This window comes from Trichosurus vulpecula, chromosome 2 (assembly GCF_011100635.1).
Source record: "Trichosurus vulpecula isolate mTriVul1 chromosome 2, mTriVul1.pri, whole genome shotgun sequence".
Lineage (NCBI taxonomy): Eukaryota > Metazoa > Chordata > Mammalia > Diprotodontia > Phalangeridae > Trichosurus > Trichosurus vulpecula.
Genome location: NC_050574.1, coordinates 63,195,352 through 63,337,178, shown reverse-complemented (window position 1 = coordinate 63,337,178; position 141,827 = coordinate 63,195,352). Strand labels below are relative to the sequence as shown.

The window sequence follows — 141,827 nt, the reverse complement described above, 5'->3', positions numbered from 1 at the left end:
CCTCCCTGTCATGAGCCTTTTCTCATGGCTCAGCTAAAGCACACGTAGATTTAAATGAGTCAGTCGACAAGCATATGTGCCAGGCACTGTGCTAAGTGCTAGTTATGTAAAGAAAGGCAAAAACAAGGTGAATTCTCAAGTTTACACTTTGTCATTGTTCCTTATTACCACAGATAAGGCAGCATGGGCTACTTAAAACAAAGGGCCAGGACCGGTAGGGAACAGCCCAAGAGGACCCTGGGTCTTCTGCTAAAGATGTGCTGATTTTCTAGGGCTGCCTGGGGGGTGTCACAAGCCCTGGACTTGGAGTCAGAAGGTCCTCCACTGTATCGGAGGCCATCTCCAGTCACCCTGCTCTATATCTGGCCGCTGCACCTACATGGCTCCAGAGGAGAAAGTGATGCTGTTGACTTTGCATAGCTCTCCCTCGCTGTAATCCAGTTCACTTGCATTTCATGGCATCACCTCCCTGATGCAATGGTCCTCCTTCCAGAACGAAGGACAACAACAGGAAGAAGTCAGAAGGTATGGCCTGGCTCCGCTGTTTCAGCCCTCCCCACCTCCAGCTTCCTCACGTGATGGTACTCATACTATCTGTGCTGCACTGGTTCTTGTGCAGGAAGTGCTCCCTCAACTTGAAATGGCCATGTCAATGTAAATTGCCTTCCTGTGGAGGCCCATGCTCCTTCTAGATTTCCATCCCTTCTGGCACCCTCCACTGAGGACCTTGACCCATCCACTGGCTCCTCCTGGAGCTACAGACCAAGAGGAATCAGTGGGATGCAAGGGAGCTCAGAGGCCATCTAGCCTAGCCCACCCTCTCTCTCCCTGAAGGAGGCTCCTCTGGGATCTAGAACACCTTTCTCTACAGGTAGGATAAGGCAGCCTTTGCCCAAACACCTTCAATAAGAAGGGGAACCATCTGCTCCTGGAGCAGCCCACTCTGCTTTGCTAGGACGTTACTTGCAATTTTTTAATCAATCTTCAGTATCCCTTTTCATTATCTCTCACTGTTATACTTTTTTCCTTATACAAAGTCCTTCTAGGATACTGTCTGATACGACTTCGGGAAAAAAGGTCTCCCTTTCCCTCCAGGGCCACTCAACTTGACATAATCTTAGGCTGGTCCCCTGGGAGGGCAGGAATCTGTCAGAATCCATCACAGGAAAGAAAGCTACATCATCACCTGTCAGAGTATAGAGAAAGTGCTCCTCTCCTTGCTCTGTCTGGCTCCTCCTGTTGTCCAAAACTCTCTTGACCGTGTCCATCAGGCCAAAGGTGTGGGCTACATTGTTGAGGACAGCAGCATCTGGAAGAAGAGCCCCACGTGGGGTAAGGGCAGAGTGCTGGTGCTCCCCTCTCTACGATCAATGCGACAACCCTGAAGTGAAGGGGCTTGCTCTGCCATCTCCACACCAGCCAGGACAGTCCCTTGTGAATGCCCACCCTTCCCTCCCCATCCCATGCTTCCAATCATCTGCCACCCCTCCATTCAAAAATCTTCTGGGAAAAATCCCTCTTCTTAAGTAAAACCGCCATGGAGCCAGCTATGTGACCCTGTATGACCTCTGTGGCCTCAGTTTCCTCATTTGTAAATGAAGATAATAATAGCACCTGCCTCCTGAGAAGCTCCAGCGGGACTATGTATGTGGAGCGCTCTGCAAAGCTCCAAGTGCTGTGGAAATGGGAGCTATTATTGGTCCCATTGTTAATTTGATAATAAATCTGTTAATTGCCCATGTCACCTGTAATCTGGAAGGGGGCCTGAAGCAGCCTTTGCTGAACTCCCCGGAGCAGCTCCTCGATCTCCTTCTGAATGTTGCAGACCACCTCCTCCATGAGCCCCACGTCGGCTATGCCCTTCCAGAACATCAGGGTGTCCTCTGGCACAAGGAGGAAGAGGGCAAGTTGGAGGAGCCGCCCCCTCAGAGCAGCTGCCTTAAGGAGGAAGCTCTGGAGGAGGTTGGATCGGGGCCAATCACACTGGGGGGCCCCCGCCCCCACCTGCCCACACCCCCTGGATTCTCCTTCTGGAGTTCTGGGGGAGGGCTGGCTTTAGAAATGTGCATGGGGAATGACAGAGAGGAGGAGAGAGAAGGAGGGGAGGGAGGAGGAGAGGGAAGAAGGAAGAGAAAAACACACAAAGGAGAGAGGGGAGAGAGAGAGAAGAGCGAGCGAGAGAGAGCAAAAGAGAGGGAGTGGAAGGGAGAGAGATTTTAGATTTTAAATCTGTCAGCAACCATGACGGGCATCCCTAACATGCCAGGAGTTTAGATGGAGGGGATGATGGGGTGGTGGTGGGTAAGAATCAGCTGACCCTTTACCCAAGGCTTCCAAGTGGGTACCTGAAATCTCTTCGGGGTCCTTCTTCAGCCCCTCTTCAGTGGCCATGGTGACAGCTGCAGTGAGAGCCGAGTTCCACTCCAGCCCTGCCTCCTCCATGTTCTCCTCTGAAATGGCGATCTGTGTGACTCCCCCTGCCAAAGGGTCATCAGAGGGAGAGGTCAGAGAGCACCAAGTTCTCGCTCACGCTCACAGACACTGCCAGCGTCATTAGGACAGGCCCTTCCCCTCCAGCCAGAGCTCAGGGAAGCTGCAGCCAGAGCTGGGGTTTCTAGAGTCCAGCCAGTAAAGTCTGCATTCACTCCCTAGTCTGAGGCCAAGAAAGCAAGAGTCAAGCCTGGAGGAATATCCAGGAGAGGGGACAGATAAATCCACAGCCTCTGAGTGAGTGACTTAATATCACTGGCCCGAAAGCACCAGAGGGCTGCCGGGGGTTCCTGACAGGGTAAGGTCTTGGGCTGTGTCACCAGGCCATCCACACCACCGCCAAAGGGATGAGATGGGGAAGCCGCCCTGACAGGTCAAACAAACTGGAGGGAGTCCGAGGAAGGCGAAGTTCCTAGTCCAGCGTCTGTTGAGGTTTGAACACGATGGGGCTCAACAAAGGAGAAGAAAAAGGAATGAAGGAGAAATGCCTGGAGAGGCAGGGGCAGTAATGGGAAGCCTGAGGACCCTCTAGAGAGACCCTGTGCAAGCTGGGGCAGCTCCCTGGGTCTTAGTATCCTCATCTAGTCCCAAAAAAGATCTTAATAAAGCAGACAAAAAAACAAAGCCAAATTTGAAAGTGTATGAGACCAAATGTAAATGAGCTGAGGTTCACATTTTTTCATTTTTATAGTAAAAAAATCCACCTGCCTAAACAGCAAAGGTAGTGACTTGTGGTTCTTTCCAAAAAGAGGCCCAATGGCTGATCAAAGATCAAAGAATTTTCACTCTAGAAGCCATCAGGAGCCATGGCAGTCCAGGGTTGTGCTTCAGAACTCCTGGGATCACGCATTTGCCCAAAGTAATTAAAGTCCATCCATGTTCCCTCCAGAAGTGCAGAGAGCCAATCACAGCCAATCATGGTGCCAGTGGTGGAGGAACCCCCACAGTGCCCCATGACCCTGCTCCCTGGCCCTTGTGGGCCTGGCCTAGTAGGGCCTCTTTTGGGAGGGAGATCACAGTTCTACCACCCCCACCCCCCCACCCCCATCAACCCACCCCTGCAAAGCTGACCTGAAGCCCTACTGGACTGAGCCCTCAGACCCTTAAAGCATGGTCGGTCTGAGGACCACCCTCAGCTGAATGAAGCCTGAGTGTAGTGGTCCAGCAGGGAGCAATCATCAACCTAATCTGACCCCCCACCAGGCTGTCATTAGCTAAAAGATTCAAAGTACTCTAAGACCACCTGAAACCCTCAAGGACCTCAAGCTGAGAAATGTGCTTCTGAGAAACCTGCAGGATGCTTACAGAGGCACAAGAGTGCTGAGAGAGAGTCAGGGAGATGGGAATTCACAGTCTGCCTCTGATGATCATGGACAAGTCCCAGGCTCCCTGAGCCTCAGCTTCCCCATCTGTCTGTAAACTGGGGACAATACACTTAAAGCCCCTGACCTCACAGAGCACCCAAGAAGACCAGGCCGGCAAAGCATTTCTTAAACCCTAGTGCTAGGTAGGAAGTGCCAGAGAAACGTCAACTCCATTATGCTTGATGTTGTCTGAAGAAAGAAGCAAAGAAGGCCGCACCCATCAGCATGAGAAGGGATGCAGCTTGAAGACCTAGGGCAAGGGCTTGTTTCCCAGGAGGGCTCCCTGGTCAGTTCGCGGCAGCCCTATCTGAGGGCACTTGCAGGCGGGGGGCCAGTTAAAAGGACAGCATTAGAGCGAGGGAGGAGGGAGGAGCAAGAGGATAGGGCTACTGACAAACAAAGGATGTGTTCAGGTGGTTTCCTACCCCCTACCATCAGCCGAAGTGGGAGTCTGCACTACGCTCGTCTGCTGCCCCGGCACGGGCGCTCGGGCACTGCTGATCAGGAGGTCAAACTTGGTGCTTCTGCAGGTATTGGAGCAAACCTTGTCATGCTGATAAAAGTCGATCTGTCCAGAGTCCATCATTTTCCTGTGCAGAGGGAAAAGACACAAAAACCTCAGACTAGTCTGGTTTTTACAATCCAGGGCTCACTCTCCTGTTTAAACCTGCCATTAGGTTACAGAAAATTCTAAATGAGCTTATTATTAAGATTTTCATAGGACTACAGATACACACACACTCTCTCTCTCACCCTTGCAGCAGTCACAGACTGCCCTGGCCCCCTCCCACCCCAGAAGGAACCAAACCCAGAAGGAACAGAAACAGAAGGTAAGGCAAACAGGTCAAATCACAGATTAAAAAGCCTGGGGAAGTCAGAGCAGTGAGACTGCTGCTGCAATATGGTTTCCACGGGATGACAGGGCTAGTGAACCCCTTTCAAACACAACGAGCCTCAGCTGGCACGTTCCTTCTCATCCTTGACAACAGCTGGTATTGTGCTGACTCAGAATGGAGAAAACATCGATCCTGCTGGACTGTCCAAGAGAAAGTACTTGACTGTAAGTGGACCCCCACGACACTGCCATCTCCAGGGCCAGGGAATGGATAGGGCTTGGAGATACTTTCATCATAGTGGGCACTCCTGTCACAATGGCATCTGTCGTCCTACCAGAATTTGGCCTACACTCAAGTTCTCGAAGGCTTGGGGCCTGGTTTTATAAGACTTGAAGAATGGTTTCTTTTAAGACCACCCTGATTTCTTTGGATCTGGGGCATGTGGGCACATGCTTCTCTTCACTGGTAAGACAAACAAGCCGAGGCATCCAAGGCTTCCAGGGGACAGAGTGGAGCAAATGCTGGACATGGAGTCAGGAGGTCTGGAGCTTGACTCATGGCCTCAGACATTCAAAGTAGCTCATAAAGCTGAACAAGGCCCTTAACTTCTCTGTGCCTTGGTATTCTCATCTCTAAAATGAAGGAGTTGGGATTCGATGGCCTCTAAGGTCCTTTCTCACCCTCAGTCCGTGATGCTGGTATCAGGTTTAGGAAAGACTTCCTAATACTTACAGGTCTCCAAAAGCAGAAAGGATTGCCTCAGAAAGGGGGGGGGGAGCGCGCTTCCCCCTCACAGGATGGCTTTACATGGGTCAGGGGGCGGGAAGGGCACTTTCTGGGCTATTATGCAGCCTGGTCCCTTTCAGTTCTGAGATTCTGTGGTTCTGAAGAGCAGCTGAGGAGGGAAGCACAGTCCTTCCCAATTCACATCTATCCAACAAGACGTGATTCTCCTACAATCATCTGGGTGAGTGCTGAAAGCACACGTTAACCTTAGTATAATTTAATCTAAGAGAATGAAGGCAAGAAAACAAGGCCCAGGGAGATTTCACTGGACCTGGAGCAGAGGGCCAACCACGGCTCTCATATTTACTGATGCTTAGTGATCCTGGGCAAGTCACTTCCCCTTCAACAGGCTTCAGAGTCCCCATGTATAAATTTGAGGGAATTGGACTAGATGATTTTTATATATATGCCCTTCCAGCTCTATACACTGCAACTTGGAATATACTTATAAATGTGGAAGGTAATATTTATTACCCCAAAGCCTCATATCACATGTAAAAAACCCAATATAAAATGACTTATGGATATCCCCAAGGAGCATGGGATGTATGTGTGTGCAAGGTCATCACTGTGAGCAGAGCAACAGCACCCAAGTATACAAAGAAGGTCTCTGAGCCACTCTCCTTACACCCACACCCTCTGTCACCATCAAACCAGCCCGAAAGGAAAGGAGAGCTAGTTCCCCAAATTAGGAGGGGAGGCCCAGGAGCTTTCTGCCCTGTACTATCCCCATGCCTCTGCTACTGCTGCCCCAGTCTAGTAAGACTGAGGACGAATGCCATGCAGCCAGTCACTGAACTCCCTTGTCCTCTGGCCACTCTGCCCTGTGATCTGGCTGTATGGAAATGTTCTCGGGCTGACAGAAAGCACCACCTTGGATCAGCTCCCCTCCTAGAAGTGTCCAGGGCCTTCAGGTGCCGTCCAAATACATGAATCAGCTATGCCAGCCAAGCCACCAAAACAAAGATATATATGCCACTTTAGGCCTAAGGAGGAAATCCAACTCTGTGGCTTTACCCACCAAGGCCTGTCCACTGGTGGGTGGCTGCCAGGAGCACTTACCTCAGCATGATCCCACCCAGACGAATGGCTCTCTTCCAGTCCTTCAGGGTGGACTTGCCAGCCAGATGAACAAAATGCTTGGGGCTGATCAACTGATCATTGAACTGAAACCAAAAAGCAAAGTCAAAAACAGGTGTCAGCTCAGTCAGGCAAAAGTGAAGGAAAAGACACGGAGAGACAGGAGCCATCTGTGTATGTCTCATCCCCAGAGAAATGGAGAGATGACCCCTGAGTCCGTCAGCCTTGCACCATCCTAGCTTCTGCTCTCACAGCTGCTGACCCCGTGCTCACTGCTCCAAAGAAGAATAACCTCCCCGACCACACTGCCCAGGTCACTATGGGTATGAGGGAAGAAGGCCATCAGAATGGGTTATCTATTGACCTGGGCAATCCCCTCGTGCCCCAAGACAGGCTGCCTGAGCCAGCATTCATAATGCAGTCAAATCCTCATGTGAAGTGATCCTGTCAGATCCAACTGCCCTGCATTGGGTGTGAGGGAGGGGATTGTCCTGGCAGAAAATACCACCTAACAGCCACCTCAACTACCCAGTCATCCCTCATAATTAAAAGATGATGCCACTGATGGTGATTACTGTCTGTGTGAGCAGCTGTGGCTTATAAAATTGGCACACGAAGAGCAGTCTTGCTCATGCTGTGTGCTCACAGGCTTCTGAAGACTGTTCTTTGACTTGTTGCTGTGGCCTCAAATACAAAGAAACACCTAATAATCGGAGTAACAAGAACAGCAGAGAGAGTACAGGAGGCATCAGCAAGCCACCCTCAGCGTGCAAGAAGCCTTTTGGAGGAAGGCACAGAAAGGGAGGGTAAGGTTACCTTGACACACTTCACATTAATTCCTGGACATACAAACTTCTTCCAGAGGAGGATGGCTTTGCTTTCCCCACAGGTAATAGGATATGCAATTTCCATCTCTTCGTTTGCTTCTATGGAGCTAGCATCTGCGAACGGAAACATCTCAGTTACAGTGGAACACTTCCTCAAAGAGACTCAGACAGCTGGAATCCAAACCCACATTTGGCCGGGCCTTTCATGAGACTAAGGAAATCTTAGGTGCCGGTGTAGTTTATTAATCAGAAGCAGCAAATATGCTCTGCTCGGCTTACAATCCAAACCAAAAATGTCTTCTGCAAAAACATCTGGGGCAGGGGCCATCCTTGATAGCGTGGAGTCCTATACGGAATTCCATCTCCCTCAACTGGGTGGGTATGCTCAGCCAAGAGTAGGAGGTGGGTGCGAGTAATAATTTATTCAATGTGTTTGTGCCAATGGGCAATGATATTCTAGATAGGGCACCATCAGACTTCTAGCAACAGCACTCAACCAACACCATATTATGGTCACAGGGGATAGAGAGACTAGAGAGAATCCAGCACAGGGCATTGTAGTCAGTAGGCACCACGTGAGCAGACAGACTTACCAACCCCTTCTTCGATTTTGTGTATTGTGTGGGTTTCTACGGCTACAACCGCTGCATTGTTCTCCGACCCCGCTTCATAAATCCTGTTGTAAAAGTGTCCATCGATAAACAAACTATATAAATCATGAAAAAATTAAGATTCATAGCATCGAGTAAAGAAATGTCCATACTCTTCCTTAATCTGTCCCTTAGGGCTCAATATAGAGAAGGAGCCTACCAAGCTACAAAAACTTCAGCACTCCACGTTTCCCCAAACTGTACTTGGACCCAAATCAACCTGGGGCTGCCTCGTCAGCAGCATTAAAGAAATGAAAAAGCTCCATTTCTCTTATCGAGAGACAGTGAGCACAGCTTTCTGTAAGGGGTGTACTCAACCTCCACTTTCCCCTAATATATTTAGGAGCATTCTTTTTGAGAATGAATACCTTTATGTAAGAAGGGCCTAACAAGGCAATGAGTAACATTACCTCCAAGGTTCAAGCTAGGAAGAAAAAAAAACAGGAGCCAAAAGAGAGCACAGCGAACAACAGTTCACATTTACATAACCCTTCACTTTCGGTAGTGTCTCATTTTAGCTGCACAAGACCCCACTGCAGTAGGGGGATAATATTCTCTTCATTTTGGATGGGGGGCTAAACGACCCACCCCTGGGTCACACCAGTGACAGAAGCAGGATCTGAGCCCAGGTCTTCCTGAATCCGAGTCTGGCCTTCTACCTGCTTCTCCCAGAACATGGCCACAGTACTTAGGATGCCTTAGGGGTCCCCCTAGACAAGGCAGCGATCAAAGAATCACAGAGAGCTCAGGCAAAAAAGGAGCTCACTCTAACACTACTAATTGTTATGGTGAATCAAAGCACCATAAAGCCTGCCAACTTACTGAAAACTGTACCTTCAAACAACACAAAAGGATGATAACAATAAATGGCACAGTGTTGGGGAAACTACTGGTCTTAGGGTTAGGAAGACCTGGGTTCAAGTCCTGACTCTGACACATATTAGCTGCATCACCATCAGTTAGTCATTTAACCTCTCTAAGTCTACAGGTGGTGGATGAGTCACTGATCTACAGTGGGGGAGGGAGTTTACACACCATGGATTATTTCTAGGCTGATGTTTCAACAATCCGGCTAGCAGCTTCTGTGGGGGTGTGAGATCCACCCATAGCCAGCACCCAGAAAGCTGCCAACAGCACAGGTTCTTTTGATCTGCTTAACTAAGGAAAGCAAGGTGAAGGGGTTGACAAGCTCACTTTAATTCAGCATACAAATATCAGTCACTTAGTTCAGGGCAGAAGGCCAGCACCCTGAACTTCAGAGCAACATACAAACAAATTATAAACATCAACAGACAGACCCAATACAGATTCATAGTTACCAACATCTAGGTTCAGCCCGGGAGCTCAGAACACAGGCTGGCCCAGAATCATGAGCCACCACTGCTGTAAGGAGGAGCTCCAAAGAAGAAAAGGCCAACCCCTTTTTAATATCTTTTTCAGTGTCAGGGTTGAGTCACACATGCGACTCACCCACATGACCTAGAATCATCACAAAAAGGTGACTTAAACCCACGTGGTCTAAGAGCCTCTGCTCTCCCAGACATGTAAACTAGGCCCTCCCTGGAGTTAGCCCCACCTTGGGCCTCACCTTAGTTGCCAATCCACACCCACTAAGGTTTTACACCTAATAGGTGTTTGGGCCTGGGGCTTAGCACCTAGTAAGACTCAATGAATTACTCAAAGGGAACAAAAGCCAAACTATTCAAGGGCACTTGTTGAACTAAGTGCTAAGGAGCCCATTTTGCTTACCAACACAGCTGAGAATCATTATCAACCAGCCCTAACCTCTCTCCTGATCTCCAGGCTCATATCTCCAACCACTATTTAGCATCTCAAACTAGATTTCCTGAACATATCTTAAATTCCACATGTCCAAAACTGCTCTGTCTCTAAATCAATTATATCACTGGATTGGGCCAAATCACTCAATTGGTTAACAAGCACATATTAAACACCAACTATGTGCCAGGAATTGTGTGCTAAGTGCTAGGGATACAAAAAAATGCAAAAAACAGTCCTTGCTCTCAAGGAGTTCATAGTCTAATGAGACAGACATGTAAACAGCTAAGTACAAACAAGATCCATACAGGACAAATTGGAGATGAGATAATAGGATGAAGGAGAATTGGGAAAGGCTTCTTGTAGAAGGCAGCATTTTAAGGGAAGCTAGGAAAATGCCTGGAGTATCTTGTTGGAGAAATAGCAAGGAAGCTGGTGATCCTGGATTCCATAGTAGAGGGTTGGGGGCTGCAGGGAGAAGAGGGGAAGGTCATGTGTAATGTGTAAGAAGACGGGAAAGGCAGGCCATGAAGGGCTTTGAACACAAAACAGAGGGGGTTTCATATGTGATCCTGGAGGTGAGAGAGAGCCACTGGAGGTTAATGAATGAGGGAGATGACATGGTCAGACCTGCACTTTGAGATGAGCTGAACAGCTGAGAGGGGAATAGACTAGAATGAGGAAGAGTCATGTGGCTGGGGGAACAAGTGGCAGGCCACAGCAAGAACACAGGGGTGAGGTGAGGTGCTGAGGACCTGCACAAGAGTGGTGAGGATGTCAGAGGAGAGAAGGGCACATATAGGAGAGTGACTACTGAGGCAGAGACAACAGGACTTGGCAATTGACTGGACATGGGGGGTGGCGAGAGGGAAAAGTCAAGGATGGGAGCTAGGTTGAAAAGATGGTGGTGGCTGTAAGAGTAACAGGAAAATTAGGGAGAGGGGAGGCCTTGAGGGAAAAGATAATGAGGTCAGTTTTGGACATACTGAATTTAAGAAATCTACAGGAATGTATAGTCTATATCAGAACTGCTTGTCGTCTTGGGGAAGGGGAAGGGGAGAAGGAGAAAAAAATTGAACTCAAAATCTTATAAAAATGAATGTCGAACTATCTTTACATGTAATTGGGGGAAAAAAAGTACTATTAAGTGGAGGGAAAAAAAGTACTATTAAGGGGGAGAAAATAAGATATGTACAGGACATCCAGTCTGAGATGCCAAATAGGTAACTGGAGATATGAGATCAGAGATCAGGGGAGAGAGGCTAGGGCTGGATAAGTAAATTGAAGAATTATCAGCACAGAGATAATAACTGAATCCACAAGAAGCGATAAGAGCATGAGGAGAAATAGCACATACAGAGAGAAGAGGCCCTGGACAGACAGAGGCTTTGGGGATACCCACAATTAGTGGGCAAGACCTAGGGGAAGGTTAAGAGACTGAGGAGGGGTCGGACAGGTAGGAGAACCACGACAAATTAGTGTCACAAAAGCCTAGCAGGTAGATATTACTAAAGAGAAGAGCGTCACTCTAATGGTAGAGTTACAGAGAGGTCAAGAAGGATGAGGGCTGAGGAAAGGCCATTGGAGTTTGGTAATTAAGAGATTATTGGGAATTTTGGAGAGAGCCATGCTCCAGATGGAGATGTCAAGAGAGGGTTTTTTAAGGATGGGTGAAACATGAGCATGCTTATAGGCAGAAGGGAAGCAACCAATTAGACCAGGAGAGATTGAAGGTTAGCGAAAGAGTGGGGATGACAGGAGGGGCAATCTGCTGGAGAAGAGGGGATGGAATGGGATCTGTTGTGCGTGCAGAGGAGTTTGCCCTGGCAAGAAGGGCCACCCTCTTCACAGAAGTGAAGGAGGAGACAGTTGCAGAAGACATCTGAGTGAATTGAGATGAGGAGGACAGGATAGAGACTTTTTGGTGAATGGCCTCAATTTTTTTCAGTGAAATATGAGGCAGGGTTCTCAGCTGAGAAAATTGGAGGCAGAGGATGTCGTGGAAAGTTTGAGGAGAGATGAGAAGGTTTGGACAGGCTGCTGTGGTGAGTAGGGCAGTGAATCAGTGAGGGAGGTATAAAAAGATTGCCTTGCCTTGGTGAGGGCCCAATGGAGACTACCTAACATAAATCTGTAGTGTGCCTGGTCAGCATGGTTTTCGGATTTCCTCCAACTATGTTAATCAGCACTTAATAGGAGTGAAGGCAGTGAATGGTGGAAGTAATCCAAGGCAAAGTTTTGGCAGGACAACATCGGTGACAGGGGGCACGGGGCTCAAGAGAAGGGGACAAGGTAGAGTTCAACTGGTTCATTGAGGGGTAAAGATGGGGCAGGGAGAAAAAGCTAGCCAGTGCCTTCATAGTGCTTAACGCCGATCAGAATTCTAAAGTCTTCTAAAGTTGACTTTACAACTGTTTTGTCTTTCTATAAATTGTTCTCCTAGTTCTGTTCACTTCACTTTGCATCAATTCATATAAGACTTCCCATGTTTCTCAGGAACCACCCCCTTTATCATTTCTTATAGCACAATAGTATTCCATCACATTTATATAACATGACTTGTTCAGCCATTCCCTAATTGATGGATATTACTTCAGTCCGATAAGAGTGAGGTTCAAGTGTCACCCTTCCCCTTACCTCTTCTTTCTTCTTGGTACACATTTCTACTGGCACACCCTGATTATATGAGATAATTTTCCCTAACTTTCCTTTCCTCTCCCCAACTCTCAGTGTATTCCTCTTCCCCTCCCTTTCCATTCTTCTCCGAATATCATTAAGACATAATAGAACCTCTCCTGTACCTCCCATCTAATTAGGCTCTATTATCGCTGATGAGAATAGGGTTCTGAAGGGATGCACTATCATCTCCCCCTATTTGAATGTAAACAGTTTTACCCTTCTTTAGTCCTTTATCACTGTTCATTCCTGTTTACCTTTTTATGTAACTCTTGCACCTACGTTTGCATTTCAAAGTTTCTGTGTAGCTCTGGGCTTTTCATCAGGAATGCTTGGAAGTCCCCTATTTCATTAAATGTCCATTTTTTCCCTGTAGGAATATACTGATTTGCTGAGTAAGTTGTTCTTGGCTATAAGCCTATATATCCTTTGCCTTCTAGAATATTATATTCCAAGTTTTCTGCTTCTTTATAATGGTGGCTGCTAAATCATGTGTGATCCTTGGTACTTTAATTCTTTCTCTGCTCATAGTATTCTTTCTTTGACATAGACACTCTGGATTTTGGCTTTGATATTCCTGGGAGCTTTTATTTTGGGGTTTCTTCCAGGATGTGACTGATGGGATTCTTTCTTTTTCCACTCTGCCCTCTTGTTTTAAGAGATCTGGGCAATTTTCTTTTTAAGATTAAATCTTATGCCTAGACTAATTTATTGGTCATGGCATTCAGGTATTCCAATAATCCTTTAATTTTTTTCTCCTGGATCTGTTTTCCAGGTTAGTTGTTTTTGTTATGAAATACCCTACATTTTCTTCTATTTTTCAGGGAGTTTTTTGCTTCTGCAAAGTTTTGTGCCATGCTGTTAATTCTTTCCAATTCTTTCTTTCACAGCTCTTTTATCTTTTGCAATTTTTTTCTTCTAGCCCTCTCGTTTCTTTTATAAAAACATTTTAAACTCTTAAAAAAAAAAAAAACCTTGCTTTGTTTTTTTCCAGGCATTCTTATTGAATTTGTGCCACAGCTGGGTTTTCCTTTGAGACTTTGTAGATGTTTTGGAGACATTCTCTTTTTCTGGGTTTGTATCTTTGAGTAACCCTGTCACCCCAATAGCTCTTTTATAGTGTGATTCTTTTGTTCGTTTTTTTTGTTTGGTTTGCTTATTCTTCCAGTCTATTTCCTGACTTATATGTTAGGGCTGGGCTCCATACACTTCTGGAGGGAATGTCTGGGCTAGTACTGTTGCTGTTTTCTTGGGATATTGAGTGTTGCATTATTCCAGGTTCTCAATGACAGCTCACGCTGGAGACATGCTAGCTTTTGGTACATCCAAAGTGATCTGATCCAGATCAAGGCTGGTCATTGCCTCCTGGGTCTGAGCTCTGACGGAAGCAGAGATGGAAGCTTCCCTTTGGTTTCAGATTCCTGCCCTGGCAATTCCTTTGTAGTGGCTGCCTGCTTCTACACTGGTTCTTGCTCAGTACACAGACTAGTGCCTAACACTGAACACCACCTCCAGGCACAGGTACCTTTTCTCAGTCTGCCCTGGATCTGTATCCCAGACCTGGGGAGTGAGCAACAAAGCTACCGGGCTTTGGAGGTCATTCCCACACAAAGTCACAGGGCCTTAGTATGGATCTAGAACCTCATCTTGTGCCGGTGCAGTCTCTAGGCACAGGAATGTTCTTTGTGGCACATTCTTGGCCAGGCCCCATTACAGGTGTCCATAGATCTCTCTGTCTCCCTGTTACAACCTGGCCTATGCCCTAGAAAAATGACTCACTGTGAGTTTCTCTTGGAGTTCCTAATTGGGATTTGGTCCAGGGCATATTCTGCATCTACTTGGAGGAATTCTGAGGCAAAGCTTACTGTACTTCTTACTGTTGCTTGGCCATTTTGGCCCCACCTTGATATATATTCTAAAATGTTTAATGTTTCTTGATTTTTATTTTTGCTTTTACATTACATTTATTTCCAAATGTATGCTTCCTCCCTTCCTACTCAAGGAGTTAGTTCTTTTAATAAAAAATAAAGTAGAAAGAAAAGCAGTTCAGCAAAACTAAAATATCAACCAAGTTTGACTACATAAGCAATGGACCTCACGCATCTTCTGATCTCTTCTCAAGGACCGGGCTTGGTCATTATAATTACACAGTGCAGTTTCCTCTGCTTTTTTAGTTCTCAAAGATACGTTTTTTAAAGTAGTAAAAGGTAATTTGTATATTCAACTAATTCTTCTACACCATCCTACAATCTTGTATAATGATAAATTATGTTTATAATGACTCTTGGGCAATGAAGAAGGACAGAGTAGGAGGGCTGTAGGGTATTGTAGGAAGAACACTGGGCTAGAAGACAAGAGATCTGAGTTCAAATTCTGGCTCTGATACTGCTTACCTTTGTGATCTTAGACAAGTCATTTCCAATAATAATTATTATTGCTATAATAATAATTAGTATTATGGGAAATGACTATTAAGACTAAACTCTTTGAGGCCCTTCTTTGGGTCTCTGTTCTCATCTGTAAAATGAGACATTTGGACAATATAATCTCTGAGGATCCTTCTAGCTCTAGCTGTGTGTATGTGGAATGCCTTCTGAATCCTCAGAGGGAGTTTAAATTACACTGAGAATAGCTTTAGTGTCAAGTCTATTTTCCAACCTAATTATTAAAAATAATACTCTATGGGAAATTAACCAATTAATTCCTATTTATCCAGACTGATTAGGAGAAGAGATAACCTGGTTTACTGAATAGTTTGTGAAAATTATCACACATTACTATGTGTAGCATATTTTATTTATATATCCACAAATGGCAATTTACTGCTTCTACTAAGTGGTTTTATTATACCCGCATTAGAGTTAATGCATCTTCTTAAGATCTTAAATTTACTACTAGAGAGGGACGATGGAATTTTGAGAAAGAATATTCACTTTTTTTTTGAGCTTCCCCTCAAAAATAGGATTTATAAGATTAGTGCTAAGTACTAGTATTTGAGTCAACATTATAATGTCTGGTTTACAATCTGTATTACATTAGCAAGTGTAGCTAATGTAGCTCAATCAGGCACTTTGAAATAGGGAGTAGAGGATGAGAGGTAGGGAAGTAGCAGAATAACATAAAAACATGCTGAAATCCTCACTGCGCACTTACACATGTGGAGGAAAAAACGTAGCTGCTTCCTTCTTCCTTCATTCCCTCTCTTCAGGTAAAATAACTTTGAATGATATGGATTTTTGTGTCTTGTTTTTGTTTTTAGCAAAAAAGTAGCAATTGGTAGTAGCTAGACTGGTAAGCCAAATAGGCAGGTCACAACAGAATTTGCCCACCTGAAAATGGGTGCTCCCCCTCAGACCAGGGGCAAAGCTCCCAAAGGAGGTGTGGCCTGGGAACAAAAAAAGACCGTTGACCATTGTACCTCAATGGCTATTCTCTGGGGTTTGCTGCAGACACACCCGATCTTTCAGGTATACGCATTCTCAGGCCAAGGAAGCATGACTTCAGGTGATGGCGAAATGAAACAAGCAGAGTAAAGAGCTTTTATTCCCTCAAGAGTCAAGATATTGCCCCCGCATCCCACCCCAGACAGAATTGAGTGTCCCCAGCAAAGATACCAAAGAACTGCCTGGGATCTCTCCACCCATTCTGTCCAAGACCTCCCAACCCAAGCAGGAATTCTCTCAACAGCAAGAGTTTACAACCTGGGGCAGGCACGCCCACAGGCTGTATGAGTAAGGGGATACTGCAGATAATCAGTAAATAACTATATCATCCTATTGAATCTCTTTTTTCCCAAAAACAATTATTTATTTATTTAATATTTTTAGTTTTCAGCATTAATTTTCACAAGAGTTTGAATTATAAATTTTCTCCCCATTTCTACCCTCCCCCCCAACTCCAAGATGGCATATATTCTGATTGCCCCTTTCCCCAGTCAACTCTCCCTTCTGTCACCCCAGTCCCCCCCCCCATCCCCTTTTCCCTTACTTTCTTGTAGGGCAAGATAGATTTTTATGCCCCACTGCCTGTAAATTTCATTTCCCAGTTGCATGCAAAAACTTTTTTTTTTTGAACATCTGCTTTCAAAACTTTGAGTTCCAAATTCTCTTCCCTCCCCAAGAAGGCAAGCAATTCATCATAGGCCACATGCATATCATTATGTAATCCACAATACTCATGTTGTGAAAGACTAACTATATTTTGTTCCTTCCTTTCCTATCCCCCTTTATTCAATTTTCTCCCTTGACCCTTTCCCTTTTCAAAAGTGTTTGCTTTCGATTACCTGCTCCCCCTATCTGCCCTCCCTTCTATCATCCCCCCTTTTTTATCTCCTTCCTCCTTCTTTCCTGTGGGGTAAGATACCCGATTGAGTGTGTATGTTATTCCCTCTTTCCTCCCAACAGACCTGCTTTTTCTTGCCACTTTTATGCAACATAATTTACCCCATTCTATCTTTCCCTTTCTCCCTCTCTCAATATATTCCTCTCTCATTCCTTAATTTGATTTTATTTTTTTTAGATATCATCCCTTCATATTCAACTCACCCTGTGCTCTCTGTGTGTATATATATATATATATGTATATGTATGTATGTATATTCCCTTCAGCTACCTTAATACTGAGGTCTCATGAATTATACACATCATCTTCCCATGTAGGAATGTAAACAAAACAGTTCAACTTTAGTCTAAAGTCCCTTATGATTTCTCTTTCTTGATTACCTTTTCATGCTTCTCTTGATTCTTGTGTTTGAAATTCACATTTTCTATTCAGCTACGGTCTTTTCACTGAGAAAAAAGTTCATATTTTGCCTTGGAGCATGATACTCAGTTTTGCTGGGTAGGTGATTCTTGGTTTTAATCCTAGCTCCATTGACCTCCGGAATATCATACTCCAAGCCCTTTGATCCCTTAATGTAGAAGCTGCTAGATCTTGTATTATTCTGACTGTGTTTCCACAATACTCAAATTGTTTCCTTCTGGCTGCTTGCAGTATTTTCTCCTTGATCTGGGAGCTCTGGAACTTGGCAACAACATTCCTAAGAGTTTTCTTTTTGGGATCTTTTTCAGGAGGTGATCGTTGGAGTCTTTCAATTTCTATTTTACCCTCTGGCTCTAGAATATCAGGGCAGTTCTCCTTGATAATTTCTTGAAAGATGATATCTAGGCTCTTTTTTTGATCATGGCTTTCAGGTAGTCCAATAATTTTTAAATTATCTCTCCTGGATCTATTTTCCAGGTCAGTGGTTTTTCCAATGAGATATTTCATACTGTCTTCCATTTTTTGATTCCTTTGGTACTGTTTCATAATATCTTGATTTCTCATAAAGTCACTAGCTTCCACTTGCTCCAGTCTAATTTTTAAGATAGCATTTTCTTCAGTGGTCTTTTGGACCTCCTTTTCCATTTGGCTAATTATGCCTTTCAAGGTATTCTTCTCATTGGCTTTTTGGAGCTCTTTTGCCATTTGAGTTAGTCTATCTTTTACGGTGCTGTTTTCTTCAGTATTTTTTTGGGTCTCCTTTAGCAAGTCATTGACTTGTTTTTCATGGTTTTCTCTCATCACTCTCATTTCTCTTCCCAATTTTTCCTCTACTTCTCTAACTTGCTTTTCCAAATCCTTTTTGAGCTCTTCCATGGCCTGGGACCAGTTCATGTTTTTCTTGGAGGCTTTTGATGTAGGCTCTTTGACTTTGTTGACTTCTTGTGGCTGCATGTTTTAGTCATCTTTGTCACCAAAGAAAGATTTCAAAGTCTGAGTCTGAATCTGAGTGCGTTTTTGCTCCCTGGCCATGTTCCCAGCCAACTACTTGACCCCCTGAGTTTTTCTTTGGGGTATGACTGCTTGTAGAGAGTACTTTGTCCCAGGCTTGAGGGGTTGCACTGTTGTTTTCAGAGCTGTTTCTACACAGCAAGCTCTGCCACACCAGCATTCCTCCTCCCCCAAGAACTGCCAACCTAGACTGCGACTCAGATCTTAAGCAGGCTCTGCACTCCTGCTCTGATCCACCACTTCATTCCTCCCACCAGGTGGGCCTGGTTCCAGAAACAACTGCAGCTGTAGGTCTGTCCTCAGAGTTGCAACTCCTCCGCTGCCCCCGGGGCAGTGGCCTAACCAGGAATTCCTTTCACTCTGTCCCTGCAGCTTGCAGCTTTTCCCACTAACCTCTGTTGTCTTTGGTGTTTGTGGGTTGAGAAGTCTGGTAACTGCCACAGCTCACTGATTCAGCGAGCTAGGGCCTGTTCCGCCCAGCTCCCCGTCTGCTTCGTCCGGGCATGGCCCACACAGGGCTCTGCTCCACTCTGCTCCCAGCTCCCTGCAATAGACTTTGCCCAGCGACCATTCAGGCTGTCCTGGCCTGGAGCCCTGCTTCCCTCTGCTATTCCATGGGTTCTGCAGCTCTAGAATTTGTTCAGAGCCATTTTTTATAGGTTTTTGGAGGGACCTGGGGGGAGCTCACTACAAGCCGCCATCTTGGCTCCACCACGCTACTGAATCTCTTTATTTCATACATTCTTATCCAGAAGAAACTCTGGAATTTATTTTCCTTATTTAAAAAAAATAAAAATTAATAGATTTTATTGCTATCTTTTGTTTTCATATCACCTAGATTTCCCCTTGTATCCCTCCCCCTCCCTTCTTATAGAGACACCATCTCTGGTAACAAAGAATTTTCTTAAAAAAGAAAAAGATGAAGAGGAGGGGGGAAAAAGCTGATCGACACATCAAAAAAATCTGATGTTATATATGCAATGTTTCACACCTGCGGACCCTAACATTTAGGGGTGTGGGGAAAAAGCTTGGAAGAGGTCTTTTCAGATCTCTTCTTTGGGACCAACGTCCCAATGTTATGATCTGATGTCAGGAACTATTCAAAGGTGGTATGCGCTCTCTCGTGCTGTCGCGCTCTCTCTCTCTCTCTCTCTCTCTCATGCAGGCACATGCAGGCATACACACGTACACATGTGTGTATATATGTATGTTTATTTTACTGGACCGGGGTTTTATGTGCCAGGAGGTAGTTCTGTAACTCCTGCTGAATTTTCTGCCTCATTCACTTGTGGACAACTCTAATTGCTAAGGAGGGAAGGTTGGGTACAGTTAGGCATATACGCCAAACCCTGGGAAAGCAAATCTGAAAACCTTCAGATAAAAAGATAAGGACATCACAGGAGTCTTGGAAAGGGCTCTCTAACAAACTCTGATACCACTCTAACAGAGGATGCCTGTGAAGAAGTGAAAGACCGTGTGTCTATGGAGGGAGGAATATTTTGTTGTGCTCAGAATTTGGGATACATATAAAGTAGGAAGGGAGGACAGACAGATCATCAAGGCCCAATATGGTAGACTGGCTTGATAAATGCTTACTAACTGGTATGAGGAAGGTGGAGGTTCAGAATAGGGTGAAGCTTAAAAATAGTGCTAAAGGGGGCAGCTAGGTGGCATAGTGAGTAGAGCACCGGCCCAGGAGAGTTCAAATCTAGCCTCAGATACCTGACACACTAGCTCTGTGACCTTGGGCAAGTCACTTAACCCCGACTGCCCTTCCTTCTCCCCTCCAAAAAAAAAGAATAGTGCTAGAGACAACAAGGGCTTACAGTGTTTAGGCATGTTTGGGGGAGGAAGAGAAGGGAAGAAGGCCCATTTCTTAGGGCAGATGGTACAATGCTAACAGATGACAGAGAAAAAACAGAATTACTGAACTGCTCTGCTTCTGGCTTTACTCTCTCAAGGAAAATGATCTCCAAACTGGAACAGGCATCACAGACACGGTCATGAGAGAACTGGGAAGACAGCAAGAGAACACCCATATGCTCTAAACGAGTTCTGAGTGTTTAGGCCCTGGAAAATTACATTGCAGAATATTGAAAGGACCTGCAAATGTCATCATGGAACAACTGTTCATTATCTTGGAGAAAATGTGTGAAAAAGTGAGTGAAGAGGTACCAGGAGACTGGAGACAACTAAATGTCCCTCTCCGAAAAAAGGGATGGAAAAAGACAGAATTAACAAAACAGATGAGCTTGACATCAAGGCCTGGCAAAATCACAGAAGAGATTATTAGACAGAGGGTTTGGGAGTACTCAAGAAGAAGAAGAAATGATCACTAGGAGCCATGAGAAACAAATCACTGCCAACTTACTTTGATTTCTGCACTGAAGATGTTACTAGACCACAGAAATGCCACAGACATCACAGAATCATGGAGCATCAGAACTGGAAGGGATCTTGGAGATCAAACTAACCCAAATCCCCTTATTTTACAAATAAAGAAACCAAGGCCTTGCTCAAGCTGACCCAGCTAATAAATGGGAGAGTCAGGATTTGAGCCCAGGTCTTTGGACTCCAAATCCAGCTGCATAACATTTGCCATAACATATCTGGATTTCAGTAAGACATCTGATAAAATTTCTGACAAGATCCTTGGGGTCAAGATGGAGGTATGAAGTATGGATAACGGTGTAGTTCAGCAGATCCCAGCTGCTTGACTCTTTCTAGAAAGTGTTGATTAATGGACAGAAATCAGCATGGTGGGAGGCTCTAGCGATATGCCACTGTTCTCAGTCCTATTCTATCTGACATTTTATCAATAACCTGGATGAAAGGATGCTGTATCAAATCTACCGATGACACAGAGCCAGGAGGGAGAGTTAAACTGTTGAAGGACAAACCTGAGGTCCACAAAGATCTTGCCAAACTAGGATGTTGATCCTAATATGCAACAGAACTGAAGAGGGATTGGTACAAAAGCTGAAGCACTTGGGTTGAAAAAAAAAATCAACTTCAAAAGTATAGGATAGAAAAAAAAATCTGGCTTAAACCCTTGTTCATAGAAAAAAGACTGAGATTTTATTTGACAGCAATCCGACTAGAAGTCAGTAGTGTGACCCAGCTGATGCCAACTGCAGTTGTGTCATAAGGGACAGGATGGACAGGACAAAAGTGATGACACACTGCAGGGCTGAGCTCGGGTCCATGAGGCCTATCTCAAAAGAGGGCCTCAAAGGAATTGGGACAGGCCTAGAAAAGAGTGAATAGATGGTGAGGGGCATTGGAGAAGGGAAGACTTAGGGGAACATGATAGGTGATTCAAGGATCACAGATTTAGACTGGGGACCTCAGAGATCATCTGGTCCAAATTCTTCACCTTATAGATAAGGCAACTGAGACTCAAAGGACAGGTGAGCTGAACAAGGTCACACAGCAATAACTAGGATTCCAACTAGGGTCCTCGGGCTTGACCCTCTGTGCTCTTTCCACCACACCTGCCCCATCCCCATCCCGAGGGAAGACACAGTCTCTTTCCTAGATCAAATCAGGGCTATTATGCAAGAGAAGAATTTGTTTTATTCTATGTAACTTCAAAGGGCAGATCTGGGTAATGTGGTTAGACTTACCACCTTTCTATGCACAGGCCACCTGGCCAGACAGTGGCCTTTCCCCAATCTCAGTGCTAGAAGTATCCACCAGCCAGGAAGAGGCAAAGGAGCTTCCTGCATTGGATGGGCAATTGGACTAAATGATGCCTAAGGTCCCTTTAAATCTTGGGCTTCTAGGGCTCATTATGTAGAAATTCTACGATATTTCAACACATCGAGGATTCATGATTTTTGGATCCATGCAGTCATTCCTTCCACAACCCATTCTCACCTTAGCAGTAAGTTCACACAAATAGCTGAGGCCAAAAGAAGCATCACCTCATGGCTGCATCTCAGGTAGTGGATGAGCCTCTCCAAAGTTGGCTACGGCAACCTTCAGACTATAAATACAAAGTGTGTGGTCAGGCCTTACCCACATGGCCAGGCCTGAAGAACTGGTGATTTAATGGCCTAACATTCAAGACACCTGGATCACTAAAGAAACTAATGTAGCTAGGAGGAAAGAAATCAGTGTCTGAAGAAAGAGCTTTACATCTATATCTATGATAAAGGTCTGATATCCAAGACGTAAGAGGAATTAACACTAATATATAAGAACAAGATCTGTTTTCAAATAGCTAATTGGTCAAAGGATAAGAAGAGTAGCTTCTCAAAAGAAGAAATGCAAACTGTCAACAACCAAATGAAAGACTGCTCAGTCTAAATCATTAATAATAAGAGAAATGCAAATTAAAACAACTCAGTGGTTTTATTTCACCACCTTTTTTATTGGCAAAGATGTTTTGTAAAAACAGCAAGTGCAAGTTGAAGGGGCTCTGAGGAAATAAACACACTAATATGCTTCTGAAAAACAATTTGGAGTCATGCAAGAAAAGTCACTCAACTGTTCATGCTTTTTCACTCAGGCGGGTTACTACTGGGTTTACACCCCAAGTAGATCAATGACAAAAAGAATGGTTCTACACAAAACTAAATATTCAGAGCAGCACACTTTGTAATAAACTAGAAATAAAGTAGGGAATGGCTGAAAAAAATTGTGGCAACCGATTGTAACAGGATTATTATTATAGCACTATAAAAAACAACAAATACGAAGAATTTAGAAAAACATGATGAACTTGTATGAACTAATGCAGAGTTAAAAACAATAAAACCAAGAGAACCACATAAACAATTACTCCAGTTGTAAATGGAAATAATACTAAAATGCTACCAAATTCAAACTAACTGTAATGACCAACTGTGGTTCTGAAAAAGAAGGAAACATACCTTCCCCTCTCAGTAGCAGGGAGAAGAAAACATGGATATCCAACAAGCCATATCCAATCAGATACAGTTGGTTAGTCAATCGGGTTTTACTCCAAATTTTCTTCATGACAACAGAGGAATCAATGGGGGATGGGGAATACTTCATGTATGATTCTAAGTAGCAGGGAGAAAGGAATGAGTGGGATGACACATAGGGTCATTTCCGCTTCACACTGAGGCATTAAGGTATACCTCATTATGAATCCAAAATGAACTTATGTTCCATCTCAATCTCATAAGTATTCTGCAAAATTTAATTAAATGTGAAAACATCTATTTAATAATAATAATGATAATGATAGCTAACATTTATATAGTGTTTACTATACTAACCATTATGTGAAAGGCACTGCGGGCACTGGAAAAACTGGAGGGTGGTGGTGGAATCCTAATGTCCTCAGGCCTTCTAAGAGCCTTCTGAGTTGCTTATAGAATGTATTTGCATTATGCACATCACCAGTTCTTCCTTTTGTTTAAAAAAAAAAAAACCACTTCTTTAAAAGCTCCCATCTACACTAAACAATTGGAAATCAATCCCCTAACTCAACCTCACAAAAACCTTAGTATCTGTGTCAAAAAATCCTAAAAGAAGCTGGTTTTTGTTTTTTGTTTCTGGCTAATTTAGCTGTTAACAAGTGTCATTCTGTCTACAGGAACAGTAACTGGTTCTAAATGAACACAGGGAAACTATTCCCACTCTTCAATGGGAGGGCCTATGTCCTAGGAGACTAAGAGAGTATCCAGACCCAAAAAGAACCCCCAAAAAGCAATACAGTGAAGGCAACGAAGAGACAGAACCAAAGAGAGATGAAAAGAACCAAGTCTATGAAGAGAGAGTCTGTAGGCATGTACCCCAAAGAGGTCAAAGACAGAAGGGCCCTATATCTACAAATATATTCATAGCAATGCTTCTGTGATGGCCAAAAAAAAAATAGATGCCACTTGACTAGAAAACAACTAAAGAAATTGGTGGTGTTCAGTTGTTTCAGTCATGTCTGACTCTTCATGGCCCCATTTGGGGTTTTCTTGGCAAAGATACTGGAGTGGTTTGCCATTTCCTTGTCTAGCTCATTTTATAGATGAAGAACTGAGGCAAATAGGGTTAAGTGACTTGCCCAGGGTCACATTGCTAGTAAGTTTCTGCAGCTGGATATGAACTAAGGTCTTCCTGACTTTAGGCCCTGTACGCTATCCACTGGGCCGCCTAGCTGCCCCAAAGAAATCAGTAAATGAATGTAATACACTATTATTGTGAAGTAAGAAATGATGACTACGAGGCAGTCACAGAATCACGTGATATGAGGCTTGGAAAGGCCCTCAATGACCATCCAGTGCAATCCATACACAGATGGAACTACCTGACACACCATTATCCAGCCTCTACCCCAAAGGCCTTCAAGGAAGATGGAAACCCGCCAGCTCTGGAGGCAGCCCATTCCACTCTGGATACTACTGACTGTTAGGAAGTTCTCCTGACGTGGAGCTCCTTTCCAACCCATTCCAAGCTAGGCAGAAAGGTGGGGGGACTACACAGTGGGATGTGGCACACACTATTGCATGATGTCATTTTATCTATTAGCTTTGCTTTGCTCTTTGTAGGGGAAGGTTCAGTGTGTGGGGGATGTGGTATATTGGGAAATGGCTAGTATAAAATACAAAAGACACCAATAAAACCTTTTAAAAGAGAGTATCAACTAAGGGTAGAGCGAGAAAAAAAGTCATCTGAATGAATCCCATATTATTGTTTTCATAATCATAAACTGACATTGCCTGAAATGTTCGGGGCTTTTTTAAACAATAACAAATTATTATACCATTGCATCACTGGGGGAAAAAAAACCCAAAACAGGAAAAATTCAAGTTAGATTCCAGGAAGTATATTCTACCTACAAAGCTTAGAACACTTTAAGAAAATGTCAAAAGAGGCCAGTGAATCTCTTAGAGGTTCTGAAGACAAAATAAATATCATCTTGATTTGAGTATTTGTGATGCTGGGACCCTTATATTTGGGAAGAAATTATCCCTAAAATGTCTCCCCCCACCCCCGCCACCCTTCTGGTCATTTCTGCATGTTTAATTCCTACTCATCCTTCAGATCTCACATCTTCTGTGAAACCCTCCCCTATCACCCTAGGTCAATTGTGTGACGGGCAGCCCACGAAGCTAACCCTTTCCAAATATAATGCCTTATAACGCTAATTATCTTCTTACGAATTCTTCCTTTCTCCAAACAGACTGTGAGATCCACAGGGGTGAGAAGCAAGTCTTCTTTGTATTCTCTACAGCCATCGTGGTGCTGGGAAATGTTTAACAACCAGCTCAGTAAGAAAAAAAATAACTGGACCTAGGACAAACTTTTAAGTTTAATCTGCATTACATTTTTTTCCATCACTTTCTTAAGTCTCGACAATCAACAAGTCAATAACTTAAGCCCATCTGTTGTATTTGCCAATTTCCAAGGTGTAAACGCTCACACTGAAAATTTAACAATCAGCCCTAAGTACAAGCTGTTCCAGCACACCTCTGCCAATAGTGCTTTGCAGATGGCAAGGCTTTAAAAAAGATTTGGTTGCCATTTTCATGAGGGTCCAAAGACCCTTTCAACAGGAAAGGGAACATCTTTGTAGGTGCCTTCCTTGACTCATTCCTAAACCCCAGCCTAACTACAAGGTCATGCGCCTGCCTGCACTGTGGCCGGCACCCTCACTAATGACCCAGGCCAGGATGCCAGAGGAAGGCAGGCCAGCTCTAACGGGACAGGGCTGAGAGCTCTCTCCCTGGCTCTCCACAGCTCTCCAGGCTTTCAGAGTATCCAAAGCGTTGCTCACTTACCCTTGCTGCACAGGCTGTAACTGCAAGATCACCTGGGTTTTGGTGTCTTCAGGGTTCTCCCCCTGGTTCCCTTCAGTCGGCACCACAACTACATCCCCCACAGGGACACTCACTTCAGCATTGGCCATCTTTCACATGAAGTCGGGAGGCTGAGAACTCTGTAAGGGATGAAGCTCTATCAGCGACATGCTCTGGTAGGAGAGGAGCCCTGAGAAGCCCTGAGAAGTCAGGGTCCTGGGGATTCGAGCTCAGGGGGCAGCTCTGGACTTCGAACTCGGTAGGGCAAATGCCACACAGGACCTGAGTGAAGCTGTGACACTGAATCTCCTCCTTCCCCCAGAGACTGGGTGGTGTAGGGGGTGACTATGCCCCCCAAGTATTGGGTTGGGGGGAAATGGATGTTTGTTCACACATGTTATATCTTTGAAGTAAATATTTCTTTGTAGAAACTCATTTGACTTAAGGGGTTAAATGGAACTGGGGTGCTTATACCCTAAAATTGAGGGCATGTAATCAGTGAGGGCTTGAGAGGGACCTCCCCGTACCTCTTAAAGGTACCAAAGAGCCCTGAGGAAGGGGTAAAATGTAACAGCCCTAGCTTTCAGGCAGTACGGGGCCAGAGGGAAGAAGATCAGCTAGAGCAAGGCAAGCACCAAGTAGGAATCCCGGAGAATCTGAGAATAAAGGCTGCGGGAAGTGTAAGGTTTAGGCTTCCATCCAGCTAGCCCCTCAGCATGTGTGCGCATATTGTAAATATTTGTCATGTAGACTGGGGGTATAGATATTTTCTCATCCCAAGAGTGTGAACTCCCAAAGGGAAGAGATCATTTCAGTCAATAAACATTTAAGTACCTACTATGTGCCACGAACTGTGCTAAGCTCTAACTCTGCACGATACCCTGTACAGACGGGATGCTCCACAAAGCCTTGCTTGGGGAGGAAGCAAATGGATGCTGTCATCTAAAATTCAGGAATTTCAGGAAAAGTACCATGGTCAACAGGGCCTAAGCAGAAGTCTGGTAGTGGGAGAGATGCTGCCCTATCTCTGCTAATGCCAACAACATACAGGTATGATGATCTAGCTGCTGCTGGGAACTGGGGCTCCGAGGAGTTAGGTGACTTGCCCACAGTCTATAAGTGCTAGAGGCAAATTTGGAATGAAGGTCTTCCTGAGCCTAAGTCCAGCTCTCTTTCCACCACCAGCCCATGCTGCAACTGGATAATCCTACAATCAGAGGTAGGCTGGAGCCAGCTTGGACAGGTTCTGGAGAGCTGGCAGTGTGACCATTTACACCTCCAGCATTGGCAAACGATACAAATCAGGGCTTGATCTATTGTTTTGTTGATTGTTTAGACTTAGAAAGTAATGGAGAAAAACGGTAACAATACAGATTAAACTTAAAAGACTGTTGTGAGCATTTTTTTTTTCAGAGATCATTTACCAGCATACCACTGTCTACAATGCTCTTTGTTCTCATATGATTAAAGCATCATAAATTCAGAGCTGAAATGGGTCATCTAATACAACCAGATGAAGAACCAGGCCCAGAGAGGTAAAGAATCATAGGCTGACAGATCTGGGGTTGGAACAGACCAGAGAGGTCATCTAATGCAGCTTCTTCATTTCACCAATGAGGAATTGAGACCCAGAAAGGTTGAGCAACTTTCAGGCCACAGAGGTAGAAAGCAGCTGAGTCAGGATCTGAACCCTGGTCCTCTGACTTCAAAATCAGGGTTCTTTCTACTGTACTATCCTCCCTCCAGCAAAAAAATAAATTGGGCTGTTTCACTGCAGCCTCCAAACCACTCTGATCTCTTCACTCTGTTTCACTTCCCCCCACAGTCACTGTTGCCAAGGCCTGTTAATTTTTACCTTTGTAACATCTCTAAATATACTCCCTTCTCTCCTCTGACGCTGTCACCCTTCAGGTGCAGGCCCTCATCCCCACACACCTGGACTACTGTACCAGCTGCCCATGCCTCTGCCTGCCTCAAGTGTCTCCCCACTCCAATCCGTCCTCCATTCAGCCACCAAAGCGACAGTCCTGAAAGGAAGGTCTGACCATGGCACCCCTCTATTCAATAAACTCCTGTAGCTTCCTATGATCTCCAGGATCAAATGTAAAATGCTCTGTTTGACATTTAAAGCCCTTTATAACCTCCCCTTCTCTCCATCCTCTTCAAGTCTTATACTTTACACTCCAGGGGCCATCTCTAGTCATCCTGATTTATATCTGGCCACTGCACCCAGATGACTCTGGAGGAGAGAGTGAGGCTGGTGCCTTTGCATGCCCTCCCTCACTTCAATCCAATTCACTTGCAAGTCATGGCATCACTTTCCTGATGTCATGGTCCTCTTGCAGAAGGAAGGACAAACAACAACATTCATCTATGTCCTCTGTAACGCAGCAACACTGTTCTCCTGGCTGCCCCCTGAACAAGACACTCCTAACTCTGGGCATTTTCCCTGGCTGCCCCCATGCCTGGAACTCTCTCCCTTCTCATATCTGCCTCTTCACTTCCCTGGCTTCAAGTCCCAACTAAAATCCCACCTTCTACAAGAAGCCTTCCCCAGCCCCCTCCTTAATTCTAGTGCCTTCTTTCGGTTGACTATTTCCAATTTCTCCTGTACATGGCTTGTTTGTACACAGCTATTCGCTTGTTGTCTCCCCCACTGGACTGGGAGCTCCTTGGGAGCAGAGACTATCTTTCGCCTTTCTTTGTATATCTCTGGTGTATTTTAGCACAGTGTCTGGCACACAGTAGGTGCTCAATAAATGTTTGGGCTGCTAGGTGGTACAGTGGACAGAGCACCAGGCCTGGCATCAGGAAGACTCATCAGGCCTCAGACACTTCCTACGAGTGACCCTGCGCAAATCTCTTCACTCTGTTTGCCTTAGTTTCCAATCATCTGTAAAATGATCTGGAGAAGGAAATGGCAAACCACTCCAGCATCTCTGCCAAGAAAACCCCAAATGGAGCCACGAAGAGTTGGACATGACTATACTGACTGAACAACAAAATAAATGTATATTGACTTATTGTAGGGGCAGGTAAGATAACAGTAAGGTAATGTCCTTGAATGTTTCCTTTTTCGGAAAGCACAGTACCAATACTACGTTAATGAAATGCCCACTGAATTGACTTACTCTAGGGTGGAGTATCAATACTTTTTTAGCCCCAACTAGGAAGAGATATCTATGCAAAAGTTAATTATACCCTATGCACCACTAACAAGAACTAAGGGAAGGAGGAAAAAAGATAGGGAAGAAACAGAAAAAGAAAGGATGGGAGTAGAAGATGAAAGACAGAGGGAGAGAAAACGAGTTAAGAGGAAAGAAGACAGGGCACACTGTTTTCAATCTGGGGACATTTTTTTTCAAACGGCATCCATTCAACGACTACTGCGCGCAAGGCACTGTGTTAAGCACTTTACAAATACTATCTGATTTTATCTTCACATCAACCTGGGGAGGAAGGCACTATTACCATCCCTATTTTATTGATGAGAAAACTGAGGATGTGGACTGACTTCCCTAGGTCACACAGAGGCAAAACTTGAACTTCCTAAGTCCAGGGTTCTATCTACTGCACCCTCTACCCCTCCCCCCAGACACCCATTTTCTAGTTCTAGGTCCATAATCAAATTAGTATTGCCACTGTACCAGAAAGGGTGTGTTCACCTGCTCTCCCAAGGCTCCATTCTGACCCTGTCCTCCCTGGCTACCATGCCCCTATAGTTTCACCCACTAGAATCAAGTTCCTTGAGGGCAGGGATTGTCTTCAACTTGGTACTAGTATTCTCAGTGTTTACACAGAGCTTGGCAAACAGGAAGTGTTTAATAATGCTTTTCCTCCCAATCTGTAGGGAGTGGGGGACCGCCTTCCAAGAAGGCTTCAGTCTATGCCCATCACAGGCTTGCCACAAGATACCATCTAGAACCAGCCTCTGTGAGGAATCGCCTTAGGAAAAGTAACACCTGAAAACCTGCTCTAAGAAAACATCAATACGGGACCTCCTTTTGTCTTGGCTCTTGGTTCTGATCCAGCCCTGCTCTTGGGGACCCTCCATAGTAGACCTCTGCCTGCACCCTTACTGAAAGAGCCAAAGTATTCTATGGAAATATGAGGAGAGCAAGCTCACTCGGAGGTGGGGCATCCAGCAAGACTTTATCGAGGAGCTCTTGGTAGCTGAGCTTGCAGCAGCTTCAAACTCTCAGCTCCTAAATTAGTTATACCTCAGCTGATTTAGGCCCAAAAACATGTTTGTCTAAATTATCTCAAGCAACCGGGTGACCCATCATAGAGGCATCTTAACCTACTGCAACTTGGGGCCATGCTCTGAGGTTCACATTCTCCCAAACTGGAGAAAAGCTGAAGCAATAAGATGTTACAGTTTTTAATCTGAATTGCAAACAAAACATGACACAAAAATACTGACAACTCATTAAGAACTGCCATACTGGGTCTGATTCTATTAGACTGCAAACCACACAGGGGCAGGGATTATGTCTTATCAAAACTTCGGAGCTCCACCAGCAAGCAGAGAGTAGGCACTTAATAGGTGTTGGTCATATTGTTCTCGCGTATTGACTCAGGATTCTTCCAATCTGTTATTTCATTTCTGACATCAATAGCAAAAGTTTCTTTGAGGAACCCTAGGTGTATTCTCTACACAAAGCTAAGTTCAAAAGGTTAAAAGCTTGCTGAAACCCTTACCTCTTTCCCCACCTCTACTTTTGCTTAATACCCTTATAATATTTTATTCAACAAAAATTTAAGTGCCCAAAGAAGGGCAAAGAATATGTTAGAGACACCAAGATGGAAAAATGATCAAAGTCCCCGTAACAACAATGCTACTTGCCTCTACTGTGGCTTAAGACGAACAACACCAGCACACAGGAGGGCTGCTAGCACAGGTTCCTTGATCTGCTTTTCTAAGGAAAGAAACTTTAAGGGGTTTACATCTCACTTTAATTAAACATACATATATATCATCCACTTAGGTCAGGGGAAAAAGTCAGCACTCAGACCTTCAGGCAACTTCAGAGAAAACACAAACAGAAATTACAAGCAGAAATTATATAAACAGACCAAAACAACACAAATCAGCAGACAAGGCTTCTAACCATCTGACTATAGCAATACATAGTTACCAGAGAGAGAAGCATCAACATCTGGGTTTTCAAAGCTGGGGGGCTCCAAAAGCCACCCAGAGTTTTGTCTGGTCAAATGATGCGACATTCTTCCAGCGAGTGAGCCCCCAAAGCAAAACTTCTCCTCCCACAGTTCTGAGAGTTCTTGATTCTGAGTCCAATGGCTATCCTCTGGGTATATCTACCCTTTTTCAGGGCCAAGGCTTTCACACCTCTCCAGGGGTTCACACCTATGGAGGGCTTTACACCTCTCCTGACCTAATTAGCAAAAGGGTGTGGGCCTTCCTATAACACAGGCAAGACTCAATCAAAGGCACTTGATTGCCTTAGTGCTGAGAAGCACTCCAAAAGAAAAAACAGTAAAAAGTCCCACTTTGCTTGCCCTCACAGTCCCTTCTCTCAAGTTTATTATAATCTAGAACTGGGGAGTAAAAATGATATATAAAGTAAAAAAAGATATAGCCTAAAGTGCTCCAAGGAAATCTGAGATGGGTAAGATCACTTTCAGGTGGGGAACAGCCATCATCCTGGTAGAGGCCCTCATCTCTTAGCTGGACTCTGGTCTGGCTCCTGATCGGTCTCCCTGTCTCAAAATTTCTCCCCCTCCGGCCTAGGCATTTAGGGAGTAAAATGGGTCTGGAGAAGAAAACTGGGGAGTCATCTGAATGGAAGTGATTAACAGTAGCCAGGATAGAGAATGTGTTCTTCATAAAAGAGCTTGAAGAGAAAGAAGAAGACTGGGAAACACCCACACTTGGAGATGGGGATAGGAGGAAGCTCAATCTGGAAAGCTGACTTTGGAGTGGTTAGACAGGTTTAAGACAATGAAGGAAGCAGTATCTTGAAAGCCTAAGGAGGAGAGAATTTTATGTAGAAGGGGTGGTCAACTGTGGAGGACACAAGTCCAAAGGGTTGTGAGGAAGTGAAGGCGGGGAGTGCAGGCTATTTTTTCTAGAGGTTTAGCAGCAAAGGGAAGAGAGCGGATGAGAGAGGAAGAGAGCTTGTGAGAAGCGGCTTCAATCTTTTCAGTGAAGTCATATGAGATCACTTGCTGAGAAAGAGGAGTATGAGGTTGGAGGTGAGGGCCAGAAGAGAAAGGAGGTTTGGACTCATCACCGTGGAGAATGGTGTAAGGCAGTCCATCAGAAGCTGACCCATAAATTATATAAACCCTTCTGAAACCTACTTACATTTCTTGAGTGGCCATCATGAAGCGACAAGAGAAAAAAAACTAACACATGTAATAAATGTTTGCCTGCTTGACTGATGCATTCGATTTCAGCAACAGAAACACTGACCGAGAGGATGGGGCTGCTGTACGGTAACAGAGCAGATTAATACCCTCCCATCTGGAGAGGGATATAATCCATTTATAAAATCATAAAGGGTATGACTAAAGAGAACACAGCCTCTTTCACCATGGCCCAGAATAAGAGAATCCCTTAATTCCAGCGATAAGAGAGAGCACCTGTGAAGTAAAACACACCCTCCCTCCCTTCTTGGCAGAGGTGGAGAACCATGGGTGGAACATTCCACGTCCTGTCAGATTTGATTGATGTGATGGTTTGTTCTGCAGAACTGCTTTTTCTTCCCCCTCTTTCTTCTTTGTTACCAACTCTAAATCTATGATCTTATGATGCCTCACAGGTGGGGGGGGGGGGAGGTGGGGAAGAAATCTTCAGAAATGAAGGTCATATAAAAACACAAGATATCAGCTAATATTTTAAAAAGGAAAATTTTACCTCTTGAACAATGTAAACTTGGAAAAAAAATAAAAGCAATGCTTTTCTAAGTGCTGTTTGAAAATATAGTGTTTGGTACCTCCAAAAGGTGGTACTAGTGGAAAACAGATTCCAAAAGCTCTAAGATTAATTTTATGGATGCCAAGCCCACAATATGCTATTAACTAAAGCTACATGTTGAGAGTACCCATATTAACTTCTGAAGCATTTATGCTAGTCACCATAGATTTAGAGCTGAAGGAAACCTAAAAGCTATCTAGTCTATGCCTCTCATTTTACAGATGAAAAAATCAAGGTCCATAAATGTAAATTACTTATCCAAATTAACACTGGTAGTAAGTGTAATAGTTAGAATTCGAATCCAGATCCACAGATTTCAATTCAGTGTTCTGTAAATGGTACTACGCATGTCCTCCCACAAAACAAAAATCAGTGTGTCAGAAACCAAGAATCTGACCCAATTGGACAATTCTTATGTTCTCCCAGAGGCAAGTATGAGAAAGGGGTGCTCCTTTATCACCCAAAGGGCCAGATTCCGAGCAAGCAATCCGAAACCAGCACTTCTTATTACAGTATCAGCTAAAGGAAGGCCAGCTAGCTTTTTCGCTGAATGCACGTTGCAGTGTGGCTGTGGTTCATGACAACAAAAACTCCTGGGGCAAGAGAGGAATGAAGCTCCACTGGGTATTTTATGGAAAGGCCCTCAAATATCCATAATGTCTTGACATCACGGAGAACCCCATCCTGGCTTAAAAGGGAAATCAAAGTGGTAGGAAAACTAAAAATTATCTCCTTGTTCTTATTCTCAAAAGACAAACAGGACATGGTGAAAAAGGAGACTTTGATGGTTTAGATAACAAGTAAACAAATGGGAACTGATCTACTCAAAATTATTTTGCGTTTCTCCTAAAAGTTACACGAAAACAATGTCTAAACCAGCAGAATATGCTTATTGTGCTCAATGTAGCAAGGATATCAGGTCTGGAATTTGAAGGATAAGGAAAGTAGTGATTATAAGGTATTTTGAAAACATTTTTTTATTTTGAAAATATTTAACACAATCATCTATTTATTGAACTCCTAATAGTGAAGGTAGGGAAAACTTTAGTCTTTAGTCTGAGAGACACACTAAGCAGTCCATAATTGGACTTGAGGTATGCTTGAGGCATCATTCCCAGACATCCCCCTGCCCCCACCCTTTTATTCCTTCTCTCAAAGCAAAGATCAAGGGAAATTAAGCTACAAAAAAACAGGGTAAGAGCAAACATCTTAGGAATAGCTGCTTGGAAATCAGTCTTCTAGATGGGGATAAATGAGTGGTCAACAGGGAGCTTGGTAAGGTCATTTCACTGTTGTTTGTCCAATGACATCCCGAGTGATGACTTAAATTGAGTCAGAGTTGCACAGAGTCATCCCACTAGGGTTTAAGGGATTACAACTCAAGTTAAAAGCCAGAACTGAGAACCAGAATAAGTCTCTGTGAAAGTGAATGGCTGAATAAACTATAGTGAATGAATGTAGTAAAGTACTGTTGTGCAGAAAGAAATGACAAATGAGGAATTCAGAGAAATACTGGGAAAGCTGTATGAACTGATGTAGAATGAAACAGGGAGAACCAAAAGAAAATACACAATTGCTATAAGTGGAAATTCAAAAAAAGCTGAATTAGGTCCTTGAAAAACCAGTCATAGTCCCCCAAGATAAAGAATGAAGCACACCTCCCTCCTCTCAGAGGTATGGGGCACCCAGGAAGAAAGGTGTACAGATAGTCACAGTTACCTGGTGCTTTTGTTCAATGTTTCTTGTTATACAGGGAAGGTTCACTTAAGAAGAGGAGAGAACTAAAAAAATTAATTTTTTTAAAAAAGAAAAGGAGAAAAAAAAAAGGAGAGGAGAGTAGGAATGGTGGAAATAAATTTTTAAAACTTAAAAAATAAACTCAATTCCTTGAAGATTGAGGCATTTTCTTAATTCATTTCTGCGTTGCCCTCAAGGTCAAGCTCAGTACCTAGCCCTTAATACGGGATGGGGACTGGCTGAGATTTCATCACTTTCTTCAAGGATGAGGAAACTCCCTCTCTCTACCAAGGCAGCTCAGAATCTCCTGGGCAATTTATAGTCTTAGAGTGTCCCCTAGGGCCCAGAGAGGTTAAGTGGCACACCTAGGTGCCCAATCAAGGTTGAACTCAGTTAAAATAAATTTCTCTTCCTCTCAAGGCCTTGCCTTGGAAGACTTCCTCTTCTTCCTGTTTTCCCCTCCCATCCCAGCAAAGGAGGGGACATTCTATCATCCTATGCTTTTTCCCTGACTCCCTCAAATGGCAGGGGTCCCCTGCATGCCCTTGCTCACATCCTGGAATGGGGGGAAGAGGGAATTCCTTCAATAAGGTTAACTGACATTTATATAGAACTTTTAAAAAAAAGTCTACCGAGGGCATTTCCTCCCTTGAGTCTCACAACAACTGGGTGAGGAAGGTGGTGTATGGAAAGGTGAGGTGACTAGGCCCCGGTCAGTTAGTATCCAAGGAAGGATTCATTCACAGGCTTTCCTGGCTGGAAGGTCAGCCTGTGATCCTCTCCAATGAAACCTTCTCCCAAAACCCCAGGCCCACTTTCCCAGTACCCTGGGAGAGGATATGCCCAAAGAATGAATCCACAAGCATTTATTAAGTACTTACTAAGTGGTAGTGTAGGGTCATTAGGGAGATAGGGTTACAAAGAAAAAGCAAAATCAACCCCTGCTTTCAAGGAGCTCATATTCTAATAAATAACAACTTTAGAACCAGAAAGGATCGTAAAGATCATTGCATCAGGGGTTTTTAACCTGGGGTCCATAGGTAGATTTCAGGGATGAACTGAGATGGAAAAAATGTTTTGGTCTGTGAACATAGGCAACAAACATACTGAGGAGAGAGGTCCACAGGCCTATTAAATGAGACATTTGTAAAAGTACTTAGCCCAGAGCCTGGCACACAGCAGTTGCTTAACAAATGCTTATTTATTAACCAGACTGTCAAAAGGGTCCACAAAACAAAAAGGGTTAAGAACCACGATCTAGTCCAACAACTTCATTTTTACTGATGAGCTAAGTGGTTTGCCCAAGATCACACAAGTAGTAGAGGACAGTGCCAGGATTTTAACCCAAGTCCCGACTCCACATTTAGTGCCCTTTGCACCACACTATGTTGCCTCTGAACAAGCTGGGCTCCTTCCTTGACCCCTGACACAGAAGGGTACTCCATCACCCTCATTCCAAGGCATGGGGGCAGGCCTCCAATACTCCAGATACATTCCCTTCTCCCAGGCCTCTTCTACTGCTGCTGCCCATTTCATAACAGGAGATGCTACACACTTCAGTCAGACCATGCTCTCTATTGGGATGTTCTCTCCTCTCTGGGCTTTCCCATTTGTTCAGCTCTTCTCAGTCTCCTTCGCCTCTAAGTGTACCCCAAGGCTCTGTACCAAGCCCTCTTCCCTCCCTTTCAATGATATTATCAGTTCCCCTAAGTTCAATTCTCTCTACACAGATGACTCCCAGTCTAGTCCTGACCACCAAATAACTACTGGATATTTCCTAATGTATGTACTTCTGGCACTTCAAACTCTGACTCAAAATAGAACTCATCTTTCCTTCCAAACCCACCCATTTCCCAAAGTCCTTACTTCTCTTAAGGGCCCCACCAGCCTTCTAGTCACCCAGGTTACAAACTGCTCAGCCTGGCACTTAAGGTTCTTCAAAATCTACCTCTGGCCTAGCTCTCTAGGCTCCCTTCCTGCATGCTAGGTTTCAGCCAAACTGACCAAATCATCTGATCTTCCCATCTTCTGTCTGGTGCCTTTACACAGACCCCCCCACCTGGAGTAGCCCCTTTGTCACCTCCAAGTCTTAAAATTCTTGGCCTCCTGAGCTCATTCACCATATCCTACACAGCCTTTCCTGACTTCCTCTCCCCAGCCATTCTCTATTCTACTGCACATACTTAGTATATCTTTTGTTTTTACTTTTCTGTGCAGTTTCCTAGCTAGAACAGAACTTCTCGGAAGGCAGAGACTGGCTTTTTTTTTTTAACTCCTCTGTATCCTCAGGGCTTAGCACAGTATCTGGCACACAGTAGGCACTTAATGATTGCTGAGCCAGTCAACAAGCACTTATTGTCTACTTACTGTATGTCCACAACATAGCAGAGAGAAAGCTAGCCTGAGTTCAAAGCCTGCCTCTGATACATACTGGCTTCACGATCCTAAACGAGTCAGTCTCGATGCTCTAGGCTAGGGGTGTCAAACTGAAACACAAATAAGGCCCACTAAACTGTACATAAGGATCCCTGAGTGCCACATACTGACTTAGAAAAGCAGGTTGGTATTAGTTTTATTGTATTTTTATTTTTTAAACCATTTCCCAATTACATTTTAATCTGGTTTGGGCCTGACACCTATACTCTAGGAAACTCTTAAAAAACCTTAAGGCTGGAAGAGAAGGTGCTCCCATCTGGGAGCAATGAAATCCCAAGTCCAGCCATTATCCCCATGTACTGGGCACTGTGCTAAGTGGTAAGGATAAAAAGAAAGTCGAGAAGCATGTCTGCCCTCAAGGAGCTCACCTTCTAACAGGAGAAAGAATATGTAAATAACTAGGGGCATACAGGATAAGAGAATATAGTAACCTCAGTGTGGAAGGCTACTGAGGGGTGTGGGGCCTAGGAAAGCCCTCCTACAACACTTTAAGCAGATGAAATCGAAATTTTCCTATTAAAAAAATCTGGGTGAAGATGCTGCACTGGAAAGGGTTATTTTGCATTTTCTGTATGTTTTGGTTTCCATGGGAAGGATCCTCCATCGGGCATGCCCATGACTCCATCCCTGACATAAGAGGGTTCCCTAGCAGTACTCCTGGCTCTTTCTCTAACCTAAAGAAAGGATCCTCCCGCAGCCCCCAACTCTGATGCACATAGAAATGGGGCGGGGTCCTCCAGCAGCAATCCTGGCTCCTTCCTTGGCCTCTGATCTGGAAAGGGATCCTACAGTAGCACCCCCTTCTGACCCCTGACATATACAGAAGGGGGGAGGGGTCTTCTGTCAGAACTCTCGGCTCCTTCCTTGACCTCTGACCTGGGAATGGCTCCTCCAGTGACCCCCCTAACTGTCCCTGACCCTAGATATTCACAGAAGGGGGAAGGGGTCTTCAGCAGCACTGGGGTTCTTTCCCTAACCTGTGATCTTGGAAGCACGGCTCATTTTTCCCCAGACGGAGAAGTGGGGGGAGGGGTCGCCCAGCAGTCCCTCTGCCCGCCTCCCTGCCTCCTGGTGGAGAAGACTCTGGCTCTGGAGCCGGAGGGCATGGGTTCGAATCCTCGGGCAGAGTTCATTGAGAGCATCAAATGAGAGCTGCTTTGTAAATTGCTCAGCGCAGTGCATGGCACATAGTAGGCGCTTGACAAACGCTTCCTCCCTCCCTGCCCTCCCCATCCTGGCTCTGACGCGTCCACCCTGGGTGACCTTGGGCAGGCCCCTCCAGCTCCCCGGACCTCAGTTTCCTCCCCCGTAGGATGACAGGGCGGCCAGACGCGATGAGCCTGACCACCGCGCCACGCACCGGGGCCCCCCGCCCGGGGCTGCTCCGCGCTCGGCCCGCCCGCTGCCCCGCCCTGCCTTGCCCTGTCTGGGCCCGGGGCGCGCGAGCGCCACGGGGGCTCGCGCCGGGGGCTGGCCAGGCCGGGGCGGGGGCGCGCGAGCCGCGGCTGGCGGGCTGGCGGGCGGGGGCCGAGCCGGGGGCGCGCGCGGCCTGCCTCCCTCCCTCCCCCCCTCGGGGCTCGCGCGGCCCCGCCGCCGCCGGCGGCGGCCACGGCGGCCACGGCAGCGTCGCCTCGTCGCTCCCCCGCCCCCGTCACCCCCCCCCCGCGGCGCCGCGACGTCCGCTCGCTCCCCCGGCGGCGGCACGCACGGGGCGTGGGGAGGCGCCCGCGGAGGCAGCCCCCCCGCCTCTCGCCTCCCCTCCCCCTCCGCGCTCGCCTCTCCTCCCCTCCCGCCGCGTGGCCCCCGCTCCCGCCTCCGCCCCCCACCCTCGCCGCAGCCCGCGCGCCCACCCCTCCCCCCTCCTCCTCCTCACCGTCTCCGGCGGGCGGGCGGCGGGCGGCGAGTTCGGGAGGCCGACGGAGCATGCGCAGAAACCGCCGCTGCCGCAGCCACCAGCGCCGCCAGTCCGGGCTTCAACACTTCCGGCCGCCGCCAGGGAGCTGGCGCCTTAAAGGGGCCGCGGCCCTATTTGGGGCCTTCCCGCGAGAGCGCTCCCTTCCTCCTCCCTCCTCCCCCTCCCGACAACTCCCTGCGGCACTGACCGGAGGAGCTGGGCGCTGGGCGCTAGCCCACCTGGTTGCAGCCGGAGGACACTCGCGCGTACAACTCCGTCCAACACACACACACGCGCGCGCGCGCGCGCGACACTCTAAGGTCTACAACACACTAGCTTGCAACCTGCAAAACCCCCCTCCCGCATGTGCACACACAACGAACCGCACACACGCAAGTAAGGTTACAACTTGCAAAATCCCACTCCAACATAAGCACACTAACAAACAGCACAAAAACATTCCAACATACAGTACATACAAAATCCCCCTCCAACATATACAGACACTACCGTGCAATACACAAACACTCCAACCTACACAACACATTCCAACACACACTAGCATGCAACACACACAACATTCCAACATGCAAACACACGTCAACAGCGAAAAATCAACTCATTCCAACCCCCAACCCGCACTAACCCAAAAACATTCCAATACAAGTAAAAACAACACCAGACTGAGAGTTGGTATGAAACATACAAATACACACACTACAACCCAATACACAAACCTACGATGGGCAGGTTACACACATTGGCATACTGTAACACTCAAACATAAAACCAGTAACGAGACTAATACATACAACATGCACACATGTGGACGAGACATCCCACTAACATACATGTACACACAAAATGCACAGAGCCAGGATGCTCTCACATACACAGGATTGCACCAATGCACAGACCACAAATACCCAGCCTGATAGTTGGGCTGGTATCTCAGCAAAGATGCAAGTATGAATGAGTGTCACTCAGTTCTCAGTTGTCCCATTTGTGAATTACATAGGCTTTTTCTCCTCACTTATTTATTCCACGTGAATGATAGGACCATTAGACCTAATTCCTTGAGATCAGAGGCTGGCTTTTGCCTTTCTTTGTAACCCTTTCTTTGCCTTTCTTTTCTTGACATGCAGTAGGTGTTTAGTAAATATTTATTGACTGATTAACTGAAGGAATTTTTGTAGTTGAGAGCAAGGCTAGAAGGGGATAGATTTCAAGGCAATTAGTATGTGATACTTGTCACTGTAAGAGAAGTAAAAAGTGTTTGGGGGTTCTGAGAAAGATCTCTTCTAGGAGTGGGCAGTGTTCGGAGAAGGCTTCATGGGGTGGGTGGTGGGATGATCATTTTGATAGGGACGTGAATAATAGGGCACTCCTTAATTTTTTTTGCTTACTTTAGCCCCTCTCATCAAAGTTCAGAAAGGAGGGAGTGTCTTTGGTGCACAACTCTGTTGTGAGAAGGTTAAGATTAGATAAGTTAAACCAAAGTGACATCGGTCAATTAGTCCACAAGCATTTACTAGCTTATTAGGTGCCATTGCATCAGGTCTCTTCCAGCAGATTGTCCCCTCTTTTCATCCTAATTATCTCCTTATCTTCAGTCTCTTTGTCTACAGGCTGCTTCCCTTCTACCTACAAACATGCAGCCCCCTTCCTTTAAAAAAAAAAAAGCCCTCATTTGGTCCATTCATCCTGATTCATTCTCATTTCATAACTTTCCCCTGTTTTGTGATTAAACTCCTTGAGAAGGTTGACTATAATAGATGCTTCCTCTTCCTTTCCTCTCACTTCTTGACTCTCTACAATCTGGTTTCTGACTTTATCATTCTACCTAATCTGCTCTCTCCAAAGTTACCAGTGATCTCACAATTGCTTCATCTAATGGCTTGAAATTTCTTAGTCCTCACTCCCCTCGACCTTTCAGAAGCCCTTGGCACTGCTGACCACCCTCTTCTCCTTTATACTCTTCTCTCTAGGCTTTCATGACATCGCTCTTCTTTCTATTCCACTGTTCCTTCTCAATCTCCTTTGCTGGATTTTCTTCCAGGTCATACTCACTGACTGTGGATGTCCCACAGGGTCGTCCACAATGGGATCTCTCCAATTTCTTAGATTCAATTAACATCTATCTCCATGCTGATGATTCTCAGATCTACTTATCCAGCCTTAACCTTTCTTCTGACCTCCAGGCTCAGATCCCCAATTGTCTATTAGACACCCAGAACAGGATGTCCCATAGACATCTTAAGATTCTTTTGAGTTTAAACTCACCAGGTCCAAAATAGAACTTACTATCTTTTCCTCCAAATCCTCCCTTCTTTGTAAGTTTCCTATTATTGTTGAAAATGCTGCCGTCCTTCTAGTCATCCAAGCTCCCAACCAAGGTGTCAGTCTAGACTCCTCACTATTACCCCCCACACACACCCAATCTGTTGCCAAAGCCTGTCACTTTTTGTCTACTTAACATCTCCTGTGTATACCTGTGATGGCAAGCAGAGTGGGACTTTTTGCCTTTGTTTTTTTTGTTTGTTTGTTTGTTTTTTTGTTTTTTTTTGTTTTTTTTAGCAGTGCTTCTCAGCACTAAGGCAGTCAAGTAACTTTGATGAGTCTTGCCTTTCAAATGTAATGGCAAGCAAAGTGGGACTTTTTGTTGTTTTTTGTTCTGGAGTGCTTCTCAGTACTGAAGTAATCAAGTGCCTTTGATGAGTCTTGCCTTTGTTTCAATCAGGAGTCTGACTGAATCAAGAATCTTTGATGACCTGCTTAAGAAACAAGAAAGCACCAGGCCCCAGGTCCCCCACCCTTTTGCTAAGTAGGTACTAAGCCCCAGGATCCTGAGAAGTATATATATATATATATATATGACCTGAGGTTGGCATTTTGTTTTGGAGGTTTCACTCATTGGAAGAGAGGTGGAGTGTTTTGGCAAGGATTCCCCTCCCCCCCTGCCCCCGCCCTTGAAAACCGAGATGTTGGTGCTTTTCTCTCTGGAAACTGTATTGTGATTAGTTCAGACAGACAGAAGCCTGTCTGTTGGTTTCTGTTATTCTCTCTACTTATAATTCCTGTTTGTATTTTCTCTGCAAGTTCAGGGTGCTGACGTTTTGCCCTGAACTAAGTGAATGATATACATATGTTTAATTAAAGTAAGATTGTTAAACCCCTTAAAGTTGCTTTCCTTAGAAAAGCAGATCAAAGAACTTGTGCTAGCAGCCTTTCTGTGTGCTGGTATTGTTGGCCTTGCACAGCCACAGTAGCTACAAGTAGCATTGTTATTACAATACCCCCCTTCTCTGTTCTGAGCCACCACTACCATGGTATAGGCCCCATCACCTTGCACCTGGACTATTGCTATAGCCTGCTGATTGATCTTCCTGTTACAAAGCTCTCCCCATTCCAGTCCATCCTCCACTCAGCCTTCAAAATTAACTTCCAGAAGCATAAGTCTTATTGTCACTCCTTGTAAAGGCAATCAGTAAATGAGATCTTTCCCGCCCATTTGAATAGGCTTGGGGGGATGGGGCTCTCAGGGTCCTAGGGGGATGACATTCTAGTCGACAGGATGACGTCTGGCAACTATATAAAAGGAGAGAACACAGCTTGGGGACGAGACGCGGTGGAGGCAGTAGAAGAAGAAGTGGTGGTGGCGGTGGTGGCGGCGACAGCAGCGGTGGCATCAGGCGTTTCTGAAAGCAGGACTGACCCTCGTGCAGGCTGGAGAGTGCCAAGCAAAGGCTTGAGGCCAGTGGGTAATCTTACTGGAGGGTCCTAGCACTTGGGGAAAGTACCAGTATGGCTTGGCTTGCTGCCATAATATTTTTCTGTAACGTCCTGATCACTATTGTGAGATGAGCATATTAGTTCTGGAAGGTTCTGGGCAGGATATCAAATTGGGGACACTGGTCCACGGGTTTGCTACTTTGGAGCTTCAATAAATGCTTTAACTCCTTTGCCTTGTACTTAGGGAATTCCTTATATCCTGTGATTCTGGACCATTCAGGCATGTTCATGATTTTGTTTGAAATCATGAGTTCCGCCTTAACGATATACTCCTTTATGCAATAAATTCCAGTACCTCCTCATTACCTCCAGGATCAAATATAAAACCCTCTGACTTTTAAAGCCCTTCATAGCCCACTCCCACCTCCCAGACCCACCCCCAGAGCCCCACCTTTCTAATCTTCTTACACCTTACACCTTACACCCATGTACTCTGCAGTCCAGTGACACTGGCCTCCTTGCCTGTTCCTAGAACAAGACACTCTGGATATTTAAAAAAAAATTTTTTTGCGTTTTTATTTGTTATATTTGAATATCAAGTTGTTTTCTTCCCTCCTTCCCAACCCCACACTAGGGAAGGCCAACAAATGACACAGATTTTATACAAACTATGCAATATATCATTCTATATATTATATATATATTTCTCTGGAGTTATTTCTCTGGAGGTGGATAGCATCCACCTTTGGAGTTGAGTTGAATGTTTATAATACTCATAATAGCTTAGTCCAAGGGTGGGGAACCTTCAGGCTCAAGGCCACATATGGCCTTCTAGGTCCTTGGGTGTGGCCTTTTGACTGAGTCCATGTTTTACAGAACAAATCTTTTTATTAAGGGGATTTGTTCTATGAAGTTTGGATTCTGTCAGACAGCCTCGCCTGAGGACCTAGAGGGCCACGAAGGGCCTCCAGGCCATAGATTCCCCATCTTTGGCTTAGTCATTCACATTTACTGTTCAAACAATAATGCTGTTACTGTATACAATGTTCTCTTGGTTCTATTTTGTTTCACTCTTCCTTATTTCATGTAAGTCTTTCTATGTTTTCCTAAAATCTACCTGCCGATCATTTCTTATAGCACAGTAGTAGTATTCCATCACAATCATATACCACAGCTTTTTCAGCCATTCCCTAATCAATGGAAGTCCCCTCAATTTCTGGTTCTTTGCCACCACAAAGAAAGTTGTTATATTTTAGAACATACAGGTTCTTTTCCTTTTTCCCTGATCACCTTGTATACACAGTTTTATTACTCTTTGGACATAATTCCAGATTGTTCTCCATAATGCTTGGATCTTTTCACAGTTTCACCAACAGTGTGTTTTTTTCCACATCCCTTCCAACATTTGTTATTTTCTCTTCTATCATTTTAGCCAATCTGATAAGTGTGAAATGGTACCTCAGAGTTGTTTTAATTCTCATTTCTCTAATCAATAATGCTTTAGAGCATTTTTTCATCTGACTCTTTGGAAGTTTTTACTGGTTATCTCCCATACCTGGAGTTCTCTTTCTTCCAGTCTCTGCTTTCTGGCTTCTCTGAATTCCTTCAAGTCCTATCTAAAATCCTGCCTTCTATAAGAACCCTTTCTCAATCTCCCTTAATGTCTTCCCTCTGTTCATTATTTCTAATTTATCCTATGTGTACGTAGTTGTTGGCACACTGTCTCCCTCATTAGACTATGAGCTCCTTGAAAGCAGAGACTGTCTTTTACCTTTCTTTGTATCCCTAGCACAGTGCCTGACACATAATAGGTGCTTAATAAGTGTTTACCGACTGACTGCCTGCCCAGAAAATGAAAAAGCAAAAAAAAAAATGGTCTCTGCTCTCAAGGAGCTCACATTCTAATGGGAAAACAACATGTACAGAAGCAGGTTTACACAAGAAACATACACAAAAGATACACAATATATTAGAGGGGAGGGCACTAGCATCTGGGAGACCGGGAAAAGCATTCTGAAGAAAGGGGCCTTTGGAATCATTCTTGAAGGAAGCCAGGGATTCTGAGAGGAAGAGGTGAAGAGGGAGACAGGTGGGGCCGAAGCCAGGGTACAGACTGGGAAACGGGCATTGGAACCTGGTTTGTGAGGAAACTCAAGTGGGTCGGAGTCTGTAGATTAAATGAATGGAGGGGAATGTGTGAGAAAACTGGAAGGATAAGAAAGGACAAGTTTGCAAAGATCTTAAAAAGTCACAGAGGGAATAGGGTGAGTTCAGGGAAGATTAGCATCTCTGGTGGGAGCACCACTGAGCCCTTTTCAGGGCTGCTCACCCACCTTTGGGGTCCCCCTGATTCACCCAACTCTGGCCTGTGGCCCCAAGAAGCTGTAGCATGCCCAGCAGCCACATTGAAGCAAAGCCGTTTCAGCAGACATGCTAAGCCAGGTTGAGGGTAACTGAGGGTCTCAGACCCTTTGGTGAGTTGGCGGGGTGGTGTCTGCCTCAAGCATGTGAAGTCTTCCCTCAGCGGAATGGACAGATAAGAACAGTTTGTTCCAGCGGCCATGAAGGCAGCAGCTAAGCACTGTGAACATTTAGAGCCTGGTTAGACATCAGACATGCCAGGGTTATTCACTGCATCCCAAGCCATCACCAGTTGTCTTGACTTTGTCTTGCCATTGAACTGTGATGAGTGTGGAAAAGAGTGAGGTTGATGACTTTGAGCAAATCTAACTTACTTAAATCCAGTTTATGTGTGAACCAAAAGATATCATCCATATTTGATCCTGGAGGTTATAGGAAACTACTGTCATTTATTGAGTAGAGGGTGAAGTGATCAGACCTTACATTGTAGGAAATCCACTTTGAGAGGCATGTGGAGGGTAAATCATAGAACTGAGAGGCTTGAGGCAAGAAGCCTCAAGTCTGTTCCAGGCAAGAGGCAACGAGGACCTGAATTAGAACGATAGCTTTGTTATTGGAGAGAAAGGGACATATACAAGAGACGTTGAGGGGAAAGAAGTGAAGTCAACAAGCATGTATTAAGGTCCTACTATGTGCCAGGCCCTGTGCTTGTTGTTCGTCCTTTGTTTTTGAAGAGGACCAGTGACGTCACTAGGAATACATGAACGAAAACAGCTCCTGCTCTCAAGAAGTTTACACTCTAAGGTGGAAATCTCCGAGGGAAGACACTAACATTTGGAAGGACTGGGAAAGACTTGCATAAGATGGGATTTTAGCTTGAAGGACTTGAAGGAAGCCAGGGAAGCAGGGAGGCAGAGATGAGGAGGGTAAGTGTTCCAGGTCTAGGGGATACCTAGTGAATATTGGGTAGCTAGGCAGCACAGTGGAGAGAGTGCCCTGGCCTGGAATCAGGAAGACCCGAATTCAAGTGTGGCCTCAGATACTTCCTAGCTGTGTGATCTTGAGTAAGTCACTTTGCCTTGTTTGCCTCAGTTTCCTCATCTGCAAAATGAGCTGGAGAAGGAAACAGAAAACCACTCTAGTATCTTTGCCAAGAAAACCCCTAGTAAAAAGGGTCACAAAGAGTCAGACACGACTGAAAACAACTGAACAACAACAAAGGAGGCCAGTATCGCCAGATGATAAGAGTGCATGGAAGGGAGTAAGGTATAAGAATCCTGAAAAGATAGGAAGGGGCGGGGTTATGAAGGGCTTTGAATGCCAGGCAGAGGATTTTATATCTGTTCCTGGAGGCGATTGGCATCCACTGGAGTTGATTGACTAGGGGAGTGACATAGTCAGGCTTGTGCTTCAGGAAGAAGACTTGGATAGAGAAGAAGAAAATGAACAGGAGGGAGGAAAGTCTTGAAGCAGGAGGCAAAGCAGAAGGTGATGAGGACCTGGCCCAAGGTGGTGCTGCTGCAAGAGGAGAGAAGAGGCTAAGTAAGAGAGTGTTCCAAAGGTAGAAACAACTCCAAGCAAGGGGAAGTCATGGTGATGGGCACCTGGAAGGCTGGGAGGAGAGAGGCCAGGGAGCTGGGGAGCCAGAAGAGTGAACCGACTGCAGAGTCGTTTTGTTCAGTCATTTTCAGTCATGTCAGGCTTTCCATGACCCCATTTGGGGTTTTCTTGGCAGAGATACTGGACACGTTTGCCATTTCCTTCTCCAGCTCATTTTGCAGATGAGGAAACTGAGGCAAATAGGATTAGGTGACTTGCCCAGAGTCACACAGCTAGTAAGTATCTGACTGCAGAGTGATGAAGATCAAATCTAGAGCAGTTAGCTGGGGAACAATGAGTGAAGCCACATCAAGGACCAAACGGGAAGAGCAGAGACTAACATGGAGGAAAAACTGACCTTACCCCGCCCTGGGACCCCCTCTCTGTAAGTCTTGAGAATTGTATAAGTCCCTAGGGGGAATCAAAGGCCCATTGGAAAGGGGAGAGTTTGTTTGTTTGTTTGTTTTTGGACTAATTATAGATTCAGGAATGAATCTTCTCTGTGTCCTAAAATTTGGTCTATATTTTATATCTTACTGGGCTCAGTACCTGTAAAGGGAGCTAATGGCCAGTCTTCAAGGCAATGCTATACACTGCTGTTACCAGGTGTTACTGAGATAATGGTTTAAAAAAACAAAAAGCTCAATTAATGAGCTGATGACCACCTTTTCGGGAATGCCAGATATAAACATCCCCAAATTTTACTGGAATAAGGGCATATAAGAAAAAAAAAATTTAAGAGGTACTCAAAGTATATCTGGGCTCTTCATATGAGGAAGGATCCCCTGTCACAAAGTTTACACTTACATTATAGGTGTGTCGGCTACTACTGTCCATGAGAGCAGAGACCCCTCGTTCTCTAAATTTTGTGCCTTGGATAATGTATTAAAAGTTAGCACAATGTAGTGGAAAGACGTCTGTACTGTGGCCAGCAGAGATCTGGGTTTGAATTCGAACTCTTGACACCGGCTAGGTGACCATGGGCAAGCCTCTGAACATTTCTCAGTCTCAGTTTCTTCGCCTATAAAATGGAACTTTCAAACCCATGGTCCCTATCTCACAGGGCATATTCAGGAGATGTTGCAAAGGTAGAATCTCCAGGACTTGGTAAGAGATTGAATATGGAGTGTGAGAGAGACAAGGGAATCAAGGATGACAGCTAGGTTGGGAGCCTAGGTGACTGGGAGGATGGTAGTGCCCTTAACAGAAGGAGGGAAGTTAGGAAGAAGGGATGGTTTACAAGGGAGAAAGAATGAATTTGGTTTTGGACATGCTGAATTCAGGATGTCTACAGGACATCCGGTGAGGTGTCTAATAGTCAGTAGGAGAGATGAGACTGAAGATCAGGAGAGAGATCAGGATTGTCCAAATAGATCTGAGAATTATAGAGATGATTGAATCCATGGAAGATAAAGAGATCAACAGCATAAAGGGGGACGAGAAAAGGGCCCAGGACCTAGCTTTGGGGGGATGCCCATGGTTAGTAGGAAACCTCTTTCCACGGGCATGACCTGGATGGAGGAAATGTCAACAATTATTGCCACCTGGTTCTCAAAGTGGCAGCGTGTGCGTGTGCATGTGTGTGTGTGTGAAGAAGCAGGGTGCCTAGTATAAGTGAGAAGAACATGACGTTTAGAATCAGAGGACCTGGGTTGGACTCTCAGCTCTAGGCCTCTGATTCCTCCCAAAACAGTGGACTGCCTGATGAGCTCAGTCCTAGGGAGCCCACGCAGTGTGCTTGGCAGATAATGTTAAAAATAATAATAGTAGCTCCCATTTACATAGCAGGTACTACGTGCCTGGCACGGTGCTGAGCTTGAGAGAGTTGATTCTCTCAACAACCCTGGGGGGTGGGGTTATTATCATCCCCATTTTACAGACAAGGAAACTGAGACAAACAGGGATTAAGTGACTTGCCCAGGATCACACCGCTAGTAAGTGTCTGATCTCAGGAAGACCTGAGTTCAAATGTGGCCTGCTTCTGATAGAGATATAATGATGTGTGATGTAATTGTCCTGGAAAGGGGCAGCTAGGTGGCTCAGTGAGTAGAGCACTGGCCCTGGAGTCTGGAGGACCTGAGTTCAAATCCGACCTCAGACATTTGACACTTACTAGCTGTGTGACCTTGGGCAAGTCACTTAACCCAAATTGCCCTGCCTTCCCCCCTCCAAAAAAAAATTGTCCTGGAAAGTATTTGGAGCATGACTAGAACTTCTGTAATTGATTTGCTAACCATGTGGTGCCATTTGGGAGAAACCTTCAAACAGCTTTAGTGAGATGCCCTGGGACAGTGGAGCCAAAGCATACTCCCTACACTCAGTATTTAAAATGGTGGTTTAGGTAAGGTTGGGAAGGTAAACTCAATGACCTTTAAGGGTCCTTCTAGCTCTGACTCTTTGAGTCAAGGATCTGTTGTATCTCCTATGTGGGAACTGTTGGTTTGGTTGAGTGATTTCCTCTATGTGAGAACTACTCCAGAAAGGCAGCTAAAATTTATAAATCTTCAAGAGTTTACCTGAGGCTTAAAGAGGTTGCCACTTGCCCAGGTCATAGAGCTAGTAAATAAGATTGGAAGGGTGGGATTAGAACCTCAGTCTTCCTGACTAAAGATCCAACCCCCTACCCAACATGCCAAGCTTCTTCTCTAAGGAAAAAACCTCAGAAGTCATCTCATCCAACCAATGCATGACTGAGAATCTCCTCTCTAACCCTCTCAACAAGTGGTCATCCAACCTTCACTTGAAGACCTTCTGTACCCTACGGAGAAGCCCATTGCCTCCTGCAGCAGTCCAGGCCATCTTTGGCAACCTCTGGTTGTTAAGATGGCTTTCTTTGTGTTGAGCTTGTCTCTCTTGCCTTCTGAGATCAAGGAGAACAAATCTATTCTTTTCTTTCTTTTTTTTTTGGAGGGGGGAGGGCAGGGCAATTGGGGTTAAGTGACTTGCCCAAGGTCACACAGCTAGTAAGTGTCAAAGTCTGAGGTCAGATTTGAACTCAGGTCCTCCTGACTCCAGGGCTGGTGCTCTATTCATTGTGCCACCTAGCTGCCCAAAGGGCAACAAATCTAAATCCTCCTTCACACAACAAAAGTCACCTCTTAATCACCTCTCACCTCCAAGTGCTTGAAGGCAGCATTGCTTGCTTCTCTAAGCTAAATGTCCCCCCACCCCCCATTGCTTCAGCTGACCCTCCCGTGGCATGATCTTTAAAGCTCTTTGACATCCTGGGCACGCTCTTCTGAAATTGTCCAACTTGTCAATGTCTTTTGTAAAATATGGGCATCAATCCAACCATTCTGGAGAGCAATCAGGAACTGTGCCCAAAGGGCTATAAAACTGTGCATACCCATTGACCCAGCAATACCACTGCTAGGTCTGTATCCCAAAGAGATCATAAAAGTGGGAAAAGGACCCACCTGTACATAAATATTTATAGTAGCTCTTTTTGTGATGACAAAGAATAGGAAATCAAGGGGATGCCCATCAATTGGGGAACAGCTGAACAAATTATGGTATATGAATGTAATGGAATACTATTGTGCTATAAGAAATGATGAGCAGACAGACTTCAGAAAATCCTGGAAAGACTTACATGAACTAATGCTGAGTGAAATGAGCAGAACCAGGAAAACATCATACACAGTAACAGCCACATTGTATGATAACTTTGATAGACTTAGTTCTTTTCAGTAATGCAAGGATCTAAGACAACTCCAAAAGACTCATGATAGAAAATGCCATCCACATCCGGAGAAGGGACTTTGGAGCCTGAGTACAGATGGAAGCATACTATTTGTTCTCCTTTTCTTTTGTTGTTTTGTTTCTTCTTTCTTGTGGTTCCTCCCATTAGTTCTAGTTCTTCTTTACATCATGACTAATGTGAAAATATGTTTAAAAGAAAAAAACATTGTTTTTAGTATCACAATCCCAAATTTTCATAATCTCTAAATGACCTGGATCAAGACATTTTCAAAATATCTAAGAACATGAAAATTATGTGGGAGTAAGATGAGATAAATATCATCCATGTTGATATATCTATTGGAATTATGCTGAAGATGCTTTCAATGGGCCAACAGAGGGGAGCTGACACCTTAATGTTTTTGTTTAACTACAGAAAACAATATTTTGTCCACCTCTACAGTAATATATGACGTTGACTATAAAGAAATAATAGTAAGATGGAAAAAAAATAAAATATGGACGTCACTTTCCAAGACTGGACTCCATAATTCAGAGACAGTCTGATGAGGCCATAGCACATCATTGCTGTCTCCCCCTTCACACTCCTCTCATTGTAACTTACCATCATACTAGCTTTGCAGGCCACCATCTTACACATACAATTTACACAATAAGAACAATTTTATAAAGAAAAACAACTTTGAAAGGCTTGAGAACATGATCAATGCAATGACCGACCGGAATTCCAGAGGACCAATGATGAAGCGTGCTGTCTTCTTCTGGACCGAGGGGAGATGCATTTTAAAAAGACATTATCTTGGGACATAGCCAATATGGGAATTTGTATATTTTCTATAAGGGTTTCATTTTTATTTTTATTTCGGAGAGGAAGAGGGAGGGGAAGAGGATAGCCCCAAAACAGAAGAAGAAAAGAAAGTTACGGAAATGTTCTATGTATGCTCAGGAGAGAACAGAAGGAAGTTATAAATGAACATAGAGAAGCAGGATAACTTTAAAAGTTACATGTTGAATTTATTATATGTTTTGAAAGATAGGCAAGCTGTACGTAGTAGATATTTGCAATTCATGTAAGATCCTATTTCTCCCTTCTATTATATATACAGAAAAGCTCATTTTATTTGATATTTAAGTTCAGAATAATATAACTTCTTAAAACTTAAAAAAATAAAACCTAACCATACCTGACTGCTTACATGGGAGCTCAGGGCCCTTTCCAACTGTTGTAGAGACCTAGATAAAAGCCAGTTTCTTTTCTTTTTATTTTGGCAAGGCAATCGGGGTTAAATGACTTGGCCAGGGTTGCACTCCTAGTATCGAGTGTCCAAGACTGGATTGGAACTCAGGTCCTCTTGACTCTAGGGCGGGTGCTGCCTAGCTGCCCCATAAGTCAAATTTTGATGTTATCCCGGGAAGAGGTGTGAGCCGAAGAGATAATTATTCAGAAGCATTCAAAACTGAACCTGGTTCAGCCCTCATTTTACAGTTGAGGGGACTGAGACAAGCAGAGGTTAGGTGACTTGGCCAGAGTCACACAATTAATAAGTATCTGAGGTCAGATTTGAATTCAGGTCTTCCTGACTCCAGGCCCCGCTCTATGTCTGCTGTGCCTCCAGCCACCTCTAAAAAATAAAACTGATGATGTCTCCTCCAAACCGTCTTTCTTCTGAACATTCTCGTTTCTGTCTAGAGCAGCACTGTCCTCTTAGTCACCCAGGCTCACAACCTTGGCATGTCTGGTCAGTTGCTGTGGCTTTTCCCTTCTCCCTCCGAATGTCTCACATCAGACCCCTTCTCCCCACTCACACAGCCACCACCAGTTTTTCATCACTTCTCCCTCAGACTGTTGCAATAGCCCCCTAATTCATCTCCCCACCTCAAGTCTCTCTCCTCGCGAGGCCATGCTCCACATAGCAACCAAAACAATCTTCCTAAAACATAGGTCTCTCTCTCTCTCTCTCTCTCTCTCTCTCTCTCTCTCTCTCTCTCTCTCTCACACACACACACACACACACACACACACACACACACACATCCCACTCTCAATAAATTTCAGTGGCTCCTTATTACTTCTCAGATCAATTTGTTTGACATGTAAAATCCTTCACAACCTAGCTTCATCCTGCCTTTCCCACCTTCCCCACCTTCTTGTGTAACTGGACTTTGCACAGGGAGGCAGCCATGTGGTCAGGGATTTGCTTCTGGAAGAAGACATCCCACATTCTCCAGCCATAGGGATGGGGAGCAGATTCTTTCCATTGGCTATGTCTAACCCTCATTCTTTAAAACTACCAGAAAGGGACAAACTCATTCTCTCTGTCTAGTTGGTTTTGGGGCATGGATCCCTTTTCAAATTGGACGAGGAGAAGGGCCACCTTCCTCCCCTCCACCCTGCCTCCCACCACCACTGCCTTAAGCCTTATGGGTGCAGAGAATAGTACTTGGGATTTTGACCTGTTTCCATTTGTCCTTTTCAGTTCTAGGGACAGGTAATGGAGTTCTTGGACCAGGAAGCTAGATCCATGGAGGCTTGGAGCTACAATCCCAGGCCAGATGGGAGGAAAAACCAGGATGAATGCCCAAGAGGCTTTGAACTTGGCATGGGTCCAACTGTGCTGTATAGGAACTGAATTAAACTATGAACCTAATCCCTCTTCTCTTCCTTGAGAACTAGGGGGTGTAGGAGGGAATTATATCTTCTGGTATTGGGAAACGGTGTTTGTATGCTTGTGCTTGCTATACCTTTGAAGTAAATGTCTTTTTTTTTTAAAGAAGAAATGGACCTTTATTTATTTGCATTAATGAATATTGATGCAAAAATTTTAAATAAAATATTAGCAAAAAGATTGCAGCAACTTATCATGAGAATAATACATTATGACCAGGTAGGATTTATTCCAGGAATGCAAGGCTGGTTCAATATTAGGAAAACTATCAGCATCATTGATCATATCAACAACAAAACTAGCAGAAACCATATGATCATCTCAATAGATGCAGAAAAAGCCTTCGACAAAATACAACACCCATTCCTACTAAAAACGCTAGAAAACACAAGAATGAATGGAACCTTCCTTAAAATTATAAATAGCATCTACCTAAAACCATCAACAAGCATTATTTGTAATGGGGATAAGCTAGATGCATTCCCAATAAGATCCAGGGGTGAAACAAGGTTGTCCATTATCACCCCTATTATTCAATTTGGTACCAGAATCGTTAGCTGTAGCAATAAGAGAAGAAAAAGAAATTGAAGGAATTAGAATAGGCAAAGAAGAAACTAAATTATCACTTTTTGCAGACAATATGATGATTTACTTAGAGAATTCTAGAGAATCAAGTAAAAAACTACTTGAAATAATAAACAACCTTAGCAAAGTTGCAGGATATAAAATAAACCCACATCAGTCCTCGGCATTCCTATACATCACTAACAAAGCCCAACAGCAAGAGATAGAAAGAGAAATTCCATTTAAAGTTACTGTAGACACTATAAAATATTTGGTAGTCTATCTGCCAAAACAAACCCAGGGCCTATATGAACATAATTACGAAACACTTTTCACACAAATAAAGTCAGATCTAAAAAAATGAAAAAATATCAGTTGCTCATGGTTAGGCCAAGCTAATATAAAAATGACAATTTTACCTAAATTAATTTATTTATTCAGTGTCATACCAATCGAACTACCAAAAAATTATTTTACAGAGCTGGATAAAATAATAACAAAATTCATCTGGAAGAACAAGAGGTCTAGAATATCTAGGGAATTAATGAAAAGAAATGCTAGGGAAGGTGGCCTAGCCATACCAGATATTAAATTGTACTATAAAGCAGCAGTCATCAAAACTACTTGGTACTGGCTAAGAAACAGTTGTGGATCAGTGGAATAGGTTAGGTATGCAAGATGCAGTAGTCAATGACTATAGCAATCTACTCTTTGCTAAGAATTCACTATTTCACAAAAACTGCTGGGAAAATTGGAAAACGGTAGGGCAGAAACTGGGCATAGACCAATATCTTACACCATATACCAAAATAAAGTCCAAATAGGTTCATGATTTAGGAATGAAGGCTGATACTATAAACAATTTGGGAGAGCAAGGAATAGTTTACCTATCAGATTTATGGAAAAGAAAAGAATTCATGATACAACAAGAGATAGAGAGTATTACAAAATGCAAAATGGATAATTTTGATTATGTTAAATTGAAAAGTTTTTGTGTAAAAAAAGCCAATGCAACAAAGATTAGGAGGGAAGCAGAAAATTGGGAGAAAATCTTTATAGCTAGTGTCTCTGATAAAGGCCTCATTTCTAAAATATATAGGGAACTGAGCCAAATATATAGGAATACAAGTCATTCCCCAATTGAGAAATGGTCAAAGGAATAGGCAGTTTTCAGAGGAAGAAATTAAAGATATCTATAGTCCTATGAAAAAATGCTCTAAATCACTACTGATTAGAGAAACGCAAATCAAAACAACTCTTAGGTACCACATCTCTCCTGTCAGATTGGCTAAAATGACAAAACAGGAAAATGATAAATGCTGGAGAGGATGTGGGAAAATTGGAAGATTGTTACATTGCTGGTGGAGTTGTGAACTGATCCAGCCATTCTGGAGAGCAATTTGGAAGTATGCCCAAAGGGCTATAAAAATGTTCACACCCTTGGACCCAGCAATACCACTTCTAGGGCTATATCCCAAAGAGATCACACAAGTGGGGAAAGGACCCATATGTACAAAAATATTTATAGCAGCACTTTTTGTAGTAGCAAAGAATTGGAAATCAAGGGGATGCCCATCAATTGGGGAATGGCTGAACAAGTGGTGGTATATGAATGTAATGGAATACTATTGTGCTATAAGAAATGGGGAAGATACAGACTTCATAATAACCTGGAAAGACCTACATGTTCTGATGCTGAGTGAGAGGAGCAGAACCAGGAGAACATTGTACACAACCACAGATATATTGATTCTGTGATGACTAACCCTGATAGACTTCACTCTTCTCAGCAACACAAGGTGCAAAGACAACTCCAAAGGACTCATGATGGAGAGGGCTATCTACACCCAGAGAAAGACCTATGGAGTCTGAATGCAGATTGAGGCACACTTTATGCTCGTCTTTTTTTTTTTAAATCTCTTTTGTTTTTTTTTGTTTGTTTGTTTGGTTTCTTCTTTCTCATGATTCATTCCATTGGTCATAATTCTTCTTTACAACTTGACTATTGTGTAAATAAGTTTAATGTGAAGTTATATGTAGAAGATATATCAGATTCCATGCCATCTTGGGGGGGAGCGGGGGGAAGAAAATCTGGAACTCAAAATCATGCAGAACTGAGTGTTGTAAACTAAAAAATAAAAAATCTTAATTTAAAAAAATCTAAGCAAAAAAAAGAGGAAATGGACCTTTATTTATTTATTTTTTAGTTTTCAACATTCATTTTTATAAAATTTTGAGCTCCAAATTTTTTTCTTCTTCCCTCCCCTATCCCCTTCCCAAGATGGCATGCAATCTGATATAGACTATACATAGGCTATATTGCTAAAGCATTAAAATAATTATAATAATGTACAATCATATTAAACGTGTTTCTACATTAGTGATATTTTGAAAGAAGAATCAGAACAAAAGGGAAAAACCTCAAGAAAGAAAAAACAAGAAAGTGAAAATAGTTTGCTTCTATCTACATTGAGTCTCCGTAGTTCTTTCTCTGGATGTGGTCAGCCTTTCCATCATGAGTCTTTTGGAACCGTCTTAGATCATTGTATTGCTGAGAGGAGCTAAGTCTATCAGAGTTAGTCATCGCACAACGTGGCTGTTACTGTGTATAGCATTCTCCTGGTTCTGCTCATTTCACTCAGCATCAGTTCATATAAATCTTTCCAGGTTTTTCTGAAGTTGGCCTGCTCATCGTTTCTTATGGAACAATAGTATTCCGTTACTTTCATATACCACAACTTGTTCAGCCGTTCTCTAACTGATGGGCATCCCATAAAGCCCTCTTTGTAAAAGCCAATCTGACTATTAAATGGTTAAATGGAACTGGGGTGCTAGGGATCCCTAAAATTGAAGAAACAATTAACGAAGGCCTTGAGCCAGCAGCAAAAACTATACATCTCCCCTAACCCCCTTAAGAGTACCAGAGGGGTGGGAGCTAACCCATGTGGCCTTGGGCAGTGTGGCCAGAGGAGTCATTGCTACACTTACATATTACTCCCCTTCATATACTCCTTAGTTCAGTCATTTGACCTTTTTGCTGTTGCTTACATCTACCAACTTTATGCCTTTTCACTAGCTGGCCCCATGCTTGCAAAGTTCTCCCTCAACACTTCTGCTTTTTGGAATACCAATTTCCCTCAAAATTCAGCACCATCAATTCATGAGGTAATTTCTGGTGTCTGTCCCCATCCTCTTCCCCAACAGCTTCTACTATGTTGCCCCTCCCCTCCCCATAGATTACTCTATATCTGTCTTATACATATTTCCCATATTTCCATCAAGTGCCCTGTCAGGATAACCTCACCACTAGGCACTCACAGTCTCACAGATTGGGTCCTCCAAAAGTGGCTGCTACCCAAAGGATTCCGGGGGGCAACCTGAGAGGACCCACTCCTAACACTATAGTTCATGAACCTTCACTGGTATAGTTTCTATTAACAGGCAGCCAGTAGGCACAATTAGCCTTTAGCAAAAGAATTTACTTAGTAAAAACAATGGCCATAACATTTCACACCAGGAGATTTAGGACACAGTCTCCCACAGTGACACACAGTGAGTGTCGGAGGTGAGAGCAAACAGACACTTCAAACCCAGCGGTATTAAGATGCATGTTCAGGAAACACATGTACTAAGGAAGTCATACTTATTGTCTCCCCTTTTAGAATGTAAGCATCTTTGATGGGGTGGTTGTGCTTGGGCTCTGGCCCTAAAATCATGTGTCTGGAAGCCTTCCAATCTCTCAGCAAGCCCCTGTCCTGTGAGAAAATGTTCCCTTGTTGCAGGCCTGACTCTGTTATCAGAACAGACACAGGGGTGCCTGGCCCAAGGACTTTTCTCCCTGCCTGGCCCAATGCCTCTCCCTCGTGCCAGATTCCCAAGGTCCATGCCTCTGGCAACTAACCAGAAAATTGGCTTTTCTCCCTCAATGTCTGGTATCAACAAAATTATCTCTGCAGACTTCTTGGATTTTCCCATCCATAGATTGCAGGCGCCTGTTCCCAAAGACACCTGGACCCCTGATATAGCCCTTGAGATCCCCTAATTAGCATCCTTGAAATTCTTTTCCCTTGTCCCTTTTCCATATAAATCCCAGCACCATCCTCAGTCTCTCACAGGTTCCCTAAGGACCCTTGCCCATTTTTGGTAAAGCATTACAATAAACTTTTGCCACTTGACTAAATGAAGGCTTGAGTGCGTGAATTCATTCCATACAACTCTGCTTTGGCATTCTTGGGGTGCCAGCACCCCCAAACCTCTTCATCTTGTAGGCAGGAATTGCATTTGCCTTTGTCGCCCCAGCACCTAGCACCATACCTGGCACATGATCAGCCCTTAATAAGTGTTTAGTGATTGATGGATGGATCTACAGCATTCTCCTCATCTCTAAGTCTAATAACCCTATTAGTCCGGGATGACCTGTTCTTAAGGAAGCAATGCTGGCTCTTAGTGATTGACCTTTTTCTTTCTAGATGTTCACAAACTCTTCCTTTGATAAGCTATGGTTAAATTTTTCAGGGAATCAGTCAAAATTGCTATAGTTCTGAGGTCTTATTAACTTTTGTCTTTTATTATGAACTTAACAAACATCAAATAAATACAAACATTTACAAAGAACAGCGAATATGTGACGCAGTAAATGCTTATTATATATGGTTTGTCCTCTTTTAAGATAATAAATATAACATGTTTGCAAGACAGTACATCGTAATGATTAGTGACATCTTCTTAGAGCCAGGAAGGCCTGGGTTCAAGTCTTGTCTTTGTTGCATATGAACTGTATGACCCTGGGCAAGTCATTCAATGTCTCAGTGGCCCCAGGAAACTCTCTAAGACTGTATGTTTACATGGCTAATGTGGAAATATGTTTGGCATGACCTTACATGTATAATTGAAATCAAAGTGCTTGCCTTCTCAAGGAAGGGGGAGGGGCAGAAGGGAGGAAGAGAATTTGGAACTCAACATTTTAAAAAGTAATTGTTAAAAATTCTTTTATATGCAACTAACTGGGAAATACTTAAGAAAAGAAAAAGCAAAAAGACCGTATGTTGCAGAGTAGGTAAATATCTGCATTGGTAGAGAGTGGGAACCTTATTCAGTACCAGTGAAATCCCAGGTACAATCCTAATCCTTGTCCTACTAGGATAGCATTAACACTGTCCTGCTAATCTCTTCTGAACTCTCTTCTGCATATTCTTTTAAAGTTTCATTGATGTTCTTTTCTTCTTATTTTTCATTTCATGACTCCCTCCCTTCTCTCTCTCCTCTAGGCAAATCCCTCTAAAGGCCATCCCTCATATCACACCTCTGGCCTTTAACTTACAGATTCCTCTGCTTCTCTGTTTGAAGAACTGTCATTTTTACCTCCTCCTCTCTCTCTCTCATTCCCTATTATCATTGAAAGATCACACTATTTGGGTGCCTCCCCAGTCGTACCCACCAGTCTTCGGCGCTGTGAGACGCCATTGACTAGAATTCGTCAAGAGCAGCTGGTGCTCTCGTCTCATCTCCTGTCTTTCCTTGGGTCTGAGCTCCCTCTTAGTTCCTTTTGTTCCATCCTTTCTAATCTAAAGCTTATTCTTCTTGTAAGAGGGAACACAAAAAATGAAAGCTCTGTAGAGAGAGCTTCCTTCTCTCAGGCACCTCTTAACATCAACCCATTCCCCGCCCCCCCAATCAACTTTCAAGTTTGATCTCACTCCCCAAACAAAAGAGAAAAAAGCTCTTTTTTGCTGTCCTTGGTATTATCACTAAATTTATCTCATTAGGATCTTTAGCTCTCCTGACATGATTTTTCCAACTATGTAAGCTCTTCTGGGTCCATTCTCCATTACCTGTTCTTTCTTCTGTTTTCTCTATGTGCCTTAAACAAACTTGGACATGGGTGGAGAAACTAAATTTTGACAAACCCATGTGGGCATGAACATGCACAACACAACCCTATATTTCAATAACCATGTTTCCACATAATTGGTTTTCTTTGGGATCCTATATATTTTGTTTTATGCACTGAAAAATATTATTTTGAGAAAAGATTCATAAACTTCACCAGACTGCACAAGGGATCTATGCAGAGGTGTGCTGAAGTCATCTGTGAGAGCATTTACACCAAAAGCTACAAATCAGCGTTAGGTTCATTGTTTTATTGAATCCCCCCGCTAGATTGAAGAAAGTCATGGAGAAAATGCTGATGATACAGATTAAACCTAAAAGTGTATCATGCATATGTTTTGTTTTCCCAGAATGCTGGTTATTAAATATTTACCAGCACGCCAAAAAGGCTAAGAACTCATCCCATGACTCGGTTTACCAGATTGCCAAAAGAGGTCTATGGTCAAGAATCTCTGGTCTAAAAGAATTCTAAGATGGAGTGGTCACTTCTCTCCAAGGTTTATTTTTTTCATTTTTAACATTAGTTTTTTTTTAATTTTGAGGTCCAAATTCCCTCCCGCCCCTACTCATTGAGAAGGCAAACAATATATTATCAATTATACATGCAAATCCATGCAAAGCATTCCCCTAAGCCCCCAGGTTTCCCATCATTCTACATTAGTAACTAGCTCTTCTATGTTGGTGAAAAGCAAGTCCAGAGTGACAGGTTTCCCCTCATCCCTTCTCTGCCTCTGAAGAAGAAATGATCATTAAGGCAAACTAAGAAGAAATCAGCAGCTCTGCTTTTGTGTGAGAATTCCAGCAGGGGCTGGCTAATTTAAGTCCCCCAACAGAGCTATAAGATTGGAGGGTGACAGAATTGGAGCTGGAAGGAGCATCAGGCCAGCTAGTCCAACCCGCTCATTTTTCATATGAGGAAACTGAGGAAAGTCAATGTTCCCCCCAAAGTCAATACACCAACAAGCACTGGTGAGTCTCACTATTGGCGAGTCACTGTGATAAGTTCTTGGTATACGAAGACAAGGGTTTAAACAGTCCCTGCCCTTCCAGGGCTAACTTTCTAATGGGGGAGACAAGAAGTTTAAATGCAAGGATAGAGAAACTATATGTAAAATGAATATACAGTGGTTATGGGAGGGAGGGCTCTAGCAGCCACGAGGGAGTAGAGAAAGGCTTCATGTAAAAGCTGGTTCTTAAGCTGAGCTGAGCTGAACCAAGGCTTCCGAGAGGACAGGAGGAAGAAGGAATGGAAAGTATTGCAGGCATGGGGGGAGAACAACCCAAAAGCAGGGAGATGGGAGGTGGAGAGTTGTGTGTGTGGAGCAGGAAGAACGTGAAGGTGGCCAGATTGTAGAGGACATGGAGGACTGTAATGTGTAAGAAGACTGGAAAGGTTGGAAGAGACCAGTTTGTGAAGAGTTCTAAATACCAAACAGACGAGTTTATATGTGATATATGTGTGTGTGTGTGTACGTATATATGTATGTATATATGTGTCTATACATATATAGACACATATTTTATCTATATGTATATTTATATAATATATATTTTCTCTATATGTATGTATATACAATATGTTTTATCTGTATGTATGTTTATAGATGTGTGTATATGTCTGTATATATGTACATATATATATATACACATACACACACATTTATGTCTACATGTAAGATAGGTCATCTATATAGGTTGTCTGAATGTATAGATGCAACTCATGGGTTGCATAGATATAGCTGGAATCTGGCCCACTCCTCTCTAAGGGGGACTTTGATTTCCACCCAGAGGGAAGCAAAAGAAGAGCTTTGCTTGGATGCTTGCTCCTTCCTTTGCCTATCTCCCAGAAGGGTACAGGTCTGGAACTTTTTCTGCCCCTCAGAAATTGGTCTTCTAGGGGTAGGAGTCTGGTTCAAAAGGAAAGCTTCCCCCGAGGCCATTCTGAAGGGGGCAATAGCCCCTAGTTTACCCTCACCAACTTAGCTCCTTCCCACCAAAGGCCTGGTGCACAAAAGACCACTACAAATACCAAATAGTATGTAAACCCATTTATCCAAGCAAACAGCAAATGGAAAATGGAGAAGTTATACTACAGACTAGAATGTATTAAGGAATAAACAAGACTAAATGAACTCTTTAGCTCAGAGAGGCCTAGGAGAGCCGGAAATTCAGTCAGTCAGTCAATAAATATTTATTTATCACCTGCAGGGGCTCAGGCATTGTACTAAGTGCTGAGAATGTAAAGAAAAGCATAAGCCAGCCCCTGCTGTCAAGGAACTCACAGCCTAATGAGGGAGACAATAAGCAAACAACTATGGACAAACAAGATATATATGGAATAAACTGGAAATAATTACCAGAGGGGAGGCACTAGAATTAAGAGAGGTTTGGAAAGGCTTCCTGTAGAAGGTGAGATTTTTTTTTAAAAAATTAATATTTTGTTTTCCCCCTAATTACGTGTAAGAACAATTTTTGAGAGTCATTTTAAAAAATTTTATGAGTTCCAAATTCTCTCCATCCCTCCTTCCCCTCCCCCCTCATTAAGATGATAGGCAATTTAATATAGGTTATCCATGTGCAGTCATGTAAAGCGAGTTTCCATGTTAGTCATGTCGTGAAAGAAAACAGATTAAAATAAACAAGAAAAATAAAGAAAAAGTATGCTTCAATCTGCTTTCAGATTCTATCAGTTCTTTCTCCGGAGATGGATAGCATTTTTCATCATAAGTCCTAGAAGGTGAGATTTTGTTGTTTGTCCTGCCTTCTCAAAGAGTACCAATGACATCAGGAGGGTGACGTCTTGACTTGCAAGTAAATTGGATTTCAGTGAGGCAGAGCTGTGCAAAATCATCAGCCCCACGCTCTCCTCCAGAGTCATTGGAGTCCAGTGGCAAAACATAAGTCAGGATGACTGCTGATGGCCCTGGATGCAGTGGGAGACCTTGGCCCTTTAAGCTAAGGTCTTTCCCAGGTCTCACTTTGTCTGAGGCAACACCTATTCAGTGATTAAAGACCAGATAAAAATTGAGAGGAAAGATGGCTGAGTTTGACTTCTGAAAAGAATCAGTCCAGGAGGGGAAGACCCTCAGGGTTTCTGGCCAGAACCCAGAAGGTGAGATTTTAACGAAGATTGGAGAAAGTCAGGAAGTGGAGATGAGGAGGGAGGGCATTCCGGGTATGGGAGGCAGTCAGTGAAAATGCCTAATGTTGGGAGCCAGATTGTTGAAGAGCCAGCTTCCCTTACTTATATGCAGCTTCTCTCTTCATTTGTCTTTCTTTTTATTTTTGTGTGTTTCATCATGTATTTATTTTTAACAGCCACTTAAAAAAAATTCTGTTCCAAACTCTCTCCCTCCCTCTAGCCCCTCCCCCACCCATTGAGAAGGCAAGCAATATGATATCAATTAACGTGGGAAGTCATGCAAAATCTATTTCCATGTTAGTCATGTTGGGGAAAAAAACACTAAAAAGCAAGAAACATAAAGTGAAAAAACTACGCTTCGGTCTGCACTCAGCGTTCATGATTTCTCTCTCTGCAGCTGGAAAGCACTTTCCATCATGGGTCCTTTGGAATTGTCTTGGATCATTGGATTGATCAGCGTAGCCAAGTCTTTCACAGTTGATCCTCATTACAATGTAGCTGTAACTGGTACGATGTTCTCCCGGTTCTGATCACTTCACTTGTAGTCTTTAGAACCACGCATCTGTCCTCCACGAAGCTCTGGAACCAATTTCATCCTTTGCCCGGGTGTGGACCATCCCACTCAGCCTTCTCTCCATTCATCCAGAATCATGGCCCCTTCGGGCGTCTCGGTGGCATCACAGTGCCTAGAGCGCTAGTCCTGGAGTCAGGAAGACTCATCTTCTTGAGTTCAAATCTGGCCTTAGATACCTCTTAGCTGTGTGACCCTGGGCAAGTCACTTGATCCTGTTTGCCTCCATTTCTCTTCTGTCAAATGAACCAGAGGAGGAAATGGCAAACCGCTCCAGTGTCTTTGCCAAAATAACTCTAAATAGCGTCATGAAGAATCAGACACAACCGCACAACAACGAAAAGATCCCTTCAACCTCAGATCAAACACCACTTCTAGTATGAGGCCTTGCTTAATTCCCAGAGTTGTTAGTGCCTTCCCCCCCATAAAAAAATTTAAAATATATATTTTATTTCCTTTGTATGTGTTTTGCGTTCCCTTGCCTGTATATCAATTCTGTCCCCTGTCCCTGTAGAATGTTGTGCTCCTGAAGGCAAGGGCTACTTTATTTTATCTTTTATTCTCAGCCTTCAGAGCTTAATAAATGCTTGTCAAATTAAGTGTGTTGTCTATAATGAGCTCAGTGATGATCTTATACATGCTATGGCTTCAAGGGATTAAGATTTATTTGTATTTTTTTTGGAGGAGGGAAGGCAGGGCAATTGGGGTTAAGTGACTTGCCCAAGGTCACACAGCTAGTAAGTGTGTCAAGTGTCTGAGGCTATATTTGAACTCAGGTCCTCCTGACTCCAGGGTCGGTGCTCTACTCACTGCACCACCTAGCTGCTCCGGGATTAAGATTTAAATGCTGAAATCACAACCAACCATTTATTCCTTTTCCCTGCCAAGTTGACTGGCCGGGGGCTTAATTGATCAGCCTGGGTCTACACCTGAGAGTTCAGTCAACTGACTGACCTGGTATTGCCCTGATGAGGTATTCCACAGAAGGGAGCCATGTCAGTCAAAGGGCAAACCGTGATATTTAAAAAGGATCATTTGGATATTGCCGCAGTCTCCAAGAAAACTCTGAAATTCAGCTCTGCAGCCACCAGTGTCACAGTGCACAAAGCACTGGACTTGGAGTCAGGAAGACCTGAGCTCAAATCCAGCCTCAGATGCTTACTACCTGGAGGACCCTGAGCAACCTCTGTCTGCCTGTTTCCTCAACTGAAAATGAGGATCATAATGGTACCTCTCTCTTAAGGTTGTTATGAGAATCAAATGAAAGAATATTTGTAAAGCACTTAGCACTGTGTCTGGCACATAGTAGGCTCCTAATAAATATATGTTCCCTTTCCTCCTGATCCCCATTCAGCCTGCAGATAACTGGCTTGTGTTATAACTGCCCCTGAATCCCAACCAATCTGAAGCTGACCGCCCCTTGAGATCCAGGCAAGCTAGAGCTGGGGATGACTGTGAATCCTTGTAGGTTAGGCCTGATTCTGATGGGTCTGGTGATTTCAGGTTTGTGATTGGAATAAAAAGGAGCATTTATAGACCAATTTAACAGTTAATAAAAAAGAGTTTTTACTTAGCAATAGCATGTTAAGGATCAGTAAAGATATAAAATTGGTTTAGATATTTTTAGTTTACAACACTCAGTTCCACAAATTTTTGAGTTCCAAATTTTTTCTCCCTCCCGATGGCATGTGATCCAATGTAGGTTCTACATACACCTTCACATTGAAATTATTTACATAATAGTCCAGTTGTAAAGAAGAATTATAACAGATGGAATAAATCATGAGAAAGAAGAAACGAAACCAAAGAAGAAGGGAAAAAAAAGAGAGAGAGCAAATAGTTTGCCTCAATCTGCATTCAGACTCCATGATTCTTTTTCTGGATGTGCATAGCTTTTTCCATCATGAGTCTTTTGGGGCTATCTTTGAACCTCGCACTGATGAGAGGAGTCAAGTCTATCAAAGTTAGTCCTTACAGATACCATGTGTCTGTAATCGTGTATAACATTCTCCTGCTTCTGCTCTCCTCACTCAGCATCAGTTCATGTAAGTATTTCCAGGTTATAATGAAGTCTGTTTGCTCCTCATTTCTTACAGCAAAATAGTATTCCATTACATTTACATACCACACCTTGTTCAGCCATTCCCCAGTTGATGGGCATCCCCTTGATTTCCAATTCTTTGGCACCACAAAAAGAGCCACTATAAATATTTTTGTACATACGGGTCCCCTTGTGTGACCTCTTTGGGATACAGCCCCAGAAGTGGAATTGCTGGGTCAAAGGGTATGCACATTTTTATGGCCCTTTGGACATAGTTCCAAATTGCTCTCCAGAATGGCTGGATCAGTTCACAACTCCACCAACAATGTAACAATGTTCCAATTTTCCCCAGATCCTCTCCAGCATTTATCATAAAATTGGTTCTAGATAGATGTGTAGCACTCTGCCCCCACACCCCCATCCCCATACTTGAAACAAGGCTGGTCAGCAGGGTATGATTTAAGCAATCAATAGATATTTATTAAGTGCCTACTATGTGCCAGACACTGCTGAACAGTGGGGATACAAAAAGAGGCAAAAGACAGTCCCTGCCCTCAAGGAGCTTACAGTCTAATGGGGAAAGCAACATGCAAATAAATATGTAGGAAGCAAGCTATATGCAGGATAAATTGGAAATAATCAAGAGAAGGAAGGCACTAGAATTAAGGAGGGGCTAGGGAAGGCTTCCTGTCGAAGGTGGGATTTTAGTTGGGACTTGAAGCCGGGGAAGTCAATAGTCAGAGTGGAGGGGGAGAAAGTTCCAGGCATGGAAGACAGTTGAAGAGAATGCCCAGAACTGAGAGATCTTGATCATGCAACAGCCAGGAGGCCAGTGTCACAAGAGTAGGGAGGAGGGGGCTAAGTGCCTCATAGGGCAGTAGGACATCTAACAGGTGGGAGGCGCACTGACCCCTGGGCTGGTTGGCTTCTTTTATGCCCTTGGGTAACCAGGAAGTTGGGTAAGAGGCTTAAGCCCTAGTACCTGAGACCAATCAAGTCTCAAAAAAAAAAATCAAAACCCCAAAAATATTAAAAATGAAGATATTACCAGACCAAACTATTTTACAGTTCAGCATTATTTTTCAAATTTGGTGCTAGTTTAAAAAAAAAGAAGCAGAAAATTAGATCACAGGGACAAACCAAATAGGTTGTTGCGTTTGTCCTTCTTTCTCTAAGAGGACCATGACATCAGGGAAATGATGACATGACTTGCAGTTGACTTCGATTTGAGTGAGGGAGGGCTGTGCAAGGTCACCAGCCTCACTTTCTTCTCCAGAGCCATCTGGGTCCTGTGGCCTGATAGTCACCAGGACAACTGGAGATGGCCCAGGATGCATTTCGAGACCTTGGCCTTGCTCAATACCTCACTCAAAGAACCTGAAAAAACAAATGAGAAGCATCTGAAAACAGCCTAGTGTTTGCAAAACCCTAGAATATAAACTAATTAAGCAAATTGAAAAACAGTTTGGCAGAAATAAGTTTTGGATTAGAATCTTACACCATATACTGCCACAATGAATTTCAAATAGATTCTATCTAAATGTTCAAGGTCATATCAGAAGACTGATGATATCTGCATCCAGAGAAAGAACTGATAAAGGGCATATGAAGAAAAATGTTATCTGCATCAAGAGAAAGAACTAATAAATAGATATATAGAATAATTTTACATATAGAGGTATATATAAATATATATGTATATGTGTGTACATATACATATATATATATATTTGTGTCTAATGGTAGCCAGATCTAGGGCAGGGTGGGGGAGGGTAGGAAAAAAAAGAAGAAAAAAATTTATATGATAATTTTATTGTATATTTCCTTAGTAGATTTGCAATTTCAAGTACAATGATTTTTTATTGTGCTATGTTACAGAAATGTCTGTTTTATTCCATAAATATGTATTAATGTAAAAAATAAAAGGTAAAAATTAAAGAAGTGATAAATAGAAGTATGTATAGAATGACTTTACATATATATATATGTGTGTCTAATGGTAGCCATCTCTAGGGCAGGATGGGGGGGAAGGAAAAAAGGAGGGAAAAAGAAAGTTGCACAATAATTTTATTATATATTTAAAAGGAAAAGCAAGTTGTACATAACAGATTTGCAGTTTCATATCCTATTCTACTATGTTATAGAAATGCTTATTTTATTTCTTATCAGAATAAAATAAACATTTTTTATAAACGGAAGAAGGTACCTTTTACATTTCTCGTGGTCCTTATTCCAACTCCCATTTGTACCTTATTGATAATTCAAGAGAGGAGACTGGACTTGAAGCCAAGAAAGAACCCAGGTTCAAATCCTGAAAACACTCACTGTGTGATGCTGGGTAATTCACTCAACCTCTCTGGACCTCAGTTTCCTCCTTTGGAAGATGAAAGGGTTGGACTCCATGGCCTCTAAGATCTCTCGCAGCTTTAAAGCTACGATTCTATGATTCCCTTCATCCTAGAGCTCTTCCTCTCACATTCTCTCCATCTCCTGGTACTCTCTGAGCTTTATATAATTTTTAATTATATGCATCAAATGAACATGAACATTTCAATATAGAAAGAATAGAAGAGAGGACTGTATGTGAAACTGTGAGCGACTGTTACAGTTTTTAAAAGGGTATGTTACATCTAACATAATAGTACCAATGCTGCCCTATGGGCCTCTGTCCCCTTCTAAATTTTCTTCTGTTCACATTAAAAAAAAAAAGTTCCATGGATGTTTTTTTCTTTCTTCTATTATTTTTTTTTTTTTGCTACACTATCACTAGCCCCCAACTCTGTCCCCCTCCAAACAGATTCCCTCCTCCCTTATAACTGGGAAGGATAACCAAGCAACACAAATCAATACATTATTCATTCATGTATATCTCATTCTGCACCCCAGCTCACTGTTTCTCTGCCAAGAGGCAGGAGGCATTCTTCTTTATCAGGTTTCTGAAGTGACAACTGGTCACTGCACCAATCAGAGCTCTGAAGTCTTTCAAAGTTGTTTTTCTTTACAATGTTGTTCTTTTTACATAAATTATTCTCCTGCTTCTGCTCACGTCACTCAACATCAGTTCATACAAGTCTTTCTATGTCTCTCTGAATGAATCCCTTTTGTAATTTCTTGTGGAGAAATAATATCCCATTCCATTCATCTATAATAATGTGTTCAGCCATTTCTCAAGTGATACCTTGCTTCTAGTTTTTTGTTACAACAAAAAGTTATGCTGCTAATATTTTTGTACATATGGCATCTTTCCCCCTTTCTTTTGCAATTCTTGGGGATATGGGCTTGGTAGTGGGATCCTTCAGTCAAAGAATATGCACAATCCAGTAATTTGGGGTTATGGTTCTAAATTGCTTTCCAGATTAGCTGGACCCCAACTTTCAGCTGCACCAATAAGTAGCCAGCTAGTGTTCCCATCCTTCCATATTCCCTCCAATGGTCTATATTTTCCATTTTTGTAATCTTTGTCAAAATATGTAACTTCAGAATTGTTTTGATTTGCTTCTCCCTTATTGTGAGTACTTTGGAGCATTTTTTCATATGGCCATTGATATCTCGAATTTCTTCCTTTAAGAACTACTCAACATTAAGAGTTTCCCAAGGAAGAAATTGCAAGCCTCAGCTACCAGGTGGGAAAACAAAAAATACTTACAAATTATTCATAAGAGAAATACAAATTAAATATGACTCTTAAGGTTTTGTTGTTTCAGTTGTCTCCAGCTCTTTGTGAACCCCATTTGGCAAAGATACTCAAGTGGTTTGCTATTCCCTTCTCCAGTTCATTTTATAGGTGTGAAAACTGAGTCAGACAGGGCTAAGTGACTTGCCCAGGGTCACACAACTAGGAAGTATCTGAGACTGGAATTAAACTAATGAAGATGTCTTCCCACTTCCAAGCCCAGTGCCCTATCCACTTAGCCACCTAGCTGCCCTATGCGCTTGGCACATAGTACGCGCTTAATCAATGCATGTTAATTCCTGATGATCTCTGAACCTCCCTTACCCTTACAGCATTCAATGACAAATTTCCTCATGTCCTAAAAAGGAGAAAGCTATTCTTTCTATTTGTATCACAGTTTCATAAAACCTATGTAAACAAGAAAAACCATCACAGAAATCAAGGTTCGCCAGGGGAGCATAGCAGTTTTTTCACCTTTGACTCGTTGCATATTTCGTTGTTCACTAGCACCACCGTGTGGACAGAGGAAGCCCTGACAGTTGGCGACAAACAGCATAGAGCTTGACGCTAAGCAAGAGCTTAATAAAGGCTTATAAACAATTTTGAAGAATTTAAAAACTCTAATCAGGCTGCAATAATTAGTCATGTCTTGATAGAGAGGTGATGAAAGCATGTGGAATGAGCTGTATTTTTCAATATGACTAGCGTGAGAATTTGTTTTGCTTGATTATGCGCATTGTGACAAGGGTTTTTTTTTTCTTTTCTGAATAGCAGGTGGATTGTGAGAGGGAGACAAAAATGCTTAATAAAAAATGTAAAAATATTTGTTATCATTGAGATTTTTAAAAAGCGCAACTCGACAGACGAAGAGTTGAAATAAGCGACTAGTTCTGTGATTTAATTGATTTAGGAATGTTCCAGGTGAGTCATCTCTCTCGAGATCTCCCAAAACTTACAATTTCACTGAGCTTCTAGCATTCAACGGTACTTACCCACTTGCCTGTGGTAAGAAAACCAAGGTATTCTCAGCAGCAGGAACTGAGACAAATCACATATTCCCCAGGTACACAACAGGCCGATTTAAACAAACTCCTTGTTTTGCATAAAACTTACACAAAACTCGAAACCCACCAAAACGTTATCACGTCTTCATTTATGTTTTGTCTTTTCTTTCAAAGAGCAAAAGGGCGCCAGGACCAACGATCACCAGCTGCCCAAGTAACAAAAATTGTGCTTCCGAAATCTCTTGATGTCGATTCCGCACGAAAAACGACCGAGGATAACCCCGCCGCTTGACGTGTGCCATGCACGACAGAAGCCCTTTTTAACTCGATCGTTAGCCGAACTACGGCAGCGATACAGAGCGACGCATTCTAGGGTAAGGGTGAGTCCATCCCAGAGCTTCGTTCCGCCACATCTGAGCCTGTGAAGTATATTCTTATCTTTAAATTTTCGTAGGTTCAGTTGGGAAGAGACTTGGAACATAGTTTTCCCTCACCCTCTTTTGAAGACAAGGTCTGGTATGCAAATAGGCCCGCGGATCCTTCTGGGAAGTCAGGGGCTGGCCGCGCTAAGATTGTGAGCGGGTGCGGATTGTTCAGGGTGGAGTCTCCGGTGCGAGAGGAGGGTGGGAGCATGTATCTGAATCCAAGAGCTCCTGATCTGGCCGCTGCTTTTCTGCGAGTCCAGGGAAGGAGCTCTGTGGTCTAGCTCCCTCACCTGCACTTGACAGAGGAGGAACCCGAGAGGTGAGATAGACCTCTCTTAGAGCAAGACTGGGCAAGCCAAGTTTGAACCCGTCCCCCGGCCGCCTTCTCCGAGAAGCGCTTCCCGATCTCCCTTATTACTGGTGCCTTCCCTTTGTTGGTTGTCTCTAATTTATTCTGCCTGTAGCTTTCTTGTAGATAATTGTTTCTTTGTATGCCCTGCATTTAGCGCTATGCCCGACATAGAGTAGGTGCTTAATATATGCTTGTTAACTGTCTGACCGCGTTTCCGGGCTCCCAGCGAGGTCCTCCAGCCTCTTCTTAGCTCCCAGGCAGTCTGTCCGAGCCTTAAGTCCGGGGTATGGCTGAACTTTGCTGAAAGATTTCTTAGAGGGCATTTGGAATAGCTGTGAGGGTTGGAAAGAGGGAAAGAAGATGGGGTCAGAGGGAGAGGAGAGTGGGTTCTTACTATCACTCGTTTTTAAACTCTCAGTGTTTAGCTAATCTGAATAACAAATATAAATCATATATAATTCTTATATCAAATGTAATTCAAAATCAATCAAAAAAAGCCAATTAATAAAAAGAAAAGTTAAGCAATTTAATCATCTATTCTGAATAACAAATATAAATGATATATCTCATCTAATTTATAATATATTAACAGCAGTGTATTTAATATGTTATATATAAATAAAAGTAATATAAATAAGGGGAAAATATCTAAAAGCTTTCTTTAAAACCAAGTGTTTAAGAATAAAAGGACACGTATAGTGCATTTTTTAATAGTCCACCCTATCATTTCAATCAATGCAGGTCTCTAACTCACTTTTAATTTACTTATTCGGGGGGGTTCTGAGATATAAGGAGACTTGTCCATCATCGTAGACAGCTACCATGGGTTTAAAGGCTGTAATTATTAACCAACTCCATTTTACAGATGAGAAAATTGAGATTTAGAATTTGCAAAGCTCAGCGCTGGCAGAGCACAGTCTCTTCTGAGCCTGACATCAGTTGAGAGAAATAATACAGATTTTCCATTTTACTGGAGAATAAACTGAGGGTCACCCAACCTTGGGCCAAAAAAAAAAAGTCTCCCTTCATCCACTGACTCCTACTTTACTAAACTGAGAACACCAGTGTGCTTGCATCTCTTGGTGTGGCAGGTGAGAGATGAAATTGCCTGAGGAATCAAAGGTTGGAGCTTCAAAGCAAATTGACTTATTAAGCACCACATGCCAATAGCTCAATAAATCAGGACCACAACCCTCTGCTTCGGCACTGGACACCAAATACGTTAAAAACAATCAAATAAGATCAATCCATTAAACAGAAACAGTTAAGCAGGATACAAAATTTCTAAATGGAGGAAGGATTAGGGACTTTCCAGTCAGGAGGGGGGAGAGTGAACAGCTACAATTAAGGAACATGGAAACAGTAACTTTGATCAGTATGGGGTCAGATAAGACTTATGGGTTGCTTGACATGTATAATCGTGAGGAAACTTTTTCATCAGTCTTTGGAGCTGCCTGGGTTTCTGGTCAGCATAGCCTAGGTCCTTAGTTAAGGGTTTCTAAGTAACAGGTAGAGGTAGTCCAGCTTCCCAGCCAAGCAGGGCTAGGTTCAAACAATGCAATAAAGTTTTCTCACAAGACAGAAATTGGACTAGACCCATAATTGAATAGAAAGGAAACTGAGCAAGATCCAGAATTGAGTCACAAAATGAAGTCAGTATGGTTCACCCAATAGCCCAAAGTCTTTCACCATCAGTGGGACCCCCGGCACTAGAACCCAGGTCTCCAGATTCCTAGCTCAGTGTCATCTCTCCCAACACTAACTCCTTAAAGGAGGTGTGTCAGACAGTAACTATGGTACCCAGTCACTGTACTTCTCTCCCCGCCCCACTACCACTTCCAGGGCTCTTCACAAGTTCCACACAATCAGCACTTATTTATTTCAACAAATATTTGTTAAGTGTCTAGTGTGTGCCAGCCAGGCAGCTTCTGTGCTGGGTGCCAGGCATTTGGAGACAAAACAATTCCTGCCTTCCAGGAGTTTACAAGTCTCCCACAGAAGAGATAACATATATGCACAGAGAATTAAATCCAATCAATTAACCAACAAGCATTTATTAAACTGGGGATACCAAGGAAAAGCAAAAACAGTCTCTGCCTAAGGCAGCTTAGATTCTAAGAAGAGTTAGTGAGGGTGACACATCGATAAATACGGAGTAGAAGGAAGGGTATTAGACAATTTGTCACTAGCAGCTGGGAAGGACCAGGAAGGGCCTCGTGGAGGAATTGGAGCTGAGTCTCAAAGGAAGCTGGGGATTCTAAGAGTCAGAGTGGGAGGAGTGTTCCAGGAGTCGGGGCACAGCCCGGGCAAAGGTGCAGAGGTGGGAGGTGTAGTGTCGTGCATGAGGAACATCAAGGCCACTAAGGCTGCGTAGTGGAGTACTCGTGGAAGGGAGCTGAATATAAAAAGATTGCAGCGGTAGGAAGGGGCCAGATGTGAAGATCCTACAGGAAGCCTGCATACCATTAACAAAAGTAACCTGGGGAGCGCCCAAGTACGGGAACCAAGGGCCTCGGAGGCAGCTCTGTGGGCCATCTGCCCGGGCAGTGCCAGGTTGAAAGCCTTCATTCAGAATGAATGAATTGTCCTTCCCCAGGATACTGTAAGCTCCCTGGGGACAGGGACTGTCTTTTTCTTTTCTGTATCCTCAAGCGCTCAGTCACAGTGCGCTACAAAGTAGACGCTTAATGTTTACTGAATTGAATGAATGAATTTGGGAAGGATGGGGCAGGGGGCCCCCGGCCGGCTCCCAATCCAATCCTCCCCAGGCTTGCCCTCCGCACGAAGCCAGAGGACTGGGCCGCGGCCACCGAGAACTGAACTCCCGAGCCTCTGGAACACGGCAGCCGGGACCACAGCGTAGAAAGTGCGCGCGTGCGCACTGCTCCAATCACGTGGTCCGAGGCGGGCTCCTCGCTCGTCCCTGCGCGCGTAAGACCTGCCCGCCCGGAAACGGCTTTGGGCTTCCGGGTCACGAGGCGGGGAGAGCGGTTGCCGGAAGTAATCGCTGAGAGAAGCACAGTCGGACCCGGCAGTTGGGAGTGCAAGTTTGTGCCGGCTGGGAGCCCGGGGATCATGGACAGATAAGACTTGGCTGCGGGTGAGTGCGGGGCCGGCCGAGGAATGGGGGCGGCGCGTCTGCGGGGGTCCGTCCGCCAGTCATTTCCTAAGCGCCTGCTGTGTGCCGGGCACTGTGCTGAGCGGTGGGAGTGCGGAAGGAAGGGGAGGTTGCGTCCAAGGGAGCAGGACCTCTCCATGAGGGAAGCTTGGGTCCGAGGAGACAGAGGAGGGGTCCGGAAGAAGGGGTTGTGTCTGGGGAGGCCCGGGTACGGGTGGGGAGGGGGTGTGGCCGGGGGGGTAGCAGAGATGTTGGGGGCTGGGGGTGTGGAACCTTGTCTGCAGGAGGGAGTGGTCCTGATGGGGAGAAGGGACCAGCAAGGGGGTGGGACGTGTCAGAGGAGACCTGGATTTAGGAAAGGGGGTCTGGGCGGGAAGGAGTTAGAAGAGTGGGGCTGGGTCTGCTGGGGAGGGGAGAAGGGGAGTTAGGACCTCTAAACCCTCTAAGACCATTCCCTCTCCTTGTGCTGGATTCAAATAGTTTTCTTCTCCTATGAGACAGCAAAGAGTTAGGGTAAGGAAAAGTGTATGGGGTCTTCGCTGCACGAGGAGCAGTAGCGAAAGGGCAACAGCTGTTGGGAGACCTGTCCTACCGCCCCACCTCCTCCTCCTTTACTTTTCACAGTCATTTATTTAGAAACTTGTCTAAAAAGTAACAACCAGTTCATTTCGACAGTTATTTAGTGAGAGCTTTCTCTGTTCGTGGGCCTCAGACCGTTATTATGGGGCTACAGATATACAAACAAGGCAATCCCTCCTCCCAAGGAACCTTTTAATTTGTAGAGAATGGAAGACATGCACACAAATGTGCCCTAAAGCCATAGGGACTTTGGTCAGCTCAAAAGTTTAGGCTGGGAATGAGGGAGGGAGAAGTTCTGGTAGAGGTGTTATTTGAACTGGTCAGTGAATGATTGTTCTGGTTTGAAGATGAGAGAGAAAACATGGTAGGTGGAGAGATCGATGTGAGCAACCCCCCAAAATTCAGGGAACTTATAAAATACTAAAACTTTCCCAGATCCAAATATTGTTTTTAAAAATTCATAAATTTTATTTTGATACAATAGAGGGAGATAGGTAGACACACACACACACACACACACACACACACACTCTCTCACACTCACACTCACACTCACACTCTCACACACACTCTACCTACCCTGAAAAGTTAGGCACTTGGAGTCAGAAAGACCCAGCCTCAGACACTTAAACTAGCTGTGTGACCCTGGTAAGTCATTTGACATCGGCAGCCTCTGTTTTCCTACCTATAAACTGGGGGTGATAATAACACCTACCTCTCAGGGTTATTCTGAGGATCACATGAGTTAACACATGGAAAGGCTTTTTTGCAAACTTTAAAGTGCTTTATAAATGCTGGCTCTTATTACAGGACATTTCACTTCCCACTTTTGAGGTTTACTGATCATTTACAGAAAAGTCAGGAACTTAACTTTGATTACAAGATGATATCATTTGTGACCTGCGGTTTGTTCTCTCAGTGTTTGTCTTTATTTACATTGTTGTAGGCACTGAACAGTATTATTTTGACTGTTTATTTCAGTTTATAACACCTTATGTAACTTTGCATGTATCTCTGATTTCTTCTTATTTGTAATTACTTAAGATGCAATGATATTTCATTACATTCATTTGCCATAATTTTGTTCATCTTTCCTCAATAATTGTATATACAGGTACTATATGTGTGTATATGTATGCATACCTGTACGTATATATGTGTGTGTCTTTCTATCTGTCCACATACAAATTTTTTACATGATCCATAAGTCTCTCCCCACTCCAGTCCATCTTCTATTCAGCTGTCAAAGTGATCTTCCTAAAGCACAGGTCTGACCATGTCACTTCCCTACTCAGTAAACTCCAGTGGCTCTCTGTCATCTACAAGATCAAATCCCTTCATAACCTATCCCCTCCCCCTCCTTGTACAGTCTTCTTCTGTCTTCCGCATATCCTCTCCCCTGTATATTCTTTGGTCCGGTATCACTGGCCTCCTTGCTCTTCCACAGACAAGACACTCCATCTCTTGGCTCTAGACATTTTCTCTGGCTGTTCCCCATTTCTGGAATTCTTTCCTTTCTTATCTCCTTTAGATCTCAGTTCAAATCCTACTTTCTATAGGAAATCTTTCCTGATCCCCCTCAATTCTAATGCCTTCTTTCTGTTGATTACCTCCAATTTATGCTGTATACAGCTTGTTTGTACAGAGTTGTTTGTACATTGACTCCCCCTTTAGATTGTGAGCTCCTTGAGGGCAAGGACTTGTCTTTTATCTTTCTTTGGCCCAGCACTTAGCACAGTGCCTGGCACATAGTAAGTACATAATAAATGTTTATTGGTTGACTGACAAAAACAAACTTTTCTTATATACTTTATTCCTGGCAGACTCTAATTGTGACTCTGGGAAAACTACTTGGAAGTGAATTGAATCTAGATTACAAGAAAGTACTTTAAAACTATGAGAAGACTGAAAATGAAATCATACAAAGGGAAGAAAATAAAACCAAAGAGTATTCATTGACAACAACCATGTAATTAAGTCAGCAAGGACAACAAATTCATGTTATATGCGTAGTAAAGGAAATCAGAAGAAATGGGGAAGACAAGGAATTTATGTTAATGTCAATATACACATCTTAGAGTGGGATTGACAGTCATTAAGTAGCAAACTTTATAAACACAGCATTTATGATGCTGTTTTGTTGGAACTTGCATGTTCTTTTTTTTAAATGTTTTTCGTATAATTTAATACCTATCCTTATCAATGGTAGTTAAAATAAAATGACTGTGCATATGTATGTATATGTATTAAATGTATATACACATTTCACATATACATATATTTTTTAAAAGACTAAATCCCTTTTGATCCAACCCCTAGATTCAGCGCTGACAATCTGTAGTTTTATTTAAAGTGGCAATAACAGCCACGAGCATTTGTCAAAGCCTCCTGATTTGCAGAGCACTAGCTGAAGTGCAGTCCCTGTCCTCAGAGAGCTCATGGTCTAAGACACAAACAATGATAATGTACAATATTACATGTGTTACCTATGTGTCCCTTAAATTAATATTTATGTTTACTGTTATGATTACTCTGTCTACACCTTTTCACTCCTCAAACCTTCCACAGCTCTGTCTCCCTTAAGCTGAGACTGTTGCCTTATATTTCATTGAAAAAAATTGAGGCCATTCACCAAGAGCTTCCCCCATTCCCTCCTTATCTCACTTCACTCAGACGCCCTCTGCTGTTGTCTCCTCCTTCACCCTTGTTTCACATGAAATGGCCCTTCTCCTTTCCAAAACAAACCTCTCTACGTACAGAAGTGATCCTGATTGCCCCCTCTGTCATCTCTACTCTCTCACTAATCTTCGGTCTCTACCCATCTACTGCCTTCTTCCCTTCTGCCTATGAATATCAAGTCTCCTCCATCCTCAGAAAACCCTCACTTGGTCCTTCGATCCTTGCTAGATACCATGGCATATCTTTCCTTCCTTTGGTGGCTAACCTCAAGAAGGCTGGCTGCAATAGGTATACCTCCATTTCCTTTCCTGTCTCTCTAACAATTCTCTGCAATCTGGCTTCCAACCTCATCATTCAAGCAAAACTGCTCTCTCCAAAGTCATTGATGATCTCTTAATCACCAAATCTAACAGCCTTTTCTGTCTTCATCTTTTGTGACTTCTCTTCAGCCTTTGACACTGTTTTTGAGATTTTCGTGAGACTTCTCTATCCTAGCTGAGCGGCCACTCCTTTGCCTTCCCCTTTGCTGGATCTTCATCCACACTGTGCCCACTAACCATAGAGGTTCTGTCCTGGGCCCTCTTCCCTCTGTACTATTTCACTTGGTCACCTCATCATCTAAGCTCCCAGAGCTCCAAATATTATCTCTATATAGATGATTCTTAGATCTACAAGTCCAGCCCTTAACTTTCTACCAGTTTCTAGTCTTGCATCTCCAATTGCCTTTTGGATATCTCAAACTGGATATCCTATCTTAAAGGCAAAATGTCTAATACTGAACTTATTGTCTTTCCCCCCACACCTCCTCTTTTAACTTACCTTTTACTGTTAGGGGTACAACCTGGCTACCCCAGTCTGGCAACTGAGACCCTTCATCTCCCATATCCAATCAGTTTTCAAAACTTGTCACTTCTACTTTGGTAACACCTTTAGTATATGCCTCATTTTTTTCTCTGACACTTCTACCATCCTGGTGCATGCCTTCATTGCCTCACCCCTTTGACTATTACAGTAGCCTCCTCCTTGGGCTCCATACCTCTAGTTTCTTCCCACTCCAGTGCATCCTATTCTCATCTGTCAGAATGATCTTCCTAAAATGAAGGTCTGACCCCTATCCGGTAAACTCCAATGGCTCAAGGGTTGAATGTAAATTCCTCTCTTTGGTATTCAAAGCCCTCTATAACCTAGCCCTTTCCTCCCTCCTGTCTTATACCTTTCTCCCCCCTCCACAGACACTGTAACCCAGTGACACTGGCCTTGTGGCTGTTTCCTAATACAACATCAATCTCCTGACTCTTGAGGATTTTCCCCATCTGCTCTGAATGTTCTCGCTCCCTGTCCCTACTTATTGACTTCTTTGTCTTTCTTCGGGTCTCTGCTGAAGTCCCACCTTCTACAAGAAGCCTTTCTTAGTCATCCTTAATCTTAATGTCTCCCCTCAGAGACAACTCCCAGTGTATCTGGTCTATATCTTCTTTGTACATAATTGTTTGCATGTTTTCTCCCCTGTTAGACTATGAGCTCCTTGAGATCAGTGACTGTTCTTTTGCCTTTCTTTGTGCCCTCAGGGCTTAGCACAATGCCTGGATCATAGTAGGCACCTAATAAGTGCTCATTGAGCAATTGATTAATTGCTCTCAACAGTCTTTGTGGCTCACTTTACCCCTTCCCAGGTTCTCCCTTGAGAACATTAATGTTAGCTCCTCATCTTCCTTCCCTCTTTTCCTAACCCCTCTCCTAAGGGATCTCCCTATCTTGCCCAGGCTGGAAGCATGGTGGCCATTCACAAGCCTGGCTCCACAGCTGATTTACATGCAAGTTTGATTTGTTTTTTTTCTGACCTGGGCCAGTGGAGTCGCCTTAGACAGCCTGATGGCCCCACCCTCTGTGGGGTTCACTATATTAATGCCTGACTTAATGTAGGCACTCATTTGGCACTAAGATACTACAGCTCAGCATTCCCAAACTCAAGGGATCGACTAGCCTCAGCCTCCCCTAGAAGCAGGGATTACAATCATGTACCATCACTCCAGCTGGTCTGTGTTTTTCTAATAGTCCTTAATACCCCTTGGCATTACGGGACAGATTTTAGTTAACCCAACAACAAAAACCACAATGGAATCGGGAAAACTCTTTGTGGAGAGCATCAAGCTATCCCTCCCTCTGGCTAGATCCCACATTCCCTGGAAACCACATGACTCATGGTGCCCACAGCTTCTTGCCATGCTGACTTTTTCCCTTTGGACCTCTCTCAACGCCCAAATGAAACTGGTCCTTTCTGCTTCCTCTTCCACTTTCTTTTGAGACTCCATATCTTAAAATCTAGCTTTGGGCCATTTGTCCTCTATAAAAGCTTCATAGTTCAACCTGGGGATTGGATTAGATGACCCCTGGAATCCTTTCTGGCTATGATATATGTATAATCTTCTGGTTCCTATCTTCTCTCTTTCTCTCTACATTCATGTGATGCCCTATCAGTGCTTCTTTAGGTTGTGGGGAATGTAGGGGTATGAAAAGATAGAAAGACATGGATCAGTTCAGTAAGGGGATAACGTATCCATAAATATTCCATTGGATCTGGGATCTCTTAAATAGAGACAGTTCCCTCCATCAAGCAGATTGCAACCCATCCATTTTTGCCCATCCTGTCACACTTATCCTCCCATGAATCCCTTCGGAGGACTCCACCCAATCTGTAGGAGCTTGTTGTTCTCTTGACTTTCTATAGATACCAGTGGAGCATGTGTCCATCCATCAGCGTCTTTCACTTTTGCTCTGTAACCAGCCCATCTGTTTTTCTGGCCACATACTTATCTGATAATATCAAAGATAGAATATTATTATTAGAATTGTAAGGGACCTTAGAGGTCATTGAGTCTAACTTCCTCATTTTACAGATAAGGAAACTGAGGTATGGAGTCTGCTTGCCTAAAGGCACACAGTAAGTCTCTGAACTGGGATTTGAACCCAGGTATTCTTGATTCCAAGTCCAATATTCTATCCACCACACCATCATGCCTCTTAGAATTTTGGGGTTTGACTTTGGGTAGTTGCAGGAATCTTTTTAATAGCCTCAAATTTCCTGAAACAAAAACTCATTAAAAAATTCAATATGCTTTTATTTTAAAATAGGTCACAACTCTGGGCCCCAGACCTGTTCTGCCATTGTGTAAGTTACAGATGCTTAACAGCTGAGGGACAATGTTTAGTGGCATTGAACAGTGAATAAAAATCCACATAAAACATATCACAATAGCTTCACTAGAACAAATGTGACCCCATCTCCTGCTCTTCTATGTTGTTGCATTTGAGTCAAGACTACTCTTAAAACACGTTTAAAAACTCTTAAAGAATTAAGCTGACGCCCTCCTCAAATCCTCTCAATTCAAACTAAACTTACATTTAATGGCTATCAACAGTTTCTCTCCTTGATACTAGCTGAAGCACAAATGATGCTCCATTCTACTTTACAAACATTAGACAGTGGCCAAGTGGTAATATCCTGGGCCTCTACTTCTTCCTGGAAAACTTCTGTTCCTTAGTTTGTTGCCTGCGTTGCATTTCTGGCCCAGACATCACATGATAGAGAGTGGGGCTCTGGAAATCATTGAAAGGGAAAGTAGCAGCAGTACAAGCACCCGTATTTTAAAACCACCTACAACCTTCCACATGTTTTTCTGGTAAATCACAGCATTCCACAATTTGATCAAGGCCATAACCTGTTGGTCCCCATATGCTAGAAGAGTAATATTTCACATCTGGTTTGAGTGTCTTTCACAGAATAGCCTTAACATGTATGATCAAGTGGGATGCAATTAAATGTTTGATATTCTCCATCATTCACATGATATGTAAAGGTTTGGTCATTTTCTTCATCAGAATCTCTATATTCCTTTAATATAGGTTGTTTTGTTTTTGTTTTTTGGGCAATGATATTAACCACAAGTGTAAAAGGTATGCGACATAGTATCTCTTTGGTCAAATATGTTTCTGACTCTAGATTCAGAAGGAAAATACTTCGCCAATGTTGGGTTGATTACACTTGTTACCTGTTCAAATTTAAGTTTGACCACTTCAGAACCAGATAAACTGTCACCAACCAATATCAAGTGAATACATGTTGAAACTAACCTCAGCCTTTATGTCAGACATACATCAGGCATCAGAAGCTGCTTAGACAAAGGTTTCTGGATCAGTATGATCATTTCCCACATGGAGGCTGACTCCAGCAACATTCATATTCAGTGTTTTGTTTTTTTCCGGGTCAAGGACAGCCTACTTATTTTGAATGGCACCAAATTCAGCAGGTAGATGGCAAACAGCTTTGGAGTTATCAGTGGCGTTCCGCAAAACCAACTTTGCCCAGTGATTTCTGGCAACTTTCATTCACTTGACTTTACTGTCCGAAGTCATTTTCTCTCCATTGTTGTCCATAGTTTGTGATGTTTGTTTGGACGTGCCTAGATGATTTTCTTTGGAGGCACCTGAGGACTTTGCACAAATTTTATTTCAGTCTTGCTGGCAGAGCACATTCGAATCCTGCTTATAGAGTAGCAAATGTCTTTCTGGCTCTGCCACTGTGACATTTGAATAAAAAAAGAGATATTCAAAGAAATGCTGTATACCATCCCACATGTTTCTTGAGGATGTCTCCAAGGTCAGCAGCATAGAAGGCATCTTTATCATCATCCTCATCAGAAGAAGAAGAGACAGCATTAATTTTGGGGTAAATATCCTTAAGTCTTCATCAAGGAAATTGAAGTGAAACTTGTTCTTCCCAAACTGTTCGTGGTTTCTTGGCATTCTTCTAACAGGCAACAAAATAGGAAACGAAGAGGTGGAATTTAGAGACTAGCCCTTTAAGATGTAAAGAGGCCACATTATTGAAGCCTCTGAATACTGAGCTGAGGAGTTTGAAATTCATTGATTATTTATATATTTATATTTGGTCTGTATATAAAGTTAGTGTTGTGGAACAGGAAACGGGTGCATGATAAATTTGGAGATAGAATTGACAAGACTCGTAGGAGTAGTTGAGGATGTTGCCAAACTTCACAGAACAAATCTTTGTTCGATTTGTTCTGTGAAGTTTGGATTCAGTCAAAGGGCTGCACTTGAGGATCCAGAGGGCCGTATGTGGCCTCAAGGCTGCAGGTTTCCCACCCCTGGTAGACATTTGAGCATAATCATGAGGACCTGGTTATAATCTAGGGATGAAGCAGCACATGTAGACAATACCTGTGAGAATTTAGAAGACATGGCTGAATTTCACCTCTCCCAATATATGCATTCATTTAGCAACTGTCCCTTACCTTGTGTGAGGCATATAGCCATGGGAATAAGATCAGTGAGACTTGTCCTTGCTTTCAAAGATCTGAACTTGTAATTGTAACAAGGTAAATAGAGTATAATTTAGAATGTGATGAATGTGCAAGAATACAAAGTGCTCTGAGAGTCGGTGAAGGAGAAATCTCTTTGGAATTATGCGTTAGGGTCACTCTTGAGTTAACGGTGTGATTGTTCATGTTATATACTGTGTTTCTCATCCATGATTTATATGCAGTTCGGATCTTGTCATGATAGAGTCCAGTGAAGAGAAATCTGTGTAACAAATTTCATTTTTTATGCCACCGCACATATAGGAGGCGTCATCTTAAATGTTTGAAACATGAGCCTAGAGCCAGAAAGAAAATACTGGCTTTATGTTCTCTAACTAGGATCTTTCAGATACCTGTGGGATTTGTCATGGAGTCAGTTGAATTTAAAGGGAGCGTGTCTGCATTGATCTCCATTGGTTCTCCAGCCAATTTGTAGCTTTTATAGAACACTCTTCATTGTTACTTTACTACCTCCAAATATGTATCTCAACAACACAGATCACAACCTCTCTACCCATTGGTACACAGTCTTCATGACTTGGTATGGTTAAAAAGAAATCTCAGAGTGGGAAGGAATCTGAGAGGCCATCTCATCCAATCTGTATTTGGACAAGACTGGTCCTTGGACATCCGACACATAGTACGTCACAGGACCTCTTCATCCAGCCTTTCTAGTGCGGTATGACTGGCCACAGTTTGCTTTCCCCTGGGATAGCTCCCACGATCCCACTGTGCCACAGTGAAGCGGCAGAGCCTGCCTGCGTGGAACCAGTCATCATTAGCAGTCCATCAGTAAGCAGGTGCTGAGAGGTGAGACAGCAGAATGCATTCTTTAAACAGGGACACATTAGAGTTGTGGTCAGAGAGAGGACACAGAGGTACATGTGCGCACGCGCGCGCGCGCACACACACACGCTCATGCTCATGCTCACGCGAGTGCAGTACTAAGAGTTTGCCAGAGTTCTGAAAGGATTGTTCTGGTATTGAATCTAGCCCCAAGAGCCTGTGGTTGTACAGCTAGGGTGCACATCCCCACCTGTCAGTAGGCTGCTGTCAGGTTCATCTGCTCTGAGCTCATTCCTAACAATAGATATTTACCCTTTCAGGAGCTGGTGGGCACCCCCGGCAGCAAGCCTTAATAACACTGGTTTCGTGTGGCCAAGCGGGCCATTTTTCTGGGTGCTCATTAAGGACAAGCAGCCTCCACAGCCTCCTCTCTCTGGCTCAGACCTGAAAGCCCAAGTTCTGACATAGGAGGAGGGGGCATTTGGTGCCAGTTGTTACTTTCAGAAAGATTTAGGCAATGGCTGCTCCTCCTTTCACCGGGCTCACAGCGGTTGCTGATGTAATTAAAGATCTAGACACTCAGATAGCTGTAAGTAAGCTAATTAATGTGACCGTGGCACCTGTGGCCAAAGTTTTTGAGTGTGCACCATCTTGTCATGCTAACAGACTCAGGGCCATTTTTAAAAGGCTGTCAATAGAGCCAAAATTGCTATTGATGATAAAAGATAACTTACTCTTAAAATTGTTAAGCTTTGTGCTTGTTGGACATAACTGCCTTGAGTGTCACTGCATGATGTGGTGTGTTAGTTAACATGGATTACTAATTTCTGAGTCATTGGGGCTGTGCTCCTGTCTGCAGAGGTGGTTATGCTGTATAAGTGGAGTTTCTTTTTGGTTATTTGGATTTAATACATCTTTTTCCCAAATGATCCTATGTCTTTACCAAGTGTTCTGTTTTTATATAAACCTCAAAAATATCTTACTCTTTCCAGTTAATGTCTATATATGATTCTTTGATCCATTTACCTTCTTCCTGTTCTGAAGACTGTTTCAGATAGGCGCTAAAGGACAGATGGTTTCCAAATGTCAGGTAAAAGCTGTGCATTGATTTCTGTCTCAATTTTTGTAATCAGAAGTGTCAACTTGTGACCGTTTCAGATGAACTCAGGTTCTGAAAAATCTAACAAACATGCAGTTTTGAAAAATGTCCACCCTTTGTTACTGATGCTTCTGAAATATGTTTTTATGTTTTCTTTCCCCAGTTAATTGGCCTCGGTCCCCACAATCCCAAAAAAAAACAGGACCTTGACAAGCTCCATGAACTGAAGGCCAAAGCCCGGCAGATTATGAACCAGTTTGGCCCCTCAGCCCTGATCAACCTCTCCAACTTTTCATCCATAAAACCCGAACCTTCCAGCACCCCCCCTCAGGGGTCCATGGCCAACAGTACCACAGTGGGAAAGATGGCAGGCCCCCCGGGGGCAGGGGGGCGTCTTAGTCCGGAAAGCAATCAGGTATCAGTTGTCCTTTTACAATGGGCTTCTGGGAGCTTTGTTCATTGTTGACTAATGCCAGTGTTGTAGGTTGTGCGCTGTACTCTTACTTCTCTGTGATAAAGGGAATGGACACAAGTATTGGGGGAAATTATTAGGAAAGAATAGGATAAATATGTTTGAGCCCAGTGAGCTATATCTTTCTCCATTTAGTGATGTTTTCTCCAACCCAGCCACTCTCTGAGACCTCAGTTGCTATAATTAAGCACCTACTGTGTGGCAGTGAGAGGCAGAACAATGTAGTAGATGGAGAGCTGGCCTTGATCATGACAAGCTGGGGTTACGTCCTGCCTCTGACTCTCCAGCTGTGTTACCCTGCTCTAAAATGATAAATGGCAGAAGAGTTGCCATCAGCATTGGCGGAGGAAGTGTTCTCTCTGACAACAGGTCTTTCCATAAATGAAATTAAAGGTCCAGACCACAAAAGAGAGAATATGTTAGGCGCTAGGGACACAGGAATTTAAGAGTCTGCATTACAGCATAGACACAAATTAGTTACAGAATAGTCTGGGAGAGGCGGAAGAGCTCTAGCCCTTGGGGGGATCTGAAGAGGGGGCCCTGAAACTGAGCTTTGAGTGGGAGCTGGAGATGAGGAGGGAGAATTTTCCATTTATGGGGGACAGTCTCTATGAAGGCACAGGGTCATGTGCAGAAAACAAATCAGCTGACTCGGCTGGAATGTAGGGGGAGTTGGAGGTAGGATTGTGAAATAAGCCTGGAAAAAGGAAGGTACGGGAATACGTGTTTGTACAGTGCCTACTGTGTGTCAGGTACTGCACTAAACACGTTTGTGCAAATAATCTCATTTGAACCTTACAACATCCCCTCTGTGAGGTAGATCCTATTATTATTCCCATTTTACAGTTGGGGAAACTGAGGCAAATGGAGGTTAAGTGACTTTGCTCTTGTAAGTAAGGATCTGAGGCTGGATTTGAACTCAGGTCTTCCTGACTCCAAGCCCAGCACTCTATCCACTGAGCCACCCAGCTGTCTCTAAGGAGGTGGATAGGATTCTAGATTTAGAGTTACAGTTGAAAAAGACCCCTGGCATCACCTAGTAGAGCCTCCCTATTTTATAGCTGGGCAAGTTGGGGCCCAGAGAGGTTAACTGGGGGTCCTAACGTCAAAAGTGGCAGGTGGCTGAGTCAGGGTTTGAACAAAGGTTCTTTGTCTCCAATTCCAGCATTCCTTCCACTATTGTATTGAATTTTTACTTATTTACAAAATAAGAACATTCTCCCTCCTCATCTCCAGCTCCCACTCAAAGCTCAGCTTCAGGGCCCCCTATTTAGATCCCCCCAGAGGCTAGAGCTCTTCCCCCTCTCCCAAACTATTCTGTAAATGTTTCCAGTTGCATTTAACCTTGTTCTGCTGCTCTGGGAGTTTGAGGCCCCTTTTCTGAGCATATGATACCTTTGGGGTATAGGGTGGGTTGAATAGGTAACCCAGGTATGAGGCGGTGTCAGGGGAGCAACATCTAATGGAGGGACAAATCTGAAACACACTTTGAAGGAAGAATCAGTAGAACTTAGTGATCTGATATGAGCCAAAGATGAGACCCCCAGAGTTTCCAGCCTGCAAGACTGGGAGAAGGGCAGGGCCATTGATCCAAAGTGAAGCTCAGAAAGGAAGCTCTTTGTGTGGGGAGTAAAAGGTCAGGTTTAAGAACAAACCTCCCCCAGTCAGCAAAGCCAGGAGGGGCCGTGGGAGCAGTGGAGGGTAGCAAACAGAACTTAGATGGTTCCTAGGTGCCTTTCCCTGCCATGGGGTCCTTGGGCATCTCTGCAATCCCCAGGTTCTCAGAATCTTTACACCTTCCTGGTTTACATTGTTTCTCCAGTTATACAAAGGCTTTGCTCTCCATTCCACCTGCTCTTCCTCAGATGTGCTTCTGCCAGAGCCCTCTGCTCCTCAGAAGCTGGTAGAGCTGGCTCTGACAGCAGGGGGTGCCTCACCACGGTCCTGTGCGTGGAGGTTTACCTTGGAGCCTTGCCTTGCCAGGCAGAATTTACATCAACCATGTGTTTAACTGTCATCTCAAATTAACCTGTCTATGCAATTACCTAAAGCATGGCTAAGAATTGTCCCTGTTCGCTAGGTTTTGACCAAGAAGAAATTACAGGACCTGGTTAGAGAAGTAGATCCCAACGAACAGCTGGATGAAGATGTGGAAGAGGTAGGGGGATGGGTACAGGCGGGGTAAGCAGCCTTGGGTATAACCAGACCCATAATGGTCTTTTCCAACCCTTGGACCCCTTCTGAGAATTCCTTCTGTAGTATCCCTGAGAGGTGGTTATCCAGCCTCTACTCGAATACTCCCAGTGATGAAACAGCTCCCTATTTATATAGCAGCTATAAATGTTAAGAGTTTATCCTTAGAATGAGCCAAGATTTACCCCCCAACCTCTTTGGCATTGGAAGAAATTAAAGCCCAGAGAAAAGCAATTTTCCCACCAAGGTCACCAAAGTATTAGGTAGCAGAGCCAGGCTAATCCATGTCCCGTGGCTCCAAATCCTTCCCATTATACTGTGTTTTCCTCTCCTTTAAATGGTACCCAGTAGGAGGGCCACAGGAGAGAAAGACTAGAAGGTAGAGGCCAGAAGAGCTGGAGGTGTGAGTCCCTCCTGTGGTGAGCAAAGCCCATCTTGTAGAATGTGCAGAAACTAAATAAGTCAGACTTAGAGCCCCCAGGCTGACAATGGAGACCAGGTGTCTCCTTTGCCCATTGTTTCCAGGCCGCTGCACAATACCAGGGGAAATCTGGGTGAATAGTGAGGCAGTCAGACATTGAGCATGATGCCAGGCAACCAGACCGACCAATCTTTGCTTCCCAGCTGAATTTTGACTAGTCGTACAGGCTTCGTGGTGACTCATCCTCACAGTACTTTTCTTGGACTCCTCATATGTGTGTGCAGTATCTGATGAGGTACCAGTCACTTCTTCCACTGGATGGGGAACAGCTGAACCAGGTGTGGATGAAGACTGGGGGGCATCCAAAGAGGGTAGAGTTGGGGGCACAAGTAGTCCAGCAAATGCCATTTGCCCTCATTTGCTCGTGAGAATAGCAGAGAGTAAAGGCCTGGTCAGTACATGACGTTTCTCTGTCCTGCCCCACCCCCTGCTGACAGGAATCCTGTCTGGCTCGGGCAGCTGTCCCTGCCAGTCACCCCTCAGCCACTGGGGTTTAAGCCAGAGCTCAGATGTGGCCTGTTTTCCTGCCGTCTCTCCAGATGCTCCTACAGATTGCTGACGACTTCATCGAGAGTGTAGTGACGGCAGCGTGCCAGTTGGCCCGGCATCGAAAATCTAACACTTTAGAGGTCAAAGATGTCCAGCTGCATCTAGGTGAGTGGTAAGCGTGCTGTGGAGCGGCTGCTGCACATCTGCGAGGAGAAGGCCCGGGAATGCCAGGACAGTGGCCGGGGTCACTGGGATGTGGCTCGATGCTGACCATGGCATAGAGGGCACTGGAGAGAAGAAGCTCCAAGTTCCCTGGGAGAAACGGCCAAGAGCAGAAAGTACACCCACTGGGTCTGGAGTTGGAAGGCCTGAATTCGAGTCCTGACTCTGATATTTACTAACTGCGGGTGAGGCTCTCTGAGCCACCTTGGTTTCCTAATTTTCAAAATGGAGCTGTTACTGGTGCTTATGCCTAACAGAGTGGTGAGGGAATGTGAGCTGCTGCTCTTGTGGCTTTGAAGCCCTCAGAAATTAATCCACAGACAGGATCCAGTGGGGAGGAGCACGTGTCTTTCTCGGTAATTCAATTGAGCAGGTATTTACTGAGCACCCAGTAAGTGGGAAGCACCAGGGAGCAGTTGTGGAGTGTGGCTCATGGTCCAGGCAGTGCAGTATGGGGGGAGGTCACCAGATGTGCAGTCCCAAGACCTGAGTCAGGCACTAGCTTCATCATTTTTTACCTGGGGCATTTTGAGCAAGGCAATTAACTCTCTAGGTCTCCGTTCTTCCTCTTGTAAAACAAAGGGAGTGGATTAGCCCTTCTAGTTCTAGAGCCTATGAATAAGACTCGGGCCTGCCCTCTGGGAGTTTGTGCTCTAATAAGTGAGATGATATGCTTAAATAGCCATAGCACCAGCTATAACGTCAGTCCAACCAAGAGCTTTGGTCCAAAGAGGGAGGTGTCATTTGGAGTGGGAGGTTTGGGAGGCATCGTGGAGGAGGTAGGAGCTGGTGGGGTAGGGGACAAAGGGAAGGATATTTGAGCAAATGTGGAAATGCACAGAGCATTTTCAGGGCTTGGCAAGATGGTTAGAGTGAAGGCTGTGCAAAGTGAGCTATTGGGGCCTAAGTGCGAAGGTCCTTGAAAGCCTACTCCGTGCCAGGGGATAGAAGAAGGGTCACCATTTCAGTCTTCATCAGCTTGCCTTGTTGCCAAAGAGAAAGGACACATGTGAAAATACTAATCATTATCACAACTGTTTTTAGCTGTTCAAAAATAAAAACTGGCTGAAATAGGTGACTTCAGAGACCCAGAAGCAAGTAATTTACATAATATAGCCCCTAGCCGAAGGCTGAGCATAGGAAGGGCCTGCTCTTCACTGGGTGAGGTATGGAAGGTTCTTCCTTAAGCTTCACTACCAGCAGCAGGTTGTAGTGGTCTTTTCTTTGCCGAGTAACTGTGTCCCACTCTGACCCACTATTCCCACTGTGATCAGACAGTGTATACATGTCTTAATTTACACGAAAGCCCATATCTGAGAAGTCGTGTTTTAAGTCAGTGATTTGGATCACGAACCAGCATGAGCTGTTCTAATTTACTGAACCCTGACCCAAATCCAAGAATTTTTGTAAACGAATCATGCCCAAGTTTTGTTTTGTTCCTCTTACCCAGTCCTAAGCAACGAATCATGCCCAAGTTTTGTTTTGTTCCTCTTACCCAGTCCTAAGCATCTAGCACTTCAAACTACAGGTAGGCCTGTTTATTTTCTAGACGTTATCCCGTTAAATATTAAAACCATTTATTATTCATTCAGCAGCTAGGTGGTACAGTGGGTAAGAGCCCTGTAAATGCTGCATGATTGCAGAGTCATGGATTTCAATAAATCAGCTCATAGAGTCCTAGAGTAAGGAAGGTGGAAAGAGACCAAAGAGACCATGGAATCGCATCCTCCTTTCTTTTTATAGAGGAAAAGGCCCAAGGCCCAGAGACTAGCCTAGAGCAGATGCTTCATTACCGTCTCTTGTGGCTTACGTTAACACACTGGACGTCAGTCATCTCACCAGCCACACAAGTCCCAGGTTTCAGCATGAGCTGCTTTCCCTTTCTCTGCCCGGTCCCAGTTTTTCTGCATAGCTCTCTGCTCCTGGCACCCTGATCAGCACCGGGCCTCCACTCCCAGTCTGCTCTCTTCTGCTGTTCCCTGCCTGAGGTTGTGGAGGGGCTGCCAGTTTACTTCCGGCTCTTCTCGAAGTGTGCATCCAGGACTCGGCCCCTTCCTTCTCCTCTCCTCTAGGCTTTTCTGCCTGTCCTCTCCCGGAAGGAAATTCCTTCAAGGTCAAAAGCCTCCAAATGCTGTGGAACTCTAAGTAATGTCTGCGCATAAGCAGTAACCCCACCCCCACACCACTTCTCAACAACTAGCCTCTCCATGGCCACATCTTTGTGGGAGGGTTTTTTTTTTTTTTTGCCAGGGTTACATTCATTTTCTTTTGTTGTTTGTTTGTTTTGTTTTTGGAGGGGGAAGGCAGGGCAATTGGGGTTAAGTGACTTGCCCAAGGTCACTCAGCTAGTAAGTGTGTCAAGCCTGTTGAGGTCGAATTTGAATTCAGGTCCTCCTGACTCCAGGGCTGGTGCTCTACTCACTGTGCCACCTAGCTGCCCCCTATTCATTTTCTCATTTGTAAAATGGGGATGATAATAGTTTAAAACTACCTTTCCCCCAGAGTTGTGGAAAAAGCACTTTGTTAAATACTAAAAACAGGCAGCTAAGTGGCACAGTGGATAGAGTGCCAAGCCAGGCCTGGAGTCAGATGATTCATCTTCCTGAGTTCAAATCTAGCCTCAGACACTTCCTAGCTATGTGACCCTGGGCAAGTTACCTAATCTCTGTTTGCCTCAGTTTCCTCATCTGTAAAACAAGCTGGAAAAGGAAATGGCAAACCAGTCCAGTATCTCTACCAAGAAAACCCCAAATGAGGTCAGAAAGAGCCAGACACAACTGAAAACAACTGAACACAACAGAATCCTCAAAAGCTCACATTGGTGTGAGTGGTTATTGTATGTAGAGCACTTGTGCTAGGAACTGAAAGGTCCATGTGAGTGAGTTAGCTGTGGGGCCTTGGGCAGGTCACTTAACATGTGCCTCAGTTTCCTCACCTGTAAAATAACAGCAGCCCCCTCCCAGGTTTGTTCTGAGGATCCGGTGACAGAATAATTGCGCAGTGCTGTGCAAACTTTGAAGTGTTCTAGCGGTGCTGGCTGGTGTCCTTGTTACTGTTAGCTCTTGCCTGGTTACTGATGCTGGTGTTGTAACCAGCCAGCATTTCACTGAGTTCATGTCTGCAGGTCCATGGGTGTCTGCCTATGCATAGCGCCTTGCTTGTTACAGATGCTTGTTGATTGATGGCTGCATGGTCTGGCCCCTCACTTTATAGCTGAAGAAACCTAGGTTCATAGAAGGCAAGTGACTTTTCCAGTGTCATACAGGTACTTAGGGACAAAAGCAGGGTTCGAACCCAGATCCTTGGACCCCAAAGCCCAGTGCTGCCTTGAAGTTAAAAACCTTCCTAAAGAAAATCCTATTATGAATGTTCACCTGCATCCAGTGCAAGTTACTGGTCAGAACAAGATCAGTAAGTAGGGCCTGGGCTCTTGAAGTCAACTCAGTAAGTCTCGACCCATGTGACCAGAGAGCCTGGTGTTCTACAAGGGTTCTCTGGCAGCCCTCCCCCCTCAGGCTGGCTTTGAATTGATGTAATTGAAGAAGGCTAGGTAACTGCCCCCCCTACCCCTACCTCACACACCCACCCTTTATATTAAATTCAAGCCCTTCCACAAAAGCTTTCTCTGACTTCCCAGCTCCCGAAAGTTGTCATTCACTCTGCCCCTCATACCTTGCATAGGCTTTGTTCATACTTCTTTGCACATTTTACTTTGCACATTATATGTCACTTTGTATTCTGTTTATCTTCTTTTAACTTTTTAATTTAGTTGCTTTAGCATTTTTTTAAAATTTGAGTTCTAAATTCCTTCCTTCGTGCCGCATCCACATCCATTGAGAAGGCAAGGAATATATCAGTTATATGAGTGAAGTCATGCAAGATACATTTCAGTATTAGCCATGTTGGAAAAAAAAAAGTTTTAAAAGTATCCTTCATTTTGCCCTTGGAGTTCATCAGTTCTTTCTCTGGAGATGGAAAGCATTTTTCATCATGGGTCCTTTGGAATTGTCCTGGATTGTTATGTTGATCAGAGTAGCTAAGTCTTTCAGTAGTTCATCGTCTTTACAATGTTACTGTTACTGTGTACAGTGTTCTCCTGGTTCTGCTCACTTCACTTTTTCAGTTTGTATAAGTCTTCCCATGTTTTTCTGAACCTATCCTGCTTGTCATTTCTAAAACGCAATAGTATTTCATCATAATTATAGACCACAATTGATGGGCATCTCCTCAATTTCCAATTCTTTGCCATCACAGAAAGAGCTGCTATGAATATTTTTCTACATATAGGTCCTTTTCCCTTTTCTTTGGTCACTTTGGGATACAGACCTAGTAGCAGTATTGTTGGGTCACAGGGTATGCACAGTCTTATAGCCCTTTGGGCATAGTTCCAAATTGTTCTCCAGAATGGTTGAACTAGTTTACGACTCTACCAATAGTGCATTAATGTACCTATTTTTCTAAATCCCCTCCAGCAATTATTTATATCTGTTATAATTTCTCATAAACCTCATAAAGGCAAGCACCATTCCTTGTCCATGTTTGGTGTGCCCTTCCCCGCTCTAGCACTTAGCACTAATTGGATAGGGACAAAGTGAGGAGGAGAGAGCCTCAGTGATTGAATGGACAAAGAATGGATAAGGACAATAAAAGGATTTTTTAAACTATATCAGGGAAAAAGAGGAAGGTCACAGAATGGACAGGAACATTGCTCATGGTGGAGCAGATGATAAGGAAAGACAGTGAAGGCCAAGGTGCCCAACTCTCCTTTGACTCCTGTTTTCTCTGCCAAGGGGAACAATCTTTGGGCTGGCAAGGATCCAACCAAAGTAACTCACCAGGAGCTAAAACCCCAACTACTAGGGAGAAGCCTGAGCTGTCCTTGATGAAGCCCAGGAGAGCTAGTATATCACAGGGTGTGGGAAAAATGGGCAGATGTGACCTTGTCTAGAGGGGCAGTGGGATGATTGTGCCCAGCAGTGGGGGAGTGAGCACGAGATGAGTACCTACAAGTAAGTGTACATGCCTCTATCTGGATTGAAGATGTGTGTGTGGGTCTTTAACATGGTTAGTTCATCTCAAGAACCTCTCACACATAAGGCAGAAACATGGGGATTTCCAATATTTTCCATCTGTCCCTTCTAGCCGCATTTCAGTAATCAATAGTCAGAGACTTACCCAACTTGTATGTCTGTCCCCTGCCGTGGGAGAATGATGGACATGGGATTGAGGGCCAGGAGGAATCCTTGTGGCCCCAGCAGGTCAGAGAAGCCTAGCCTCCTCCTATCAGTCATGAAAGAGGACGCCCCAACCTGCTTAGATTTCAGGACCTCCTGACCAGCAGGCTTCCTGTCCTCACCGAGGCATCCTTCTGTCTTCCAGAGCGCCAATGGAACATGTGGATCCCAGGTTTTGGTTCAGAAGAAATCCGACCCTACAAAAAGGCCTGCACCACAGAGGCTCACAAACAGGTACAGAGGAAGACAAAGCAGCTGTCCTCATGTCCCTTAGCCCCCACCCCCCAGGACAGGCTATTGGAGACATGTAACCCCTCAGTGGCATGCCAGCCCATCCTGTGTGTAGTGGAACATCTGCTCTGTTCTGTGGGCTCTGTTAGAAATGGGCCAGTTGGTGCCATCAGGTTTTATGTAAGAACTATAGCTGCAGAAATATGTGCTAGGCCTACTACAGGTCTTCACTGTTGTGACACCTTGTTCCCAGGCCCAAGGAATAACACCACCTCCCCTTTCCTCTTGCCCAGTGAACAGGTCACTGTGCCTCACTCTTGCCTTATAAGTAGCTTGAATGTGATCTTTCTTTCTCTTTCAGAGAATGGCCTTGATCCGCAAAACAACCAAGAAATAACACACGGGAGGGGCAAAAAGAAGACAGCACGGCATTTGGAGATTCAAGAAAGGCCTCCACGATATCGCCTATGGAATTTTTTTTTATGCTTTAAAGAGAAGCATATATATTTTTATTAACAGTACAGCAATATCTATAGTGACTGAGGAGACCTGCCAAAAAAAAACCTAGCCATTATATGGTCCCAGTTCCCCTCCCTTTTACTTGCCCTCTCAGAAGGGAGCAATGTATCTCAGCCCAAAGGAGGTTTTATTTGTGGTTTATCCTGAGTGGTTGTCCAAGGGACAGAGAGCATCCTGGTCTTGTTTGGTGCGACAGTAGAGGTTTCTGTTTCCCTTTCCTCCCTGTACTTTGTAACGTCAGTGTTTATATGAATATGACTTTGATTTGTTTTTCAGAAATAAAGATGTTATTAATCTAACAGTTCAGGTTGCACTGTCCTGGTGCATCCCCTTTGAGGATAAAGAAGTGAAGGGCTGAGGAGATAGTGGGGAGACAACTCTGTAGACAGCAGGGGGCAGTGTTAATTGAATTACATTTCTAACTAGAGACCTCCGGACCCACTCCTAGAGTTCTCGTGTCCAAAAGCCAATCAGATCACTAGTGGGAACAGGATGATGGTTTGGGCCCAGTTATTCCAAAGGAAATTGGGCAAAAGGAACCTGTCTCCTAGTAAATTCTCCTTGCCGTAACATAGGCTGAAGACCACCATCCCATCCTTCTATCCCATCCACCCCAAATTGGAAGAATCAGACACACAGACAGCTAGCCAGTCATCTCAACCTAGAGAGATCACAGGCAGCTTGGGAAAGGCTGGTCAGTCCAAATGCATGACCGCTCTGGAATGGGTGGATCCTGGGGCTTTTTCCTTTCCTGGGAGAGAACTCTGTGTAGCTGCTGCTTCTACCACATGCATTTACCCACCCCTTCCTCCAGAAATGAATCAGTGTTGGAGGAAGTGGGGTCCAAAGGGAAGATTCCAGACTAGCTGCAGTTGCCAGACCCAGGGGCTCCCATAAAACCAAAGCCCCAGCTCCTCCTCAGAGTTGGGAACCAGGGAACGAAAAAACCCAAAATGTTTTAAATTGGCATCATGGATTCATTAGGTTGATGTCAAAGGAGTTTGGCAGGTAAGACTGAAGTCTGAAAACTAGCAATTAAGACTAGGACCACTGAACAAAGACCAAGAAACATAATAAATCCAGGGGTACAGACAGAGGGCCACACAACTAAGAGTCAAGATTGGAACCTGCTATGACCAGGATCACCAACGCCAGGAAACGGGTTGATCTAAGACCATCTTTGTCCCCCTGTTCCCCACTTCCTTTGGGATTGGTGCCTAGTTCAGACTGGGATTGGCCTAGGAGTCTGGGCCAGCTATGGCCTACCTTGTGGTGCCAGAGAACAGCAGCAAAGGAGCTATGTGATCCTGCTAAGATTGTAAAGCCAGCTACCACATTAGCAATTCCAGACTCCTGACCCTGAGCTATCTGTGTCACTCCATACTCCGGCTTTGTCCACTTCAATGTTCACAGTCAGTCATCCTAGCTTCCACTTAAGCCAGATGCTGAAATAACTGATGGAGGACTTTTCTTAAAATAAGGGGAAGTTTTACTTCCAAGTCACACAGAATTAGCACTAGAAGAAGGGATCTTCTGAGGGGCCGTTGTTATTTTCTGAAGGAATTCTAAGTCATTCCTATCTGGCTAACAGGAAGGGAAATGCAGTAAGCAGGTAATACTGAAGTCTGAAAACTAGCAGTTAACATTAGGGCGAGGGAGCAAAGACCAAGAAACCTAATCAATCCAATCACTTTTACAAGAAGTTGCTTATCTTCATGGTAACTACAAGAGGAGTAGGTACTAACCTACTTTGATATCGTTAGCTTAAGTATTAATTAGCTTATTGGTATTAATCAGGCTCATTTTACAGATGAGAAAAACTAAGGCTGAGAAGTGAAGTGAGTCATCCAGGGACACAAAGCTAGTGAGTAGCAATCGATTTGATTCCACCGTCCCCTTTGGTGCAGTTGACCATTCAGTGTGGTGGAAAATGCAAATATTTGTGGAAAGAAATTACCTGGGAGCAGCAAAGTCAACCACCAGGTAACTGAGAGTTTGCTGGAAATCAATTAGTCATATTTTTTAAGTGCCTGCTATGTGTCCAGCATTAGGGGGTTGGGGGGGCAGGGAAGGAAGGAAGAAGCAAAGGAAATGGTCCTTCCCCTCAAGAAAAGGCAAGGGACCGTACTTGTTGCATGCAAAAAGCTGGAGATGAGAGCTGTCACCTCTGAAACCTGATGTGACATTCAGTGAGTCACCAGCACGGACATTTCCAACCTTCTCCACCTCTGTCCTTTGTCTCTTGCTGCCCAGGGTGGGCTGGCACCCGACTCCTCACCCCATCCCACTCCGTGCTTGGGCCCATGGTCCCCTTCTTCACAGCCTCATAGATGTCCTGGGCGAGCAGCTGGACAGCCAAGGCGACATTGCTATCACTCTTGGCTGAGGTCTCCACATAGCGGGCTCCCAGAGAGGAGGCCAACTTCTCTCCCTCCTCAGGGGTCACTTGTCTCTCGGCCACCAGGTCGCTCTTGTGCCCCACCACTAGGAAGACGATGCCAAAGGGCTTCACTTTCTCCATGACCTCCTGGTGCCATTTGGGAACGTTCTCAAAGGATGCTCGGTTGGCCACGTCAAACAGCAACAGCCCACCTGCTGAGTTTCGGTAGTAAGACCGAGTCACTGACCTTCATTACCAGAAAGAAACCCAGTCACTTCTCCGCATTGAAAGGTTTGGGGGCAAGGGAGGTTAATTGGAAGGGACTGGCCTGGAAGTCGGGACCTCCTCCCACGGCTGTTTCAAGTCACCTCACCTCTCTTGCCCCATTGTTTCCATCTGTCAAATTGGTGCAGTCATACCTTCCCTACCTGGCTAAGACAAAATAATATAATAATTCACATTTATATAATGCTCTATATTTAATTTCATTTGGTCCTTGCAATAAATAGCCTCATGAGGTTTGGTGCTTTTATTGCCCTCTTTATTTATAGGGAAACCAAGGCTCAGAGGTGTTGAATGACTTGACCTGAGGGACACATCTAGTAAGAAGGCAGAGTTGTATAATGGAAAGATTAGGGGCCCTGAAATCAGAAGACCTGGGTCCAAATCCTGCTCACCTGCGTGACCTCAGGCAAGTCACAATTTCCCAGGCCTTGGCTTTCAGATCTGTGAAATGAGTGTGTCAGACTAGATAAGACTCTCCATCTCTTAACTCTGAGCAGACCCTCTAGCCGTCCCCCATGCCTGGAACACTCCCGCTTCATCTCCACCTCCCTGGCTTCAAGTTCCAACTAAAATCCCATCTCCTACAGGAAGTCTTCCCCAATGCCTCTGAATTCCAGTGCCTTCCTTCTGGTTATCCTGCATATAGACTGCCCCCCCACACACACACATATGTATATATATTTGCATGTTGTCTCTCCCATTAGATTATAAGCTCCTTGAGGGCAGGGTCTGTCTTTTGACTTTTTTTTTAATTCCCGGTGTTTTGCATAGTGCCTGACACATAGAAGGTCCTTAATAAATGTTGACTGATTGATCAATTGGCCTCGGAGGTCCCTAACCTAAATCTCTGATCCTAAGTGTCGGGGACGATTCAAACTCAGGTCTTTCTGACTCCTGGTTTGCCAGCATTTTGTTTCTCCCTCTCCCATGCTTGAACTCCTGCCTATGATGCCAATCTCTAATGTTGGTGGTAGAAGAAAGCAGTTGGGAGAAAAGGACAGGGCATTTTATGAGTAGTAGAGGGGAACCAAAAGCATTCGAATGCCCAGCACTCTTCTAGGCACTGTAGGAGGGAGGCAGGAGGAGAGAGCTAAAAGGCAAAAAAAAAAAAAAATCTGATATTATCCAGCCACACTCAGGGCATTCTCAGTAGTTAGTTTCCTGTCCTGAGCAGGCAGAGGGTTAAAAGGAAATTAGGAGTGTTGTCAAGCCCCAAGGGTAGCAGAGCAGGAGGGGAGAGACATTGATCCCAGGTACAGATGGGACCAAGGTCTCCCAACCACTGTGCCTGTGTTCCAGCCTTCACCTTTTAGAAACAGTGATCAGCTCCCCCACGTATACCCTTCTACTCTTCACAGACCCACTGAATCTCTGCAGCTACAAAAATGAATGGGACAGGAGAAAACAGGAGAGACCCAGCCGTGCTCACTCACATCAGGACTGAGAGAGCAGAGCCCCCAGGGAACAGGTCAGCCATGGGAGCAGGTCCAGACTCGGACTTGGAGTTTGGGGGGCCTGCAGTCACCTGGGAGCCAAGATCAGGCTGAGGGGCAGCTCAAGTGAGGTGCTCTCTCCTCTAGGCCTCTACTTTCCCTTGCCTCCTGTACTGTTATACTTCCTTACCCTCATTCTCTCACCCCACTTTCCAGCCCCATCTGGTGCCTGCCTCAGCTGTCCAGCCCCTTACACCACCCTAGCCCATGAATACTCTGGATCCCTAGAATCTCAGAGCTGGAAGACCCTCTAACATCAGCCCCTCATTCTGTGGAAAACAGGCCTCCACAAAGGGAGAGAGAGAGAGAGAGAGAGAGACTTATCCAAGGTCACATAAGACAAAATGACAGGTACCGGGAGTATAGCACTCCTAGGATATAGTCACCTGAATCGCTCCTGGCCCGCTGTGTCCCAGAATTGTAGCTTCACCTGGACTCCGGGCTCCACTTCCATAAGGTGGACGTAAAAATCGACTCCTACCGTCTGGTCGATACAGTCCACGAAGACACCCTCCGTGTAACGTCTCAGCAGGGAGCTCTTGCCCACTGTAGAGTCACCCAGGAGGATGAGGCGGAACTGGTACTGCCAGAGGCCATCCATGGGCAGGGTAGGAGCCATCAGGAGAGGAGGAGGGGAGCTCCCACCAGGAACAGCCGAGAAGGCTCTGGGAACTGGGCAGCTTTAGGAACATGGCAGGTTTGTACATGCAGGGAGGGGAGGAGAAATCCTGGGTCCCAACATCCAGGGACACACCCAGCGTTCAGGAACAGAGAAAAGTCCTGAAGCGTCATTTGAAACTTCGGTCTCTCCTTGCCAGATCCAGAAGCCAAGACTCCCCCAGGGCAGAGATCCCAGCTCCCCACAGTCTCTGCTCCTCATAAGATCCTAGCACTTAATGCTAGAAGAAACCTTAGAAATTGGCCCCTTCATTTCACAGAGAAGGAAACTGAGACCCCCCAGAAGCAATTTGTCCAAGGCCCCAAAGCAACTAAGTGGCACAAATAGGATTTGAACCCAGGTCCTCATCTTGATTCCTCTGCCCTTTTTAACATGAGCTCCCATAGACAGCAAGCAGCAGGGCAGGTATTTAGACCACAAACCAAGGGCTGTTTCTGCTCCACATCCAGAACGCTGCCACTGAGTCAGTCTGCGGAACTTGAGAGGTGCAGCCTCCCCCTACTACCTCTAAGCTGATTCAGGTTTAAGGACATCTTCCTCCCTCTCCCCCTCTCCCTCCCCATCCTTTAACCTTGGCCTTGGCCCCGGGCAGTGATCTCATTACTGGGGGATTTCCAGCATTTGGTGGGGAATGGGGGAGAAAGGGAAGGAACTGGACCCCAGCCGCCAACAACCTGAGCAGATCCCAGGCATGGCCAGATATCCCAAGGGCCTCTGCTCACGGGAAATGAAGGTAAAGTTCTAACAGTGCCCTTGGAGAGAGTCTGTGAGGTCTCCAGTGGAAGGAATAATGAGGGAAAGCCTTGGAAGGCGTGTCTACTGAGGGGATGAGGCAGAGCGGGGTTTGTGCTCGTGACCCCGAATGCCCATTTCTAGAGTTTGTTCTGCTCTCTGTAGGGGGGGCGTGCCTCATCCATGGCCTGCAGCAAGCAGCCTGCCAAGCCTCAATTGGTGCCGAGTAATGACGGATGGTGTCTAGTAAAGCTCCATAGTTTACAAAGTACTCTGGATCTATGGTCTCATTTGATCTTGGGGGCGGGGCAGATAAAATCACATCTATACCTAGCACAGTTTGCAAAGCCCTATCTTCTCAACAACAAAGAGGTGAGAAGTGTGTCGTTGGATCCATTTTTCAGATGAGGAAACTGAGTCTCAGAAGTTAAGTGATTTGTCTAAGGTAACAAAGCTAATAAGAAATCAACATAGGGTCCTTTGTATGTAGCCCTTATTAACCTGTAGTCAGAATCCTAAGTCAGGCTCCCAAAACCACAGATGGGCCAATACCAGTCCACAGATTGATACTGCCACGGAGGACGGAGCTGGACTCCAGAGTCCCCACCTGCTCCTCCCAGGCCTCCCAGACATTGCCCAGCATCCCTCAGTGGATCCCCTCCTCTCAGGGACAAAGCACATGAGTTCCTTCCAACTCTGGTACAAGGCAGGAGGCCACAGTCTCTACCAGCCTCTTCTACCAGCATTAGGGAGAGACAGCATAGTGGTGAAGTGGTTCATGGGTTAGTGTCAGAAATATCAGACACTTATCCTTCATTAGGTACACAGGATGTGCTGGGTCAGCAGGTCCTACAAAAACAAGAATAATAATGCAGCATGGTGTCTGGGAAAGGGCCCTGGGGCTGGGAAGCACGATGGGCCTGGACTAGAGGGAAGGCCATGTAAATGGAGAGCAGGGGATGGGAGGCTAGAGAAGCCAAGGAGGTAGAGTCAACCAGCCTTGGCAACAGTATGGAAGTGAAGAATGAGAAATTCAAGATGGCACCAGGGTTTCCAAGCTGGATAATGGATTGTGGTCATGAATCCTTGAACAATGCCAAAGTTGTCACAAATTACCTTGGCCAAGGGGGCCAAACACTTGGTAGTGCAGGAGGCATTACTGACAATCTTAAGGAAATTGTTGTATTTCTCATGGTTTGCTCCCATCATGAACACTGAGGCATTAGCAGAAGGGGCAGAGATAATGAACTGCTTGGAACCATCCTTCAGGGGACCCTGGCCTTTTCCATGGTGGTAAAGACGCCACATACTCAGCTCCACTGTCTCCCCATTTAATACTGGTGGGATCCCACTCCTGAAAGATGGTAATGGCTTTTCCATTGATCACCAGCTTTCCATCCTTAGCCTTGACAGTGCCCTTGAACTTGCCATGGGTGAAATCATATTGAAACATATAAACCACATAGTTGTGGTCAATAAACGAGTCATCGATGGCGACAATGCAGCCCCGATCACCAGGCACTCAATATGGCCGAATCTGACAACTCTGACCTTCACCACCTTGTTTCAGTGATGCAAGTGCAGCAGTGGATCCTGGCTCCAAGCTTGGGAGAAGAGCCAAGGGAGCTTACATTCTAAGAGGGAAGACAAGACATTAGGGGCACATAAATAGGTGGAAATCAGGAGTGAAGGGGAGGGGATGCAAGGGGTCCATACCTGGTGGCAGACAGAGGGTTGACGTTCCTAAGGTATGATCACTCCTGTGTAGGGCTGGACAACACAGGAGAGCAGAGCCATGAAAGTAAAGGAGGCTGAGGAACCTGAAAGCCATGGTGAGTGGTGAGTATTTGGGGGGGATTGGGGCAGAGAAGAAAACTGTGAGCCAGATACTGAACATTCTAGGAAGGAGAGAAAATAACCTGGAGGTTCCTAGATGTCAGCAGCAAGGAGTCAGGCAGGAGGCAGTGAACCTTGAAAGGGGAAAGGTGGTTACTGAATGGTTGTGACAGAGACAGGGCCTGAAAGTGAAAGTGGGGAAACAGGTGCCAGCCTCCTGGAGTTGAGTGTCAAGGATCGGGAGAGAAGGAGAAGCCAGTCTTGGAGAGAGTGCCAAGAGATGAGATGTCTTCGGGAAGAAAGCTAGGTTTAAGGCAATTCCAGAGAAACCTTTGAAAACTTGTGTGAACTGATGCAGTGTGAAGTAGAACCAGGAGAACAACTTACATGAAGATCTTGATAAGGTAAAAAACACTTTGAAAAGCTTCACATCTTGGATTCATCCTAGCTTTGGCTTCAGAAAACTGATAATGAAGCATGGACGCCTGCTGCCTTTTAGCAGAGAGGTAGTGGACTAGGGGTGCAGAAAAAGACATACACCCTTGGGCATAGCTGTTAACAGAATTTTAAATGTAGTCCAGACAGGACCAGGTCTCTAACCTGTGAATATTTGGAGCCTCCCAAAGCAGGCCTAGAGATAGGAGTTTAAGGAATCAAGTAGTGGTTTAATTAATCAGTTCCAGAGTGAAGAATGCTCTCTAGGCTAGAGGAAAGGCACAACTTATATACATAAATCACAAGTGGGAAAAAGGTGGATTACAAAACAACCATTTCTAGGGCTTGAGCGGTTTCCCACGACAAGCCCACAAGTCCACGATACAGGTGCTCTGGAGTCCTGTGGGAACAGTATTGTTTCATGTCTTTGGGGGTCATTATTTAGTGGAGTGCGGGACCAGAGTTCTGTGATGGGAACAGGTTCTACAATCTTTGATTCGCTTCACTTAATGTACACAGGCACAGGAATGTAGTGATTGTGAGAGCCTTGTCAAGGGTTTGATTGATCATTTCAAGCTGCGTTGTAAGTCCCTCACTCTCAAGCCGGAGTCTGCTGAGAAATCTAAATTATCGTATATTCATTACACCTATCATATCGATTAACATGAAAATCATAATTCCCTTCACACGGCCAAGGTGGTAACATTAACCTAGCTATTCTTAACTGGCTATAAGGGAGGAAATCTCTTTGGAGGGGGACAGAATTGGTGGTTAGTGATAGTGAAAGCAAAACAAAAAACTAAACAGAAGAAAGAAAACAGCAATGGAACTTTTAAACATAGAAAACAGAGGAAGCTTAGAAGGGGCTATAGAAAGCAGGGCAGGGTTGTTTTATTGTGTTAAATGTAACATATACTTTAAAAAACTGGAGTCTAAAATTTCACATACAATCCTCTTTTATGGTCTTTTTTATTGAAATGCTCGTGTTCATTTGATGCTAAGTTCATAATAAAAAATAAGATTAAAAATTGTATAAAGGTAGGTTTAATGAGAAGACAGGGAGAATGTGAGAAGAGCTCTCAGCTGAAGGGAATCATGGGATCCTAGATTTAGAGTTGCAAAGGATCTCAGACGATAGATGAGGAAACAAGCCCAGAGAGGTTAACTGATGCCCAAGGTGGCATAGCTGGTAAGAGTCTGCAGGATTTGGACCTGGGTCTTTTTGCCATGCCAAATCCCATGGAATTACCAAGAAAGGTGAATTAAGGGGCAGGAGGACCTCAGTTCAAATCTGGCCTCAGACACTTGACACTTACTACCTGTGTGACCTTGGGCAATTCACTTAACTCCAATTCCCTCACCAAAAAAAAAAGGGGGGGGCTGGATTAAGAGAATACATTGAAAAAGGAAGGACAGAAGAGGATAAAGAGTGGGGAGGTCCAAGACTGAGCTTACTCTAACAGGGAAGTGCAGAGGCAGCCAGTGTATACTGTCTTTATCCCAGAACCACATTCTAATCCCCTCCTCCACCCACCCCTGGATTTTAGGCCTCTGTCATGCCTTACATGCCCCATCAAGTGCTGCGGGAGTAGTATGGGAAACAGAGAGAGGGGTATGAAGCATATGGGCCCCTGACCTTGGTGAAGGGGGTAGGAATGAGAGGAAGAAAGTGCAGCACACTTGCTTGTGTTGGCCCCCAGGGCAAAGCTGGGGCTGCACCCACACTAATTCTGGCTCTGAACAATGGTAGGGAATTAAGAAAAAGCTTGGCTCAGTAATTAAAGCTTCAGGCATTCTCAGCTTCCCTACCTCTGGAGCATGAGTTTCAGTACCTGAATGGGCTCATGGAAGCACACAAGGCCTCCAGATTTAACGGTGAAGCCCTCCAGAGCTGAGATCAGGGATTGGCCCCAAGATAATGGTTTGGCCTCATGGTGGGCACTTGCCCATGGTGGGGACATTGACCTCATGGTCTGATATTGAAGGGGCTACTATCATACCCCTTTGTGGGAGAAAGCAAGAAGGAGCCTAGTAGTGGTCTGGTGGGGTATAAAGCCTGAAGGTGGTCCAGGGCTGGAGCTGAGAACAGTATGGTGAGAGTGGAGGCCAGAATCAGCTTCTTTGTGTGCTGGGGATGAGCAGTGATTTTCCTGTGGGGTTCTTATGGATTTCTGCTGGTGGGACCCAAGCTGAGAAGTGGGGAGAAAGGCCTGTTCCCAGCCCACTGTGCGCCTCGCCCAGGAAGCCAACAGCAATAGCACAAGGGACCCATCAACTGGCTGTATGGGCCTCTTCTCTGGGAGGGGGGAAGCCCCTCCACCCATCCTCCACCTCAACTGAGGATTCCTAAGATGAAATTTGTCTCCAGTCGAGGTTTGCAAAACTTGCCCCAGTGACAGCTCTGCCCTTGCCCCAGGACGATAGAATGGCTTCTCATATTAGAAGGAAGCAAAAAAGAAAGCATTACTTACTATCTAAGTGACCTTGGACACTCACTCCATCCTCTTGGACTTCAGTTTTCTTTCAAATGAGCAGATTGGATTGAATAAGCTCACATTCTAGGCCACCTCTGACACTTTCTTCTAAAATCTCTCACAACTCTGACATTCTATATTCTAAGGGTTCTCCCAGCTCTGACATTCTATGTCCCAAGGGCCCTCCCAGCTCTGACATCCTGTGTTCTAAGGGCCCTTAGAAGATAGCAGAATTGTGGTCTGGCCCTAGACTCAGAAGACCTAGATTTAAATTCTAGTATAATGTAAGCTCTTTGAGGGAGCTAGATGGCACAGTGGTTAGAGCATATGGCCTGGAATTGAGATGACCTGGCTTCAAACCTTGGATACCTCAAAGCCTTAGATACTTACTAGCTTGTATGACCCAGGGCAAGTCGCTTAGCTTCCATTTGTCTCAATTTCCGCATCTGTAAAATGGAGATATTAATAGCACTTACATCCCAGGGTTGTGGTAAGGATCAGTGAGGTAATATTTGTAAATCACGCAGCACAGGGCCTGGGACACCATAGGCGCTATGTACATGTTAGCTATTATTATCATCATTTTTGTTTTTGTCCTACGTCTCTAATGCCTGCACTACTCTACCACACAGTGTGCTGCTAATAAATAAAGGGTTACTGAAATGAACTGAATCATCAGCCACATATGATCTTGGATGAATAAGTTCCCTTCTCTGAGCCTCAGTTGCCTCAGCTGTCAAATTAAGAGTTGGACCAGGTAGCCTCTAAGGTTCCTCCTTTCTCTACCTCTACGAACCTCTGATCTCAGGATAGAGAGTGCAAGGCCTGAAAGAATTGGAAATTGAGGGGATGCCCATCTGTTGGGGAATGGCTGAACAAGTTGTGGTATATGAATGTAATGGAATACTATTGTTCCATAAGAAATGATGAGCGGGTGGATTTCTGAAAAACCTGGAAAGACTTATATGAACTGATGCTGAGTGAAGGGAGCAGAACCAGAAAACAGTGTACACAGTGACAGCAACAGTGTGTGATGATCGGCTATGATAGACTTAGCTCCTCTCAGCCATACAATGATCCAAGACAATTCCAAAAGACTCATGATGGAGAATGCTATCCACATCAAGAGAAAGAACTGATGGAAGCTGCATGTAGATGGAAGCAGACTATTTTCACCTTTTTTGTTTTTATTTTTCATGGCTTTTCTCTTTTGTTCTGTTTCTTCTTTCACAACATGACTAAATGTGGAAATAAGTTTGACATGATTACACATGTATAACCTGTATCAGATTGCTTGCATCTTGGGGAGGGAAGGGAAGGAGGGAGAAAAATTTCAAACTCAAAATCTTACAAAAAATGAATGTTGAAAACTGTCTTTCCATGTAATTGGAAAAAAATTTTTTTAAAGATTTAAAAGAAAAAGGAAAAAAAGAGAGCATGCAAGGCCTGGAAGGTCAGCATTTCCCAAGCAGAATCTACTTCAGATTGGTAAAATGTCCACATTCTTTCTTCTGGGAAGTATGGCTCACTCCCCTGCTTCATGAAGTTTTCATTGGAAGGGGGAGGGAGAAAAAGACAAAAGAAAGAGGAATCAGTTGTTCGAAGTTCAATAGATCTTCAGCAACTTATAAAGGTTCTACCAACAAGTGAAAATGGGTTTCAGATGTGTCATCATGGTTGTCCAAGCTAGATCCAGTTCAAACTGGCTGCTGAGAGCCAATTGTTAAATTTTCAGTCTGAATATTCCTTCCTCTGAAATCAGCAAATGCTACAGCTCAGCGCTTGATTTATGGTTTTGTTGCCTGTCTAGGCTTAATAAAGTGATGGAGAAAATGTTCATAATAATGCAGCTTAACTTAAAAATGTGTTGTGGATATAGGTGGTGTAAGAAATGGGAGGAGGAGTTTTGTTTCCACAGAACTAAAGGTGTGCTTCCCTGCCCTCCCCGACCCCAGCTTTAGCAGAGACCAGGCCTCAAGGTCAGTCAGGTGAGAGGTCAGAGGCTTGTACACATGTGCATGCTTTTTGTGAAGGCAGTCTAGGGAATTAGAGAGGCCAAACCTACTTGAACCTGTTCAAGCTTATCTAGGGTCTGGTCTTGGTCAAGAATCCAGGCCTGCTGATTTGCATAATTTGCATATGTTAAAGAGGGAAAGTAGGGGAAGTAAAAGAATATAGTTTAATCCTAATCTAAGACAAGAAAAATCTAATTAACTTCACTTTTGCTTCTGTATCCTTATTATCCTATTTATATAAACTGTATAACCTAGGAAAACTATGTAAAAAACAAAGATTGTAAACTAACCATGACTCTAGCAGGAGTGGAGGGAATGGTTACCTCTGCTCCTGCAGCCATATTATTGTGAGTTTTTCCATGAACATGATACCTTCTCTCTTAAAGAGTATGATAAAATGCTTTCCCTGTTTGCTCTGGTTCTGACTTCTTTGGCTGAAAGTGGGCAAATTAATGTGGATTTTTCTATAGTGAAGGAAAGGTATAGGTTGGGCTTACTCCTGGATAGTATATTCTGGTGTTTTGTGATTCCCCACAGGTTAAGGGATGGCTACTGTTTGGTCTTTCTGTGGGAGTCCTATGGTCTGTACAGCCTTTCCTAAGGATTATCATAGGGTTCTTTCTCAGGACTTTGGCCCTGTCTAGAAAGCCTGGTAATCTCAAAACCATGTTCCTCAGGGAGGAGGTGGTGGGGTGTGGAGAGCTGATTGTTAAACATTAGTCAGCACATACCCTAGAGAGAGAGATTTATTAAGTACTTACCAATGGAAAGCCTTAGAGGTCAAAATACAAGCAAAAAGCTAGTCCCTATAGTCCCTACCTTCAAAGGCTTACTTCCTGATGGCCAATGACAATGTATAAAGGGGAACTGGAAAGTGATGGGAGGGATACCCTTAAGGGGCAAGGCTGCTTGTGATGAAAAGAAGTCTGGAAAGCGGGGTGACACCCCTGTGTGAAATTCCCTGGACAAGGTAAATTACATGTGAAGTTGCAAATTCTCCTTGTCCAGTGATTGCCCAGCTGATAGAAGGAAGGAAGGGAGTGTCTCTCTCCCAGTGACATCACAGTCTCAGTCCTTCCTTTCCCCAAAGGCCCTGCCCAAAAAAGAAAAAAATTGTCCTGCCAAAACCACCTACATTTTAGGTGGGGGAGGGGAGGGGAGTGGGAGGAGGGAGTCACTGGCAATGTTTCCTCTCCAAGAAAGACTTTGGAAACCTGAAACTCTCCCCCTCCCCACCATGTGACTTGGGTGGCTTGGACCCAAACAACTTCCCTGTTTATGTACCCTGGTGTGTCTCTGGATGAGCCTGGAATTCAAACAGCCGGAGGGAGAAGGGGCTGTGGCCCAGGCCCGCCTTCCTCCTCCCCTCATTGAGGACTGCCTGAGCCCTGGCAGGGACCCCAGTTTGAAGAGAAAAGCTACCCTGGCCTCCTTCCCTCTTGTCCTCCCTCCCTTCCTTCCTCACCAATCCCCATAATAAAACTAGACTGAGGCTTCCAGCCCTTGTTTATTGACAGGCTCAGACTGGTTAGCAGAATGTGGCCTGTCTAGGAAGGCTCTCTGAGCAATGATCAAACAGTAACTTGGCCTGACCTGAGACCTTTCTCCAGCCTTAGGTGATGGGAAGTAAGGGAGAGGTTTCTGCAGACCCTGCAGGGGAAGAACTGGAAATTAAAAAAAAAAAAAAGAGGGGGCAGTATACCCATGAGCTGGGGATGACTGAGTCAATTAGGGTAGCTGTGTGACCCTGGACAAATCACTTAACCTTTCTCATTCTCAGTTTCTGATAATAACAGCGCCTGCCTCACAGGGTTGTTGAGAAGATCCCGTAAGGTAGTGTTTGTAAATCGCTTTGCAAACCTTAGATGAATATAATGGACGTACAGGAGCAGCTCAGAGAAATGTGGTGAGACATATAAGAACGGATGTAGAATAAAACGAGCAGAACCAGGGGAACAGTATACACAGTGACCACAATAAAGAAAAGGAAAACGGCCTCAAAAGACTCCAGAGTTCCTGTTAATGCAGCGACTGTGCTATGTTCAGAGGAGCGATGATGAAGCATGCCTCCTATGAACGAGGCCGATGAGGTTGTCCAGAAGGAATTCAGGGGGCAGAGGTTCTCCTAGTCAAAGGGCTTTACTGATGCAGAAGCAGCGGGCTGGCCCTGAAAGAAGGATGAGCCAGCCGCTGGAGAAAAGACAGGGACTTGTTTCATACACAAGTTTTGGGCACTCAGTGACTGCAGTGAACCGCAGGGGAGGACATCGGGAAGCAGAAGCAGGTGTGTAAGGGGAGGCAGGAAAGGGAAGGCAGGTAGTAAACTTTACAAGTTATATCTTTACGAGATACTTTACAAAACAGTTCAGGGATGTGGTCACAAAACGGGGAATTTAACTTGCAACATTCAAAAATATGTGAACAAACCACAGGGGTTATTCACATACACAGAAAATAACAAGGTTTTCTTGTCAACAGACAGAGCCTCCGTAACTGGACAGATTTAGATTTAGGCAAGGTCCTCATTGCTGCTGGGCAGAAGTCAGTCTCGTCATTATCTCTTGGCAGAGAGGTGGTGGACTAGGGGTGCTGAATCAGATATACCTAGCTAATGTGTTGTTAGGTTTTGCTGACTATATTTAAATTACGAGTGATGAGTTAGTGGGTAGTGACTGAGATGTGAGGGGAAAAAAGCCAACAATAAAACATTCTTTTAAAAAATACATTGAACCGAAAAGTAAAGAAGGAGGCACAGCAGGGACAATTTTGTTACTACCTTGTTAAATTTAATGTGCTTTAAAAAAAAGACTAAACTATAACAGAAGTTCACATGCGATGCCAAATGCTTGTAGTTGTTGCTAATTATTAAGTTTATAGGATGCTGAGTGAAGTGCGCAGAACCAGGAGAACATGGTACACGGTAACGGCCACATGGTATTTTGATCAGCTTTGATACACTCGGCTCTTTGCAGCAGTACAACGATTTAAGACAATTCCAAAAGACTCATGGTGGAAAATGCTCTCCACGTCCAGAGAAATAACTATGGAGTCTGAATGCAGATCAAAGCATTCTATTTTTTTATCAATCTTTTCTTTCTTGTGGGTTTTCCCTTTTGTTCTGATTCTTTCACAACATGACTAACGTGGAAATATGTTTACTATGACCGCACATGTATACTCTACATCAGATCACTTGCTGCCTTGGGGAAGAGGGAGGGAGAAAAAATTTGGAATTGAAAATCTTATAAAAGTAGATGTTGAAAACTAAGAAAAACTAAGTAAATTTTATTAAAAATTATGAAGTTCATAATGAAGAAGAAAATTGAAATTAGATATTCCAGGGACCTGGGGTTCAAAAGGGCTTTTTCCTTTTAAAACCTTTCCCTCACCTAGGTGGGGGCTCCCTAGGGCACTTTTGTCTCTCCCCAGGCATGGGATTCCAGTTCCAACTGAGAAGTACTTATTAAGTTCCCACTGTGTTCAAGGCTCTGGGTTGGGCTGTGTAAATATATAAAGAAGGAGAAAAAAACTGCAGTCCTCAGTTTGAATGGGAAGGGTATATATATAAGACATACATAGAGACGCATACCTACAGTCCTCTGATCAGGGAGAGAGCATCAACACCCTTGAAGGGGGACAAGAATCAAGAAAGGTGCCTGGAGCTGAGCCCTGAAGGATGCTATAGGGTTGTAACGGCTGAAGGGGGACCACAGAGATGGAAACGTTCCACCTGCCAGAGTGTTAGTTGGCCAGCGTGGCTACAGCAAAGAGGAAGTTAAATGTGCAATGATGAGTAAAAGGCAACGAGCCTGACTCCGGAGGGCTTTAAATGCCAAGCTGAGGACTTTCTACTGAGGCAGCTGGGGGCTGCAGTGCATAGAGTTCAGACCTCAAGTTAGGAGGACCTGACTTCAAATCTGGCCTCAGATCCTTATCTACTAGCTGTGTGACCATGGACAAGTCACTTAACTGCTGTCTGCCTCAGTTTCCTAACCTGTAAAATGAGGCTAATAGTAGCACCAGCCTCCCAGGGTTGAGGATCAAATGAGATAATATTTCCAAGGCCCTTTGCAAGACTTAATTGGTCGTTACCGTCCTGCAGTCGTTTCAGATGTGTCCGACTCTCAGTTTGAGGTTTTCTTGGCAGAGACACTGGAGTGGTCTGCCATTTCCTTCTCCGGTTCATTTGATAGATGAGGAAACTGAGGCAAATTGGAATTGAGCGACTTGCCCAAGGTCCCAAGGCTAGGAAGTGTCTGAGGCCAGATTTGAACCCAGGAAGATGATTCTTCCTGACTCCAGGCCCAGCATTCTATGCACAACGTTCCACCTAGCTGCCCCTAAACCTTAAAGCACTGCATAAAAGTCTACTATTTTCATTTTATCTTAGAGGCAATAGAGTCTCTCTGTCTTCTGCCACCAGGCAGGTGTCAATGTGAACCCAAGGCCTATCTGGCCTGCTGGCATTTTCTCAGAGGAATAGTGATGGGATGATCTCTGTGCTCTGAGAAGTAGCTTAACATAGCAGAGAGCATTAGACTTCTAAGTCAGAGGATTTAGGTTCTAATCTGGTTCAGTCACTGATGAGCTGCGTGACCTTGGGCAAGTAACTGCCCTCTCCAGGCTTCACTATTTTCCTCTGTAAAATGAGGGCACTGGATTAGATGACCTAAGATTCTTTCCAGTTTTGAGTTTCTCCGGGTCCTGGGGAGGTTTGCTTCTCCGTGTCTGTTCCGTCCGTCTTGGTTGATGTCAACAATAACATTGCCGAGATGGTTTTTTTCTCCTCTGTCTTAAGGGAGGCTGGGCTCTGTGAATGACCCTGACTCCCCCGCAGACTCCATCTACTTTGATCTCCCCATTCTGGAGGGCCTGCTGGATGTCACCGGCAAGGGTTTCAAAGGCCAGAGTCACATTGCTGTTGGTCTTGGCTGAGGTCTCCAGGAAAGTCATGCCCAAAACTGAAGCTAAATTTTCTGCTTCCTGGGTTGACACCTGATGAGCCTGCTGCAGGTCAGTCTTGTGGCCAACCAACAGGAAGATAACCTTGTCCAGACCCTGCTGGGATGCCACCTGCTGGTACCAGTCTTCTATGTGGTCAAAGGACTTCCTGTTGGTCACATCAAAGACCAGCAAGACACCCACCGTATTCCGGTAGAAGGACCGAGTTATGCTCCTGGGAGTTGGGGGGAGGGAAGAGTCAGAGACAGGTGAGGGCTGGTACCCCAGATCTACTATCAAAAGAGAAGAGAAAACTCCTGAGCTAAGGTTTCTGACTCAAGGAGACAGTCCTCTGAAAGACCAGAGATGAAAATCTCTTCTCCTTGCTGGTATTGTGAGGTGAGACCTGGACTTCTGAGGACCCAGATGACAGATGCGGAGGCCTCCCCCAAATACACTGACCCCCAGCTCCTCCCAAACTGGGGTCCTTTGCCTACAGTCTCTAGACACCCCCTCATCTTCCACAGCTCCCCATAAGCCCCTATCCATACACATTCAGGTTCTCTGGAAAGGAGCCCCAGCAATGGCTCTCAATGATCACCTCTAAGAAGCACTCAGACACAGCCCAAAAGGATTTCAGAGGCCATCGAGGCACTGGATCATTGATGAGAACCTCAAAGGCTGCAGATGAGGAGACCAAAGGGAAAGTGATTTGCCCAAGGTCACGCTGCTAATAAGCCCAAGAGACAGAACTGGAATGCAGGACCTCCCAGCGGCAAACCCAGGGTTGTTTCCCCTTAGATGAAGTTTGCATGACCTTCTTCACTAGATTGTAAGATAGAATGAAATTAGAGATTTCTTGTTGTTTTTATCTCTATATTACCAGCACCTAACACAGGGTAGGGAATACAGTAGGCATTTAATAAATGCCTGTTGGATTGTGAGGAAATCAAATTAAAGGACCCAAAACACTACAGAAAAGCCTGATCATTATTAATTTGGTTTCAGAATACCTGGGCCTCACTTTCCTTATCTGTGAGACGGGCAGAGAGGACCTCTGAGGTCACATCCAGTTCTGTATCTATGATTCACTCTCACCTTACCACCCAGCAGCCACTTCCAACTTCCAATCCTCCCATTAGAGAGCTGGAGAAATGGAGGCTTTAGCAGCTTGCCCAAGGTCACATGGGACAGCAGAGGCAGAATTCGAACTCACCATTACCGTTCTGGCCGCTTTAGCAGCAAAGGTCCTGGGTTAAAATCCGAATCTGGCCCTCATTACCAGTGTGCCCTCGGACAAAAGTCACTTCCCCTCCCTGACACTCAAGATTCCCCAGCTGCAAAACGAGAGGCTTGGGGTAGATGGTTCTCAGGGTCCCTTCCAGCGCTAAGTGACCCCTCCAGTAGCAGTCCCCAACCTCGCCCTTACTCTATTCTCCAGCCCGTCTTTGCTCCCTCAGACCTGTAGCGTTCCTCGCCTGCGGTGTCCCACAGCTGCAGCTTGACCCTTGGACCCGAGGCCAGCTCCAGCATACGGCAGTAGAACTCTACGCCCACGGTGGAGCTGGGGGGTGCATCGGCCCTGAAGTCTCTCTCCACGTAGCGCTGCAGCAGCGAAGTCTTGCCCACACCCGCGTCCCCCAGCAGCAAGATGCGGAGCTGAAGCTGCTCTGACGAGAGCTGGTATTCCCCAGTCATCGGGGCTCCGAGATGCGCGGCCCTGCACTGCCGACGGGGTGGACCGGAGCAGAGCCGCTGAAGCTGGGCTTCCGACTGAACCAGAGACCGACAGGGAGGACCGGAGGGGAGCCTCCTAAAGGCAGGGGACTGGAGGAACCAGGGACCGACGGGGCAGACCCAAGAGGAGCCTTTGAGGGTGGGGTGCTAGAGGAACCTTGAACCAATGGGCCGACCGGAGCTCAGCCTCCTGAAGGCAGGGTGCTGGAATGCCGGAGCAACCTGGAGCCGCCGATGGGGCTGACCAGCGATAGATGGGACGGACCCGAGCTGAGCCTCAGTGGGCGGCTTCGGGTAAGACCCACAATGAGGGGGAGGGGAGCCGAGCGGAGCAGCGGAAGCCTGGCTGCCGGAGCCACCTGGGGCGAACCCGGGACAGATTAGGGAGAGGGAAAGCGCCCGGGGCAGCTGGAGCAAAGAGAGAACAGAAACTGAGACCCTCATGTTTATGTGGCCTCGGCCCCGCCCCAGGGCACTCCCTCAGCTCGGGCCTGGCATCCGCTCCCGCTCTCCTCCTGGGTAACATCTCAGAGCTGGAAGGGTCTTGGAGATCTTCCAGTCCAACACACTCGTTTTACAGGTAGAGAATCAATCAGTCATTCAGCATGCCTTTTATTAGGGTTCCCGGGCTAGACTAAGGTGATACAAACGCCAAAATGACACCGTCCCTCCCCTCGGGAAAGCACCAGATGACCTCCGAGGTCCTTTCCAGATCTGTGAATGCTGGAGCTTCTAAGAGTTACCCGGGCTCCACCAGCTGGGGATACAGGACAAAAACCAAGCATCCTCCGACCTCTAAGAGCTTAAAGGAGAAGGCAACATTTCTTATATATTTCTAAAATCCATGTAAAATAGAAACTTGACTGATGTACAACCGTCTGCTGGCTGGAAAGGCAGCCCGGGCGGGGGTGGGGGGAAGCAACTCCAAATCAACAGACTTTGCCAGGCCCCCTTAGCGCTTGTGCCCACCCTCTGTTAATTATCTCCAGTTGATCCCGTCTGGATCATGTTCCTACGGAGCTGTTCGCATGTTGTCTCTCCCACTAGATTGTAAACTCCATGAGAGGAGGGATTGACTTTTGCCTTTCTTTGTATCCACAGTGCTTAGTATAGTGCCTGGCACATAATGCTTGTTGACTATTGGCTGCCAGGCATGCCCAAGGCCGTCCACCATGACCTAACTGAACTCTAGCTCAGGCAGGCCCTAGGGGTCTCTACCCTCAGTTGCTTCTCTTCTGAGCCTTTAAAAGCATTCTTCATGATCCTTCAGTCGTTCTTTTCTTTTTCTGGAGGACTACTCCATCCCTACTTCCCACCTCCCTTCTTTTCCCTAGTCCATGGGGAAAAAGAAAAGGTGAATGTTTGTAACACATATGCATAATCAGGAGAAACAAATTCCCACGACCAGAAATATATGTTTTATTCTGCATTTTGAGTCCTTCGCCTCTCTGTCAGAAAGTGGCTAGCATGTTTCATCACTGGTCCTCTGAGATCGTGTCTGGTCAATCTGCTTAAGTCTTTCAAAGTTGCGTTTCTTTACAACATTATTACTAGTGAATAAATGTTCTTCTGGCTCTGCTCACTTTACTGTGAACAAATTGGGCACCTCCTTAGTTTACAGTTCTTTGCCATTATAAAAAGAACTGATATAATTATTTTTGTACATCTGGATCTTTTTCCTTTTTTCTTTTTCTTTGGTGTGTAGGCCTAGTAGTGATATTGCTGGGTAAGAGGGTTTGCACAATTGAGTGACTGTGGAGGCATTTCCTAGCTGCTTTCCGGAATGGCTGGTCCAGTTCACAGCTAAACCAGCAGTGCATTTAGATGCCTGTTTTCCCACAGCCCCTCCAACATTTGTCATTTTCTTTTTTTATCATCTTTGACAATCTAATAATGTGTGTGAGTGTAAACCTCAGAGTTGTTTTCCTAAACTTTTAAGTAATTCTTTGTTGAGTTGATATTCCCACAAAACATTTTCACCCATAGCAGAAACCTAGCAGGCAAGTCATTAATGTTTCTTGAATGATTGAGTGAATTAGATATTAAGTTTGTTTCTTCACATTTGACATTTAAGGCACCTCCTGGCTTGAAATGGGTGGGAATGGGGTGAAGAGTAATAATATTTACAATAAACATAGGGAGATACTTTCAGGGGAGGTGCTGAAGGAAAGTTTGGATCTAATATTCCCCCTTAAGTCCTTATAGTTATCATGTCAGACCTAAAAAGGATCTGAGAAATCAATCGACGATTATTCTCGATTAAACAACACTGGCTTTCTTGCTGTTCTTCACTTTCTGCTCTATCTCCTGACCTGATGTCCTTTCTCTGGTTGTCTCCCATGCCTGGAATGCTCCCCTTCCTCACCTCCACCTGAAGGCTGCTCTGGCTTCTTTCCTTCATGACTCTGCTCAAATCCCACCTTCTGTGGGAGGCCCTTCCCCCTCCTCCTCAATGCTAGCATCTTCCTTTTGAGATAACTTTCCATTATATATATAAATATATACATTATATATACACACATGCACACACACATATACACATATATTTCCATATATACATACATGTGCATATGTGTATATGTATCATATACACATATGTATGTGTACATGTGATTTGTATGTATATGTGTGTATATTGTGTGTGTTCATAGTCGTTTCCATGTTTCTTTCTTTTTTCATTGAGATGTGAGCTCTTTGGGCCAGGAACAGTGTTTCTGCTATTTATTGTATCCCCATTGCCTAGCACAATGTCAGCACACAGTAGGGTGCTTAATAAACACTGGTTTATGACAAGTCAACAAATATTTGTTAAGTGCCTCTAGCACTTTGCTAGATCCTGGAGAGACTTGTACAAAGAATGAAGCAACTCTACTGAAAATGAGCATCCTGATGGGAGAGATGACAAGTGTACATATAAATATGTACAGCAAAAACATGAAGTGAATAAATATGAACACAAAGTAGTTTAGGAGGGAGGGGACTCGAACTTGGGAGGAGGCCAAGGAATCAGGAAAGGCTACCTGAGAAGAGAGGGAGGGACTCTAGGAGGTGCAGGTAAGGAGGGAGAGCGTTTCAGGAATAGCGGACTGCCATGTTGTGAGTGAGGGACAGAGAGAAGATTTGTTTGACTGGATCCGAGCTGAGAAATGGAGGAATGTCTAGTGAGGCTGGAAAGGGAGGTTGAGTTCCTGTGCTGTAGAGCTGTAAAAGGTATCCGAGGAGTTTCTAGTTAACCTTAGAGACAATGGAAAGATACTGAAGGTGGTGGAGTTGGGGAGTCATGAAATCCCATCTGCACTTAGTCAGTCAATAAACATTTATTAAGCACCTACATGTGCCAGATACTGTGCTTGGTGCTAGGGATGCACATATGAAAAAAGACAGTCCCTGGCCTCAAGAAGCTTATGATCTCGGGGAGACCAAATACTAAAGGAAGCTGAAAGGCAGGGAGTAGGGAAGGGCAGAAGGTACCCCACACAGGGCCTTGGTGAAGTGAGTCTGAGAAGCCTCAGAGTAGCACAGCCAGGTGAGAAGTGAGATAGCAGATCTAGGCTCTACTGAAATGGAGGTTTGGAGTTCCTGGCTTTACCCTCCAATCTGAGAGGCAGAGGATGGTGATTAGGTGGAGTACTAGGACTGATGAGAATTTACCAGATAAAGAAGTTACCCCAATAATGAGCTCCTTGGGGCACTGTGGAGAAAGTCAGTCAGAGAAATCCTGAGGGAAAATCTCTCTGGCAGAAGAGTCCAGATGGCATGAAGGAAGAGAGACTGAAGGCAGGGAGACTAATTAGTCTTCCTACCAGAATTGTACCAGAATTATGTCATAGGTGAGGCAAGCTGCCTCCCCTATTAGAATTTGAGCTCCTTGAGGGCAGAGACAATTTTTACCTTTCCTTGTATTACCTGGGCTTAGCAACATGTGTGGCACGTAGTAAGTGGTTAATTAATGCTTGTTGAAAAATGACCAACCAGGGGCAGCTAGGTGCCACAGTGAGTAGAGCACTGTTCTGGAGTCAGGAGGATCTGAGTTCAAATCCAGCCTCAGACACTTAACACACTTACTAGCTGTGTGACCTTGGGCAAGTCACTTAACCCCAATTACCCTGCCTTCCCCTCTCCAAAAAAAAATTGAAAAGAAAACTGAGGAACTACAATTCCAAAGGACTCATGATGAAAGATGCCACCCACCCCCACCCCCCATAGAGGTGATGAAGTCACGAAGTTCAAACTGAAGCATATTTTGGAGGGGACACGGCTAAATCAGAAATTTGTCTCACTTGATGCGGTGATTTTGTTTTTCTTGTTTTCTCAGTGGGTGGGAGATCAGGAGGTAGAAGGGAGACAATAGGGGCCTGAAAATTAAACAAAATTGAATTTTTAAAAATTCTCCTTCACTGATTGACCTAAAAGAGAAGGGACTTGCCCGAGGTCACCGAGGAAGGCTCATCTAACTCTTGATGAAACAGAGGCTGAGCTGAACCCAAATTTCATAGACTCACCAAGAGAGGGAGGGAGACCTGGTGATGGGGTATAGGCTCTGGGAACCCCCTTGAACTCTCCTTGAATCTTCCCTTCACTTGAGGCCATAAGCCTTCCATTATGGCTAGGCCCAAATCTCTGTTACCCTTAACCTAGCCTTGCCCTCCATTGTCTGTTATCTCCAGAGAGACTTCAGCTACTTCCCACCCTTAATCCCATTCTCTTGGTTCCTGGAGTCTGATCTCTGGACACCCCAGTCCCATCAAGATCCTCCCTAGACTCCTCTTCAAGATCCTCCCTGGACCCCTTCTCCCATCACCCCAGACTACTTGACCATCCCTAGATCCCTCTCACAGTCTTTCTGTACATAAGATCCATCTTGCCTCCATGAAGGTGCTCAGATTCAATCTAGATCAGACTCGATCTGGCTTGTCAATCAATACAAGTGTCACAAAGGCTCAGGTTCCTTAAAAGTCTACCCAATATGGCAAATACTTAATAAACTTTGTTTTTCTTTGACTGTAGGAAGGCTTGGGTAGAATTCATTCAGGCAGGACCTGTCATGTCGGTATTTTGAGGACCTGAGCACCCCTAAACCTCAGCACCGGGACATCACCTTGTCCCAACCTTCTCATTTTACAAAGAAACAGAGGTCCAGATTTAGCATGAGAACGAATAGACAATAGTTCTATTTTTTCCCACTTAATAGTATTTGTTTTTCCATATCCATGTGAAGATAGTTTTCAAAATTCACTTTTATAAGATTTTGAATTATAGTTTTTTTTCTCCCTCCCCTCCCCTCTCCCCAAGAAAACACTCACACCATATACCAAGATAAGGTCAAAATGGGCACATGATTTATACATAAAGGGTGATACGATAAGCAAATTAGGAGGGAATGGAATAGTTTGTCTGTCAGATCTATGGATAAGGGAAGAATTTAGGACCTAACAAGACAGACAAAATGTAAACAGATAATTTTGATCATATAAAATTTAAAACTTTTTGCACAAATAAAAGGAAATTAAATTAAAGCAAATTTAAATTAAAAGGAAAGCAGAAAACTGAGGGGAAAATTTTGCAACAAGGCCTCATTTCTCAAATATATAGAGAACTGAGTCAAATTTATAAAAATATAAGTCATTAGTCAATTGATAAATGGTCAAAGGATATGAACAAGTAGTTTTCAGACAAAGAAATCAAATTTATCTATAGTCATGAAAAAATATTCTAAGTCACTCTTGATTGGAGAAATGTAAATTCAAACAACTCTGACATACCCCCTCACACCTATCAGATTGGCTAATATGACAAAAAAGGAAAACAATAAATGTTGGAGGGGATGTGGGAAAACTGGGACCCTAATGCACAGTTGGTGGAGTTGTGAACTGATACAACCATCCTGGAGAGCAATTTGGAACTATGCTCAAAGGGCTATAAAACTGTGCATACCCTCTAACCTTAGCAATACCACTACTTAGGTCTGTATCCCAAAGAGTTTTTTTTTTTTAAAGGGACCTATGTATACAAAAATATTTATAGTGGCTCTTTTTGTGGTGGCTAAGGATTGGAAATGGAAGGGATGCCCATCAATTGGGGAATGGCTGAACAAGCTGTGGTACGTGATTGTGATGGAATACTATTGTACTCTAAGAAATGACAAGCAGGATGATTTAAGAACAAGCTGGAAAGATTTATATGAACTCATGCAAAGTGTAGTGAACCGAACTGGGAGAATGCTGTGCACCGTAACAGCGATATTGTACAATGAAGAATTGTGAATGACTTAGCTATTCTCAGCAATACAACGATTCAAGACAATCCAGATGGACTAATGACAAAGCTTACTGTCTGTCTCCACATAAAGAACTGATACTGATTGAATACAGACTGAAGCAGGCTATTTTTCACTTGTCTTTCTTTCTTTTATTTTTTCGTTCATCGTTTATCTTCTTGCATAAAATGACTAATATGGAAATGTTTTACATGATTGCACATGTACAACCTATATTGGACTGCTTATTGTCTCCAGGAGGGGGGAGGGTAGAGAGGGATAGAATTTGGAACTGAAAACTTAAAAAACCCCACAAATGTTTAAAAAATTGTTTTTTAACATGTAATCGGGGAATAAAATATTATAATAAAAAGATTTCTTAAAATATGATGTCTAGACTATTTTATTGGTCATGGCATTCAGGTATTCCAATAATCCTTTAATTTTTCCCTCTTTGTTCTATTTTCCAGGTCAGTTGCTTTCACTATGAGATACCCTACATTTTCTTCTATTTTTCTGGGAGTTTTCTTTCCAATTCTTTCTTTCATGGTTCTCATTTTTTTTCCCAATTTTTCCTCTAGCTATCCTATTTCATTTACCAAAAAAAAAAAAATTACCTCTTAAAAAAAAAACAACTCTTGCTTCATCTCTTACAGAAATTCTAGTTGAATTTGTGCCCAAGCTCTGTTTTTCTTCAAGGCTTTATTTGTGGATATTTTGGAGTGATTCACTTTTTCTGGGGTCATGTCTTGAGCATCCCTGTCACCATAATGGAATTTTATGGTAGGATTCTCTTTTTGCTTGCTCATTCTTCCATCTGACTTTGGATTTGATGTTAGGGGCAGACTCTGTGGACTTCTGGAGGGGAGGTCTCAGTGGGTCCTGTTGCTGCTTACTTGGAGTTCTCTCAGGGACATCTCCGGCTGAAGTCCTGTATGCTCCTTAGTTCTCCCATTATGTTCTGATCCAGGGCAAAGATTGACCGCTGCCCTCCTGATCTGAATTCTGTTACGTTCCTGAGCTAGGCTAGGTCTGAGCAATAGTGGACTGCTGCCAGGATCAGCCGGCTGAAAAGCTTTGCTGTTTTCAGAGTGAGGGAACTGAAGGTTTCCTTTTGGTCTGGGATTCTTACCCTGTTTATTCCTCTTTCGGCTTTTGAAGAAGCGAGAAGCTGGAACTGAGACCCTGCTTTGCTCCAGTTAATTGTATCTGAATTTGTTCCTCACGTAGTCCAGTATAATCAATCTAGGACCTGGGACCAAATTTCACCCCAGAAGAGCACCAGGGTTTAAGTCCCCCTCCTCAGTCCACCCTGGATCGGTGGCCCGGAAATAACTAATGGTAGAGAAAGCTGCCAGTTGGTGGCAATTTGTGGTGCCCCAATACACAGGTGTCAGGGTACCCCTGTATGGGTCTAATACCTCCTCCCCTTGCCCTAGTGCCCAGCCTCTCCCAGCATGTGGAGTTCTGTAGGCTAGATCACATCACCAGCGTTTGCACACATCCATATCTGGCCACTAGGTGGCACAGTGGATAAAGCACAGGACTCAGAATCAGGAAGATGATGTTCTGAGTTCAGAGATAGCCTCAGACACTTACTAGCTCTAGCTGTGTGACTTTGGGCAAGTCATTTAACCCAGCTTTTGAGAGGTGTCTCGTGTGTGTGTGTGTGTGTGTGTGTGTGTGTGTGTGTGTGTGTGTGTGTGTGTGATTATGCTGGTGAAGTTGGGTTTCGCTGGGTGATGGATTGAATTGATGAATAAAAAAGCATTAATCGATTACTAGGTGCCAGGCAGTGTGCTGAACTTTGGGATTAGAAAATGCAAAAGGAAAGGCAATTCCTGCCCACAGGCAGCTTACACGGTAATAGAGGAATACTCCGCATATTTGGGAGTGGTGGCCCAGGATCTGTTTCATCAGGGACATCTCTGGGAGGATAAGCGAAGCCATACAGGGACTGACCGGGGAGTGGCGTGGATTGGATATTGTTCCTGGAACTAAAAGTGGAAATCCGCGTTAGGGTGGAGAGTATGAGCGCCTTGCAGACTAGGGAGCTGAAAAGCGCATGAAAATGCTTGGCCTGGTGGGGGCCTGGATTACGTCAAGTCGATAAGCATTTACTAAGCGCTTACTAAGCTCCGGGGATGCAAAGAGAGGCAAAAATAATGAACTTATGCTTGAATGGGGGACACAGCATGAAAGTAACATACAAGTTCACACAGAGTTAATTCCAGGTGGTCTCCAAGGGAAGACCGTGAGCAGGGGAGATGGGCTGGGGTTAGGAGAGGACACTGGGAAAGGCTTCTTACAAAGGGTGAGATTTGGAGGAAGCCAGGGGGCACGACGAGAGGCAGAACATTCCAGCCAGTGCAAAGGCAGAGATGAGCGTTCCTGCTCGGGAGCAGGAACGAATCTGGCTGGAAAGGGTGACCCGGAAGCCCAGGGATTGTAGAATGGACTTCGGAGTGCGGGTGGAGTTTTTCAGGTTTTGGAGAGGAGTGGGCAGGAGGAGGAGTATAGTGGGAGGCAGGCAAGGCTGAACGTTTCCAGCAGCACAGTAATGGGTGGGAGGGGTGTATGACGCACACCTTAAAACTGTCAGAGCGATGTTTTATCACAGGTAGACGGCCCGGGTCTAGAACTCCCCCCCCCCCCAAAAAAAAAACCAGCCAGTGACACATACAGCAATTTAAGGTTTCAAAAACATTTGACATAGATTATTTCAACATTATCCCCACTTTACAGATGAGAAAACTGAGGATCAGAGAGCTAAAGCGACTTGTCCCGGGTCACACAGTAAGTAGTCCACTGGGGAAGAATTCAAACATAGGTCTTCTTGATCCCAAGACCAGTAGGACAAAACCTTAACGAATTCCAGGGCCTGAAATGAACATGAGCGCAGGTTCAGTACGTGCCTAGTGCGCGACAGCCACAAGTCCCGGAGGTTACGTCACTCTTCTGCGCAGCGGGCCGGAACTACAATTCCCAGGAGCTCTTCGGCGTCGCGCACCCTGACAACAGCCAGTCACCAAGCGGCATGGGGCGGCATGAGGGGGCGGAGCCTGTGCGTATATAAAAGATTTCCCGAGGGCCCTTCATCCTTTTGCTACGCGGTGTTAGGTGGTGTGTGTGCGCTCCCACCCTCTGGTTTCCGGTGCTTGAGAGAGGAAGCGGCCAGCTTCATGGCTCCACGAGGTCTCCCCGCGGTGCTGGATGGAAAATGCTTGGCCAGAAGAGCGGCCTGGCTGATTTCGGAGAGCTTGGCTGAGGCCTGTGCGAGGGAGACGCACACTGAGCATGCGCGATGACGGTGCAGATGGGCGCCCACGCAAATTTTCCCTATAGGTACACGCACAGGACCCGGAGCTTATACCGGGGAGGACCGATGCCTTCCGGGCCTGGAGAGGTGAGTAGCCCTCAGCCCTAGGGCCAGGTGAGAGAGCCAGCCGCGGCTGCTCCTCTCCGGGCCCCGCAGATGGGGATGGGAGCAGGGAGGGGGCTTATTGCAGAGTGCAGGCAGAAGGAGCCTTGGATTTAGAGTCAGGCTCCGGGTTCCAATCCTTCCTCTGCGCATCGCCCACGTGTTACCTTGGACAACTTTTGCTAAACCCCCGGGGCCTCAGTTTCCTTATCTGTAGATTTAAGTGATTGGATCAGATTACAAGTGGTCCCTTCCAACTCCGAAACCTTTAAAAAAGAACGAAGAGTTTGGGGGTTTCTTTTTTTTTTAACAGATTCGCGTCTAAGGGCAAATTGCTTAAATTCCGGGCCTGGCGACTCATTTGTAAAATCGAGCTCTAAGGTGCCTTCCACTCACTAAATGGTTATGAGGCCCTACCATGTGCCGGGCCCTGTGCAGAGCTTCCAGCTTAAATTTCATGGCTCCATAGATGAAAAGAGGCCGCAAGAAGACGGTCGCGGCGCGTTGGGAGCCGGGTTTTGTCGGATGCTCCAGGGAGAGGGGTTTTGTTGGAGGGGATTCAGCGTCCGCTTCTCTCCAGGCCTGTGGCCACGAGGGTCACCTGTCCTGCCTGAAGCCGGACCGTCCCCGTCCCTCCTACCCCCGGGCCCTTATCGAAGCTGCTGCAGCTCCTCCTGTAGCTGTTGCAGTCAAAAAGGAGCCCAGAGTGACAGCTTCCCGACGGTCGTTGTTCTATTTAACGTTGTGGTAGAACAGCAACATTATGGGAAGAGACAGACTCTGCGTCCTGAACTCAGCTGCTGGGGCACATGAGGTTAGGTGTAACGAGGTCTTGCGGGGGAAGCGTTTTGGGTACATTGTCTTCTTGGCACTGTGAAGTACTTCCCACAGGCATATTAGCCCCATTTTCCAGCTCTTTTTCCACAGATCAAAGGGGCTGGTGGTGCTAGTATTGGAAGACCCTGTATTGAATCTCTTTTCACCCAAACTGTATTTTCACCTCTTTTCCAGGAACTCTTGGTACCGAACATGAGCTAAAGAGGAGGTGATGATCTTACTGGCCTTCGCTTGCTTAGCAGGTGAGTGGAATGGGTCAGAGAGGTTAGCCAGTCTCAGGACAGGTGCCCAGCGTCTGATTACAGCTGTCATTAAGCTAGATTTCTTAAAACCTTGTAATTTGAGTGGTGGGTAGGGTTCAGAAACCTGACTTACCAGCAAGCATTTGAAGACAGGCACTAAGGATACAGATATACCTCACTGGAGGAGACCTTGCATTTTGTTCCCATGATGAATGGAAGATTCATACAAAATAGATATGACCAGGACCAGGTCCAGCTTCCTGCCCCCATGCTCCCCCTGTGGGCTCACAAGGACCAAGTTATCTCTGGTTCACTGCCCCTATTTGGGAATATGTTGAGGAAACATCTTAATACGCTCAATGGTGTAGCTTATGTTTGCTTAAAAGATTGGGGCAGGTGGCAGCTGTGTAGACAAGAGCTTACTCACATGAACTCTCTCCATGAATAGATAAAACAAAAGTGGGCCCGGCCCCAGAATTCTTAATAATCCAAAGCAGCAGCATGTCTCATCAAGGGCTGTGGCTTGAAGTAGCCACAGGGTCTCCAACTACATGCGAGAACATGCTGGAAAGTCTTTGACAGCTCAGGTCACCATATATCTGAAGCTGCCACTCAGCTTTCCTATATTCATAAACACAGGAGATGAAATTTTATCAGTCACTCTCCCTCCTGAAGGTTGCTCCATTCACTGCAATGGCTTGGTCCTCTTTCTGCCCAGCTGACTTGCTCTCTGGGCATGAAGGTTCAAGGACCAAGTCTGGTGCTTCGAGCTTGGATTTCACAGTTGGGTTTAGAGAATTCAGGTTATCTTTTTTTTTTTAAACCCTAGTGCCAAAGAGCAAGTCTGGAGCACACTGGCCAAGGACACCTGCTTACTTTCTGCTGGATCAGGTTTTATCAGGTGAGTCCTGAGTCACTGGTTGTCCCCTTGTCAGTGCTGAGGCTGTGGTCCTAACATGACCCCACAGTGCATTGCTTTGTCATGATGAGGCAGTCTTGCTGTCTCCTGTGCTGACCCCCAGTGTATGAGAAATGCAGAGATTGGCAGGAGACTGTGGGGAGACAGCCTATAGGCCCCCTGGATTCTGCCCAAGGTAGGGGAGGGGTGTCGAATTATAAACTGGTCAAGGATGAATCTCAATCTGGTGGACATGACTTGGATGACACTTGCGGATATGGGACTGAGACCAGGCACAAACACAAGTAGCCATGAGGTTGGGTCCAGTTAAGAGCTTGCTAATTTATGTTTGTGCTTTTCTTCCCACACAGAACAGCCTGCTTGACCTTTACTACAAGATGGCGATGGTGTATAATCCAAGGTTCTTTTTGCTAAATGTCTGCTAAATTCTTTCTGGAAAAGCTTAACCAAGTCACATTGGTTTGGAATATTTGGGTGGGGTACTGCACAATGAGGTGGTGGGGGGAAAGCACAGGACTTGTAAACTGGGTTTTTGTTACATGAAGGGATCTATTGGGAGAAGCTATCAATAAAAATAGAAAAATTAAATTTCTGTGTGATTAGTTTTTTTTTTATCTGTGACAAGTTAGCCACACATTTGGAGAGGTTTGGAATCTAATGAATGGAACTCATAGGCCTATCATTACCCAAATACTGGAAACTTTAATGGGCAACTTTTTATTATTGGACAAGAGTCCAAGTTCATTACAGGGAGGCACACACAACATGGCATGTTTCCTTGGAGCCTGTTGGGGGAGATACATCTGATAAGTTACCTCAAAGTCAACCTTGTCCATTCCTCATAATCCAAGGAGCTTCATCCACCAGGTGTTCCAAGTAGAACATCCTTCAACTATTTCCTACTCCCCTTTCCCCAGGAAAGCCCAGAAGCAGCCATTTTATGGCTTAGAGAGCCGCTAGTCTCCTAGGCTGGGCTTTGACTTCTTTTCTGAGGTGGGCTGCAGGCTTGCCCCCAGGGCCCCCATTGTGAAGAGAGGAGCCCATTCCTGTAGGAAGACTGGAAGGCCTCTTTTCCTCCCTTCAATGTCAATTGGAGTGTATCTGCTATTTGAGCAAATATTATTAAAATTTTATAAATTACATTCCAAAAAGGTTAAAAGTTTCCAATGTTCCTCTGGCCCTCTTCCCATAGTCACTGCAGAGGGCTGGGCTACATCACAGCGGGGATCTCTGATGAGACAGTGTCCAAAGGCTGCCAGTGACAGTTCATCATAGCATCGTAGAGCTCCTCACTCTGTTCCATGAACTCTTTGTTGGCTTCGTTCACATCCAGCTGGGGCGTTGGGTCTGGACAGTTAGAAAGAAGAGCATGTTAGTAGAGACTTGTCTGCCTGCCTTGAAGCTAAAGGCAGGCCCAACATTGCCTTGGCTAGTAGTCACAAAGGTTCTTGGCTGTGGGTGGGGGTTGGGAAGGGAATAAGTATTAGGCGCCTACTTTGTGCCAGGCAGTGAGCTAAAGGTAAAATAGGGACTGTTGAGGAAACTGAGGCAATCAGGTTAAGTGCCTTGCCCAAGGTCACAGTGTCTGAGGCTGGATTTGAATTCTGGTCTTCCTGACTCCAGGCCCCATGGTCTGTCCACTGCACCAGCCCATTACCTAGGTTGGGGCACCATTTTTAACGAGAATTTATCAGCTGAGGCTCATACAAATAATAAGCAACTTTTTTTAAAGGAAAAAAGCAGGAAGCAGGAAGCAGGATCACAAGAAAAGTAAGTAGGAATGCAAGGACCAAGAATCATGATGGGATACAGAGGGAGGGGGACTGAGAACTTATCAGGAACACTGGAGAGAGAGTGACTAGGCTGGACCCAGTGATGGGACGCCTCCCAGTGAAGGGCCACCTCTTCACACCTTGACAGCCTTAAGACAGCTGCCAGGGCACTGAGTGGTTGAGGCAGGAGGTCGTGGCCCCCAGGTCTTCCCTTCCCATCACACCACACTGCCTCTAGAATTGAAATGTATTTAAATGGGCCTTGTGGACCAAGCAAGTATACTCAAGTGCTTATGTTGGTGTTTAATATTGTTTCTAATAAAGCATTCAGTTTTTATAAAAAGCAACATTCAATGTTCATCTTATCTGGGGTTAAGGTAATAGAGGTGGTGTGTCCCCAGAGCCTGGAGTGCACTTACTCCCTCCTTTGCACCTCTGGATTCCAGACTTCCCTGTGCCACACTCCACAGCACTGAAGTGCCTGGCCCAGCCTTGCTCTAAAACTGCCTTATCTACTTGGCACACATTTTGTACGTACTTAGAGGCATGCCAGCCTGCAGTTTCCCCATGGTCTGTAAGCTCCTCTCAGTAGCTATGCTGGCCCAGACTGCACCTGAAGAAAAAGGGGCCATGGCTAATGCTGCAGCTCTGGGCAATTACTCCGGAAGGTTGACTGATGTCAGAACTCACTGACTCCAGGTTACTGAACATGAGAACAGCTCACATTTATGGCACCATAACCACAGAATTGAGACCTTGGAGGTCACCTAGTCCAATGCCTCCATTTTCCAGAAGATACCCCTGGCACACCGAATCAAACCTAATTTTCCTCTATTTCCCTTCATCAAACCAGCAAAGGCAGGTGGTAGGTGTGTATGCTGTGGTTGGTGAACCTCCTCCATATGCCTCTGACTGTATTCCCCAAAGCACTTTCTAATTCAAAATCACACATATGTAACACAGTGGTTAAGACGGTGTGCCTACTGTTTAGGCCAGTGGGGTAGAAAAACACAGTCTTTTTAAGAAACATGTTCCTAACAATTCTGAAAGACTTAAGAACTCTGATCAAGCAGGACTGGAGGAGATAAGATCAAAGGTGAAGGCGCTGCCTGCCTCCTGAAAGAGAGGAGAGAAATGCAAAATGGGATGTACATTTGTGGACATGGCCAATATGGGAATTTGTTTTGCTAGACTGTGTTTACCTGTGACAAGGGTTTTTGGTTTTTTCCCTTTGTGTGTGTGTGGGGGTGAGGGGTAATGGGGAGAAAAAAGGTTTGATAATTGAAATAAATAAGATTTAGTTAGGAAAAAAATGTGTTCATGAAGCTTTTCAAAAAGTGACCTGAAAGTAAATCATGAGAAGACGTGTGTGATCTGAAGCAGAACCAGAATGACATACACACGTGACTACAATAATGTTAAGTAAAACACTAAAAGAGAGCTCAGACCCAGTAACTGTAATGGATGGACTCCGAATACAGCTGCCCCCAGGCCCAAAAGTCTTAACTTCCTCATGGGTCCCACTGAACCCTAGGCACGTGCTGATCTGACCACACAATCTGGCTTTCACCACACCTCAGGCCCCCAGACTCAATACAGCCACTGTCCCCAGATCCAATTCACATACTTGAACGGGTGTGTCCTTGTACTCAACCACAATCACATTATCCATTTGACCCAAGACAGGTCCACAATACCTAACTATCCATCTTGACCAGACAGGACCACAATAGCTAGCCAATCAGAAAGCAGCTCAAGCAGGATGTCTGACCACTGAACCACAGAAGGGACCCCTGCCCCATTACCTGACCCCTTAACAAACTCCTCTTGCCTTTTTAATATTCACAATTTCTGTTGTGTGACCAGCACCATTACACTATAAATTTACCTGTGTTGTCTTACGAAGTTGCTGGTTCTGAGGGCATCAATCCTCAATAAATGCCTGTACTTGGGTTACAGGTTGTCTGAGTTTTTTGAGATAGTGCCACCACAACACACCATGAAACAGCAACACAATGACCAATCGCACACTTCTGTCCTGTGATGGGCAGAGAGGGGGGGGCCACCTCAAAGGAACGCCGCACGCATTGTCAGCCCCTGTAGCTGTGTCGGAGGCTTTTCCTTATGCTCTTGCTGGAGCTATCTGGGGCATGTATCTGTAACAGTCAGGTGGGTGTGTAGAGACCCTGGGGAGCCTGGAGAGTGTGTGAGCTTGGCCTTCTCAGGCCCCAGCCAGTGGCAGCTGCAGGAGCTGCGTTTAGAGTGACAGACCTTGAAACCCTGTGGGCATTTTCAGTTCTTGGGCTAAAGCCCTGGCCAACACCAGGAAAGTTCAATTCTCCAAGGTTCTGGGATCCCCAGCTGCTCCATTCCCTTAGTTGGATGCTACTGAGGTAGCACAGCCTAGGGATGAGAACTGGGGCCTGAGTCAGGAAACCTGGGTCCAAATTCTGACTCTCTGCTAGACTTTTAACTTGGCTTTGGAGAACAGAAAAGGAGAATGATGGAGCTGAGGTGGTAGCAGAGCCAGAGCCTGTAGGGACCTCGGTCAAGGAAGGGCAAGTATCTCAGAATGGCAAAGAAGCACCTTACCTTCCAATGCATCGTCCCCGACTTCTTCATATGTCTGTCAAAGGGAGAGGGGAGAGGCATGTGAGGGCCCCCAGAAATCCACAACCATTGCTAAAGAGGACTGCTCTCTACTATGGGGGGCAGGGGGAGGGGGCTTCGGGACTTTGGACCCTGTGCCCAACACTATTTCTTTGGAAAATGTCAACACCAATTGTATTATAGAGTCTTGTGAACATGTTTATGTTGCCAGTGAAAAGGAAATAAAGACAACCACTCAATACAGAAGAAGTCACCCAGGAAGAGAACCAGATAGATGGCTTTTTCTCACCTCTCCCCAAGTTTGTCCTGAAACATTTTTTTCTTAAAGACCCTCTTTAAGGGGGCGCCCCTCCCTCCGCTGTGTGACCCTTTTGTGTCCCCATGGAGCCCTCTCCCTGTCCTTCCACCAAAAGGAAGCACAGACCCAGGGCTCCCTCTCTGGCTCCCTTCCCTCCCTCCTCCTCACCGTCAGGCTGGGTTTGCCAAGGCAGAAGTACCTGCATGGTGCTCTGGGTGTAGCCGTACTGAGGGTAGCTGTAGCTGTAGCTGCCGGTGTTCTGGTCGTAACCCCACTGTGCGTAGTAGTTCTGGTACTGCTGATAATACTGGTTGAGACTATAGCTGTACATCTGGCTGTATTCCATGGGTTTCACTCTGTTCCTTAGGCCACAGGGAATGGACAAAGGAAAGCTGACAAGCCTCTGTCATCATGTCCCCTGCTCTGAGCCCCAGCCAACCTGAGGTGATTCCAGAGCCTCAGCAAGCTGCTGGCCAGCACAGGGACTGTCCTGACCTCCTTCCTAAGGGTCACTGCCCAGGGACTGCTAGATTGAGAACCCAAGGGCCCTCTGAGCTCATCCAGGCCAACCCTTTCACTCTGCAGATGAAAGATCTGAGATCTTGATGGCTAAGGAGACTTGTCCAAGTGGTAAGTGATGGATCCTGGGTAAGTGCAGCACCCCACCCTGAACTGTCTATCCACCACCTGAGACTGGGGGAGACCCAGGAGGCCAAAAGCACCCTTCCACACTGCTGCCTATAAACCCCTTATGGAGAGGAGAGGAGGAGGACGGAATGGGATTCAGGCAAGAAGCCCAGTGTCCCTTGAAGGGCTGACTAGCCAACCCAGATCCCTTCTCCTTCAAAGACCCAGGCTCAGGTGCCCACCACCAAATCTGTGGTTGGTTTTGAAGAGTGAGCGTCTTGAGCTTCTAGTATTCATACAGCCTTGAGTACAAGGAAGGCATTCCTCTTGGAGCAGTGAAGTAGGAGGGAGAGGCCCTTGTAGCCAGTCAGTGGGGTGTAGGGTACAGCAGAACGGGCCCAGGTTCAGATCTGGGCTCTGACACTACCTGTGTGACTTCAGGGCCTGTTGGTCTAAATGACCTCAGAGGTTCCATTCAGCTCCGCATCTCCCTCCCCAGCTGAGAGCTAACTAAAGAGATGTGGAATCCTGGGGCAAGAATGGCATGGATCCCTCTCCCTCCCCTGCCCAGGCCCGGGACTTACGCCTTGGGGATAGCCACGCTCAGGCGTACTGGCTTCGAGCCTAGCCCCACTGCCCCTTGGCACTCAGTCAGGGCCCGCTTCTGTTCCAGCTCATCTGTGAATTTCACGAAGCCATAACCCCTGGAGAAAGAAGTGTCAGCTCAGTCCAAGGTGGCCACACTGGGCCGTGCTCGGGTCCTTCCAGGGAAGTGGGCAGGACTGTCCAAACCACAGAGGATTCCTAAGATGGGACCTGGAAGAGCTCAAAATCTTATTTCAACCTCCCATAATGCTTTGCCTCCTAGCCTGGCCCTCCCCAGCTGGCTGGCCACATATAAACCTCCCTCTGTTCATGTTGCTCTCCCCTCCAGAATGGCCTCTGCCCACACTCCTGGGCAAATTCTCCCCAACCTTCATGGCCCAGCTCCCCAAGAAGCATTCCTGGCTTCTGGGTCCAGAGCTTTCTGCTTCCCTCTGATCTCGCAGCATTAGTAACCCGGACCTCTCACTGCTGCCTTGTGACATTTCTTGTCCCCTGCTCTGGCATTTATTTAACCTTCTCAAATGTCTCACTTCTCTGTATTCCCATAAGACACGGTACGAGGTACTCAGATTATCAGAGTAAACGAATGAGGAGCTGGGAAGACAAGATACTATTCTAGGAATGTTCTCTATGGCCACCACACTAAATGTGGTCTTGAACCTGAGCCTGGGGGGAACTCTCTCTCACACCAGAACCAACTTCTGTGCTCCCAAGTGAAAGTTTCCTTCGGGAGACTGGGGTTCATGCCGGGCACATATGTCTGCATGACAGCCCTGCATGCAGAAGTCATGAAGGTCTGTTGGTTCTCTGCGGCCTCAGCCACACAAGCAGGACTCTATCATGGGGCTCACAAGCTTGTGTGGCCCATTTAGGATACGGCAGCCCACCGAAAAAGGAGGACCCCAAGGGTGCACGGCAGGAACGGCTCTGAGGGTGAGGGCCAGGATTCTGGGTCACTTCTGGGAAGATGTTTTTCAGAATACAAATGTAAGCCCTGATGCTTTAGGGTGAACCCCCACGTGCATTCTTCTTGCCTGCAGAGCCAATGCCCATAATATGGCGCTCTCCTGTTTGGCTGTGACCAGCCAGGGCAGGGAAGATGGACAAAGTGAAGGGGCATTTCACCTGCCCAAGAACTCCACAGCCCAACATATGCCACGTGAATGGCGCTGACTCTCTCTCTCTCCAGCACTTTCCTAACATGAGCTTTTAAACCTACTCTACAATTATCCCCTTAACAACAGAAGTGTGGTCCAATATCACCTTCAGAAGAGGAAACCGAGGCCCAGAAGGGGTAAATGATAAATTCAGGAAAAACTGAGATGCAGCATCACAGGACATTGGACAGGGAAGGAAACTTAAGAGCTTCCTCATTTTAAACAGTTTCTTCATCTTAAAGACCGTGTGTATGCATAGGTCCTGTTCTAAGCGCCCTCCCAGCTCTGACATCCTGTGTTCTAAGGGCACTCCAGGCTCTGACATCCTGTGTTCTAAGGGCCCTCCCGGCTCTGACGTTCTCTGTTCTAAGGGCCCTCCCAGCTCTGACATCCTGTGTTCTAAGGGCCCTCCCAGCTCCATCATTTTGTGAAATCCATTTGATTAAGCTACTTGCAAAGCAAGTAGGAGGTTACCTCTACAGAAGCCCGTTGGTGCCTTGTATTCCCCTTGGGTTCTATGAATTATACCCCTTTCCTCCCAGGATTAGTCAGCTCAGAGGCTGAAGGTCCTCACTGCAGGAACCAGTGTTCACCTGGCCCTTACACTCCCTAAGCACATCCCCTACATCTTCTGCCAATCATCCCAGCTGGTTAACTTTCTTCAGAATTCTGACAGCTGTTCTAAAGGGTGAAGACACAGGGATAGAGGGTGGGGGTGATGGCCTTACTTGGAGACTCCTGCCTGGTCCAGGACCACCTTGCCTCCTCGACACGAGGGGTACACTTTAACAAAGAATTCATAGAGCATGCCATCATCCACATCTGGACTGAGGTCCCTTACGAAGAGCGAGTACTCAGGGCTGAGGGAGAGAGAGGACGTAATTAGAGACAAAGGGTAGGGAGAGCTCAGAAGAGCCTTGTAGACCTAATCCCTCCAGTGTGCCCTTGTTCCTGGGCCTGGAGGGAAGCCTCAACCTTCTGAGGATCCTCCTGGTCATCAAGGAGACCCTTCCCCCCACTGCTCAGAAATACAGTCCCAGCAGTCCCCTGCTTCATGGTGTGTCTGGCTGACCCCATGCCACCCTTGGGAGGCACGGCAGTGGAAACCCCAAAACAGTGTGGTTATGGGTAACTCTGCAGGGTTCCAAAGAGGAGTAACTAGGGAGTCCTGAGCCCAGGAGGAGTTCTCAGAGCCATGGTCTCCCTTAAAATTTACACTGAGAAAGAGGCAGTCTTAGACCTTCCCCCTCCCACCCCTTGCCAAAACAAAAATAAATAAACTCTGTGTGTATGATGTGTATGCATGCATGCATGCATGTTGGGGGAGGGGCGGGGAAGGGACCCAAGGAGGACAAGGTAAGGACCATAACCTCAAGGAAGACAAAGAAACTGACAGCAGAGAAGGCCTGGACACGGTCACAGCTAGACATCATGTGGGGCTCAGCCACACAAGGCTCTGGGGTCCTTTCTGGGTGTTCTCCCAGTGCCACCACACGGTAACCAGCAGGCCAGGCCCTAGTACCCATTGTTAGGGTCCCGATGCCCCATGGCCACGGAACAGGGAGCAGCCCTGGGGTCTCCCCTGGACTCACCTATTGTCCGGTTGTTTCCCATAGGTGGCGTAGTTCAGTTTAAAACGTTTTGCCTGAAACAATAGGGCAGGGTCAGGAGAGGGTCACTCTAGGGCCAAATAACATTCAGAAGAGGCATGAAATAACCGTGGATGTACTCACTGGTGTGCCAACTTGGTACCGCGTGGGGTGGTGCAGTGGAAAGAACCCTGGACTGGGGAGTCAGGAGACCCGGGTTCAAGTTCCAGCTCCACCACTTACAAGCTAGGTGACCTTAGGCAAGTCAGTAAACCTCTCTGAGCCTCAGTTTCATCATCTGTAAAATGGCAGTAATGACACGCGTGCCCCCTACCCTACGGGGCTGCTGCGAGGAGCCCGTGACATCAGACAGAAGCCCGTCCTCAGCGTCCTTGCTCCGCGAGCGGAAGGGGCATGGAGGGTGTCGGGCTGGACACGAGCTCTGGATCCCTCCTCCAACACTCACTTACTCACTGTGGGGCCGCAGATGGGCCGGTGACCCTCTCTGACCCTCAGGCCACCCTGCAAACGTGTGCCCTCTCGGTGGACCAGGCGTGCCTGCCCGGGGCAGAGGGCGCTCACGGAGGGAATGCCGGCCGCCACCAGGTGGAGGCCTCCCCCACCTGGCCTACACGTCACGTCTACCTTGGGACCTAGCGCCTCACTTGGGCTCCCGGGACAAGCTCATGGTCCTTACTGGTGTGGCTCCAGGGAGGGGCTTTCCATTGATTTTGTGCAGACACTTCTCGGCTGTTGCCAGATCTGCAAATTCCACAAAGCAGTAGCCGGCAGGGATCCTGGAGAGAAAGGAAGGTGAGATCAGGGTCAGGGTGGGAAGCTTATCTCCTGACCTAGAGACCTCTGAGAAGGAGACCCTAACTGGAGGTGTCCCAGGTAGACCGCGGGTGCCAGAGGAAATGACGGCACACTCTCCAGATCCCGAAGCATCCAAACCCCCTGAGTCCTAATTTAACCAATAACTGCAGGTGAGACTGTGTCCTAGCAGCAGAGGGTCAGAGGCGGGAAGACGTCCACAGCTCATCGCGTCCGTGCTCTACCCGACGATGACTCTGCTCCCACAAGCTCATGGATCCGGCCTGCACCAAACACTTGTGGGGAGGAAGGATGCACTATGTCCCAAGCCAGGCTGTTCCGCTTTGGGACAGCTTGGTGTTTTAGCATGTTGGGCCCTGCTGAGCTGAAACCTGCCTCTCTGCAATGCCCCCCAATTGTCCCTTGTTCTGTCCTCTGGGGCCAAGCAGAAGAAGGCTCAGCCCTCCTTCCTATCATCAGCCTGTGAAGGCTTGAAGACAGTTATCCTTCCTCCCCTAAGTCTTCCAGTGACCCCACTGTGGCCCCAGTTCCTACCCATTGTGGCAGCCCTTCCTCACATAAACTCTAGCTGGCCACGTACCTTCCTCAAAAGAGGCACTCGGAATGGAACACAGGCCTCCAGGTGTGTCTGGCCAGCACAGATTGCAGCAGGACCATTACTTCCTTCACCCTGGATGTGCCTCTAACAATACAGCCTAAGATCAAATGAGCATTTTTTTTCTGCCTGCCACATCACATTGTTAACTTGCCCTGAGCTTGCAGTCCCCTAAGAACCTCAGATCTTTTTTTTTTTTGGAGATTTTTTTATTTTTAGTTTACAACACTCAGTTCTACATAATTTTGAATTCCAACGCTAGGAGTGGTATGAACATTTTTATAGCCCTTTGGGCATAGTTCCAAATTGCTCTCCAGAATGGCTGAATCAGTTCACAACTCCACCAGCAATTTAAGTGTTCCAATTTTCCCACATCCTCTCCAGCATTTATCATCCTCCTGCTTTGTTATTTTAGCCAATCTGACAGGAGAGATGTGGTACCTAAGAGTTGTTTTGATTTGCATTTCTCTAATCAATAGTGATTTAGAGCATTTTTTCATAGGACTATAGATATCTTTAATTTCTTCCTCTGAAAACTGCCTGTTTATATCCTTTGACCATTTCTCAATTGGGGAATGACTTGTATTCCTATAAATTTGGCTCAGTTCCCTGTATGTTTTAGAGAGGAGGCCTTTGTCAGAGATACTAGTTGTAAAGATTTTCTCCCAATTTTCTGCTTCCCTCCTAATCTTTGTTGCACTGGCTTTTTTTATAAAAAAACATTTCAATTTAGCATAATCAAAATTATCCATTTTGCATTTTGTAATGCTCTCTACCTCTTGTTGTGTCATGAATTCTTTGCTTTCCCATAGATCTGACAGGTAAGCTATTCCTTGTGATTCGTTATGGCTCCCCACCGGTCCTCGCACAGACTTTTGGCAGCTATCATTTATACAGCACTGTAAGCTCAGCAAAGCGAATCTCACTGGATCCCCGAAATAACTCAGGAGGGTAGGTGATGTCACGATCCCCATTTTACAGGTAAGGAAACTAAGGCAATGAATGGTTAAACGATTGTACCAGGGTTACACAGCCAGTAATAATAACAGCAAACACTTATATAGTACCTACGATGGGCCAGGTGCTGCGCTAAGCACTTTAAAAACACCATCTTATTTGATCCCACACCACCTCTGGGAGGTAGATAGGTGCTTTTATTTATTATCCCCACTTTACATATGGAGAAACTGAGGAAAACAAGGTGAAGTGACTCACCCAGGGGTCACACTGCTAGGAAGTGTCTGCGGCTGGATTTGAACTCCAGTTGTCCTGACTCCAGGCCCAGCATTCTCTCTACTGTGTCACCAGCGGCCTTTTAGCTACACAGTCCTGTACAGAGCGACTTTGGAAGGTAGAGAGCCCTGAAGAAATCATTCCGGTTTAAACTCATTTGAGTTCATACTCATTTGACACATAAGGAAACGGAGGTCCAGAGAAGCGTAGTGACTTATCCACCTGGGTTTCCCTTCTCTCTGCTCTGGTTCTGTCTGAGAATGCTAATCGAAATGAAAGACTAGGAGGGCCCATCAGAGGACTTGAGTTCAAATCCCACTTCTGACCTATGCTACCTTTGTGACCTCGGGCAAGTCACTTTTAAACCACCTGTGCCTCAGTTTCCTCATTTCTAAACTAGGAGGAAAAAAATAAAATAAAATGAGAGGATTGTTCTGAAGTCCCTTCCAGCTTTAGATCTATGGTCCTGTGAAGTTACAAAGATGTAGATTTCAGTTCAATTAAGGGAGGATTTCCTTAAATACATTTATCAGGAAACCCACATAAATCCTCAGCAGCATTCCTGTATATTACTAAAAAAGCCCAACAGCAAGAGGTAGAAAGAGAAATTCCATTTAAAGCTACTGTAGACACTATAAAATATTTGGGAGTCTATCTGCCAAGACAAAGCCAGGGCCCATATGAACACAATTACAAAACACTTTTCGCACAAATAAGGCCAGATCTAAATAAATGGAAAACATCAGAACATCAGTTGCCTGTGGTTAGGTCGAGCTAACATAATAAAAATGACAATTTTACCTAAATTAATTTACTTATTCAGTGCTGCACCAATCAAACTACCAAAAATTATTTTCTAGAGCTGCATAAAATAATAACAAAATTCATCTGGAAGAACAAAAGGTCCAGAATATCAAGCGAATTAATGAAAAGAAATGCTAGGGAGCTGTATTATAAAGCAGCAGTTATCAAACGCACTTGGTACCGGCTCAGAAACAGAGTGGTGGATCAGTGGAACAGGTTAGGTGGGCAATATGCAATAGTAAATGCCTACAGCAATCTCTCTGATAAACCCAGAGTCTAGCTTCTGGGCTAAGAATTCACTTTTTCACAAAAACTGCTGGGAAAACTATAAAATACGTTTATCTAACGCCGATGTATTTGTGAGCTTCCTGTCACTGGAGATCACAGGATCATAGGAGGTCATAGAATAACTATAGATGGTCTTCTAAGGAAAAATCCAAGCTACCAATAGCCAGATGAAAAAAGATGCTCTAAATCACTAATCATTAGAGAAATGTAAATTAAGGCAACTCTGAGGTACCTCCTCATAGCCTTCAGATTGTCAAAGCTGACAAAAGATGGAAAATGACCAATGCTGGATGAGCTGTGTGGAAAAACAGGTACATTCATCGGCTGTTGGTGGAGCCATGAACTCGTCCAACCATTCCATTCTGGAGAGCACTCTGGAACTGGGCTCCAAAGGAGCTAATAAACTGTGCATAACAATGGACCTATGCCCCTAGGTCTATGCCCCAGATAAAAAGGAAAAGGACCCATATATCCACAAACAGTCACAGAAGCTCTTTCTGTGGTGGCAACAAATTGGAAACTGAGGAAATGTCCATCGATTGGGGAATGGCGGAACAAGTTGTGGCATATGACTGTGATGCAATACTACTGTGCTGTAAGAAATGATGAGCGGGATGATTTCAGAGAAACCTGGGAAGATTTGTATGAACTGAAGCAAAGTGAAGTGAGCAGAACCAGGAGAAATAACTACAATACTGAAGAGACCAACAACTCTGAAAAGCTTAGCACCTCTGATCAACACCACAACCACAACTCCAGAGGACTCCTGATGATAAAATGCGTCATCCACCCCCTGGCAGACTCAGAATTGGGACTGAGGGGTTTTTTGGGACATGGCCAATGTGTAAATTGGTCTCTAAGCAACAGGTCTGGTCTCTTAGCCACACAGGGTTAGGTTCAAACAACACAAAGTTTTTCTATGTGTTTCAATGGGTTGTTTTTTTTTTTTGCTTATTTTTCTTGCTTATTCATCGGGGATGTGAGTGGGAGTGAGGTGGTAGGAGGGAAAGAATTTTGACTTTCAAATAAAATTTAGTTTAATTTTTAAATTTGAAAAAATAAAGCTCATTAAAAAATAACTAAAACAAAGACGCAGCCTGGTGGGGACAAAGGGCTGGCTTGAGTCAAGAAGACCTCGGTTCAAGTCCCACCTCTGACACATACTGGCTGTCTTAGTGCCCTCTGGCCTCTTGGAAGAGTGGCAGTGGCCTACAGAGGCAAAGGGAAACATATTTTCAGCCATAGCCACACTGATTTATTTTGCTTGATCCTATCTGTCTGTTACGAAGCAGACTTGTACTGGGGAGGGGAAGAGATTGGGCAGTGATAGGGCTGTAAGAAGAGACGAGAGCACCAATAAACCATTTCAGAGTCCTCATAACAGAAGCAGCTTGGAAAATACAGTACCCAGTGAGCCTGTTGCGGATGATTTTAACGCTCAGAACGGTCTCTCCCATGGTGGCGAAGGCTCTGGAGATAAAGTTCTCATCCATGTAGGGCTCCAGCTGCAAGAAAACCAGCACTGTTGGGGAAACCAGGAAGAAACTACCCCCCTTAACCCTGCCCCACCTCACCCCCAGCAGCCAGGGAGAAGCCGTGCCTGCCTTCCTCTAGCCTGCCAGGGACCCAGGTCCTCTGAAACACTCCTCACTTGAAACACAGAAATAATACGTGGAGTACCTGCCTCCTGAGGCCAAGCCGACTTCAAGGCAGGAACACCCGGCTCTGAATCTCATTTCTAACCCTTCCTAGCTGTGTGGCCCCAAGCAGGCGCATGCATGCCCCTCTCAGCCTAAGTTTCCTCATTTGTAAAACGGCTATAATGCCACCCTGGGTACTTCACAGGGTTGTGCTGAGGATCCAGTGAGAAAAAGCAAAGTGTTCTGAGTGCGAATTAAATGAAAAGTGAGTAGAGCACTGGCCCCTGGAATCAGGAGGACCTGAGTTCAAATCTGCCTCAGACACTTGACACAGGCTGTGTGACCTTGGGCAAGTCACTTAACCCCAATTGCCCTGCCTTCCCCCCTCCAGAGAGAGAGAGAGAGAGAGAGAGAATTAAATGAAAACAGTTTGTAAAACCTTTAAGGCCTGCCTCTGTTTGAGGCTTAGGCCAGTACCACCTCCTACAGGCTGCCCTTCTAGATTTCCTCAGTGTTAATGTCTCCTCCCACACAAAGTATTTACTTTGCATCTACAGACCAGGGGTCATTCAGCTCCAGTAGAATGTAAGCTTCTGAAGAAAGGAGTTGTTTCTTTCCCTGCCTTTTTCCATTTCCAATGCCTGGTACATTCAATCAACCAACTCATCAATCAGCAAGCATTTATTAAGCGTTTACTGTGTGCTAAGAACTGGGGCTACAAAGACAAGCAAAAACAATCCCTCAGAGAGTTCACATTCTCTAAAAAAAATACATTTTTATTTTGGTCTTTTTATTTTATATCACCAAAATCTTTTCCAATATCCTCTCTGCTCCCCCTCCCAGAGAGCTATCCTATATAACAAACGATATGTTTAAAGACAAAAAAATCAGCAAAACGGATCCATATATGGAAAACAATCTAAAGTCTGTGAACTCTCTTCCTTGAACCCATGTTTGTGCTTTACGATTTTACAACATTTTAACATTTTTGGTGGTGGTTCTTTCCACTTACGCTGCTGTAATTTTCGGGGCTCTGCTCCATTTATCACAGCACTTTTGCACAGTGCCTGGCACACAGCAGGCACTTAATAAATGTTTGCTCATGGACTGACTGCATCGGTTCATATAGATCTTCTCACGCTTCTCATATTCATCACAGTCCTCATTTCTTAGGGCTCAGTAGTATTCTATTCAAGGACCACAATCACACTCATGGCCCACACTTTACTTCTTAGACTCTTCTCCAATCCATGAGCAACTACTTTTTTTTTTGCTATAAATACTTTGGTGTTGGGGGGGTGGGGGGGGGCAGGGATTTTGCGCTCATCAGTGGACTTCTGGGGATGTAAATTTTGAAGTGGAATCTCCGGGTCAAAGGGTGTGGACATTCTGGTCCCTTTGTTTGCATTAACTTCAACCTGCTTTCCAAACTGAATGTGCCAGGAAGCTCACGTTCTGATAGGGAAGACCATATGTTAATTACTAGGCACATACATGATATGTACAATGTAAATGGAAGGAAACAACAGGAGGAAGGCACCAGGACTGCAGGGAGCGGGAAGAGATGGAGAAGGAAGGCTTCTTGCAAAAAGTGGGACTGCACTATCCTGAAAGAAGCTGGGGAAGCTAAGGGTCAAAGGTGAGGAGGGACTGCATTCCAGTCACTGGGAAACAACCAGCTACAAAAGTCTGAAGTCTGGACATGGAGCGTCCAGTTTGAGGAACTCCGAGTAGGTAGGTCAGTGTCCAGCTGCATCTTATGGAGGATGACCAAGGGTAAGAAGCCAGGAATGGCAGGAAGCTTTTGAGAGCTTCAAACACCAAATAACGAACTCCAGCTTCAAAGCCCACGGGTGCTTTTCTGTAGTTTTGATGGGGATCAAGATCCTGCCCTCAAGCCCCTCCCCCTTGATGTATGGTTTTCCCCATTGGAATGGAAACCCCTGAAGAGTATGAACTGCTTAGTTTTCTGTCTCTGTACCCCGCCCCCAATCGCTTAGAGCAGCGCCTGGCATACAGTAGGTGTTTAATAAATGTTCCATCTGGTATACAGTAAGCACTTAATAGATGTCTGTCTCTATCTCTTTCTCTCTCTGGACTAGCTATTTTAACTGTCAGAATGCCACCCCCATCTCCTTGGGGGTCGCTTTCAGGCCCAAGGCCCCCACACTCATTCCTAATAATCCTAAACTCTGTGACGGACGAAGACAGCACGTAGCAACTACCCAAAGCCTTTTGCACCCACTCCCACAAGAGCCCATCTTACAGAGGCATTAGCTGAGGCCCCGAGAAGTTAAATGACTAAAAGGAAGAGCCAGGACTGGGATTCGAACTCAAGTCCCTCCCATCCCCCAGGCCAGTGCTCGGCTCGGGGCACCACCGACTGAGGGGGGGCCCTGACTCTCTTACCCTACCCCCCCTCTCCCCGTGCCCCGCCCGCAGCTCCGCCCGCGCACCCTCTGCCGGCCCATGCGTGCTCACTTACGTCCCCCATCCACAGGGAGGCCGCCATGCCCGCGCGACCCCGCGCGGCCCGGGGCTCTCGGAGGCCGAGGCGCCGCCCGCGCACGCACCGACCCGGCCTGCGACACTGAGCATGCGCTGCCGCCGACGGCGCATGCTCACCTCCCACGTCTGCCGTCCGCTCCCGGGGCGGGGAGGGGGGCGGGGCGAATCCGGACTCTGCACCGAGTGGGTGGGGCTTGAATGATCCAGGAGGCTGACCCTTGGGGGCGGGGCCAGGCTTTATTTCCTTCCAAGTGGGAGGAGTCTGAATGGGTTAACGAGTGGGCGTGTTTGGGAGCGGGGCTTGGCGAGGATTCACCTAGAGGAGGGGCCGGCATAGGGCGGCCCTGGAT

At 45.1% G+C, this 141,827-nt stretch overlaps 5 protein-coding genes, 1 long non-coding RNA gene, 4 other non-coding genes and 1 pseudogene across 12 annotated transcripts in view; 5 read left to right on the top strand and 6 right to left on the bottom strand.

Annotated features, from left to right (window-relative positions):
- Window positions 1-39,099, bottom strand: part of GMEB1 (glucocorticoid modulatory element binding protein 1) — a 44,969-nt gene extending 5,870 nt beyond the window's left edge. Inside the window, exons 1-9 of the mRNA XM_036742739.1 lie at window positions 39,013-39,099; window positions 26,009-26,166; window positions 7,977-8,059; window positions 7,373-7,497; window positions 6,539-6,642; window positions 4,287-4,444; window positions 2,346-2,477; window positions 1,746-1,883; window positions 1,187-1,309 (exon numbers count right to left, since the gene is read on the bottom strand). Coding sequence (XP_036598634.1) covers window positions 1,187-1,309; window positions 1,746-1,883; window positions 2,346-2,477; window positions 4,287-4,444; window positions 6,539-6,642; window positions 7,373-7,497; window positions 7,977-8,059; window positions 26,009-26,136 — 991 coding nt within the window. The 5' untranslated portion in view covers window positions 26,137-26,166; window positions 39,013-39,099. The remainder of the gene's footprint in view (window positions 1-1,186; window positions 1,310-1,745; window positions 1,884-2,345; window positions 2,478-4,286; window positions 4,445-6,538; window positions 6,643-7,372; window positions 7,498-7,976; window positions 8,060-26,008; window positions 26,167-39,012) is intronic.
- A 31,057-nt stretch (window positions 39,100-70,156) lies between these two features.
- Window positions 70,157-70,299, bottom strand: LOC118840577. Its single transcript, XR_005009753.1, has one exon. It is a non-coding gene; the product is annotated as a U11 spliceosomal RNA (small nuclear RNA).
- Window positions 70,177-81,933, bottom strand: LOC118836457 (annotated as a pseudogene).
- On the top strand, window positions 73,715-94,533 carry TAF12 (TATA-box binding protein associated factor 12). 2 transcript variants are annotated; one of them, XM_036747895.1, is made up of 7 exons: window positions 73,715-73,854; window positions 83,615-83,883; window positions 84,557-84,808; window positions 86,946-87,023; window positions 88,079-88,193; window positions 93,630-93,718; window positions 94,077-94,533. In XM_036747895.1, the coding sequence occupies exons 2-7, from the start codon at window positions 83,812-83,814 to the stop codon at window positions 94,110-94,112; spliced, it is 642 nt and encodes a 213-aa protein (XP_036603790.1). In that variant the 5' UTR covers window positions 73,715-73,854; window positions 83,615-83,811; the 3' UTR covers window positions 94,113-94,533. The 2 variants fall into 2 exon arrangements, with proteins under 2 accessions (XP_036603790.1, XP_036603791.1); XM_036747896.1 differs by lacking the exon at window positions 83,615-83,883.
- A 1,895-nt stretch (window positions 94,534-96,428) lies between these two features.
- Window positions 96,429-105,119, bottom strand: LOC118840406 (ras-related protein Rab-39B-like). Its single transcript, XM_036747898.1, has 4 exons — window positions 105,079-105,119; window positions 101,361-101,363; window positions 98,779-99,072; window positions 96,429-96,861 (listed from the first exon to the last, which is right to left on the bottom strand). The coding sequence occupies exons 1-4, from the start codon at window positions 105,108-105,110 to the stop codon at window positions 96,429-96,431; spliced, it is 762 nt and encodes a 253-aa protein (XP_036603793.1). The 5' UTR covers window positions 105,111-105,119.
- A 6,088-nt stretch (window positions 105,120-111,207) lies between these two features.
- Window positions 111,208-113,461, bottom strand: RAB42 (RAB42, member RAS oncogene family). The gene is made up of 2 exons (XM_036747138.1): window positions 112,967-113,461; window positions 111,208-111,739 (listed from the first exon to the last, which is right to left on the bottom strand). Exons 1-2 carry the CDS (start codon window positions 113,200-113,202, stop codon window positions 111,316-111,318), a joined length of 660 nt encoding a protein of 219 aa, XP_036603033.1. The 5' UTR covers window positions 113,203-113,461; the 3' UTR covers window positions 111,208-111,315.
- Window positions 113,462-122,621: 9,160 nt separating this feature from the next.
- Window positions 122,622-125,493, top strand: LOC118839120. Its single transcript, XR_005009613.1, has 4 exons — window positions 122,622-122,903; window positions 123,930-123,997; window positions 124,827-124,898; window positions 125,267-125,493. It is a non-coding gene; the product is annotated as an uncharacterized LOC118839120 (long non-coding RNA).
- LOC118840556 lies at window positions 123,561-123,697 on the top strand. Its single transcript, XR_005009733.1, has one exon. It is a non-coding gene; the product is annotated as a small nucleolar RNA SNORA16B/SNORA16A family (small nucleolar RNA).
- LOC118840564 lies at window positions 124,495-124,626 on the top strand. Its single transcript, XR_005009741.1, has one exon. It is a non-coding gene; the product is annotated as a small nucleolar RNA SNORA44 (small nucleolar RNA).
- Window positions 125,117-125,190, top strand: LOC118840587. The gene has a single exon (XR_005009762.1). It is a non-coding gene; the product is annotated as a small nucleolar RNA SNORD99 (small nucleolar RNA).
- Window positions 125,494-125,598: 105 nt separating the features above from the next.
- LOC118840071 (tRNA selenocysteine 1 associated protein 1) lies at window positions 125,599-141,555 on the bottom strand. Of its 2 annotated transcripts, none has more exons than XM_036747576.1 (9): window positions 141,455-141,555; window positions 138,737-138,834; window positions 134,273-134,372; window positions 133,579-133,631; window positions 132,715-132,846; window positions 130,808-130,927; window positions 129,796-129,958; window positions 129,281-129,314; window positions 125,599-126,263 (listed from the first exon to the last, which is right to left on the bottom strand). In XM_036747576.1, the coding sequence occupies exons 1-9, from the start codon at window positions 141,479-141,481 to the stop codon at window positions 126,127-126,129; spliced, it is 864 nt and encodes a 287-aa protein (XP_036603471.1). In that variant the 5' UTR covers window positions 141,482-141,555; the 3' UTR covers window positions 125,599-126,126. The 2 variants fall into 2 exon arrangements, with proteins under 2 accessions (XP_036603471.1, XP_036603472.1); XM_036747577.1 differs by having other exon boundaries at window positions 129,796-129,952; window positions 141,455-141,540.
- Window positions 141,556-141,827: the final 272 nt, after the last annotated feature.

Coding starts and splice junctions, on each gene's coding strand:
- TAF12 (XM_036747895.1), top strand. CDS start 83,812: ATGGCTGCTCCTCCTTTCACCGGGCTCACAGCGGTTGCTGATGTAATT. Junction 84,809..86,945: donor TTAGTCCGGAAAGCAATCAG/GTATCAGTTGTC, acceptor CCTGTTCGCTAG/GTTTTGACCAAGAAGAAATT. Junction 93,719..94,076: donor CCACAGAGGCTCACAAACAG/GTACAGAGGAAG, acceptor TTTCTCTTTCAG/AGAATGGCCTTGATCCGCAA.
- LOC118840071 (XM_036747576.1), bottom strand. CDS start 141,481: ATGGCGGCCTCCCTGTGGATGGGGGAC. Junction 132,847..133,578: donor GGGAAACAACCGGACAATAG/GTGAGTCCAGGG, acceptor TCTCTCCCTCAG/CCCTGAGTACTCGCTCTTCG. Junction 129,315..129,795: donor ACACCCAGAGCACCATGCAG/GTACTTCTGCCT, acceptor TCCCTTTGACAG/ACATATGAAGAAGTCGGGGA.
- LOC118840406 (XM_036747898.1), bottom strand. CDS start 105,110: ATGTACATAGCGCCTATGGTGTCCCAGGCCCT. Junction 96,862..98,778: donor GCGGGCCAGGAGCGATTCAG/GTGACTATATCC, acceptor CTGGTAATGAAG/GTCAGTGACTCGGTCTTACT.
- RAB42 (XM_036747138.1), bottom strand. CDS start 113,202: ATGACTGGGGAATACCAGCTCTCGTCAGAGCAGCTTCAGCTCCGCATC. Junction 111,740..112,966: donor GCAGGCGAGGAACGCTACAG/GTCTGAGGGAGC, acceptor CCCAACTCCCAG/GAGCATAACTCGGTCCTTCT.